Source organism: Polypterus senegalus, chromosome 9, assembly GCF_016835505.1.
Source record: "Polypterus senegalus isolate Bchr_013 chromosome 9, ASM1683550v1, whole genome shotgun sequence".
Taxonomy (NCBI): domain Eukaryota; kingdom Metazoa; phylum Chordata; class Cladistia; order Polypteriformes; family Polypteridae; genus Polypterus; species Polypterus senegalus.
This window is the reverse complement of record NC_053162.1, coordinates 175591633-175713619: the sequence shown is the minus strand read 5'-3', so window position 1 is coordinate 175713619 and position 121987 is coordinate 175591633. Positions and strand designations below refer to the sequence as shown.

Genomic DNA, 121987 nt, shown 5'->3' with positions numbered 1-121987 from the left:
AATCCAGTTGAAGATGGTGACAGTAGAGCCTGGTGCATAGCGCTAGTGTTGTACCGTGTTAGCCATAGATTGATACAGGAGAAAGTAGGGTGAAATGACACCTTTTATTGGCTAACTAAATAGATTACAAATGCAAGCTTTCAACGCAGCTAAGGCCTATTGCTGCAGTACTGGCTGCTAGACATGAAAGAGCCTGTGGGCACCCACACATACAAACTCACCGCTGGCCCGGCTTAAAGTAAGGAATTAGCCCACTGTCCACATGCAAAGTCACAGAAATCCATTTTTAAAACTCGCCTCAGTAATGCAGACATCACTGCGAAGAAAACCCGCCACCTTCAAGTCAATCTCCAACGACACATCCGGGCGGCAAAAATCCCGCCTTTTTTCTGGCGCTAAAGCGTCCCTCAAACACTTCAGGGGGGCATCCTTCGAAAAACGTTTATTTCTCAATATTCAAAGTTAAATTACGACATCATGACGAAGAACACCGACAGGATACAGTGACGTGTTTCCTGTTTGTATCGCGTGCACAATACACTTCAACTAACATGTAAGTAAAAAACCCTAATAATAGTTGTAAAATTCAGAGACAATAATAATCATGGGTACGAAGTAATTAGCGGTGTAAAGTAACGGGAACTTAAAATGTTTACCGTATAAGTAAATACTAGACACACCGCACTGCTTTGAATGAGCAGATCATCTCTTTGAAAAAGGGCCTTTTTATTGTTTTACAGCGTGTCGCGCCCCAGTAAACCTCCCAGCACGTATAATGGTGTCACGTATACAGTGCAGGCGTCTAAAGTCATTTGGAGCCCTAGGCGATATGGACGGACATCGCCCCGGGTTGGCCATACAGGTAGTCGACCATATTAGACTTTGACGGGCTTTTTTGTGTGTACGGAGCGCGCGCTCCTTCACTAGCGCAAACACCGCTAGTTCTTTATATACAGCGTACTTTAACTGAGCGCGTGCCCCTTGGGGTAAGGAGCATGCGCACTTGTATTTTGATCACAGACGCCCAGCACGTAAACTGCACACATAGACATACTGTATAGGTCAGTGGTGGCGAACCTATGGCACGCGTGCCAAAGGGGGCACTCAGAGCCCTCTCAGTGGGCACGCGCGCCGTCGCCCGAGCACAGAGTTCGTTACTATAAAGCCAGAGGAATGCGGGCCGGGCTGCTCCCCTCACCGCTCCCCCTCTTCACGCGCTCCGGAGGACTTTTTTCACATCACCCGCCCCTCTGCCCAGCAGCCCAATGGGAGCGCTTCCTTCCTCTCCTGTCTGGGGTAAGGCGGGCGACACACATGCTGCTTGAGGGTGCGGCACGGACTGCAGCCTTTTGAGTCTGTGATTCCCATGGTGGGGTTGGAGGGGATGTGGTATAGCGGGTCCACAGCTCAAAATTGAAAAGGACAGTTTTAACAGATAATTGCCGCACTCGCGGCTTAAAGGGGGTTATGGTAGAGTGGCCGGAGCGGTTTCCGGGAGCTTTGTGATGCGGGCAGTCCTCGCTTAAGCGCACAGGTGAGGAGTCGTCCGCATCTGTAATTATTGCCGGGAGTTGCTAATCGCCACACCTGATCCACGACCCCATAATATATAATAGAAGCGGGGGAGTGGGGGGTTGCCGGAGCTTAATAGGGAAGACCTGCGTGAAACACTTGAGAGGATCGAAGGGATGACAAAGGACGACACAGTTAGTTATGAAAATGAAATCCTTAAAGTGTGGAATTCTCTGCCAAATAATCTTAAGTCAATGAAGGCACTTGAGATTGCTTTCCTTACTTTGTTTGGAACATCTTATGCTTGTGTGCAGCTGTTTTCAGCTTTGAATTAAATCAAATCTGACACCAGAAACAGACTAACAGATGACCTGAGTGCTGCATGTGTTGCTGTCAAGCTTACAAAGTATGAGCCAAGGTTAGACAAATGATCAGCATGCATACAACAGCAAAAAGCACATTAATTGTTCAAAAGCATACCGAATGCAAACTTTTACCTTTCAACAAAAAGTTGTTTGTATCATTGAAAGCTCCGCTATTATGTTTTTCTTTTAAGACAAAAGATGTTAATGTATGAGTTGCTTTTCTAAACTAAAAGCTCAGTAGATAGACAGACAGAGCATCAGTATTGGCAGTTCAGTCCAATTTACCATCCAGCTGCACTCCCAGGTATTTATAGGTCTGCACCTTCTGCACAGTCACCTCTGATGATCACGGGGTCCATGAGGGGCCTGGGCCTCCTAAAATCCACCACCAGCTCCTTGGTTATGCTGGTGTTCAGTTTTAGGTGGTATTCAGGTTAAATTGCCATGTTGGCACTTTGCGATAAATAAGTGGGTTTTGGATTGCAGTTTGGGCACTTGGTTTCTAAATGGTTCGCCATCACTGGTATAGGTAGACGCCGCATTCACTGTGTTGCCCAGTCGACACAATACATCAGCGCGTGCGCCTTATTGCGAGTGGCAAAAGTGCCATTTAAACTAATACATGTAAACGTGGAAACCGGGTTTTCTGATGCGTTTGATACGTTTAAAACAGTATCGTTTACATATAATAGATTTTGGCGAATCGTTTACATGCAATTATTCATATCCATTTATACACTAATAATAGCAATTATTAAATAATAATAATAATTATTATTATTATTAAATAATTCCTCCCATATAAGTAACATTTCTTGGACTGCCTTCTTCCATCTCCGAAACATTTCTAGACTTCGTCCTGTTCTTACACAACACAGTGCTGAAGTATTGGTTAATGCCCGAGTCACCTCACGTATAGATTACTGTAATGCTATTCTATCTGGCATCCCACAACAACGTAGGCCTATCCATCGCTTACAACTTATTCAATATTCTGCTGCCAGGATAATAACCTGCTGTTCTAAATCCACTGAACATATTACACCTCTTCTCTCTCAACTTCACTGGCTCCCTGTTAACTACTGAACACAATACAAAATACTGCTCTGAACATTTAAAGCTCTCCACACCTCACTGATCTCCTCCAGGCTGACACTCCACTCACTCACTCAGATCCTCGTCTGCAGCTCGACTTTCTGTACCGCACATCAGACTCAGTGCTATGGGAACTCGAGCGTCTCTCATTGTGCTCCTCAACTCGGGAATTCTCTTCCCTCTCATATTCGTCAGCTCAATTCAATAACACATTTTAAAACTGCCCTCAAAACCTATCTTTTCAAACTGGCATGCCAATTGTGAATTTTGCACTGCCAGTTATCTTTGTTTGCTAATTATTGCTTTTTGATTTATCATTCTCTTGTTTTAATTTTACTAATGTTTTATAATTTTATTTGATCTTAAGCGCTAAGATTATAGAACGGAATTTACTAATGGCCAAATATAACCAAAACAATTGTTCAGCCTTACCTATGAAATGTAATCCCCCGGGATCTGGTTTAGAGCGTACAATCTGGTTTGCACAATCTCAAGCAGCACATGCGTGAGGCACCTTTATCTATTACTTCACTCCACGGCAGTGCCACTCGCAATATGGCGGCGAAGTTGACGTACGATCCTGCTGGTCATGCGGCGTCTAGTAATTCTATGTCTATGAACAGCACACACTCAGGTGTCCAGATTGCATATCCCTTAAACTTTAATATATGGCGCCCCTTAGATGCCTCCCACGTTGACTAATGGATTGACCGGCTTCGATTGCATATTATTTAATTGCATTTACCCTGATGTACTCATTGATGCATTCCCAAGAGAAATTCCTAGATACTGCGTTATCTGGTAATAAAGTCCAAGTTCAAGTTAAGGACCATGGGAACAGAAATGAACTTGCTGTAATTGTTAAAAATACTCAACCTGCAAGTTGCCTAAAATAAAGCTGTCAGTTAAATATATAACCTTGGAAATAATTTAATGTGTATTGGATTGTCATAAGTAGAAAGTGTAAATAACGCAAATACATTAAAATTGGAAAATGCAATAGTTTAAATATTGCTATGCAGCCTTAAATAAAATAAATGTCATGTCCTTTTCCAGCCTGCTTGAACAGGGTCACAGGGGTGTGCTGAAGCCTATCCCAGCTTGTACGGGACACAAGGAAGGAATAAACCCTGGACAAGACACCAGTCCACCGCAGGGCAAACAGACACATATACACGCACACACCAACCTCACACTTGGGACAATTTGGTGATGCCAAATTAACCTAACCTGCATGTCTTTGTATTTTGGTAGGAAACCAGAGCACCTGAAGGAAACCCCTGCAGACATGGGGAGAACATGCAAACTCCATGTAGGGAGAACCCAGGATGTGAACCTAGGTCTTCTTAGTGTGAGGCAGCAGCACTACCACTGCACCACCATATAAATATATGTGAATAAACCAAAATAAGTAAGAAATGTAAATAAAATGAATATCAGATTTGAAGGAATATTTGGGTAAAAATGAAGTAAACAAATTAATATGGAAATAAATAAGTGTATTGGGTGGCATGGTGGCACAATGGTTCGCTTCCCAGGTCCTCCCTGTGTTGAGTTTGGATGTTCTCCCTGTGTCTGCGTGGGTTTCCTTTGGGTGAATTGGTTTCCTCCCACAGTCCAAAGACATGCAGGTTAGGTGCATTGGCGATCCTAAATTGTCCCTATTGTGTGTTTGGTGTGTGTGTGTGTGTGCCCTGCGGTGGGCTGGCGCCCTGCCCGGGATTTGTTCCTGTCTTGCACCCTGCGTTGGCTGGGATTGGCTCCAGAAGACCCCCGTGACCCTGTGTTAGGATATAGCGGGTTGGACGATGACTGACTGACTAAATAAGTGTATTACGAAGTGTGGCAATAAATAAGTGAAAACATAAAGATCTGTGAGCATACACAACTAAATGTGTCATGTTTTTATCGTACATTTCTTTATGTATTATTTATTTCCCGAAGCTGGGGTGTACTTGTTTTTTCGCAAAACAAAAAATCATTTGTAATTGTTTTCTTGAATACATGGTTTCAAAGGACATTTTTCATTCTTGTTTATTAAATTAGAACATTTTTTTGTATCAGTATTGTTGAAAAACAATAATCCATACATGCAAAAATTGTTATTTGGCTGACAACTTTATCCAAGGCAACTTACAAGATTTGAGATATAATTGGTTACATTTCTTTGTTCCCCAAGCTGGAACACAAGTGAAGTGACTTGCTCTTGGTCACACAGTGTCAGTTGCCAGATTTGAACTTGTAGTCTCTGGGCTTGAATTCCAAAGCCTTAACCACTACACCATACTGCCTCTCTGCAAAATATGTTGAAGAACATACACCTTCTCATGGGGTGCACTTACTTTTTTAAGATAAGTTGTTGCTCTTCTTCTTCTTTTGGCTGCTCCCGTTAGCGATCGCCGCAGTGGTTCATCTTGTTCCATATCTTCCTGCCCCCTACATCTTGCTCTGTGACACCCAGCATCTGCATGTCCTTTCTCACCATATCCATAAACCTCCTCTTAGGCCTTCCTCTCCTCCTCTTGCCTGGCAGCTCTATCCTCATTATCCTTCTCCCAATATACCCAGCATCTCTGCTCTGCACATGTCCAAACCAATGCAACCTGGCCTCTCTGACTTTGTCTCCCAATCGTCCCACCTCAGCTGACCCTCTAATGTACTTGTTTCCAATCCTGTCCATCCTCGTCACACCCAGTGCAAATCTTAGCATGTTTAACTCTGCTACCTATAACTCTTTTAAGCTAAGTTATTAAACTCTAAAAATGAATATTCAATATCAAAGTGTTATCATTAGACTTTTCTGTTACATTAATCATATTGCAGTTTTGTAAACTATTTAATTATTTGGACATTCGTACTAATCGTCCTAGCAAGGAGCACTGCAATGTTATTGACATTTGCATTAAATTTTATGCAGTAGTTTAAAATGTATTTGTAACATTTAATTGTTCTTGAAGTGATGACAGAAACTGAAGTGATTTTTCCAGCAACCTTATGGTTTTTCATCCATCTTCTTATCTATTAGCTTATTTTACCTGATGAGAGGTTTAAATGCTTTAGCCTAGTCTAGTAGATCTGCGGTGGGTTGGCACCCTGCCCAGGATTGGTTCCTGCCTTGTGCCCTGTGTTGGCTGGGATTGGCTCCAGCAGACCCCCGTCACCCTGTATTCGGATTCAGCGGGTTTGAAAATTAGTCTAGTAGATGGTGTGGCCAATGCAGCATGCAGTGGACCTCAGGTTTGCCTGTTCACTCTGCAATACACCATGTGTGATTTATTAGTTATTTCAGGAAAATTAAAAGCTAAAAACATGTATAGTATATAGCCCTTTAATTATTATATACAGTAGTCTGACTTGAACACAAGATGATGCTGGCAGAGAAAGGTATGAAATACATAAGTCATAAAACTGACAATTGGATGAATTGCAGTTCATATACAGGGCTTGGAAATTCACCCATTAATGTTTTTAAGAGAAAATGTGGCACATTTATTCAAGTTTCTTCAGAGTGATTCTTCTTATTGTTTTCATGCTGCTCCATAATTCTTGGATTGCCATGCAAAATGAATCTATCTAAAAGATTTGGTTACCTGGTTTAGCTATATCTTGTTGAAGTTGCCTACAGGATTCATCATCTTAAACAGATTTTAGTTTCACACTGACAATCAGACTAAACAGCTTATTTATGTTTATAGTTTGAGTGAATGGGTATATTACATAGTCAAACTGTAACTGACCATGTTATGGTAGCCTTACGCAATTGTATCAGCACTTTTTTGAAGAAAAAAAATGTTTTACATTACAAAAAGTGGCCATGTGTTTGGGAGCAAAAAAAAAATACATTTGGGTGGGGAGTTTAGGAAATTTTCATTTGCATCTGTTCAAAAGTAATCATCTGGGAAAGTTGGAAACCATTAAATGGTTCGCCTAACTGTTCCACTACAGAAAGTAGATAAATACTTTCAACTATATGAAGAATTGACTCCTTTATATAACAAATCTTAATCAAGGTTCTGAAGCTTTTTAAATGGCACTTAGACTATATACATGTTACAAGTTTAGCATTTCACAATAAGTACTCAACAGAGAGCATTTCTACTGCTGCTTGCTGCTAATGGAATACAGTATATCAAAGTTGAGCCTCTTACAATTACTGTGTCAATTAGAATTTGGTTAAGGTAGGCGTTTGCTAATTATAGGTCATACTATGCGACTCTGCACCAAAATTCACACTTGTAGTTTACATATAGCACATAAAGAAGCTTGCTGATTGATTTAAAGATTTCTAGGATTTAAGTGATTTTATACTGACAGAAAGCAGGGAGCTTTGAGTCGTACATTATTTAAGACAGTATTCTTCATAAGAATTACATTTAATTCTCAACTACAGAGGATTACAGAAAGTTTGTAAATCAGAAGCAATGCTGAGCAATTATAGGCTTTTGTGAAACTAAGATGTCTGGCAAATGTTCATTATCTCTGCTGTAAGCTTGAGGGTACAGTGTCAAAATATGGAGGGCTGCCACTTTGGCAGCACTGAATTTCGCAGAATATATTAAATCTCCTTGGTCCACTGATCCAATTAAATACGCTACTTGCCATCTTGGTGTTGCTAATGTTTCATTGCTCTCAGTTGCAGGGGGAACAGTTATATCTTGGCTGCTTTTCAATAAAATAATAATTCTTCTCTGTATAGAGCTCCAGCTTCAGATACTACCATGACCTCTAGAGAAAAATTTGAGAATGAGACGCAGAATCTATCGAGATGTCTTTTTTCCCAGAATAAGCAGCGTTGCCTACTGTATAAAATGTTTCACAGCGGAATTCAAAGGTGGCGGTCAATTCTTCACTGTGATTGAGTCAATGACCTATCAGGGAATACATTTTAGAAATATGTACCAATGCCACATACTGTATTGGGTTGTGTTCAGTATGAAAATATACTATAATCACATTTAGCACTTATTTAATGTTCTTCAGAGAATCTTCAGTGATGAATAAATCTCTCTACCTCTTTGTGCTTTATGTGTAAAAATATGAACCAAATTATTGAGCCACAGTGTATCACTGTCTTGATCTCCTTACACTAGGTCACCTTTAGATTAGCCCTGGTGCTGAAGCTTCTTGAGCAACCACAAGGCCTGACCATGTGCACCTCTAGACCACTGTATTTCAGAAATATCCCTGTGGTCCCACTTTAATGGTTGTCTCATATTATCTTTGCTATGGTCCTGAAGATAAGACACTGCTTACTACTTTTTGCCTCTACCCTCCAATAGTGGGAAATCTTACAATCTCAATTAGAATTTATGTTGTTTTTCAAGTCTTATTTTTGTTTTTGTAATTTTTGCTGATGTTATGATGTATATTAATTACTTTATCATATATTATTATATATTAGTGTTGGTTATTTTCTCTCCCTTTTATGAGAGTCCTCCTGATGATGCAGCTAGTGTACTGTCCCAGCTGTATAAAAAGAGAAACTATAGTTCTCACTCCAGTTTTGCTATTGCATGTTTGACCTTTACATCCTGCTTTTGTGACTTTGCATGTCTGATTTTGCATTCCTGGTTTTGACCCTTGCTATCATTAAAGGTGCTGATTCTGGTTTTGTGAATCTTGGTTTTGTTTGCTTTTCGGTTTATCTTTTGGTAAGCCTATTTTTGCTCTTACTATTGCTCCCGCCTTGTTTATTGCAATCCTCGTGAATCTTTTAGTAAATAATAAAATATAAAAGAACTTTGTTTTAGTTTGTCTATCAGACCAGAGGTTTATGGTTTCCTTCTCATCCATCCTGGAAGTTTTGAGACTTTGAACTTTATGAGGCTTTAGCCCCATCTTTGGACCTTTGCAGGCCTGAAGCCTACTATTTGAGTCTGGGGCTATGCTGCCTGAGGTGATGCCTACCCAGTGGGTCGAGACCTGTTTTGAGGGCAGGTCTGGCATTTTGTGTTTATTGTTGAGGTCTGCATCCATTTTTAATCTTTGGTTCCACAACATTTCCGCACCTAACAAAGCAAATACATGTTAGAATTTCTTTTAACAAACAATACAAATAACAAGTAGTATGGCTAGCATCACCTGTTCATGCTTTGAAAAATAAAATATTGTAATTAATTACTTGAAAAACATACAGTATTTATTAATGAAGCTATCATTCATAAGCTGACAACTAAATCAGAAATCCTTAGCAAGGCACCACATATTGTATTATATACTCTATATTATAACATCACTTTATATGTCATGGGCTGTGCTTTTAGTTTAAAGTTTAAATATTTAGCTGTTTCCCTATCTCACCTCCTCTACTATCCACTTTGGTGACACAGCATGACAGATTGGAATTTTTGAAAACAAGAAAGCCAGTACAGGATGACTGCGGCCTAGTTTGAATGCATACTGGTAACAATGATATGGAGAAGATAGCAGATCAGTCTGGCAAACTAAGGTCAGTTTACAGTTTGAAAAACAAAATGTAAATTAAGGAGCAAGTAGAAACGTAGCATGATGTATGCAAAATAGCCTAAAATAGAACTGGATCAAACACTATTAACTAAAAAGATAGGATATAAATGTAAGCCTAACGGTCAAGACCAACAGCACAGACAAACTCTAAATCCACTATCCCAGGATGTAAGAAACCTTTTCTGCAGTTCATGGGACTTGCTGGCATTTAATTCAAAAGTCTGTGCCACAGAAGCAACTACTAAGGGACACAGGAAAAGATTCAGAACATAAGGGAAAAGGATATGAGTTCCCTTTCACTTCAGTATTGTTCAGCATTTTCTTGTTTTCTTTGCTTTTTTTAAAACGTAAAACAATCAAAATGGAAAAAATATGATGTGTGAAGTTTGGCAGAAAATTTAAATCTAGTTATGTTGTCTACTGTGTTTGTATTTATTGATTGCTTACTCTTAATTTTGACTTTGATGATCTAATGCAATAATCAGTTCAATTAAATTTATTTTATGTATTATTCAAGGAGTACAACCATTTCCATAATGCAGCAGATGATGCTGGTGTTTACTCAAACCATTTTTTCAGATCTGGCATACTGTATTCTTGAATTTAGGTGTTGTGATGGGAGATTTTACATATAACTTGATGAATGTTTTGTATGTCTTTATTTATAATTTAGGCAAACCAAGTGGTGAGAGGTATTCGTGTTTGCACAACCCCCAACCCTTTTTACGACTGTCTCTTTGTAATTTTATGACAGGATTTGGGGGGATGTGTCTTAAACCAGTTTGATCCCCCACACAAAGCCAGGTTAGCTTAACATATGGTCTTGGGGGGGGGTTGCAGGTGTTAAATGTACTATTTCTCCCATTGGTCTGAGGTATGGCTGTTTGGAATTGGCTTGTCTCAGAGGCCTTTAAGTACCATGATGTCCTATTGGTTCTAGGAACTGGAGAGAACATCTATAAATGTACTTGCTCAACCACATTCTCTCTCTCTCTGACCCATATATGATGAAGAAGCATTTCTCTTACTAACCTGTGATGATGAAGACAACACAATGAAGAGCACAGCTCAGCAGCCATATTGAACAGACATGCGGCTGAAAGCTGAGCACCAACGATGCCTTAACTGGAGACATTTTAAGTAACTGCAAGTCTGTGTGCCACCTGAGTTACACATCACCATTTTATCAGGTTGTATGGCTGCCAATATTCAAATGTACTTTACATTTTGTTATTATTTATGAATATTATCAGTAATACATTATTTTATGTGTAACTTAACTCCTGCTTGTCTTTTTACTACATCTAATTGCCTGAGGTTATAGATATAGAAGGGAAGGTGGGGATAAGTTATATACAGTGGTAAGTCTGTGAGATTAGGTATTCTAAGGCTACATATTAATAATACAATAGGGGACAGCAGAGCAATACATATATTACTCTACCAAGATAAAACATTAGGTGATCTTTTTTTTTTTAAATACTCAGTCTGTTTTTGCTGTTATCCTATGTAGTGTGGGGCTTTTTAAGAGCTGTTAGCTTTTAACAAAGTACAGGAGTACCTTTTCTGTATACATTCATCAATATTTTACATTGTTACAACGTGTCTATGTCAGTTTCACCTTTCTTCTCTCGATGTTCATTTAAAATAAAGGAGCATAACCCAAACAAATCTAGTAAATTAAGTTGCAATCCCAACCTGATCCATATCAAACCATATTGTGCCTTCTTCAACTTACAGACTGAGAGAAAACATAATTTATATAATTAAATTGGTGGTGCAGTTACCTCCCATTAGTAAAATTGTTAAGGGAAAAATGAACAACTAGAATACTTGATAACTAAAGTTTAAAAACCTCTCCTTTAAAAAAAAGAAGCTTCTACATAGTGTGAAAGTAAACATGGCCTCTTATTTTTTTTCAAGCCAGTATTTAAAAAAAATGTATAAGTGAAACTATGGAATAAATACATCTTTCTTTAAATTTTAACACATAAGTTTTGTTTAGAAGAACGTTTATTCAGCATAGAGGCACACAGGTAGCCATGATGCCTCCCAGTTTCAGAAGCCAGAGTTCAATTCCAAGCAGGTCACTGTCTGTCTGGAGGATGCACTTCTCCTTGTGTCTGTTTGGATTTTCTCCGGTTATTCTGGTGTCCTTTCACACCCCTAAGAAGTGCTGGTTAAATTAATTGGCAACACTAAAGTGTCAAATTATTATTGTGAAGAACTGAAGTTTCTTCTAGGGTTTGTTCCCACTTTGTACCTTATGCTTCTAGATTAGGTGTAAGCTGTCAACAATCCTGTAACAAAGAAAGTACGCCTGTGAAATATAAAAATGAAATTAAAGAAAGAAGTAAGAACATCACATGTACAAACATTGTCCTTCACATATGGTCCTTGTACTTTGAGCCTGGCTACTTAAAAGACATTGAAACAATTTAACCAACTAAGATAAAGAATTCTATAACAACAGCAGTAGCATGAATGGAGAAAGTACTGCAGGTGCATAATGAAAAGTGTGTCATCTCATCAATTTGAATGTCATCCATCCCAAGTCTGATGCTTTTCTGGCACCAATGTACGAGAGGTCAGTACTCTCTCAACTTTCAACTTGGCTCACCTCTCAAATGAGATCATACCCTGTCTTCTTACTTAGCCGATATATTCAGAATCACCATTTTCTGTATGACCAATAGTATAACTGCACAAAAGCAGGTTTATTATTATTATTATTATTTATTACCATTAAATGTTACAGTGAACGGCACAGTGGTTAGCAGTGACACAACTTGTCTCTATGGACCCAGGATTTAATTCCTAGGACACTCTCTCTCGGTGTTGTATTTGTACACTCATCTCGTAAGCATGTGGGTTTTCACCAGGTGTTCCTGATGCTTTTCCTCATGCATACCAAAGATGTATACTGGGTTAATTGGCAACTTTAAAATAGTCCAGTGACGGTTAATGTGTATGTGTGAGTGAGTGAGCATGCCCAGTAACTGAATGATGCCTCATCCAGGGCTGGATCATGTCATGTATCCATTGTAGCAGGAATTCACCATGGCTTGCTTCAGTCCTGCAGTGGAATAAGCAGGTTCAAAGAATGTATGGAGGAATGGATGGTGAAAAATTGACCCAACCTGAGTGAGTATAGGTATACTTGTGTGTAACATACAATAGACTGGCATTCTGTCCATCTTTGATTCCACCATTCTCCACCAGGACTGGTTTCCTGCAACTCAACAATAAAATATAAAATAAAATCTATATATATATATATATAATTCACTAAGGCAAGACAACCATGAAAAGGGATTCACTAAGCCGACAAGTGAGACACCTATGGCGCACACAGGAAGGAGCCACGCCCACCAACTCCAAGACCATTGGATACAACGACAACTCGCAGGGCCACGCCCACCAACTCGGACGCGACGACACAGAAAAAATGGCGTCATTTATTTTCGTCTGTCGTAGAGGCCACATGCAGTGCAAGTCAGGTTAATGTCATGTGCATGTCATGCACCTCCGGGCTACGTTGACTGTTCATAGAGGCATGTTTCTCGCGGAGGTGAATCGCCATATGCAGCGTGTGAAACGGTTTGCGAGGGGTATCCCATGGGATCCTCAAAACAATCCTTTAAAACTGAGGTTAAAGCACAATGAAGGAATCAGTCTTTAAAAACCAATAAGCCCTGTGCCTCTGTTTCATTACCGTCTCACCTGCTTCACCAATGCAGGCCCTGCAACAGTCGAGACGCTCTGTCAGCAGCTGACCTTCTCTGTGCCTGACCAGTTCACACAGAGGCAGCGCAAGAGAAAGCCGCGCCAGAGACAGACAGAGGCACACACACAGGCAGCTGGGGGGAGCGGCTCTCCGTGAGTTTCTCTTGCGAGCGGACACATGAGCGGGCGGTGTGTATGCTTCGAGAACGAGGGTGGACGCGGCTTGCGACCGGGCACATGAGCAGGCAGTGTGTATGCTTCGAGTGCGAGGGTGGACGCGACAGGACCATCTAGGAAAAATCATGTCACGGATGTGATTCGCTGTATGCAGTGTGTAAACAGTTTGTTTGTCGCAGATGTGAATCGCTGTATGCGGCGTGTAGAACAGTTTGCGAGGGGTGTCCCTGTGTCTTTCCAGAAGTGTTCAACCATCAATAAATAATTATGCGCCGTTTGTTATGCCACGGGTTCACTATTGTGTTGTATTTTGCTCTCTCCAGAGTTCCATCTTTTCATTTACTTACTGTTGTATTCTCACACTATCCTGTTTTAGACAACCGTGTCTTTCCAGAAGTGTTTACCATTCAATAAATAATTATGCATGAGATTGAGCGTGTGTCTAGGCGTGGGTAAGCCATTGAACCCCATTCGGGCTGCAAACCGTGGAATTGCCCCTAAGTGCGACTCATACGCTTCCACTGTTTTCGTCACTACCCTTTGTACACACCCCCCTCCCACACGTTGACTGTTAATAGAGGCATGTTTCTCTCGCGGAGGTGAATCGCCATATGCAGCGTGTAAAACGGTTTGCGAGGGGTATCCCATGGGATCATTAAAACATTCCTTTACAACTGAGGTTAACACACAATGAAGTGAGCAATCTTTAAAAGAGTTTTTGGTTACGACGCACGACCGCGTGCAGCATAGCAAAGTGTTGTACACGGTACATACAGCAATTCGCATCCGCGACAAACATGCGTCTTCTTAGATGCTCCTGCACTTTGTACACACCCCCCTCCCACCTCGCTACGCCGCACGGACGATTTGTGTGTTGGTTCGTTCCGTGCATTGTTACAATGTTGCTTTTCTTGCTGATTTATTACATTACCGATTTTGCAAATGTTAAATTTTCTCCCTGTGCTTAAAAATGATTAAAAAACCGGCCTGATTATGCGGCGTATGGTACGCCGCGGGTTGGCTAGTAGATTTATAAAGCGCTGCTGCTTCACAGTTAGGAGACCCGGGTTAGCTTCCTGGGTCCTCCCTGTGTGGAGTTTGCATGTTCTCCCCGTGTCTGCGTGGGTTTCCTCCCACAGTCCAAAGACATGCAGGTCAGGTGCATTGGCGATTCTAAATTGTCCCGTGTGTGTGCTTGGTGTGTGAGTGTGTGTGTTCGCGCCCTGCGGTGGGCTGGCACCCTGCCCGGGGTTTGTTTCCTGCCTTGCACCTTGTGTTGGCTGGGATTGGCTCCAGCAGATCCCTGTGACATTGTAGTTAGGATATAGAGGGGTGGATAATGGATGGATGGATAGATTTATAAAATTACTGGGTGGATGAATGTCAGTGAATGTCTGAAGGTACCATGTGATGAACTGGTATTCTGTCCAGGCTTCGTTCTTGCATTGTAGATAAACTGACAGGATATGCTCCTGCTCTCCACTTTCTGTAATGAAACATGTTTAAAAAATGTGTTGCTGTATGTAAAATATGGGAGACAGTGTAAGTAGGCAATCCCCCTTGGGCTAAAATATTAAAACCGGAAAGCACACATTTATAGGTTCTATTCCTATTCCTACCTTACTGTTTGACTCTTAGAGAGTCGCTTCATTTGCCTCTGCTCTAATGTACACATACAGAGACACAAGAACCTTAATGACTTGAAAGGCACTTCAGCGGACAGTGTGGAGTGAATGACTAAACCATAATTATTCCTTTTGGGTTCCAACTATTGAGTCACAACATGACGTTAATGCCACCTGTTCATTAACGATAGGAACTACCCAGAAACATAACGAAGCTTATGAATTTCTGATGTTTTTACCTTACCTTTAAATATATAAGGGAAGTGTTACTTGTACATTACTTTAATCAAACATAAAAGATCAATGCTTGCCTAGTTAACTACACAGAGGTCACTGAGGTTTTTCTTGGAAATCCATTCCTGTCATCTTCTTTGATATTTGTCTATATGATGCACTTTATTATGAATAAGAGTTTTCAATTCACATTCCAGTACACCCATCTAGCGTTAACATTGAATATGCAACAAACCAAAAATACCCAAAGATAAGCGGTCAGTGACCATGATGTAACCAACGTCTTGCTGAGGTTCTTTCTGGATGACACAAGTTCTACATGCAAAGCAGAAACCTCCCAAGCCACATCATTTCATGGCTGATTCCAGAAGAAACCTAATAGAAATAATTGCCCTGTTTCTGAATAGTTCTTGTAGTAGAGACTCGCTTACTCTATCAAATCTCTAGTTGTGAACATATGAAAACTAATGCTCACTTCAGTTATGATATGTAAGATACTTTTATAATAAAACAAAATACAAATTTTATTTATTAATTGTTAAATGGAAATCAATAACAATAACTATAACAAGTAATCAAATGAGTCTTTAATACTTACACTGGTCAAATAAAGTGCCAGTCAGCATCCCAGTGAAGTCATTATGAATTTATGCCTTCATACAGGGAGGTAAGTGGGTTGTTCAGATAATGCAGAGAAAATGACAAATGTTTTCTCCAGTCTGGAGTAAAATTCAAAGTTTATTTTCAATGATTTAGATGGTGTTTAGGATATAGCTAGTAAACCATTAGGAGCCATGGTCAGGCATGTAGGTCACTACAGGAAGAAAATGCTTCAATTGATGAAAAGAAAGAAAAGGCCAATGTAAGATAAGGTAAACCTTAAAGGTATAAGTTAATATAGTCCCTTTCTAATAATAGCATTCTTTGCACAATAAACGTTTATTATAATATTTTCAAATATATCCTCTAACGTGCATTGATTTTTCAGGCGTTGCCAAGGTTTGAGTGATTCCATCACCTTGCTGAGTAACAAAAGATGGCAGTGTTGTCTACTCAGTAGCTTACAGGCTGATGTACAAAATATGGTCCTCCATTATTGACCTTAAATTGAGTGTGCTTCCACCCAGTGACAAAGACGACTGGCATATATGTCCGGACTGACTGTGGAAAATGTCTTCCCTCTATGACGGATGCACTTCCAGAAGTATTCCAGTTTTTTTCTGAAGCCATATACTGTAAATATATCAATGATTCCGATAAAGTATCGATTTTCTGGGCCATCAATAACATGAAGGGGATTTTTGTAGTTGGGTAGTAACCTGCGGTTCTGGACCCGAAATTCAAGCAGTTCAGACTCAGCACTGTTCAGAGCGGATAGATTCTGGAGGGGGATGGATCTACTTGGGTGAACCTCTCTTACTTGAAACTTTTGTGCGCTGCCAACCATCTCAGATACTAGAACTGTTGAGTCTTCCTCAATAACCCCTGGCACTGTAGTGTGAGTTGAAAAGGTGGGGCTGTTCCCGCCATGTACTGACCTAGAACAAAAGGAAAGGATCTTATTAAAATATGCTACTTCATCTGATAATAACCTTCTACTTGCTGGATTTCATTTTTTTTCTTTTGCATTTAGGAAAACTGGTGGTATTTGAATAAAAAATGTCGCTCAACCACAAAGATTCCTATTAACGATACAGAAAAAAAGATGAGAAGCAAGTGATACTTAAGGTAAAATGTGTAAAATCTTTAACCATGGAAAATAGGATACCCTCACACTACACAGGATATCCTGTCCTACTTATCATTCTATATTGTATTGATTGTCCCTAACCAAATCATTTAGATAGATAGATAGATAGATAGATAGATAGATAGATAGATAGATAGATAGATATGAAAGGCACTATATAATAGATAGATAGATAGATAGATAGATAGATAGATAGATAGATAGATACTTTATTAATCCCAAGGGGAAATTCCCATACTCCAGCAGCAGCATACTGATAAAAAACAATATTAAATTAAAGAGTGATAACAATACAGGTATAACAGACAATAACATTATATATTGTTAACAATTACCGCCGCCCCGGGTGGAAATAAGGAGTCGTATAGTGTGGGGGAGGAACGATCTCCTCAGTCTGTCAGCCTGTCTGGAGCAGGACGGTGACAGAGAAGCTGCTCTGTCTGGAGATGATACTGATTAGTGGATGCAGTGGATTCTCCATGATGATTGACAGGAGCCATTTAGAACTTATCTGCAGAGTGCACATGATTGGGATTGGTTAATATATTTATATGTTTAATGAAGTATATGCTCCAATCGATACATGCTGTTTAAGTGCCACCTGGTGGCCTAACATTTTTTGTGTCTCTCAGTTGCAACATAAATGAAGAATCTACAATACCATTGTTTTCACCTTTTATAAATGTTTTTTAGCAGACTGCTATTGGTTGATAGCACTTCTGATGTCTATCATATGTTTTAACCCCTAATTTTACTGCATGCACAGCTTAACTGCATTTGGTCCACATCTGTTTGTGAATATTCTTTAAGAACCCAACTCTCCACTAAAAAGCTCTGTGACAATTCTTACCCTGTCTAAAATGGTGCAGGTATTAAGATTTTCTCAGTTTAATCTATGAAACTGCTTGTCTAACCCTATTTTATTTATGTCTAGCCCCTCTTTACTTATATTATGAGCAAGAGAGCCCAAGAAGGAAATCAGAACTGGCCCAAGAAATTATAGTCATTAGTGGAATGTAAGTCAGCAAAAAGTGAAAGATGGGAGAAGCAAACATCTGGCATCAAAACTCAAAAACCAGAGGAAACAAATTTCAAAAATATTGGCAAACAGTCCTGGCTAGCTAAGTGACTTTTCTCTGATTTACTTGCAAACCAAAAATAATTGTTTATTTTCAATTTCTCCATAAACTTGGATATCACATATACCGTGCCACCATTTTAAATACAGCCTACATGATGAAGTCATGTATCAGAACGTCACTGGAGCATCCAGCTCAGTAACCGCATGACTGCTGCCATGAGAATCTAACATGAAATGATGAAAATCAAAATGAAAATGGTGACACAATAATGTCTCTGTCACAATGATAAAATAAAACTTACAAAAGGCTATACATGCCTATCAAAATATACTTGAAATGGATTAACTGTGTTTAAATTTTTTTTGATCAATCTAAAACCATAACACAGAATTAATCTTAGCAGAATCACAACAATTAACAACTTCACATTATATTTGTCAGGATCTAGTTAAATACTGTCCTTTGTGTATTTTGTATTTTTTTTTATTTTTATTACTGTTGTTTATCATTCATTTTTGCAAAATTAGTCATCATTTTCCTTAAGGCTTTTCTTTAAGCTCTGCCTTTCCCTGCCTTGTATTTTATGGGCACCACAATATTCTTTGTTAGCGACACGAGCTGACAATGATGCAACATGTGACAATCTTCTTCTTCTTTCGGCTGCTCCCGTTAGGGGTTGCCACAGTGGATCATCTTCTTCCATATCTTTCTGTACTCTGCATTTTGTTCTGTTACACCCATCATCTGCATGTCCTCTCTCACCACATCCATAAACCTTTTCTTAGGCCTTCCTCTTTTTCTCTTCCCTAGCAGCTCTATCCTTAGCATCCTTCTCCCAATATACCCAGCATCTCTAATCTGCACATGTCCAAACCAACGCAATCTCGCCTCTCTGACTTTGTCTCCTTACCATCCAACCTGAGCTGACCCTCTAATGTCCTCATTTCTAATCCTGTCCATCCTCGTCACACCCAGTGCAAATCTTAGCATCTTTAACTCTGCCACCTCCAGTTCTGTCTCCTGCTTTCTGGTCAGTGCCACTGTCTCCAACCCATATAACATAGCTGGTCTCACTACCGTCCTGTAGACCTTCCCTTTCACTCTTGCTTATACCTGTCTGCCGCTAATCACTCCTAACACCCTTCTCCACTCATTCCACCCTGCCAGCACTCTCTTCTTCAACTCTCTTACACAATCCCCATTACTCTGTACTGTTGATCCCAAGTATTTAAACTCATCCACCTTTGCCAACTCTACTCCCTGCATCCTCACCATTCCACTGACCTCCCTCTCATTCACACACGTATTCTGTTGTGATGGTCCTACTGACCTTCATTCCTCTCGTCTCTAGAGCATATCTCCACTTCTCCAGGGTCTCCTCAACCTGCTCCCTAGTATCGCTACAGATCACAATGTCATCAGCAAACATCTCAGTCCACGGGGACTCCTGTCTAATCTCGTCTGTCAACCTGTCCATCACCATTGCAGATAAGAATGGTGATGGACAGGTTGACAGACGAAAATATACAGGAGTCCCCGTGTACTATGATGTTTGCTGATGACATTGTGATCTGTGACAATACTGTATTATTATTTTAAAAGGTTGTTTTAAAACACAGGAAAAAACTCACATTTGTGTAGTATAAGTGCTCTTCAAAAAAAAAACAAAGAATTATTAGGATTTTATTTAGTATAAATCTTGAAAAGTACTTTTGACTGAATATGTAGTTGCTAATTTTGTTTTGTTTTTTTAGTCCTCTTGATTTATGTCTTATGACCTAAACCAGTTTACTAAACACTCAGATGCCTCATTATTTGCATCTATAGCTGTTTGAACAAATCATTATTTCAGTCTAAGATTGAAATATTCCCTCACTCCCTGCAATTTTTCTTTGAATACATGGACCAGAGTTTAATATCCAAAACTGGAGTTTGCCCATCGTATCTGAGTGCATGGAAGTTTTCTTCTCAAATTCCAGTAGCATGTAGTTTAAGATGATCAATGACAATGAAATGGCCTGACAAGAGTGCCTGTGATGAACTGTATATGTGAATGTGCCCCATAATGGACTTGTGTGGCTAATGGCTCCCTGCAGCCATTAAATGGGATTAAGCAGGTTCAGTAAATAAATGGACGGATGATTAGTTTAACTCTGTGAGGAGAACCGAGTCACTGAAAGGCCACTCATTGTGTTATAGTTTTAATTTTTCAAATACATTTTTGTATAGTGCTGTATAAAATAAACATTGAATTTGTTTTTTTATATGTTTTAAAGCTCTTAGCAAAATGAATTCCTCTGAATCAGCTAACTCATATGTGAAGAGAATCTAATTAAGCAGGGAGCTGACAGATAAACCTTCAGGTTTAAACGTTTCAAATCTTTTACCTAAGAAATAACAGACAGGCTATAACTACCGTAAGTGGAGTGATTTAACCAGGATTTTGCGGCATCTGATTAAACTGGGAGTTGAAGTCTGAATCATTCAGTCTCAAATATTTTTATTAACTCTTCATGATTGACTCACTGGATGGAACTTAATTGAGCAAATACTTATAGTTTAGTGTTTGTAAGTATCTTCACAAGGAAACTGAAACCAGTATGTAAAAACTCAAGGTTTATATTGTGATGAAGATTTATTTATATTACCTACTGACATAGGTAGAAAATTATACTGAGTGAGTGAAGACCATCAATCCATTGCTTTCTTGAAATTGTGGAAGCATCAGGCACAAGGACAAGAACTAACTCTGGATGAATTGCATATATTAGGACATATTCACTCATACAAACACATTGGGCCAATTTAGAATACACATTTAACATAACATGCATGTCTTTGGGATGCTGAAAGAATTGGAATAACTGGACAAAAACACTCAGACACAATATGCAAACTCCACAAAGACATGGCTGGGGTACAATTTGAACATCGTTCCTTTCACCTGTGGGGTAGCAGCTCTAATGTAATTGATAATGGACTACTTTTGACTTACCGTGTACATTGAAGATATTTCTTCTGAAAAAAAAAAACCAACTTAAACAACAAAATGTGTTAAGGAGATGGAGCTAAAATATACTCTCATGTACAGTATATGAGAATATACCTGAGTATGATGATTGACTTGGCTGTGGATGACAGGAAGAGAAGGACTTACTTCTTCGTGCGCATGATGACATTAGCAAATGACCAGCTCTGCCGTCGCTCGTCAGCATGAAGAGGCTGGAACGCAAGCAGTAGACTGTAATCTAGAACATTCAGTTGTTGAAGGAAGTGTGTATCAATCTCCATCTGCCGGATAAGCCAAGACCGCTGCTGGTCTATAAATGTTAAAAATGTCAAAAAGAAAGTAAGAAGTATATCTAATATAACTGATACAGAGATGTTATAATTCCATTTAAAGCACTTCAGAAACAGTCTTATTTTTATCACTTTAGTCACTTTTATTATTATGACTTAAAATACCAAGTATGCATGGACGATTATTATTATTCAATGATTTTTAAGTCGCTAATGCTATTGTTTTTATTTGGACTGTTTTTGGATTTAAGTGTTCATATGCTGGTTAAGAAATTGGTTTTGCTGATGTTTAGCTTCTTGATATGGATACAATTCTCAACCTTCATTCCTCAAAACCTGAAAAAAACATGATTTCTATGCACGTAGGATCTGCCAGTAATTTATCAGATGCAAGTTTCCAAGTGTGACTGAAAAATATATTGAATTACCTGCACACACAAGCATAATATGGAGCAGACTTGGAATGCTGTGTACATTTACTTACTTGATTATCATGTGACTGCTCTTTTTATCTTAGGCTAAGTCACACATTTTCCTTTCTTTGTAGTAATTTTGATTTGTATTTGAGGGGAGTTATTCTTGTTGTTTCTTATTTTATTTATTTATTGACCTTCCTCTTGGGAAAAATAAAGAGGAAACTATCAATCTATTGCCACTTTGTTAAAGTGGTTCAAAATGTTAAACATATTGTATAAACATTTGAAAAGAACAGCCACAGCTCAGAGCTATTTATTTACATGGGGAGATAATTTATGGGAATTCTCCAGGTGCTCCCGTTTCTGCCCACATCCCATTACAGTTAATATTACTCATTTAACCAACTTACGAGCTCTTTGTGGGTTACTATTATGATATATTCCTCTTACTATATTGCATATGCGTACCTTGTCTTTGAGCCATCACCAACAACTATTAACTTCTTTAAACAGGTGCATATTATGTCTTGGCATACAGAGGAGCTCATCCCAGACTACGAGCTACTAAGAGCAAGATAAGGGAGGAATCATAAAAAATGTATGCTGTAAGGGTGGGATCATAAAAATGTATGCTGTGAGGGAGGATCTAAAAGAAAATGTCATTTCTTATAGTAAATTAGTTTTAATTTAAAGTTCCCTGGTTAGATGAAGCTCTTTTACTTTATCTCTGCAGTCTCAGTTTCCTTCTTTTGAGATATACTGAAGTTATTATAGATTTGTTTTTGGAGGCTTTTTTGTCACAGCTATTTACTTTGGCATTAATCTACTCCTCAGTTATATGTACACCATTTTTAATGAACAATAATGAATTATGCGCCTTACATTCTTTCCCCCTGTCATGGCTTGCTAGCCCATTCCTCTGAGTGACTAATGTAGTCAGTAAGTGGCTCAGCTGCCAGTCTTCAGCTCCTCAATATGGTCTGGAGAGCTACAGGTTACAAGAAATACTCTGTGTGTCCTTTTTGATATTGTCATTGTGAAAAAGACATAAAGAAAATAGCACTGAATGTCACCAGTGGTTTTGCATTATACCCCTGGACTAAAAAAACACTCAACCAACACTGACTTAAATGGCTGTGTGTTTTTCACCTGAAAATCTTACAACGGTGCATGCCAGTTTGTGAAAGGCCTTCCACTGCATCAATGCATTAGCAAGTACACACACAGCTGAGATGTGTCCAACAGTGAAAATGGGCAGTTTATTTTATTTTTTATTTTTAAATTTAACTTTATACAAATTAAGATATTGAGTGCTGGATATTTAAATCAGAATAGCGACCCCCTACCTCCATCAAAGGTTTCACAAGTAACGCTTTCAGGGTAGAAATCAGACTTGCACATTGTCTCTGTGCCTATCCCAGCTGTGTGAGACATTTTTCCTACTATCGTGGTATTAAAATAGCTTTAAGATTCTCTTACCCAAAGAAACATATTTTCCCTCAAAGTTCATGTCCTTGAGTACCACAATAACTTGGTTTCCTTCAGGATTGGGTTCCGTCCATCGGCTAACTTGGCAGCCCTTTATATCATACCTCATGAAAAAAAAAAAAACAGAAATCAAATTAGAAATCGATTCTCTGGGTTTGTACTGTACCTTATGCTAAGTATCAGAATAAAAGTTTATCATAAAACATTATCATTATTGGATGAAAAAGTGGACAGAATTACTACCTGAGACCCCTAGTTTGATTCCTGGTCAGATTGCCTACCAGATGGAGTTTGATTATCACTCTGTTGTCCACATGGGTTTCCTTACATGTCTTCCAAAGATATTTTAAGTTGATTGATGACTCTAAATTGGCCCAGAAAGAGTGAGTAAGTGTGAGTGTGACTACTCCTAACATTAGACGCACTACCTGTAATGGGCTGCGTTTTGCCTTTTGACTGACAATACTAAGATAGACTCCAGTTCCCTGTCATCCTAAAATCAGATTAATACGGTTAGAGAGTTTAGTAAATAGATGTGTGGCTAAATATACAGTAACATATCCTACATTTTTCAAACCTGCTTAATCCATGCCAGGGTCACAGGGGACTACAGTTTATCCTGGGAACACTAAGCACAAGGCCAGAAGCAACCAATTACAGGAATGAGCCAGGGACACCATGACAGTCCATCACAAAACCCACACACAAACACACTGACATTAGAGGCCAGTTTAGAGTTACCAATAACCTAATCAGCATCTCTTTGCAGATGTGGGAAGAAAACCTGGAGTACCCAGAGGATAACCCATGCAGAGACAGTAACAATGTGTAAACTCCATGCAGCAACACCCAGACATGAGTTTCAAATCCATGAAGCAGCAGCACTAGTAGCTGCATCACCATAATCTTTATATATAATACGCTACCGTGGCTGTCCGTTTCTGTCCAGGATTTTAAATCACCTTTAGCTTGCAAACCGTTTGACCAATTGACCTGAAATTTGGTACACATATACTACATGACATCTACTATCCGCTTTCGGGGTGATGATTGACCTCCAAGGTTATTCCTCTTTTTATTTTATTTTATTGTAGAATCAACTCTCTGCAGCAGGCAGCCATGCGGCACATGCATACGGGCACCATTCGCATTCCCTACCACCTTCACTGTCACTGTCCCCTACCTCTTCATATCTTAAATCATTCTTGAGGCAGATTGAAGACTGAAGTGCCAGCTTAAGTGAAAAATGAAAGAAAACGTACTAAGTAATTGCAACAGAAACACTGACTTAATCAGTTTGAACGTGCAAAGATGCAGACGAAAGAAGAAAAGAAGCGGGCCGCTAGGGTGGAGAAAAGAAGAGCTGCTCAGGAAGCAGCAAGCGCATCAACCTCTGAGCAAACGAATGATAAACGTACAGAGAAAGAGGATGAAGAGTAGGAATGCTCAAGTCAAATGTATTTACTGCATGTTATCGTGCAGTGCGCCGTTACTGGTATAATATAATACAATATGATAGAATATAATGTATTTTCTGCCCATGCCTGCACAGATTTATCACCAAGTACTGTCCTTTTCTTCTCTCATCACAAAATAGTTTGACTGACAACTCTAAACTGGTTTCTACCTTGTGCCCTTTGCTGCCTAGCTATCACTGATATTTTAGCCTAGCAGGCATCGTGCTCACTTTGAAGAGGATATGAGCCTATATAACCAAAAGGATGAGACACAGAATGGAGTAACTCATTGACTATCTAGAAATACATAAACATACAGTAGTGTAATGCTTAATGTTTCTGTGTCACAGTTAATGGATCTCTAGTAACTTTCATTGACCTTACTTTTTGTGTGGAATCTACGTTCACATTAAATATTTTCCAGTGTTCTCCTATATTCTTTTATAGCTAGAGCATCTTTGCTTGGTTTTATCCCTGAATGTCACACAACTGCACTCTCCGTGAATTTGCATTAACTCTTTTAGGGTGGATGTCGATTTTTGTTGACAGCAGTAGTTGAGGTTGGATGTTGACTTTAGTTGATCTCCTTATGGCAGCTGACTCCGGTTTACTTTCCATTCTTATTCTTTTGGATCTGAGTGCAGCTTTTGACACTATTTCTCACCCCATTCTACTTAGTAGGTTAGTCTCAATCGGTCTCTCTCATACTCCTCTAGCCTGGTTCAAGTCATACTTGTCTGATCGTACTCAGTTTATTCGATTGAAATCATTCACTTCTCAGTCCTTTCCTCTGGTCACTGGCGTCCCCCAGGGATCTGTCCTGGGGCCCCTTCTTTTCATTATCTACCTTCTCCCGCTTGGATATATTTTTCGTAAATATAATATTCAGTTTCACTGTTATGCTGATGACACCCAGCTTTATCTGTCCACCAAACCTGATTCTGCTCTCCCCCCATCCTCCCTCACTCTCTGTTTAGTTGAACTAAATACATGGTTCTCTTCTAACTTTCTGAAACTCAACAGCAATAAATCAGAGCTTCTCCTGGTAGGCTCTAAATCAACATTATCCAGAACTAATAGTTTTTCTATTGCTATCAATAACTTGCCGGTCTCTGTCTCCCCATGTGTGAAAAGTTTGGGTGTCATCCTTGACAGTACTCTGTCTTTTAATTCACACATCAATAATGTCACTCGGTCTGCTTATTTCCAGTTGCGTAACATCAATCGTCTCCATTCCTTTCTTACTCCACAGGCCACTGCCATTCTTGTTCACAGCCTTGTTACTTCTCGGCTTGACTATTGTAATTCACTTCTTTTTGGTCTTTCTCAAAAATCAATTCATAAGCTTCAACGTGTTCAGAACTCTGCTGCCCGTATTATCGCCAGGACCCCTTCTATTCACCACATCACCCCTGTTCTCCAGCAGCTCCATTGGCTTCCAGTCAAATATGGCATTAATTTTAAAATACTTCTGTATACATTTAAGGCTATTCATCATCTCTCTCCTCCATATCTCTCTGATTTGGTACAGATCATCATCCCATCTCGGTGTCTCAGATCCTCTTCTTCTCTTTCTCTCTCTGTCCCTGTCCCCCGTCTGGCCACTATGGGGAGCAGGGCTTTCAGTTGCTCTGCTCCTCGACTTTGAAATTCCCTACCTCCTGAAATAAGAAACATCACCTCTTTCTCTCTTTTTAAGTCTAGACTAAAAACTCATCTATTCAAAATAGCTTATCCCACATAACTTTCTCTATTTTCCTATTTGGAACTGTTTTATGTTTTTATGATCTTGTAAATTACCTGCTCTTTTGCCTGCTTTTTATTTTCTTACTTTTATTATTATTTTTTACTGTGTACAGTGTCCTTGAGTGTTTTGAAAGGCGCTTTCAAATAAAATGTATTATTATTATTATTATTAGAGGGTAATAATCAGCTGTAGACATCACGTTACAGGTAGACCCTCTTTGCTAGGTGGACTGTTAGACTCATTGACTTGACATCACATCCTTGTGTATGTATGTGAGGAGCATAGAGCATTGACTTTAAAATCCTGCTTATAGTTTACAAAGCCTTCAATAATCTGCTCTATCCTATATTTCAGAATGTCTTTCACCTCACACTCCGAATCGTAACCTTAGATCTTCAAATGAGTGTCTGCTTATTATTCTGAGAGTTAAACTTAAAAGAAGTAATGAGGCAGCATTTTGCTGTATGCACCTGTTATGCTTACCGATAGAAATTTGCCAGGCTAATACAGTGGAGCACTTTAAAAAAACTGCTAAAAACTCATTACTTTAACATAGCTTTCTCATAGCTTCATTTTAGTTTAACCCTGATACTCTGAATATGTGTTTAATCATCAGTATCATTCCTGGTGGCTCCATAATCTGTACTAACCCCTACTTTCTCTTCTGTTCTTTTTCTGGTTTTCTGTGGAGGCAATCTGCGCCACCACTACCTGATCAAAGTCCCTACATTGATGGATTAAAGATCAGAGGTCCACATGACCGTCGTCATAAAGTTCTTCCATGTGAATCCTGAAAACAATGAGGATTGATTGAGGTCATTTATGTTAAGTAGAATGCCTAGAGGGGGCTGGGTGGTCTCGTGGCCTCGGAACCCCTGCAGATTTTATTTTTTTCTCCAGCCATCTGGAGTTTTTTTTTTTTTTTTTCTGTGTTCCCTGGCCATCGGACCTTACTTTTATTTTATGTTAATTAGTGTTCCCAAATTCTATTTCCTTATTTTGTCTTTTTTCTCTTTCTTCATTATGTAAAGAACTTTGAGCTCCATCATTTGTATTATAATTGTGCTACAGAAATAAATGTTGCTGTTGTTGTAGAGTAAAAAACGTCTAGAATGGCATTGACATCGAGCAAAAGAGCAAAGCGAATGTGCAAAGCAAAATACTCTGTGTGCATTATATATTTTCTTGCTTTTTGCATATTGTTTCTGAATCAGACTCTGACATCAAAGTCAAGTGTTCAGGAAATCAAGGACGTAAGGCAGGTAACTGTGTCTTTTTTTTTTTCCAGAAAGTGCCATTCAGAATATAAATGGTTAGACAAACAGGTATGTAGTAAGTATGTAAGCAGTGTGACAGCCGATCTTAGAAGCTACTGTTGAATGTTAAATGCATATAGTCTTTGCTTTGTATGCTTTTTAGAAAACTGAGTGTTTGGGAAAAACATTCCGACCTGGGAGAAAATGAAAAAAATAATTAGCCCTGAATGAGTTAAAACAGCAGGTTTAGAAAATGAATGAAATGTGTTGAGTTTGAGAACAAATTTACATTTCTTTATATTTTGCTGCCACCTAATGGACACGCTGCATATCTATAATCTAAAATGGAAAAACTATAATCATCTGAGGCTTAATGGTGAACACTTGTGCATACAGTTGGATGGCTGCCTGGTGTTCTTGTAAGTTCACGAACATACAACATGCTGCAGAGCCATTAAAGACTTACACTCAAACTTCCAGAAGGGCTCGTACTGTTTCATGTCACTCCTATCTATACTCACATCAATACTCACTTGTATATTTTTGAGTCAGGTCTTGGAAAGTTCTTGTCACTGTTATCTAGGAACTCTCATCCTCCCTTTTTCTTCCACTTACTTCCAGTTGAGGTTACTTCTTAAGGCAAGTGGAATTGTTTTACTCTGTCCTTTCTTTTGTCACTCTCTTTCCAATATCTCCTGTTTCTTGTCTCCCCATTCAAAAACAGACATTGCTTTGTTTGCCACATTGTGCAAATTAACCTACAGGCCTTCACCTGTACACTTAATCTGGTAGTGTGACCTTTCATCTTCTCCTCCTTTGTCTTAGACCATTATATTTGTAACTATCTTAATCACCCCCAAACATTAAAGTCACTAACAAACTCAATTTAAATTTATGCATCACTTATTTCTTTCAGTTTATAAACACTACATTATGGATCTAGCTGCCCACTTATACTTCAGCCTTTGTTTTATGAATGCTCTCATCTACCTGTATATCTTTTTGTACTGTCCTCTACTCTTGCTTCAGATGCTATGTATCTGACTCTGTTTCCTCAAACCTGCTTATTGACCTCAAATATATCCTCTCCTAGCTCTCTCTGCTCCTCTTCCATTGTGGCCAAGTAGGCTCTGGCTTCTTACTAGAAACCCCAAGGCTCTCTTTCTTCTAATCTCAGGACATTTTCTGTCAATAACATGGTCCTTCTTAAATTTTCAACATGAAGAAGTAGTAGTTTACTGTTTAGCTGGTCGGGATTTAGGTGTCTTGCAGTTTTTCTTGAAAATGTGCTAATTTCTGTCCCAGATACTAGGCAGTAGGCCAGTTAAAGATTTTTATTCACCCTTAAGATTGTACCTTTACTGAGCATGACATTAGAGCCCCATTTCATTAAAAATGTGCAGATGGGTGGCTATGCTGGTCGTACAAGAATCTTAAGAATGCTAGGAAATTAGACATTTGTGCTAAACAAAGATTTTCTGATAAACCATTAAATGTAATGTATCATTCTTAAGGGAATTATATTTTATTTATAATATATGTGTCTGTATCTTTATTTAAACCATATTGTACTATATATAACCAGTTTTATACATATACATATACTCTTACACCGTTTCATCCAAAAAATGGTTTCGCTTGGATCATGTGATAAGTTGTGCACTTTAAGTTTATAACTTAGCTAGTAACTTTTCACAGTCTATAGGATGATTTACTCTACTGCTTATTAGCTCTATTTCTTATCCATGTCTATGTGAACCTAGGAATTTCTTTGTCTACTTAGAGTGACTCAAACAGAATGTGAGTTTACTTGCCACTTTCCAATAGATAGATAGACAAACACAAGTTTATTTTGTTTCAAGAAGGAGATTTAGCTTTTTACAGAAGCTGAGTAAATAAATAAATACATAAATAAATAAACAAAAACATAAACTGTATAGCCGAATTGCTAAAAAGAAACAAAGACGTCTGTCTTGGCTAAAGATAAAACAAGCAGTCACATTTAGCCACTATAAAGCGTAAGCCATTTGTATAAAGGAGCTCCAGTAGTGTTTTCTGCCACACTTCTGCTTAATCTAATGGCTAAAAGTACTGTACTTAACATCAGTGTGCCATAGAAAGGATGTTTAGCATTGTTTACAGTGGCATTCAGTTTGACTTTTATTCTTGCCTCCACTATTACCTTCAGGGGGTTGACTCTGCCTGACTTATTGATCCAGTGGCCCTCTCTTGGAGTGATGTAGTTAGTACACCACAATGTAGAAAATTGCACTTGCCATCACAGAGTAATAAAGGATGGCACTACTCAGATTAAAGGAATGCAGTCTCCCAAGAAAGAGTCTGCTCTACCCTCTCTTATATACAGTGGTTTCTTTGTGTTACTAGACCAGTTATTGACGTGGAACTACAAGGACTTGCAGCAGTGCCCTCATTTCCTGAAAAAATGACTGGGCATATAGGCTCTTTGGTACAGTGAAAGTCAATAACCAATTTGTTGGTTTTGCTGATGTTAAATTGCAGGCAATTCTCTTTGCACTAAGAAACAAAGTCCTCCATCTGACTATTATCCTCTATCTCATCCCCTTTTCAATACATCCCATTAGTGCAGAATTATCTGAGAATTCCTGCAAGTGACTTAAATAGAAATTATATTTATAGTCTGAGGTGTACAGGGTGAAGAGAAAATGTGACAGGATTGTTCCTTGTGGTGCTTCACTGTTAGTCACACACATATCAGAGACACAGTCCTTGAATCTCACAAACTGTGGTCTCCCCACTAGATAGAACTTTATCCAGGACACCATAGACTCATATGCCTAAACTTACCCCTTAACGTGCACTGGAGAAGTCCAAAACAATCCTTACATTGCTGCCAGCTTTGTACAGATGGGAATAGGCATTGTAGAGCAGATAGATAATTGCATCTTCCACTCCAATCTTTGTCCAATAAGCAAACTGCAATAGGTCAAAGTGGTCTTTCACAAGAAAACTAAAAAAGTCCATGTCCAGCCTCTTCATGGTCTCCATGATGTGAGATGTAGGTTACACTGGCCTGCAGTCATTAGATGAACAGATGCCTTCCTTCTCTGTAACAGGAGCAATGCAGGATGTTTTTCACACCAGCAGCACTTCCTGGAGCCTTAGTTACAGACTGAACATATAACAGAGATGCTACAAAGATGGCCAGCACAGGCCTTTTGAACTCAAGGACTCAATATAGTCCCATGGTCTTTCTTGTATGTAGCCTCCTCAGCTGCCTTCTCACTTTTTCATCATTTATGGGCAGCACATATTGATGGTTAAAGGTCGACTCATCAGTTGAAGTGATAGTAGCTGCTGCTGTAGCTGGGACAGTGTGGGAGTCTCATCATTAGACAAAGATGGTGGTAAAAGGAGGGAAAAACTATTTAAAAATTGGATCAGGGTGTTAGCCTTGTCCACATTCCCTTCTAGCACCTGAGGCCTGTATTGTATGAGTCCAGTAATGATGTTCAGTCCATTACAAACATCCTTCATGTTATTCCAATTGAGTTTGTATTTTATGTTAGCTCTGTAAGCCTCCTTCCTTTCACTCATCTTATTCTTCAGCATCCTCTGTATATATTTTAGACCGTCTTTGTCATTAGATTTGAATCTTCTTTTCTTCTCATTCAGGAATCTTGTTTATCTCCTTAGTAATCCAAGGCTTGCTACTTGTAAGCTATGCACTATATTTTGATGGCACAATAGAGTTAAGACAGATGTTAATATAGTATGTAAAGCAGCAATTGATTCCCCAGTATTGTACCCATGTGACTCACACATCATTTCCCTGTCTGTCCTTTGGAAGCAGTCATTCAGGGCCATTTCAGCCTCCAGGATCCATTTCCTCACTTTCCTGATAGCAACAGGTTGCTGTCTGATAACAGGCTTGTAGGTGGAAGTAAGATGGATCAGATTGAGGTCAGATCTGCCCTAAAGGGCACAAGTGTACACTTAAAGGCATTGTTAACATTTGAATAGATTAGGTCCAGTTTGTTTTTTTCTCTCTTGGAACATGATACATACTGGTGGGAGATTGTCATTGTCACTTCCAAAGTCACATGGTTGAAGTCATCACATAGTATAACTACAGGGTTAGAATGATTCAGTATTAGAATGGTAGTAAGAGGAGAAATTTGTTATGTAGCTGAGTCCTCATTTGCAGTGCGAAGAATAGAAACATTAATAAGGATGATGTAACTTATCTCCCTGGGAAAAAAAAAACTTGGATACATTCTGACATCCAGAATTTTAGTGTCTGTAGTATAAATTTTAGTTTTAACAGTAACGTGCTTCCTTTTACAGCATTCCTCATTTACACAGATGACCAGATCCCCTCCAACTCTCCATAAAATACAAGATGCCACATTACCTTTATGCACCATTATCTGCTATGAGAGCAGGCAGGTAATCCATTTTATTTGAGAGCTATTGAACACTGGCCATTACAATAGATGGCAGACCAGTTCTAAACTCTTTATTCCTTGCTCCAGCTCTTCACCCACTAAGTCGATGAACAACTCCTTTGGGAGAGTGGCACAGAGCTGCTTAAGCGCTCAAGATCACAGTACTAGCTGCTGTTTACAGGAAAATGTAATATTCCTCACTTTTAGTTTCTCAGTGTCTCTTATATTCCCAGATGTTGCAATTGTAAGGTAGCCTTCAGATCCTCTTTGCTCGCCCTGTGACTTCTCCCAAGTTTGCAGTTTGTCCAACAGGCAGTTGAAATGAGCTGCCACTCTTGTTTGCGATGACAATGGCAGATCATTGGTAAATTTAAAATTAATTTATATGATTTCTTGTGGCTACTATCAGTGACAAGCCACAGGTCAGATCAAATTTTATCCTTAAATTAATTGGAATTAATAACTAGTAAAATAACTTCAAAAACAATAAAAAACTCATAGAAAACACTGAGCTTCTGTAAAAGGCTAGTGACTGTGCAGTACTCAGGCGTGCAAGCATCTATTGAATTAAAGTAAATATATATATACATATATATATATATATATATATATATATATATATATATATATATATATATATATATATACATATACATGCAAAGTAACTTCAGATCCTTTATTTGGAAAGAAAACTACAACAATCACCTGAAACATTGACTGTTATTTGGGTTGTTATGTGTTTCTGCTTACCTGGCAATGATTCTTTCATCAGGATAAAATACACTCTGCATCACTATGAAATATTTCTGCAAAATAAAACATTTTCTTAGAATAATGATCAAAGTTTGAAAAAAAAAGAAAAAATGTAACTCACAACACAATTCTCACCTTTCCTTGACTTGGGATTTTGATTCTGTGTACTCCTACAACCAAGAATAATACACAGTGCTTTTAAGGTAGAACTGCATTAACAGAAGTACAAACTAAATCCCACAGCGTGATATCTCATTACCTAGAAACTTGACAAGCAGCGAGTGAGGATACTTCTCAATGTGTTGGATATAACTCTTGAGGTGGGATAGAAGAAATTTGACTTCTCTTTTGTTCTGGGTTTTGAGGAAAAATCTTTTGTCATTCCTACAAGGACCAAAGTTTGCTATTAGTTATCAAATATTCTCTGTATATTATATACTGACACCACATGTAATCTTTGACAAAAAAAAAGACTTGCACTCTGATGTGGTGCTGAAATTTACACAAAAACTGAAAACAAAATCAGCAGAGCCTGATATGTAACATGTCTGTTATGACCAGTTCTACCACTAGAGGTATCTGAATCGTCTTATGGCTCATTTATACTTCACGCGACGCGACGCATGCTGCAGCGGACGCTCCAGCTACGCAAGCGTTGTAGTGTTTATACTTTCGCGCGTACTTTACGTAAATCTGGAGGAATCCACCAGGTGGCAGTGCGAGATATTATCACGGTGAGAACATGTTCGGCTTCTCTGTGTTGTGAATTGCCTAAAACACCTATTAAATTCCGATAACACCTTACCGCAGTATTTTTGAAAAAGATGTTTATTGATTAAATCCATAAATCCAGGGATGTATGTGTCCATTCCAGAAAGCATTGGGCACGAGTGAGAAACAGTCCCTTGACGAGGCCTCAGCTCATCGCAAGGTGAATACAGGCACACACATAAACTAGCGTCATTTTAGCGGCACCAAATCCCCAAATCTGCATATCTTTGGAAGGAAACCGGAGCACAGTGTGGAATACCAGCAACATAACTCCCTGCGAGACAGCAGTGCTATCGCTCCGCCACCGTGACACCCCTATGTGTATAATTATTCCCCCATGTGTGTATTTATTAACAGTATTCATTATTTAAACGAAATTATATGTAAAATGTAACATACACATTTTAATGCATTTCATCATGAAAGTGTTATCAAGTATAAATCTAAAGATTCTAAATGTGCAGAGAGTTGGAATATTATACATTTAATTTGTTCTGTTTGGCGATCTATTGCTGCTTTCCGCTGCTGAAGCAAAATGCCGACATACAGATGCATTCGTGGTGCTTTTATATTCAAGCGTCGCATATTCCCGATCGTAATGACACGATACATTTTAAAAGTCTCACATACCATCTTTTGTGCCGTCTATTTTTATTTTTTTACTTTACCTGCTGTCAGGTCCAAGAAGCTCGTAGCGATTAAAAACTGGGATGACGTTTACGATGGTCTGCTTTAATGATAAAGTAAACTACGAGGTTAAAGTGGACATTTCGAGATTAAAGCCGAAATTTCCACTTTAATCACAAAATACACGTTTTCACCGTGTCCTTTATTTTTTTCTCAGTGGCTCAAATATAACGCTATACATTATGTTGCTGTTGTTAAGTTGCAAAAATTAAAAAATAAAAAAGACATACAGTATATAAATGACACGATACATTTTAAAAGTCTCACATACCATCTTTTGTGCCATCTATTTTTTTTTTTTTTGCAACTTCACATCGGCAACATAATGTATAGCGCTGTATTTGAGCCATTCATCCATCCATCCATCCATTTTCCAACCCGCTGAATCCGAACACAGGGTCACGGGGTTGAGCCATTCATCAAACAGCAAAGTGCGCACATCGATCCCGAAGGATCTCCATAGAGGCTTTCTGTCACATGTAGATAGTAAACAATGACTCTGACGTCACGTTCCGACTTTTAGCGCACTACGCCCCCCGACTTTTTGCTGGTACTGCAACTCGCGCACGCGTCGCGTTAATTTCTGAGGACCTGCTCAGAGGACGCGTGAAATGAACGCTGGGAACGCGTGGCAGCCATGATGCGGGTGCGTACGCGTTCTGAGTGTGAAGTATAAATGAGCCCTTAAAGTTAAAAAGACAAGAGGCTGAACAGAGTTGGGGCATATTAAGCTTAACAAATTCATCAGTCATATAAACAAGTAATTTTGATACGAGCAGAATGTTTGCTAGCGAAGCTTTACAGCCAGATCTACAAAGTCAATTCTAAAAAGTTGAGATTGCAGTGTAAAATGTAAATAAAAACAGAACAGAATGATTTGCAAATCCCATAAACCCATATTTTATTTACAAAAGAACATAGAATACATATCAAATGTTTAAACTGAGAAAAAGTACCATTTCAAGAAAAGAATAAGGTCAATTTGAATTTGATGGCAGCAACACATCTCAAAAAACTTGGGTCAGGGCCATGTTTACCAGTGTGTAGCATCCCATCTTCTTTTAACAACAGTCTGTAAATGTCTGGGAAGTGAGGAGACCTGTTGCTGGACTTTTGGGAGAGGAATGTTGTCCCATTTTTGTCTGATATGTGATTCCAGCTGATCAACAGTCCTGGGTCTTCTTTGTCATATTTTTCATCCCATTATGCGCCAAATGTTTTCAACTGATGAAAGGTCTGGGCTTCAGGGAGGCCAGTTCAGCACCCAGACTCTTCTACTACGAAGCCATGCTGTTGTAATAGATGCAGTATGTACTTTAGCACTGCCTTGCTGGAATATGCAAAGCCTTCCCTGAAAAAGACATCATGTGGTTGGGAGCATATGTTGCTCTAAAACCTGTATATACATTACCTTTCAGCATTGATGGTGCCTTTCCAGATGTGCAAGGTGCCAATTCCATAGGCACTAATGCACACTCATACCATCAGAGATACAGATATTTGAACTGAGTGCTGATATCAAGCCAGATGGTCCCTTTCTTCTTTAGTCCATATGACACAGCGTCTATGTTTTATAAAAAATTTTTTTTCAAATTTCAATTTATCTGACCACAGAATAGTTTTCCACTTTACCTCAGTCCATTTTAAATGAGCTTTGGCTGTCCCTTACGCACAGAGATTTCTCCAGATTCTCTGAATCTTTTGATGATATTATGTACCGTAGATGATGAGATATTCAAAGTCTTGGCAATTTTATGTTGAGGAACATTATTCTGAAATTGTTCCACAATTTGTAGACACAATTTTTTACAGATTAATGAACCTTTACCTCTGAGATACTCTTTTTATACCCAATCATGTTACTGACCTGTTGCCAGTTAACCAAGATAGTTGCAAAATGTCCCTCCAGCTCTTTCTTTTTAGTACCACTTACTTTTCCAACCTTTTGTTGCCCCGTCCCCACTTTTTTGAGATGTGTTGCTTCCATCAAATTCAAAATGAGCTAAGATTTTTCATGAAATAGTTTCACCTTTGACATTTGATGTGTTTTTAGTGTTCTATTGTGAATAAAATATGGGTTTATGAGATTTAAAAATCATTGCATTCTGTTTTTATTTACATTTTACAGAACATCCCAACTTTTTTGGAAATGTAATAGCTGGTGTTGCCCACATTGGTTGCAGAAGGGCTGTCATACTAGTCAACCAGCACCTGGAAAGTTCAGAGGAAGAGTACCACAGGCTGTTTATGTTTTTTTCCCTAATGATTCCTTTTTCATATTATAATTTTTATTTTTATGTAAATTAACATAGTTTTATTAGCTAACATCTTTAATTATTTATTTTTCACTTCGCCGTGATGGAGGTGTCATGTGACCATAAATGCTATACAGATGACATCACAATTCTGATATATTTAGATGAGTACATTTTAAAATGTTTTCAAAATTTTCAACTTTAGTTTTCTCTTAAAGATATCTTGTCAGAACAGGAAGAGGTATGTATTGTGATCTGGGTACTCTTCATGTGGATTTCTATTTTTTGACCTTATGTTTCAGTACCAATTTGATTAGGTGATATGTGTCATTTCTAAAGTTCCTAAGCACATACAGTAAGTAAGCTATAAATTCAGTTGGTATAGTTAAATTTATCCTTACATAGCACATTTCTATAAAACAATACTTGGAGCACATACACAACTGAAACACACTCACTAATAATATAAAAATACACATTTTTTATATACATATTTTTACTATATATATATATATATATATATATATATATATATATATCCATCCATTTTCTAACCTGCTGAATCCGAATACAGGGTCACGGGGGTCTGCTGAAGCCAATCCCAGCCAACACAGGGCACAAGGCAGGAACCAATCCTGGGCAGGGTGCCAACCCACCACAGGACACACACAAACACACCCACACACCAAGCACACACTAGGGCCAATCCACCTAACCTGCATGTCTTTGGATTGTGGGAGGAAACCAGAGCGCCCGGAGGAAACCCACGCAGACACGGGGAGAACATGCAAACTCCACGCAGGGAGGACCCAGGAAGCGAACCCGGGTCTCCTAAGTGCAAGGCAGCAGCGCTACCACTGCGCCACCGTGCCGCCCTCTATATATATATATATAACCAACCAACCAGGAATGAAGAGGATCCATTACACAGACGGGGAGCCTGACAAGAAAGACGATGAACTGGCCGGCTGGGCAGAGAAATAACTTTGTACCCGGCCGGCAGGAATAGGGAGCGATTCCATCCTCCCATACGCCAGCTGGCAGTGGTCTCCGCAACCCAGTTAGGTCACCAAGGGGTGCTTGGGATATGGAGTCTGGCAATGCAGCCCTGTCGGAGCACCGTTTGGGGAGGATCTCTAACTTTTCTTATGGCATAGAAGTGTTTCCCGTGACATATGACATGGTTCTGGAAATATTCCCAGGTTTTGCATAAAAGGGAGCCCACTGCCTCCCTGATATACAACACTCAGTGGGAGGTAGATAAGAGGAAGAATTATTTTAAGTAATTGCATTTATTGGGAATAATTGTTGAAGAGGGTTGTGAAGAAGTGCTGTGTGTGTAAATAAATATTCTTTATTTTATCACATCTGTGTGTGCTGTATTGCTGTGTTTGTGGATATATATGTATCCTTCCATTTATCCGTCCATCTTCCTAACTCACTTATCCAGGTCAGGGTCACAAGGTAGCTGGAAACTATCCCAGCAATCATGGGGCACAAGGCAGGAACACCAGAACTGGGCTCCAACACAAATATCTGTTCAAATATATTACAACCCCATAAAATTGTATGTTCTTTGTGTCAACCACTTTCAAAATAGGAATTCAATTTAGTAAATGGAGCACAATGTAGAAATACTGGAGGAATTATGCAAACACAAGATTTAGCTAGTTGGCATCAGAGGAGAAGAAAACAAAAAGTCAAAATTGTAACATTCTGTTAGGAACACTTTTTGCCATAAAGGTGCTCAGAGGAATATCGAGGGAGAGGAAATGACCATGAGATGAGAGAAGCAAAAACAGCAGGCAAATCATGTGTGAACAGACATGGAATCAAATACGTAGAAAAGGAAATAAAAGGCAAACATCGGAGCTAAAACACAAAAGCAAAACCAGAGACTGGAGGGTAAGGCTAAAAAAAGTCTTTTAGTAAGATATTCTTGGAAGCACCTTTTATTAAAGAAAATTACATGTATTTGCTAATGTTCAGTCACAACCCAATAAGGACTACATGAAGATGTCACGTGTAATGACACCATCTGATCACACAACTGTCAGCAGACAGTGTTGCTATAAACCGTATGGTCACCACCATCAGAAATAAAGACAAAGTACCAGCACCCAGACAAATAATCACTGCAAATTGACAACTGTTGTATTTCTTGGCTGTGTTTTGATTTTGTTTACTTTTTGGCATTGACTCTTCATGTAATCTCGAAAGACATGTGAACCAAGATTGGTGTGTCACTTGATTCTTTGGTTACAGCAGTGCCATTCTTTCCGAATGAATCCGTTTCTTGTGAACCTGGGGGTCAAGCCAATTACCTCTGGGTTAAATACGGCTATTTATCATTAGATGGATAAAACTTCAATCTTCTTGGTTAATTAGTTAGCTTGGTCAAAAATCAGACAATTAAGTGCCATTCAGTTTTGTTTGGTTCTTTTGCTCTCTGTTTTTGTTTGTCTGTATTTTGTTCTCATCTCCCAGTATTTTAAAGCCTACAGAAATCCTGAGGGATGTGGCCCTTACTTGCAAAAAAGATAATGTTACTGTCATAATGATACAAATGATGAACATTAAGAAATGTTTTGGTAAGTGCTGCCATTATGTGTGTCCAATCAGAAAAATGCTGTGCGGCTGCAAGGCAAAGTGCCATGTAACCTGTAATGGATGCCCCGTGGCATCTGTGATTTATAAGCTGGCCACTCACTTTGATCAAACGTGTAATCTTTACTAAAACCTAAGAAAGACCCGCAAGAGACGAGTGCTTAAGAAAACAATAGGCATCTATTTGAAGGATTGTTTGCTTTTGGTGCAAAATTTCATTTAGCATTTTAGCTTTGGTAACAATCTCAAAGGAGATTGGTCTAACAGACTCTCACTTTGACTTAAAATATTCCTTTGTTTTCTTCCTTAAAATTTGCTCACTTTTGCTATTTGATATATGTAATACTCTGTAAACATTAAAATAAGCTTGAACTGCAATAAGCAAACTGAAAATCTTGGTTATATAAGTTTAAAATGAATATGACAGCAGGAGTTACTGTATATAAAAGATCTAAAAATGTTCTTGCAACTGTAGATTAAATTTACCACAGACTAGAAACAGAGTGATTTGAGCAGCCTGTGCATTAACCGTTACCTGCAACCAGTTGTACTTTAAATAGATGACCTACCTTTACTCTGTTATGCTTAATGAGACATTTTCTAAATGTATGTATATTTCTTTACTGAAAAACAAGGTGTTGGATTGTGCAGCAATTAAGAGCACTGAAGCACTGATTAATGTCAAAGACACCTAAACTATGTGTGGACTTCAAAAATGGCAGGGGCTGAGCTAGCATTGGTGGAGGGGGTATGATAAAAAAAGTCTATTTAACAATATTGTGGTATATTGTAATATATTTTAACCTAATATATATTATACACATATAACAAAATGGAGTTTGGATGTTTAAAAAGGACATAAATTGATTGTGTAACCACACCACCTTGCCACAGACTATCGCCCCACATGCTGTCCTACTTGAAAATGGTTGAGCATGTATCATACCATACAAAACAGCCAACATGCTCTCTATACTTCAATTATGATTCCGCTCACACATTTATTTTCTTCAAGTCAATCAAAAGCTCTACTTGGTCAAAGCTACAATGACCAAGAGCACAAAGAAGAGCAAGTGAAGAGGCGGTGAATTACAGATTGTCCAATGAACAAAACAACCATGCAAAGTACACAGCAGACAGTGCAATGGCTGCAGTTGAAAACTATAATAACAAGAGAGAGATGAACTTGTTGGACCTGATGAAAATGAAAGTGTTGGTGGCCCATTGCAGTTTACCACTGCTGACAATACCAACGTGGCACCTTCATTCAGGCTTAAAACTCAAGAAAGCAACCCCAGCAGTCTGCATAGATACTAAAATCAGAAACTCATTCCTGATGTCATAATAGCTACTTATAGATCATATGCTGAATCCTTGGAATTTGTGCGAGTTGTGTGTTGGATGTGGAGCCTTGCTCCACCACTGGTGACAGTACATTATTACTCTATGAATATTTTTTACTCATTAATATGTCTGTCTTTTTTCCCCTTGGGATTAATAAAGTATCTATCTATCTATCTGTCTATCTATCTATTGTAGAGGACTGCCGGCTTCCCATGCCGGTCAGCACACCCAGGCCGACAGGAGGAGCTCTCCCGACAGCAGGATCGTGCCCCGAGGTCCAGCAGGACCTTATGGACTTTGTAGTGTTTATATAAAGCCCTGCTGGATACCTTGGGGACCACCAGGAGTCGCTGTGGGGGGGCTTATGGGCCCTGTGAGGCCGTATGACCCGGGAGTGCGTCACGGTCACGTGACGGGAAGAAATGTCGTGCTCCCGGGTTGACTAAAAGGACTGATTGCCCTGACCCGGAAGGAATTAGGAACTATGGATTGATGGGACAGAAACACCTCCGGGTCTGGGGCTATAAAAGGACGGTGCCTCAGTCCAGACACTGAGCTGTGCTGGGAGGTGGAGGAGCAAAGTGTCTGGGCGAGGAGGAGAGGTTATTGTGTGTATTTAGTGATTAGTAGTGGATTGTTGATTATAGTTATTATTGTGTTGGTGTATGAGTAGTGTGGAGGGTGCTTGGTGCACTGAAGAACAAAATCAAAAGTATTGGACTTTTACCCGGTGTCTGGAGTTGTACCTGAGGGTTCAAGGGAGCACTAGCGCCCCCTACCGCCACACTATCTACCTATCTATCTAAACTAGCTAGTAATTTTTTCTTAATTTCTTAATTTCTCATACACAATTCCTCTTCCAAAATTACCACATCTACTCTCGAGGCAACTCAGGCCCCTTCTTCAGGCAAGATGTAATCTACATCTATAAAAATTACATCTCGCCTGAAGAAGGGGCCTGAGTTGCGTCGAAAGCTTGCATATTGTAATCTTTTTAGTTAGCCAATAAAAGGTGTCATTTTGCTTGGCTTTTCTCTACATTCGTAATGGCTAACATGGTACAACAACCTAGTACTACACATCTACTCTTAACGTTTTCCAGTTTTACACTTAGAGTCAAAGGGAAGCTAATAGAAATAGTAAACTGAAAACATGTATGAATCAGAGTCTTCAGTGGCCTGACACAATGACATAGACACACATTACAGCCGACAAATTCTCCCACATACCACCACACACATGCCCCATAACTCACCCTCAGACGCATAAGTACAAGTAATACTCATCCACACACCCACAAATGTTATAACACTTATTCATATAACCACACACCAGCCACAGCGCCAGACCAAAATGGTCACAGGGCATTTAAAATGCTAGGGGGAGCATGGTGTGATACATTTCTAAAAATCAAACAAACAGTATACAAACAGCAGGATGGCATGTGCAAAATGCTGTCTGAGACAAAAATATATGCATTTGTATTTGAAAAAATGTAAAACAATGAAAACGGACAGGTTTAAAACAGTAAAACACACAAAATAGTTTCAAAAAACAATAACAAAAGTATAATGCAAAATTGAATGCAAAATGAAACTCAAATTTCTGCTTCTCCTGCCTGCCCTTTTAGCTAAACATACAAGATACAAATTTTAAAGACTTTTAACAGACATTGTGATGGACACTTTAAACAGATTCCAGAAATTAGTAAGATTTTAAAAAATGACATAATCAGTATATATATGATGCAATACACATGTACATTGACTCATCCTAAATACTGGAGGAATGGGACAAAAACTGGCCACTATCTGTGTAAGCTGAAGACTTTCTACTCATTTTAGGATCGCTAATTTTATCCATCCATCCATCCCTTGGTTTTTAGGAGGCCTAGGCCCCTCATGGACCCTGTGATCATCAGAGGTGACTGTGTGCAGAGGGTGCAGACATTTAAATATCTGGGAGTGCAGCTGGATGACAAATTGGACTGGACTGCCAATACTGATGCTCTATGTAAGAAAGGTCAGAGCAGACTATACTTTCTGAGAAGGTTGGCATCCTTCAACATCTGCAGTAAGATGCTGTAGATGTTCTACCAGACGGTTGTGGCGAGTGCCCTCTTCTACGCGGTGGTGTGCTGGGGTGGCAGCATAAAGATGAAAGACACCTCACGCCTGGACAAACTTGTTAAGAAGGCAGGCTCTATTGTAGGATTAAAGTTGGACAGTTTAACATCTTTGGCAGAGCGACGGGCACTAAGCAAACTCCTGTCAATCATGAAGAATCCACTGCATCCACTGAACAGTGTCATCTCCGGGCAGAGGAGTAGCTTCAGTGACAGACTTTTGTCACCGTCCTGCTCCACTGACAGACTGAGGAGATTGTTCCTCCCCCACACTATGCGACTCTTCAATTCCACCCGGGGGAGTAAATGCGAACATTAATTTTATTTTAATTCTTTTCATTTTTATTACTATTTAATTTAATATTGTTTCTTTGTATCAGTATACTGCTGCTGGATTATGTGAATTTCCCCTTGGGATTAATAAAGTATCTATCTATCTATCATTCTATTATATAGTGCCTTTCATATCTTTCTATCTATCTATCTATCTATTATATAGTGCCTTTCTATCTATCTATCATATAGTGCCTTTCACATATCTATCTATCTATATTATATAGTGCCTATCTATATATCTATCTATCATATAGTGCCTTTCACATATCTATCTATCTATCTATTATATAGTGCCTTTCATATCTATCTATCTATCTATCTATCTATCTATCTATCTATCTATCTATCTATCTATCTATCTATCTATCTATCTATCTATCAGTTTTCATAACCCATTTATCCAGGGCAGGGTTGCAAGGAAGCTGAAGCAACATAAGTAAAAGGTGCCCAGTCTTGAACAAAAGCAAGGCATAACTCTAGTGCTGCTTCTTTCTGTCATAATTTAACTGATTATTATGTTCAGCTCAGGTGGTAATCCAAGACCTGGTTCAGTAACACAAGGGAAAAAAACTGCTTTGTGCCTTTAGTAACTTTTTTTATGACATATGATATCATTTATCCTGGATTATCTTCTTTTGGTCACTGCCTCAGCCAACCATACTTGACCTCATTTTATGGGCTAACCAATGCACCACCAAACAGAAAAAAAAGAAAAAGGTAAAATAACTTTGTTAGACTTACGTGAGAAAGAAATCTGCTTTGCTTTTTGAATTGCTGATGAACTGTAAATAAAAGCCTTCTGAACTCAGTGATAGCTGGTATTCTTTTTCTGTCATTCCTAGTGTCTGCCGAAAATGAGCAAAGACAGGGCCTGCATACGTCCGCATCTTGAAACTCTAACAAGGTAAAATAATCAGACACAACAAAGAATATTAAAAAATGCATTCCATATTTAGCATACGATTTACCTCCTTGCTTTGACTGAAACAGTGGGCGCCTTGCTGATGATTAACTGAATGCTGTATTTCCATTGGAAGTTAATTTAATCTGGTCTAAACTAAACTAATGTAACTTTGGTTTAAACAGATCCATCTTTTTATACCAAAATGTTTAATTTCACAAAATATCAATAATGAAAAAAAAAATGTAAACATTGTCTTGCAAGTCATAGTTTTAGTTTTAGTTCGCTATTTGGGGTGTTTGTTCATTGGCAGATCTCAATGCATTTTCTGAAACCGGTGTGCCAAATAGAACAGGAGGATCCAGATCCAATTCCAACAAAAACCAACCCTCACACTTGACACATATCCATCACATTCTTTATCTTGATCATTGCGCAAATGAAAGGGGGCTTTAAGTTATTCTGAATTGCACATTTTACATGGAAATGCTTAGGCTCTTATGCAAATAAGTTCCATCTGAAATCTCGGTGTACATGATGCAAACATCATGGCCAAAAGCGGACTTTAGCAGGCAGCTTAAGTGCTATGAAGTGCAAGACTGCCATCTACTGAAATAGTTAATCTACCTGTAAATAATCTATCCACAGTTTACAGATAGTATAAATAATTGATAGCATCAAAAAGTGTGGACTTAAAACTGAATGCTTTTTCTTAATGATTTACTGTATCTCACAGGGAAGAGAAACACTAAGATACATAACCCGGGCGTACATTCTAACAGGCAAATCTGGCCAATGATTATCTCAAAAAATAGCTTCAGCTGAAATGATGCTATGATTATAATAATCACTGTAAATTGCTGATAGTGGCTTGTACTAATAAGCATTTGATTCTCAATAGTTAGCCAAGAATTAGTTGAAGAAAATAAACCACAATGTCTTGCAAAATATTTGCGACTTACAAAGAAATGGTAAAACATACTTCAGGTTCAAGCATTGAATTTAAATATAGTTGGAAGTGAAAGATGTGGCAGCTTGCAGGTCAGGACAGGGTTCTCTTCTTGGTAAACTGTGGAATCACTTCCTGGAGTCATGGAGGACAATTCAAAGTACTGGGACGACCACCACGGTCTGGCAGCTCTCAGCTTCCCATCACCCCAAGTTCTGATACTCGTTTAAAAGCCCAGGTACTGAGAGCTGCTCCAAGACAAAATGTTCACTAGTTTCCTTCTGAGGTCATCTACTGCCAGATAGTGGACTACGAAGGACTCTGTGAGACAGACATGCGTATCCCCATTTTGCAGTGCTTCCCTGAAATCTGACAATGGCCAAAAAAATAAACTCATCTACTAAAGTTCATCTTTGCTCTAAAGCTCCATAGCTTAGAGCAAGGGCCCTCAATCATAGTCCTGGAGGGCCGCAGGTTTTCCTTCCAACGAGTTTCGAAGACAGTCGTTGCTGATAATGAAACTTGGTATTTAACTATTTGGCTTATTAGTGCATTCATTCATCCAAAAGAAATATCAATTGCACTGTAGAGTTTCCTTTTTTGAAAACATCATTCATGTGTTTTGTAGACCAGAACAATATTTAAACGTAACATTCATTCCAAACACGTTTTTAACCTGAGTACTTCATGGCGCATATGCATAGGTTTAAAAGGAAGTGTTAGCTGGAGAGCTGCTGGTTTATTGGTTATGTGAATTTCATTATTAACTAATGTCCAGTTAAGAAAACAAGCAAAATTTAAAATTTAAAACTTACAAGCAGCTGCTAAAAACTAAAATATGCAATTAAGGGTCATGAACTGTAAAGGCATCATTACTAAAAATTAAGCCCAAAAAACATATCGCTTTAGTAGTAAATAAATGGGTTCTAATTAACTCTTTGAGGGCTGAATTTTTTTTTCAGGTAACAATAGTTTCACTCAGGAATGAACATAATACGTCTGTTGCTGCATGCTGTGGCTGCCCGTTTGCCAAGAATGTGTGGTAGGCTTACTGCCAGGCTGTCTTCAGTGCATTACAAACTAGTTTCTACCTCTTATTATTAAGTGACAGTCCTCCCTGGAGAACATTGTCAGTACCATGACTAGCTGGAGACCGATCAGCTGAAGCTGTCACCTCACATTCTTTTTTAATCACTTGTATCAAAAACTGAGTCTGACAAGTCATAGTCCAGTTCAGAGATAATAGGTCTAAACATCATCCACAAAGTATTTTGCTTTACGCATTCACTTTGATCTCTCGCCAGATGTCAAATGCCATTTCTGCCGCTGTGCACACCTTACTACTCATGAGAGTGCAGGGGATCTCGGTCAGACCAATAATTTTAACTTTCCTTCTAGCAGTGAGAGTCCAACTCAGATATAATGGTTGGTTTTGCCAAAGTTTACAGTCGATAACCATCGTCAACTCCTGTTTTGACAAAAGTCGACATCAGCCCTGAAAGAGTTAAGAAATTGGTTGAAGTGAAAACCTGCAGCCACTGTGGACCTCCAGGACTGTAATTGAGGACCCCTGGCTGAGAGTATACCCGTACTGATGGCCAGTTACCAAGTGTGTAGTTCTTCTGCCTCCATCTTCTCGGACAGGGAGCTTCTTGTGACAAAAAGTCGAATGCCTCCATACAGATGAATTTTTAAGCATAGCGTCACTGATATGGGGAGCAAGTGCGACTCATTTAATACCTTTGAATTTTTATTAAAAATAAATAAAACACTTCGAACGGTGACTAGTAGTACATAACAGTAAACTTTTGCAATTTATCTTGCTGTAATAGAGATTTTCAATGGAAATTCAAATTTGCTCAGTTATTATTGCCTGAGCTTTTTAATGCAAGAAATCTACTCAACTTACTTCATGAACTTGATTCACTTCTACCTTGAAGTCGGCATCACAGAGTTCATTCTTTATTAGAAAAGACAAAAAGAAAAGCAAAGTATTTTTAACACAACATCATTAATGAGATTAAGTTCAAAGCAAGCTTTAAAATACACCACACTTTTAATGAAACTTAAATATACTGCTCAAAAGAATTAAAGGAACACTTTTTAATCAGAGTATAGCATAAAGTCAATGAAACTTCTGGGATATTAATCTGGTCAGTTAAGTAGCAGAGGGGGTTGTTAATCAGGTTCAGCTGCTGTGGTGTTAATGAAATTAACAACAGATGCACTAGAGGGGCAACAATGAGATGACCCCCAAAACAGGAATGGTTTAACAGGTGGAGGCCACTGACATTTTTCCCTCCTCATCTTTTCTGACTGTTTCTTCACTAGTTTTGCATTTGGCTACAGTCAGTGTCACTACTGGTAGCATGAGGCGATACCTGGACCCTACAGAGGTTGCACAGGTAGTCCAACTTCTCCAGGATGGCACATCAATACGTGTCATTGCCAGAAGGTTTGCTGTGTCTCCCTGCACAGTCTCAAGGGCATGGAGGAGATTCTAGGAGACAAGCAGTTACTCTAGGAGAGCTGGAGAGGGCCATAGAAGGTCCATAACCCATCAGCAGGACCAGTATCTGCTCCTTTGGGCAAGGAGGAACAGGATGAGCACTGCCAGAGCCCTACAAAATGACCTCCAGCAGGCCACTGGTGTGAATGTCTCTGACCAAACAACCAGAAAGACTTCATGAGGGTGACCCAAGGGCCCCATGTCCTCTAATGGGCCCTGAGCTCACTGCCCAGCAGCATGCAGCTCGATTGGCATTGCCATAGAATACCAGAATTGGCAGATGCACCACTGGTGCCCTGTGCTTTTTACAGATGAGAGCAGGTTCACCCTGAGCACGTGACAGAAGTGAAAGGGTCTGGAGAAGCCATGGAGAACATTATGCTGCCTGTAACATCATTCAGCATGAGCAGTTTGGTGGTGGGTTAATGATTGTCTGGGGAGGCATATCCATGGAGGGTCACACAGACCGCTACAGGCTTGACAAAGGCACCTTGGCTGCCATTAGGTATCAGGATGAAATCCTTGGACCCATTGTCAGACCCTATGCTGGTACAGTGGCTCCTGGTGCACGACAATTCCTGGCCTCATGTGGTGAGAGTATGCAGGCAGTTCCTGGAGGATGAAGGAATTGATACCATTGACTGGCCACCACACTTTCCTGACCTAAATCCAATAGAACACCTCTGGGACATTATGTTTTGGTCCATCCAATGCCACCAGGTTGCACCTCAGACTGTCCAGGAGCTCAGTGATGCCCTGGTCCAGATCTGGGAGGAGATCCCCCACAACACCATCTGTCATCTCATTAGAAGCATGCACCGATGTTGTCAGGCATGTATACAAGAACACAGGGGCCATACAAAGTGCTGCGTACAATTTGGAGTTGCTGCAATTAAATTTTGGCAAAATGGACTCGCCTGCCACATCATTTTTTCACTCTGATTTTTGGGGCGTCTTTGAATTCAGGGCTCTGTAGGTTGATCATTTTCATTTCCATCAAACGATGTGGCATCCTTTCGTTCCTAACACATTACCCAGTCTATATCAGTATAGATATCCAGGAGGATTTCTTTTTCCCATTGAGATCTGATGTGTTTTCAAAGTGTTCCTTTCATTTTTTGAGCAGTTTAGTTACAAAAAAGGAAAGGTTGAGCCATTAACTATGCAGCACTTTAAAAGTGAAACCATGCTCTCCTCACTTAAAGGAATACTCTACCGAAAAATTATATTTTTTGCTGTTACTTTGTAGTGATGGTTGAGAGAAGCTTCAAATCTTGTGTTTTCATGCAGATTGCAGTGAAAAATGTTTCTGATGTAATGCAAGCCAACAGTGACCAATACTGTACAATGGGAAACAATGGGAAAAAATGTCTATTGATCAAGAGACCGATCTTAAAATAAAAAAAACTGAAACCCATGTTTGTTTTCCCTGTTTCTGATTTGTGCTGATTTTTTTACAGACACATCTATTTAACAATATTTTAGCAAAACCAATGTGTTTTCACATTCTGAGAATACAACTGCTTAACAGACATGTGGATTATGCGACATGAGTAACACGAGAGTTTTTCATTGACATTTTTTCACATTGTTTGCCTTTGCACAGCATTGGCCACAACTGACTTCTATTATATCATAAACCTTTTTTCTCCCCATTTTGCATAAAAACATTTTTTCTCTGCCATCACTACAAACAACTTAGGGTAAGTAACATCTAGACAATATCATTTTTGGGTGGTATATTCCTTTAAGCAGTCCTCCCGACATTGGTTGTCCCCACTGGGCTCTCAGGACAAGGGCACAAACTCAGCTGCACAACAGGTGAAGAAACCGAAGCCAAAGCAGAAACCCTTGGGCTCAGGTAACTAACCAGGCTTTTGACTTCAAAGGTGTCTTTGCTTCATGGCATATTTGGTGCCACTACATGAGCATTACAAAGACCTGGCTACATCTCAGTGCTGTAAGCCAAATGCTAGATAGAGATGTGGGGTTCTCTGGAAATCTGGAGTAGTTCTGCTATCCTAATAGAAAAAAACAACTTGTTGAGATGCCAGTGAGTGCAGATCTTAGCAGATCTATCTGGTCACTGTAAAAAACAGATCCAAAGAAATACACTGGTAAGCTGGGAATTGTGCCTCAGCCTTGCCTTTAAGATAAAATAAAGTGTGACAAAATGCAAATTCTACATCTAATATCACTACCCTTATTTTAAAAAAAACCAGTTCACATTTAAAATACCTCTGAAAAATGGTACGGCATAGACATAGTTTTGAACAACCATCAAGTGAAACTAGATTGCCACAGGACAAGGCAGACGTCAGCGAAAATTGGGAGTCACACTGGCAGCAGGGTACATAGCATGTAGGCCAGAATGGGAATACAGGGGCAGCTAAAGGTCTGTTAAATCCTGTGTAGGCACTGTTTGCCCCAGAAGACCAAAAGGCAGGGTACCCGTATACATGGCAAAGAAAGAGAAGCAACCTGGCATTTGCCTGAGTTGCCTGGCCCACATTTAGAAGGGAGTGTGATGCCAAGAAAGAAAGAATGCTTAAGTTGGCAACATCCACTGGCTGCTAGAGAGCTCACTGTCCCAGAAGGAAACGCTTCTACAGAAGCCATTAGTGGGGATTTTTAATATGGTGTTTCTGCAACAATTGACATCACAAAAATAACAAAAACATTTTGAAACAATGCAGAACGTAAGAAAATCTAAATAAAACTGTAAGCCATTTAAATATCTGTTTGTTTGTTTGCTAATCAGGCAAACACACAATTGTTTTTGGTCCAACTTAAAACATAGGCTATATGTTGTGTCAAAAAGAGGGGTTAAATTAGCAGGGGGACCCTCTAAAACAAGCACTGATGCAGGGGCTCTGATTCCCGACAAGCAACAGGAGTGCACTGGGACTGAGGAGAAGGTTTCATCATTGGCACACACAATGTTTTGTACTTAACAAAGCAAATCATATCTAAGACTACAGGTATTTACACTGTTTTCATCTCAATTAATTTGGAAAACAATTTAATTGTCTCACAGGATTACAGCTTTTGTCGAAGAATATGTCTTCTTGTTGATTTCCAATTGACATTTATTTATACCCTGGCAATGCTGGGTATTTTGGCTAGTACTGTAATAAAAATATTAACATGTTCTCAACATTCAGCCTATGTACATCGGACGTCCAATACAACTCGGAGTCCTGCCACGTGCAAAAGTTCGCTGACAATACTGCTATGGTGGGCTGCATCAGGAGTGGGCAGGAGGAGGAGTATAGGAGGCTAATGAAGGACTTTGTTAAATGGTGTGACTCAAACCACCTACACCTGAACACCAGCAAAACCAAGGAGCTGGTGGTGGACTTTAGGAGGACCAGGCCCCTCATGGACCCCGTGTTCATCAGAGGTGACTGTGCAGAGGGTGCAGACCTATAAATACCTGGGAGTGCAGCTGGGTGACAAACTGGACTGGACTGCCAATACTGATGCTCTGTGTAAGAGAGGACAGAGCTGACTATACTTCATTAGAAGACTGGCATCCTTCAACATCTGCAATAAGATGCTGCAGATGTTCTACCAGACCTTCTTCTACGCGGTGGTGTGCTATGGAGGCAGCATAAAGATGAAGGACGCCTCACACCTGAACAAACTGGTGAGGAAGGCAGGCTCTATTGTAGACACAGAGCTGGACAGTTTGACATCCGTGGCAGAGCGACGTGCGCTGAGCAGACTCCTGTCAATCATGGAGAATCCACTGAACAGGATCATCACCAGACAGAGGAGCAGCTTCAGGGACAGACTGCTGTCACCATCCTGCTCCACTGACAGACTGAGGAGACCCCACACTATGCGACTCTTCAGTTCCACCCAGGGGAGTAAATGTTAACACTACACAAGATTATTGTTTGTTATACCTGCATTTTTATCACTCTTTAATTTAATATTGTTTTTTTATCAGTATGCTGCTGCTGGAGTATGTGAATTTCCCCTTGGGATTAATAAAGTATCTATCTATCTATCTATCTATTATATAGTGTCTATCTATCTATCTATCTATCTATCTATCTATCTATCTATTATATAGTGCCTTTCTATCTATCTATCTATCTATCTATCTATCTATCTATCTTTCTTTCTATCTATCTATCTGTCCTTTTGCCAAGGAATCCCAACCCATACCTCTGGTTTCATTCTCATTCACTCTAAACCCTTTGCCAGTGTATATTGGTGAACAGACAAAAACAGGACCTTTCCCATTTGGAATCACATTTCTCCTTATATTTCTCTTTCTTTTCTTTTCTACACCTTACTTGTTTCTCTAATTGCATTACAGTTATCATAATCATCATCATCACTATACCATAGTGCACCCTCATTTGTTATCAACACTGTTACTGTTGTCAAGATGGACAAGCAGCTTCATAAGTTTCTGTCCAGATCTCTCTCTTAACAAGTCAGTCGGTATGATCTTTGTAACCCGTGTAAGGAGGACTCCTTCTCACACTTCCATCAGATCCTTCAATGCTGTACGTTATCATTTTGGTACACTCTGGTCAAGGCCTTCTCAAAGCATGTGCAACTTCTTTCTTTTCATTACAGAATAGCAGCATGTCACAAGACTGATCTAGCGTAATGACTGAGATGCCTATTGATTCAGATCCTAATAAGCTGATTCAGGCATTCAATCACAATGGAGCTGGGCTGGCTACACTGCTGAATCAACTACTGCTGAAAACAATTCAGCAGGTTTTGTTTTGGTGGTTTGCTGGAATTGTAGCCTTCAAAAGAGCACAAATAGCAAGCAATCAAAATTTTTCAGAACACCCGAAATGTAAAAAACAACACACATTAATGTGCTCTTTTGTTTATTGACACACCCAAGCATCACTATGAGTGTGGCTTAATTGAAGTCTGTTTTTAGTGCCACTGCATTAAGGGACTTTCAAATGCTTCTTTTCAATGCCTGCTGCATTATATTTTCCATTTAATGTTGTTAATTATTCTAGTTGCTTAGATCATTTGTGTGTGGATATTAAGGGGCCATTACTCATCTGTGGAAACCTTTTATCCATGTTATTCACTGGGGCTTATAAGCACTTAGTAAAGACGCACACACACAACCTGTTTTCCCCAAGACACTTCCCGGAATATCCAAACTGTAAACTGGAAATTAGCCAACTTGCTTGAGAGAGAGAGAGAGAGGGGAGCAGCGCACATCATTGTTCTGCAGAAACAGCCTGCTAGATTATTTTTAACTCATATAATTGTTAACTGACAAAAATAAGAAAGAGTCACCCATCAGAACTTGAACTTTGTACCATGAAAATAAAGTAACATCTATCATGCAAGATAGCAAGAATTGGCTCCTAATTATAAAAATGATCTTTTATTGAAAACCTAAAGGCATTGTGAGTATGAGACCCATACAACAGAGCTCGTCAGTGCATTCACCTTGACACACCAGACAATTCGAGTACTGGTTATTTTTTTCCAAGAACATAATGCAAATGGGTGTGTGGGTGTGTTTGTGTGTGTCCTGTGGTGGGTTGGCACCCTGCCCAGGATTGGTTCCTGCCTTGTGCCCTGTGTTGGCTGGGATTGGCCCCAGCAGACCCCCGTGATCCTGTATTCGAATTCAGCGGGTTAGAAAATGGATGGATGGATATTACTGCCTAGGGGCAATATGGTGGGGCAGTGGTAGCGCCGCTGCCTCGCAGTAAGGAGACTGGGGGTTTGTGTCCCGCATCCTGCCATTGTGGAGTATGTATGTCCCACCGTGTCTGCGTGGGTTTCCTCCCACAATCCAAAGACATGCAGGTTAGGTGGATTGGCAATTCTAAATTGGCCCTGGTGTGTGTTTGTGTGTGTCCTGCAGTGGGTTGGCACCCTGCCCAGGAATGGTTCCTGCCTTGTGCCCTGTGTTGGCTGGGATTGGCTCCAGCAGACCCCCGTGACCCTGTATTCGGATTCAGCGGGTTAGAAAATGGATGGATGGATAATGCAAATGTTTTTGACCCGAAGCAGCTCAGTACTTATTATTAACTGGCTATTGGTTAAGAAAAAAAAAAAGAAATTTAAGGTTTTGAATCTTAAAAAGTGAGTCAATTAAAATTAAGACAACAAAGCTTGTTCTGTTAATGGCAATAACTGACTGCTAGTTACTACTGTAGCTGGAATGGAAACCTTCATATCCTCCATGAACCCTGCTTTAAACTGTAAAAATATATAATAAAGTTACAAACTATATTTGTATGGTGTTCACCATACACAAGCACTACATATTATAAAGTTTAGTATTCTGTAATATTAATTACCATAAAAACATCCATCCATCCACCCATTGTCTAACCCGCTGAATCCGAATAGGGTCACAGGGGTCTGCTGGAGCCAATCCCAGCCAACACAGGGCACAAGGCAGGAACCAATCCTGGGCAGGGTGCCAACCCACCACAGGACACACACAAACACACACACACACACACACCAAGCACACACTAGGGCCACTAACCTGCATGTCTTTGGATTGTGGGAGGAAACCCACGCAGACACGGGGAGAACATGCAAACTCCACGCAGGGAGGACCCGGGAAGCGAATTCAAGTCTCCTTACTGCAAGGCAGCAGCGCTACCCACTGCGCCACCGTGCCGCCCACCATAAAAACATAAGCCTGCTTAATACTATCATGGTGTGCCAGAAACAGACCTCTGCATCATCAGGTACAGGGCAGGAACCAACAACGTTGTAAAGGTCATCTTAAAATATTGCATTCCAGCAACAACATAGAAATGTAAGAAAGTTATAACATATATGGAGTTTAACTAAATCTCTTACCTTACCTATAGTCCCTACATAAAGTGAAAACTACAAGATTCCAACTCTTTAAATGGGAGTGTGTAAGGTACTGAAGACCCCATATGGTACACATGAGACAAGATACAACATTGCAGTATCAAGTCTTTTTTTCTTTCAATTATTATTTTCTATGTAATTTTCACACTCACTTGTCTGAGTTTTCTTTCTAGGTTGTTTTGCTTTGTTGATTGCCAGTTGATGGTCAGTGATGGTAATTCACTCACCTAGCAGGGGGAGAGCAAAGGTCCTCTCTATGAAGGCAAACAGGAGGACTGGTCCAGAGATCTGTCCACTTTCGGCTATAATATTGTTGCTATAATTAGAAGCAGCTCGTTTATTGCGTTTTGTTTTCCAGATCTTCCGCTACAGAATTACCAAGCGACAGAGTCAATCGTGTTCCTTCATGAAGCAATGCTGAATATCAGGAAATAGTAATCTATGACCTCAGATGGTTTCAGAGGGTTTTGCTTCACTGCACAGCATGCAGATGACCCACTCTTTTAAAAAAGTACCAAAATGACAGTCTATTCAAATGTGTGCCTTCTGCTGAGAGACAGAGCAACCCAATGAAACCATCCATCCATTTTCCAACCCGCTGAATCCGAACACAGGGTCACGGGGGTCTGCTGGAGCCAATCCCAGCCAACACAGGGCACAAGGCAGGAACCAATCCTGGGCAGGGTGCCAACCCCCCGCAGCCCAATGAAACCAAAACAGGTATTTAATATTGACTAATAATTTGAATTATCTAATATTTCTCATAAGCATCAAGACAAACAAAAAAGAATGTAAGTGTTCCTCCCACATTACAGATACACGAGGGCCTGACTGAGTGTTTACTCTAAACTGTACCAGTGAGACAATATACTACAATTAACTGGCACCACATTCACAGTTTGTTGTAATTCATTTTCTGCGAAACGCTGCTGGGATAAGCAGCTACCTGAAACAAACAATTGGGTAAGGAAAACAGACGGATGTAAGAAACACAGAGCTTAACAAGAAAAGATAGCATATCTCTCGATTTAATACTGAAACTATCCAATATAGCACAGGTAAGGGGAGCCAGAGGCTAGCTCAGCAGCATCGGATAAAAGGAAAAAGGTGACACTGGATGGGGTGCCAGAGAGTTGCAAGACACACCAATCTGCCTATACATACATACACACTACACACTCACACACTCATACATACATACACACACACACTCATACATACACACACACACACAACACACACACACACACATACACACACACTCATACATACACACACACACATACATACATACATACACACACACACACACACACACACACACACACACATACATACACACATACATACATACACACTCATACATACATACATACACACATACATACATACACACACACTCATACATACACACACTCACACACATACATACACACACACACACACACACACTCACACACTCACACACACACACACATACATACATACACACACACACACACACACATACATACATACATACACACATACATACATACACACACACACATACACACACACTCATACATACACACACTCACACACATACATACATACACACACATACACACACACTCACACACACACATACATACACACACTCACACACACACACACACATACACACACACACACACACACACTCATACACACTCACACACACACACATACACTCACACACTCTCTCTCTCTCACACACTCACTCATTCATTCATTCATTCACGCACGCAGCTACACACGGCTGGTTTAGAGTCAACAGATAACATCATTTGCTCATCTTTGGAATGTGTGGAGAAAACCAGAGAAGAAAACATGGAATGAACATGGCTATTATTATAATCTGAACAGTCAGACCACATCTCATTCTTCCTACTTCTAAAAGAGACTGAAGTGTGAAGGGCCAATAAGAAAAGTGATCAGTGGTTCATCTGATTGTTTCGATTCTGTAAATTGGGACGTGTTAAGAGATTCCTTATTAGATCTGAGTGAGGTTATCCAACAATGTGTAGACAACCGTGTGCCTAATAAGAAACCATCAATCACCAGCAGCAATGAAAATTTACTGAAAACTTATAAGAAATACAGTTACAAGGTCAAGAAAGCAATGCTGAAAATCAATGACTGGACAACTCAGTATGGCAGCAGCACTTGTGACTCATCTAAACTGCAAACATTTTATCCAATCACATCCACGTTTCCTCTTCCTTCCAGTTGAACGTAATGCTTTCTACAACCATTCTGATTATGAGAACAAAGTTTTTCCCATGCGAGTACTTGTAGCACTGCATGATTTATTCTTCTCTGTTTCTGTGGGTGGCGTGAAGAGGATTTTTAAATTAATGTTCATAAAGTGTCCAGTTTGGATTTCAGTTTTAGTACGTGTTAAAAGCCTGTAGCGACCAATAAACTGTTGTCTTCAATTACATCTTCATGACAAAATATAAAGTTCCACCTGCTTCAAAAGGACAAAAATGTATACATCTATGCCAAAAAAGTAAATAGTTTCAAGGAATCCAGACTTGTGATGAAATGCTTTGAGACAGGCAGTACCATTTCCTCCATGCTGATCCTCAAAAACTGTCTTGACATGACATTATAGACTCATTTACAAATCCTCCTTACATCATCCACAGAAACAGAAAAGGATGAATCATATGGTGCAACAGCCAATCACAAGGTTGAAACGTTGTTATTTTGATCAAGTTTAGTTTTAACTTAGTCTGACAGATCAATCCAAAGTTGTGTTCAAAAGCAATATGGGACCATTTCAGCAATCTGGAAGCAGTGTATTCTCGGCTCCTTCTTAAAGACACCAGTGTGCAACAGTCAGAGACTCTGGACTCTGGAACTGAAACGACCACTGTGACAACCTGAGGTAGAATATTTACCACTTACCGGTTACTGGCCATTTATAGACAGAACTACTGAGTTTGTAAGCCCACAAACTTAAAACCTAGACTTTGGTAACACAGACTAGTAGCCTCTGATTAAAAGTTTGGAAGAAACACAAACTGTTATCTCTGTAGGCCTCCATGAATGAATTTGAATCCAATGCCCAGGTCCATTCCAAGACTTGGCAGGATTAATATGAAAGATTAATCAGCTCTCAGGCAAGTGAACTGACAAAACTGTGAGCAAGCGAGCAAAATAAGGTCGAGATGGTTAACATAGCAGTACTTCTTTTTAAAGCATCCTGATCCCACACCCTTCTAAGAAAGAGCTGGTGATTGTGACATTGGGAAATATTAAGAGTGCAGCAATCCAAACTTTAGTAAAAAAGAGAATTAAGTTGACAACAAAAGAGACACAGATGTCATTCACATTTTAAGCAGCTCTCATTGTTGTCATATAGAAAGTTGACTGCTTTTCTGATTCAACAGAATTTTAAAAAGAAGAAGCTTTTTATAATAACGTGCAACAGTATTTCAAAGAGAACACAAGCAATAGCGACATTAATGATGTAAGATGATGGCACCGCCAGAGGCAGCACCACTGAATGATTGACCTCAAGTGATATTTTAACAAAAAATGTCAACACACTTCTAAAGTAAACCCTAAAGTGAGATATGTCTTTGACTCTACCTAATACCGGAGACCATTCCTTTAATTAAATTCTTTTCTCATTGAGTTTTTGGCTTTTTTCTAGGCATTCCTGCAAGGCAGCTTCAAAGCCCTGGGTTTAGCTTTTCACCCATATACTCTATGTAAGGGGATCGCACATTATGTCACTTTCAGTGAATGTTTCCTCAGGGTGTGCATAACATATAATGGCATAACATTCCCAAACCTGCTTTATACAATTCACAGTCAAGGGTGGGGTTAGAACCTATCCTGACAACACTGTACATAAGGTAGAAACAAATCCTGGACAGGGTGCCACACTCATATACAGGTATAGTACATCCATATAGGTGGATTAGCAGATAATTTGGAATCCGTTATATCATCACAGAAGGACTTGGACAGCAGACAGGCTTGAGCAGATTTGTGGACGATGAAATGTAATGTCAGTAAATTTAAAGAATTACACATATGAAGTAAAAATGTGAGGTGTGAATGCACAATGGGCGGTCAGAAAATCAGGAGTCCACCTTATGAGAAGGATTTAGGAGTTGTAGTGGACTCTAAACTATCGACTGCCAGACGGTGTTGAGAAGCCATTAAGGAGGCTAACAGAATGTCAGGTTATATAGCGCCTTGAAGTGTGGAGTACAAGTCAAAGGAGGTTCTGCTCAGTCTTTATAACACACTGGTGAGGCCTCATCTGGAGTCCTGGGGGCAGTTTGGGTCTCCAGGGTACAAAAAGGACATAACAGCACTAGAGAAGGTCCAGAGAAGAGCGACTAGTGTGACTCCATGGCTTGGATGGCAGACAGGCTTGGGCAGATTTGTGGCAGATGACAATTAATGTCAGCAAATGTAAAGAAGTACACACAGAAAATAAAAATGTGAGGTTTGAATACACAATGGGCGGTCAGAAAATCAAGAGTACACCTTATGAGAAGGATTTAGGAGTCGTAGTGGACTCTAAGCTATCGACTTCCCAACAGTGTTCAGAAGCCATTAAGAGGGCTAACAGAATGTCAGGTTATATAGCGCCTTGATGAGTGGAGTTGTGGACGAAAACTCAGACCCGACAGCAGGTGCGGTTATAAAGCAGCTTTATTTTCAGAGTCACAGTGAGAAGAGTTTCAGAAAAGCAGACAATCAAATATACATGACAGCGTCGGGGCTCTTCTGAACCCCGTCTGTTGGGTGGGGTCCAGTTTTATACCCCTAGAATGCGTGATTTGATACCATTATGAAATGTAGCAGTCAACACTTTATTATACACAATCCTTGAGCCCCTTCAACGCCCCTTGTGCAACTTGATTTCTTGGCTCTTTTTATTATGGCGTTCAGATGTAAGCTAAGGGACAACGTGATAAGGCAGACTCATGTGTGGAATGCTCAGACCTTGAGTCCTTTGCACAAATATTTTTCTGTTTGCTAAAACAAAGCATTCTATTACATGGTTTAGTAAAGCTTACTTCTCAGACATGAATTAGTACAAGGGAACGAAGAGAACATTCGTCTTCCACAGAGTACAAGTCCAAGGAGGTTCTGCTCAGCTATATAACACACTGGTGAGGCCTCATCTGGAGTCCTGTGTGCAGTTTTGGTCTCCAGGCTACAAAAAGGACATAACAGCACTAGAGAAGGTCCAGAGAAGAGCGACTAGTGTGACTCCATGGCTTGGATGGCAGACAGGCTTGGGCAGATTTGTGGCAGATGACAATTAATGTCAGTAAATGTAAAGAAGTACACACAGAAAATAAAAATGTGAGGTTTGAATACACAATGGGCGGACTGAAAATCAAGAGTCCACCTTATGAGAAGGAATTAGGAGTCATAGTGGACTTGATACTATCAACTGGAATGTCAGGTTATATAGCGCCTTGATGTGCGGAGTACAAGTTACAGGAGGTTCTGCTCAGTCTTTATAACACACTGGTGAGGCCTCATCTGGAGTCCTGTGTGCAGTTTTGGTCTCCAGGCTACAAAAAGGACATAACAGCACTAGAGAAGGTCCAGAGAAGAGCGACGAGGCTGATTCAGGGCTACAGGGGATGAATTATGAGGGAAGATTACAAGAGCTAAGCCTTTAGAGGAGATGAAGAGGAGACCTGACTGAAGAGTTTAGAATGATGAAGGGAATGAGTCCAGCAGATCGAGACGGTGACTTTAAAATGAGATCATCAAGAACACATGGACACAGATGGAAACTTGTGAAGGGAAATTTCACACAAACATTAGGAAGTTTTTCTTTACACAAAGAACGATAGACACTTGGAATAAGCGACCAAGTAGTGTGGTAGACAGTAAGACGTTAGGGACTTTGAAAACTCGACTTGATGTTTTCTTGAAGGAAACAAGTGGAGAGGACTGGCGAGCTTTGTTGGGCTGAATGGCCTGTTCTCGTCTGGAGTGTTCTAATGTTCTAACTGAAAGTACACACTCAAATAAACACAGGACCAGTTTGGAATTGTCAATATACCTCACATACATATTATGAATGTGCGAGACAAATTGGAGTACAGAGAGTAAACCTCATACAGGTAGAGGGCACACACTCCATACAGGCAACAAATATTTCAAAACCAGGAATAGTGAGAGCAGACTCCCAGAGCTTGACCAATGCTACTGAAAAACACAAAGTTCCAGGTTTACTTTTCAACCAGTCAACGCCATAACTGCAGAGATATGGAAGATGCTGTACCATTGTGATATGTACGCCTGACCAGCCATCCATATTCTAAAATACTTATTCAGTTCATTGTTGCAGAGTTATTTGTAACTCGTTTGAATGAATGGCTGACATAAATACAGGTGATGAAGTCACTATGTTACCTGTAGCGGGTTGTCAATGGAGTTCTGGACGGCAGCCGCTAACCCCTCTTTCAACATGCAGGTGAAACTGTAAAACTCATGATCTTTGTCAATTTCAAAGAGGCCAAGTAATTTCCACTGTTGTCTAAGCTTCCACATGAGGCGCTGTTTCATTGTCCGGGAGTGCCAGCTTGCTCGTGGCTCTGGAGTTTCCATCTATAAAGAAGACAAAATTCCATAAAGATCTTTACTCATGCAGAAATTAAATAAACTAAAACAAGTTTTAAATTACATTTTACTATCATTTAGAATAACATTAAATACAATCACCTAAAGGATTATTAGGAACACCTGTTCAATTTCTCATTAATCCAATTATCTAATCAACCAATCACATGGCAGTTGCTTCACTGCATTTAGGGGTGTGGTCCTGGTCAAAACAATCTCCTGAACTCCAAACTGAATGTCAGAATGGCAAAGAAAGGTGATTTAAGAAATTTGGAGCGTGGCATGGTTGTTGGTGCCAGACGGGCCGGTCTGAGTATTTCACAATCTGCTCAGTTACTGAGATTTTCACGCACAACCAATTTCTAGGGTTTACAAAGAATGGTGTGAAAAGGGAAAAACATCCAGTATGCGGCAGTCCTGTGGGCGAAAATGCCTTGTTGATGCTAGAGGTCAGAGGAGAATGAATGGGCCGACTGATTCAAGCTGATAGAAGAGCAACTTTGACTGAAATAACCACTCGTTACAACCGAGGTATGCAGCAAAGCATTTGTGAAGCCACAACACGCACAACCTTGAGGCGGATGGGCTACAACAGCAGAAGACCCCACCGGGTACCACTCATCTCCACTACAAATAGGAAAAAGAGGCTACAATTTGCACGAGCTCACCAAAATTGGACAGTTGAAGACTGGAAAAATGTTGCCTGGTCTGATGAGTCTCGATTTCTGTTGAGACATTCAAATGGCAGAGTCAGAATTTGGCATAAACAGAATGAGAACATGGATCCATCATGCCTTGTTACCACTGTGCAGGCTGGTGGTGGTGGTGTAATGGTGTGGGGGATGTTTTCTTGGCACACTTTAGGCCCCTTAGTGCCCATTGGGCATCGTTTAAATGCTACCTGAGCATTGTTTCTGACCATGTCCATCCATCCCTTCATGACCACCATGTACCCATCCTCTGATGGCTACTTCCAGCAGGATAATGCACCATGTCACAAAGCTCGAATCATTTCAAATTGGTTTCTTGAACATGACAATGAGTTTACTGTACTAAAATGGCCCCCACAGTCACCAGATCTCAACCCAATAGAGCATCTTTGGCATGTGGTGGAACGGGAGCTTCGTGCCCTGGATGTGCATCCCACAAATCTCCATCAACTGCAAGATGCTATCCTATCAATATGGGCCAACATTTCTAAAGAATGCTTTCAGCACCTTGTTGAATCAATGCCACGTAGAATTAAGGCAGTTCTGAAGGCGAAAGGGGGTCAAACACCGTATTAGTATGGTGGTCCTAATAATCCTTTAGGTGAGTGTATACATTCATAGCATCCGTAGTCATAGTCTCGATCTGATTGTATGGGTGGTTACCTACCAGGTAATGTGTGTGGTTGGTCTGCCAGTCTGCAAACATCTGCCGTGGCGCAGCGTAAAGGGACTTCGTCCCTGACGCTGATGTCCGAGGTTTGATTCCCGCAAGGGGTGCAGTGGAGTGTGTACGCCTGATGAGCCCAAATAAGGGCGAAACACGTGTCGCGTACTCTTTGCATTATATGACAGTAAACTATGTAACACAATATAATATATATATAGTACTAGGGTGTTGTACCGTGTTAGCTATTATGAATGTAGAGAAAAGCCAAGCAGTGGACACTGCATACTGTATATCTGCTGTCTGTACACCCACACATATATACAGTGCATTCAGTGTACTCTAGAAGACAACAAAGACTGACAAAATCAGGAAATAACACCTTTAGTTCCCATAAACTTCTTGTCAGCTAAAATGCCTGAACATTACAACAGCAGAAATATGAATAAAGGCTCTTGAGTCTGATCAGATTCTGAAACATTAAACCACATTTGGCAGCCCGAAAGTTGTGATTCAAATGCTAAAATTACCAACACAATATCAGTAGGCACAGCAAACCACCTGTAGCATAAACCAACTAGCGAATTTAACAGGTCTGGGTGCAAAGGACTGCATGTAGTTAAGGTAAAAATGGCACCACGAAAATCATAATGTTGTCAGGAATGCATACAGTATGCATAATAAGGCCCTCTGAAAATCTTCAAAAGTACACCATTCAGCTGTTAAATTATCAAGGAGTTTTTATGCCTCCTTCAGTACATTCCAGAGACCTTATTTATACAAATGTGTGTACAATAAGGATACATTTGAATGCATAGTTATTTCCTGAAAGTTCCTATGAACAAATCTATATAACTTTAAGTCTAGTCTGTTTACATTAGGGACCCTGGTGTTTAAAGCCCATGTCAGATTGACAGAGATCTGTTACCCATCACAGCCAATGTCTTCATCAGTACTTCATTAATACCCATTATCTGGAACAAGCTACTCCTTCTGGTGATATTCAGGCCAGTGACTTATTACTGGTGAGATCTATGGAGTGAGATCTAACACAGGCCTCCACCTCCAGTCACAGAGCACCTTTGCTTTGAGCTTTGTTAGAACATTAGAACATTAGAACAATCTAGACGAGAGCAGGCCATTCAGCCCAACAAAGCTCGCCAGTCCTATCCACTTGTTTCCTTCAAGAAAACATCAAGTCGAGTTTTGAAAGTCCCTAACATCTTACTGTCTACCACACTACTTGGTCGCTTATTCCAAGTGTCTATCGTTCTTTGTGTAAAGAAAAACTTCCTAATGTTTGTGCGAAATTTATCCTTAACAAGTTTCCAACTGTGTCCCCGTGTTCTTGATGATCTCATTTTAAAGTCACCGTCTCGATCTGCTGGACTAATTCCCTTCATCATTCTAAACACTTCAGTCAGGTCTCCTCTTCATCTCCTCTAAAGGCTCAGCTCTTTTAATCTTCCCTCATAACTCATCCCCTGTAGCCCTGAATCAGCCTCATCACTCTTCTCTGGACCCCCTCTAGTGCTGTTATGTCCATTTTGTAGCCTGGAGACCAAAACTGCACACAGGACTCAAGATGAGGGCTCACCAGTGCATTATAAAGTTGATCTTAACATTCTTGATTGATGGCCGGCAGCAGCAGCAACCATCGGCCAGTCTTATTCATGCAGTAAAAGAATCCTCTTAATTTAGTGTGACAAGTCCAGGCCAGAAAACAAAGCCCTATAAGTTCCTATTATCTGCATCCAAATCCAAGGGTAGCTTATCATAACCAAGAACATAAGAAAAAAAGCTGCAATCACCTTGTGGTTAATTAGCACATCACACATAATCAAAACCAGCAACAAGCAAAGAGAAAAGGGGCAGCAAACAAGATGTCACAATAAGACACTACACCTTATAGCACTTGAAATCAGGTCTGATTCATAAATAAGCTGTCATCAGCGTCCAATTAGCTTGAGCTCTGTGTGTTCACAGGCGCCTCTGAGGCCATGGGGTTCTTCCCTCAGTCCAAAATATTTTGGTTACGTACACTAATAACTCTAAAGTCCCTGGTGTGAGTCTGCCCTGTGAAGGACTTGCATCCATAAAGAACTTTTAATGCCTAGTGCCCAATGCTGCCAGAATAAAAGGCAGCTGTTTAGGACCCCATACTTCAAGAAATGAAATGATGGACCTCAGTTTCAGCAGTATATTCTCATGTACGATACATAATTGAACAGACACATAAAACAGTTTAAGTGCATATATATGTGTGTGTGTGTGTTTATACTGTACTAGCCATGTGCGCCCAACTACGTTGCGCATGTTAAAGTTGTCTGTGAAAGGCTCTCTGTTTAAACGCGACTGCCAGTCATGAACTGGGATCTTCGTCGCACAGCATTATGATTTTTTATAAGGGAAACAAAATTACAAAAAAAAACCCTTGGACATTGATTCGATAGGAATGGCCTACTCAGAATCACTGTCCGAATATTAATTATGTGGTGGTGTAGGAGTATTTCTGCTTCTGTCCGTTCACAGTCCGTCTCGTTTTCACGACGCTGTCGTTTCCTCTCACGATCACTTCTCAACCTTTCTCCAATCTCGCAGGTTGCTTTGTGGCAATCCAAAGAGTCAGGCAATATTCACGGAGCAATGGTTATAAAAGGGGGACACATAGGTAACCAGGCTCTTTAAAGCATAAATAGGGATCACGTCACTGACATGTGAGCAAGCCACGGTACAACTGTGAGACGTGCAGCACTCGCCGGCTACAACGTAACAATAATCATTTCCGGAACGTGCTGTCACGTTGTAATTCATTTTACCATATTTCATTCATATGTTACGTAGGCACGTACCTTTTATCTTCGGCAATCTCATCCTCTAACCAGGCCTCAGGAGCTAACCAGCGTAACACTGTCCACCACCCCTTTTCGTTATTCAGGCACCGTGAGTAACAACAACGCACTAAACTGGAAGGTGGTCTACGCATGCGTGGAATTCGCGGACAAACAAAGATCAAGATCTAAATGAAGATCTCTTTAGTTAATTCAAAGCACAACAATTTGTTAAGTTTGAATGTCTGTGTTTTGAGGTGTGACTGGCGTACTGCAGTCTTCAGTAGTATAAGCCTGGAGGAGATTCTTAATGCAATGCCTATGTTTTAGCTGTCTCTCTACTGCCATCTAGTGCTTCTTCTTCTAATTCATTCGTGGACAAACAAAGATCAAGATCCATATGAAGATTATATATATATATATATATATATATATATATATACAGTATATATATATATACACATATATATATATATATATACACATACACACAGAGTACACCGTATATGCTGTATGCCAAGAAAAATAATAATTATCTATGCCAAGATAGATAGATTGATAGACAGACAGACAGACAGACAGACAGACAGACAGACAGACAGATAGATAGATAGATAGATAGATAGATAGATAGATAGATAGATAGATAGATAGATAGATAGATAGATAGATGGATAGAGTACAACAGACAGATAGAGAGATTTAATTGCCTTATTATTACTCTATCCCCTCATTTTATGAGCCCACCTATTCCAATCAACAGGTCAAGATCATGATATCGACAGACAGATCGGGCAGCGAGTGTAGTTATGCTGTCACTCTTCTGATCCATAGTGATGAAGAAGGAGCTGAGCCAGAAGGCAAAGCTCTTAATTTACCCATCAGCCTATGTCCCTACCATCAGCTATGGTCCTGAGCTTTTGGTAATGACCAAAAGTACATATCATGGGGACAAGTGAGCTTTCTCCTCAGGGTGGCCTGGTTCTCCCTTAGAGACAGGGTGAGAAGCATAGACATCCGTGACAGGTTCGGAGTAGTGCTGCTGACCCTCAGCATAGAGAAGAGCCAACTGAGGTCTGTCTGCCTGTGTGTCTATCAATCTATCTGTGGATTGCTAAATGAATTGTCCTAAATTTAAATAGGTCATCATGATAACTATCAAACTCTGATCTAATTATCTGGTCCTTGACATCATCAAATATATGAACTGTAGGAGCTCCACATGGGAACACAATATCTAATATTGATATCCTGTGGGGCATGGAAATGAATGTTTATTCAGTTGACTTACAAGAATGATTATTTCCTTTCAGTAAATATTTGGATTTTTGAATGCAGGAGCTGTGAGGTTATTGTCACCTTGTAAATGACTCAAATACATGTCCCTAATACAAACAGTCGCACATTGTTAAACATTCACCAATTTTCCCATTTAGCAGTCTGTAACATGTATACTGTATACTTACTGCCTAAAAGATGTACTGGACAGAAGATACAGTATATCAATGATTATGTTGGTGCTGCCAGCTACAGGAATTTACCAATGATATTATTAGTTTCTATTCATCTGTCAGATTTACAGTTGATGCTTCCACAACAGCGCTACCATTTTCAGATGCTAGTCTTTCTATCAGCTTGCCATGACTTAAACCTCTGTCTATTACTGACAAAGTTACATTCTCTTGGAGGGCCACAGTGGCTGTAGGAGAGAAGTTAATTAGCAGCGAAAAAAACAGGTCACTAATTAAGAAAAGGTTAAAATAAAAACCTGCAGCCACTGCAGCCCTCCAGGACCAGAGCTGGGGACCCCTGCTCTAGAAATCCTTCAATCTCTGGCATGATAAAAACTCTCTACCTTTTACTCAGTTCCTTAGTCTCTGCTGCCTCTGTGGTGACGACATTGATTTCTGTAATGAAGCATTCAGAATAAGGAGTTTCTTCATTTTTCGAAGATACTTTTCTCATATTGTGACTAGGGATGTCAGTCAAGCCAGGAGTCAACCTTGAACATCCACTCTAAGAAGAGTCCCAATAATGAAACCTGCATCCCACTGGTTTCCCATTCCACCACAACATTCTGTCTCTCCCACAGGTCATCAAACTAAATTTCCCCTTTATGCAGACTGATCCTTCCACAGAAGCCTCTTTTCCTAACCCTTTCTGGATCTCCTTCCATTATCCAATTAAACTATGCAAACTTCTTGATTGCACCTCACTTCACGGGACCTCTTAAAATCAAGGTGCCAGAGTGATTCTTCAGAGCGATACCATAGGGCAGGGGTGTCGAACTCCGGGCCTGGAGGGTCGAAGTGGCTGCAGGTTTTCATTCTAACCCAATTCCTAATCAGTGACCAGTTTTCACTACTAATTAACTTCTTTTCCATTCATTTTAATAGCCTTGTTTTTAAGGATTAAGCCCCCTGAATGTATTCCTTTCTTCATTAAATGTCAGCCAAACAGAAATGAGATGTGAAACGAGCCAACAGATGACCAGCTAAACTGGAATTTCAAACTCCAACCAATCTCTTTAATGAGAAGGTGATCCTTGCTGTTAATTAAACTCATTATTTAATTCCATGAGTCGTTGCTGCTCTCATTCCGCCACAGCAGACATTTCCCAAACTGTTCATTTTTCAGTTTTTTCTAAAAACACTGTCAAGATGTTTTGGTGACCTGAGAGAGCACACTTACCAGGACCATTATCTTGCTTTATTTTCAGACATTGTGTGATGGGCACAGGTGAGCTGGTCATGTGGCGGCTCGTTTGTGTCTCATTATTGTTTGGCTGCTAATAAGGAAAAAGAGACAAACAAGGGGCCTGAGTCAAGTCAATTAAAATTAAAAGAAAAGAAGTTAATTAGCAGCAAAAACTGGTCACTAATGAAAATGGTTAGAATGAAAATTTGCAGCCACTGTGGCCCTCCAGGGGCCTCATGTATAACGCCGTGCGTAGAACTCGCACTATAACATGGCGTAAGCACAAAAGCCGAAATGTGCTTACGCACAGAAAAATCCAGATGCAGGAATCTGTGCGTACTCCAACTTCCACGTTCTTCCGCTCCATAAATCCCGATCAGCGTGAAAACTAACGCTCGTGCACGCGCATTATGTAACGCCCAAAATCCTCCCAGAATTACGCCTATTTGAATATGCAAATCAATATAAATCGCCCTTAAGCGCAGCCTTCTGTGAAAAGACAATGGGAAAAGCACGGGGGAAAATATAAGAATTTCAGCGAATACCAAGTGGAGGCAAATGAAAAACATACTATTTGTTCAAATAAACCGTGATATAATCAACAAAAGGAAGTTGATCGACTGACATAGCGTGTTGGAGAAACTTGAAAGCTCACATTCACAAAATCGCACAGTGCCGGAAATAAAAAAGAAGTCACATATCAAAGTCGCCATGAAAAGCCGAGTTGTAAGCCCACCGTCTGAGTGTCATATGAAAGCTTATTAGGGTACAGAGAAAAAAGGCACACGGTGGGGAAAAAGCACGAAATGTCAACTTCAATCTCGACATTTCCACTTTAATCACGTAGTTTATTTTGTCATTAAAGTAGAACATCATAAACTTCATCTTAAAATCGTTTAATTAACCAGTTTCTCGAATCACATCGTAATTAAAGTAGCACGTTAAATGCTTTGTTTTGTATTTGATCTTCTACTCGTATGTGCTCTGTGTGTGTGAATCACTACTTGCTTCTTAAACCGGCTCTCTTCCTCCAACTGGACACAGAGTCCATTACATTCGTGATATTACAGCTCTCTGAATAACTAAAATACTGAGATGTATACGTGATATCATTTTCATGATAATAGGAGTTATTTTAAACATGAGTTTCACTTCGATGAAATAATTTATTGTCGAAATTTGTCGCTGCGTTTTTAGCTGTGTTGCTATTTTCTCTTTCTGTTTTATATTCAATATATATTGGCGTAGCCGTCACTGCAGTCCTTGCTTTTCTTTCGCCACACAATCAGCTCTGTAATAGAAGTTAAGCCATCTGTAAGCTTAGCGTCGATTCTTCAAAACGTTTAAGGAACATTGAAATATCTTCGTAGTACATGTTTAATTATTCTATCCTTTACGACACTCCCAGTGAAGAATATAGATTATTTAAATGCACCGTACGCACCGTTTATACATGAGGCCCCAGGACTGGAGTCTGACACCCGTGCCATAGGGGAACCATTTTTGGTTTCCCGACTGACCCATCCACGTGAAGGTATCAAAAAGCTCCATAAAGTCAATAAGTATGATGGCAACAGATTTGTGAAATACCAATGGATCACGAGTATGAAAGGAGTCTTGCTTATAATAACACAGGCTAAGGGCGGGTTTCCTTAATCTGTTAGTGTCCTGCTAGGTGGTCTACTACAAATTAAAGATTTCAGGTTTTTTTTTTCCTGCATATAAAGACATTTCTCAAAGCACAAGAAAACCGCAACTTCATATGCAGAGAACCCTTCTCAGAACAGAATGGTGCTTTGTCAAGCAATGGTTCTATGAGGAGCCACACAAAGCGATAAAGAACCATAAAATGCCGTTAAAGAAGCGGTATTTTTAAGACTGGAGAAGAGCCACATTTCTCATCAGGCACTTTTAGCTGTAATGGGAGTTGCTCTGTCACTTGCAAAAATGTCACCAACAATACCATTGTACCTGGACCTTCTTTTAAATTCAGGTTCAATCTAAAAATCTTCTTAACTGCAATTCTTGTGGGAAGTGTCCAGCCATCGACATAGGTGAGATTGAGAGCTGGCTAGCAATCAATCAATCAACATTTATTTATATAGCACATATTCATACAAAAAAATGTAGCTCAAAGTCCATCCATTGTCCAACCCGCTGAATCCGAATAGGGTCACGGGGGTCTGCTGGAGCCAATCCCAGCCAACACAGGGCACAAGGCAGGAACCAATCCTGGGCAGGGTGCCAACCCACCGCAGATGTAGCTCAAAGTGCTTTACAAAATGAATAGAAAAATAGAAGACACAATAAAAAATAAACATAAGTCAACATTAATTAACATAGAATAAGAGTAAGGTCCGATGGCCAGGGTGGACAGAAAAACAAAAAACTCCAAAGGCTGGAGAAAAAAAAAAAAAAATCTGTAGGGGTTCCAGACCAAGAGACCACCCAGTCCCCTCTGCAGATCATTTCATGAAGTGCATTTGAGTTGCTAAATCACTACACAAAGCCTATTCACATCCCTTGATCACAGCCACATTGATCTCTCATTTGTGCTCTTTCACAGGGCTTCAAGGACACTTTTCAATAAAAAACAGGAGAAACTAAGCTGATTTTCAGCCTGAGATCACATATTTCTCCAGATCTTAACAACTAATTAACATGTCTCCCTTCATCTTCTCTTATGGTAGCTTTTTCCACAAACTCCCACCTTTTCTCCTTTTATCTGCCCCTGCCTTTGTTCCCTCCTTCCACTTCTAAATATGTTACCTGCGTTTTCATTTTCAGTTGAACATCCGATGAAGGCTACACAGCCAAAATGTTGTGTCTTTAACCTTCTTTCCTTGTTATCCTGGAAATAACCTTGAACCTTTTTTCCTTTGGAGACGCACTTTGACGCAGCTCTACACTAACCCTAAAAGATGTATGAACAGACTGCAGAAAAGCAGAGGGTATAAGTCTTGTACAGCATGTTTAGACACGATGGAGCAGAGTGTACATATTGAGTGCAGTTGAACTCGGTTTATCTTGTGCATAGAAGTACTCCCCGAAGTTTACAGCTACGATGCAAACTACACTATTTGCATACATAAAAATACAAATTAGGTTAAGCACGCATCAAATACAGTGAATTGACTTTGGCTAAAACAACATTGCAATACACGTTTCTTAATTAATAGAATTGTGGAAACAAAAAAAAAAAAAATGTTGACAAGGGAGGAGAGAAAAGCAAAATCTCCAGTCAACAATATTCTGGGAGAGTGTTGGTTCTAACAAGCATAGTCGGACACAGTGACAGTTCTGGTGACTTTAGCCAAATTGCTGCTCACCCCCTCCTGGCCACTCTACATCATAAATATGAATAATTTATATTATTACAATTCATTGTCCAACCCGCTATATCCTAACACAGGATCACGGGCGTCTGCTGGAGCGAATCCCAGCCAGCACAGAGAGCAAGACAGGAACAAACCCCGGGCAGGGTGCCAGCCCACCGCAGGGCACACACACACACACACACACTATAGGGACAATTTAGGCCTGCCAATGCACCGTGGGATTATATTAATTATAACACACAAAGAAAAAATATAAAGTTTTCAAGTTAATAAGTACTTGAAATAAAATGTCTCACAAAAATATCACTAAATACTAGTGAAAAGCTAGACGTTATTTCTCTTTGCACAGGTACTGCTGTTTACTGTATATCTCATCGTCTTACTCCCTTTCTCTTATTTAGATTTTTTGTCAAATATTATGCAATTTTGTTTGTTTTGCTTTTATTCATCTTTGCAATATTTAGGCTTTTATAAAAGTGACCAATGAAAACATTTTACAAAATACAAACTGACTACTGCGTAATTCTTCCTATTATTTGTTACAAAGATTCGGGCTTACCATTATGAAGGCTACACCTTTAAAAATTTTTCCATGCATCCATCCACTTTCTGATCTGCGTAATCTAATTTTAGTGCCATACGGAGTCAAAGCATCACGCAAAAGACAGGAAGCAACTCTGGATAAGGTACATCAATATATGTGATAATACTATAGAATATAAAACGAGAAGAGGTCCAGAGGCCCATATTGACTGACCTGCTACTCTCCTTATTATGTCCCAGAGTGCCAGTCCGGAGATAAACGGAGGGGTGCAAGTACAGCTCCTTTGGGAGCCCAGGACTAACTGACCACCTAATGTACTGTATGTCGAGAGCTGGGCTTGAAAGAGAAAGACTGCAAACACATCCCTCACTGGCAGCTCCCTGTCACAAGGCATCTGCTTCACTTGCAAAAAAAAAAAGAGTACATGCAGCTCAGAATGTCTGTCTTTCAGATTCGCTATATATTGTAAAAAGGATTGGTGTTTTTTTCTCTTTATTGCTATTATAGCAAAAGTTAGAACGTTCCGTTAATGCATATTTTTACTATTAGGTACATTTTATACATATTTAAGTGTTAATGATTTACTTTCGTGAGTGCATTTTTATATTGCTAAATGGGAGAAAAGTTACGCGCATTCCCATCGCAATTACATCATGTCCACTGTCTTTATTAGTCGCGTTTCATTGACTTATACACGATACAGAATTAATATTAAAGAATAATACGTACAGTATATGTATTTTTTCTGCACACTCAGTGTGTGTCAGCTATCCGGATGATGCGATCACACTGATAATCGTGTAATGACTAATAAGTAAACCTTGTGCAGATGCCTGGACATAAATCACATCATATCAACACTAGGCGTTTTACTGGAAGACAATCGACCAAACGAATAAGCGAGAATAAGATCAGCGGCTGTACTGCAACTTTTACACGACTTACGAATAGCGCAGAAACATCATCACGGCCAGAATGTACCTTACATGCTTTCTCATCGTTGCTGACCAAAGTCTTCAGTGCGCTATCCATGCAAATCAACGGTTATGTGAAAAAGTCGCGAAGAATCGCTGGTACAGGTGCAATCCGCATATAGCTACCTCGCTTTCATTCATCTCTGCCTCCAGTCAAATGACCATCTAGGTGGACTTTGGGTGGGCAGTGCCTCACCGGTCCGCCGGGCGCCCATCGGAACTAAACTGGATGAAGTCAGCGGCACCGTGCGGCACGGCTTGTACCAATCAGGAGGTAGGGAGGGGTGTGCGCAGCGCCAGTATGTTACATACGGTACACGCGTAAATGCAGCTTTCTATGCATATAGAAACGTTTCAAATCCTTGGATCTCTAATCCTCGCAAGGTATCTATCCATGAACTGTTTTTATTTATTTTTTGATTTGTATAGTTTGTTTTATACCGGATTGCATTATAGTAAGTGACATCAGCCTGAACCAAAATGGACTATTGACAGCACTGCGGAGAGGCGGCGGGGTGGGTGCAGGGCTGAACGCCGGCCAGGGTGGGGTGAGGGAGGGAGTTACTTCTGGGTATGGTGTTTGAATAGTCTCAGTCTAAAACTCTCCAGTTTTGATTAGAACAATATAATAAGTACTGTATATTAAACTCTTCTGTTTGATCACTGTCAAACTGACTAACATCAAAGTAAGCCTAGCGTAGAACATAACAGTCCTCCTCCACAGCCACCTGTATAAAAAATTACATTTTTAACGTCGGCGGTTAGAGCAAAGAAGAGCATCACTGAGCTGAGAAAGAACCTTAGACCAGCGCTCCCAGTGACTTTTTGTTAAAGATAAGGAAAAGTCCAAAGCGGAACCCCCGGTTTTCTCCTCTCAAAAAGAATTATGCATCTTTGGTTGGTGGCTTCATCCATCCATTGATTAATTGTATAAATAACGTGTATGTATAACATCTCTTCTTTTACTGCTGTACCCTCAAATTTTGAAAATGAACTCGTTATTTTTTTCTGTACTGTCTTTATCCAGTGCAGGATCGAGATGAGCAGGAAGAAGTACGATCAGCAATGGACTCGAGGCAAAAACGATCTCCGGACTGTGTGCAGGTCCATCACAGAGCACAGTTTTCTTTTTCTTTTTTTTTTTACATTTGTCTCCTGAATTCAAAAATGGTCGAAACTATTTGTAATAGTCACCCCAAATCTTCTTATTGGTAATTATATACACTACTTTACCAGGCTTTAGGGAGCGAGGCCAGTGGTTAGCTCTGCTGCCTCACGTGACCAGTGGTCTGAATTCGAATCCCGCGCCTGCCCACTTGTCCTCCGGGTGGAGTTTGCACGTTCTCCCGTGTTTATTTGGCCTTTCCTTTGTTGTTCCGGTTCTCTTCACACAATGCAGGCAGATTAACTGGCGATTCCAAATTGGTCCAAATGTGAATGCAGATGGGTGTATTAGCGAGTCCAGTGTCAGACTGGCAATGCGTCCATGGCTGGCTCTTGTTTCGCACAAGTGCTGGTATACGTATTGATTCTGCTTTCTGTATTAAGTGGGTATGAGAATGACAGAAGGAAAGGAAAAATAAGGGAGGAACAAAGATACACCCATGGGGCGACAAACGCGTCCCTACGGTCCAAATAAGGTGAAGAAGGAGGACTGTAAGGATTTAAAGGTAAAATTAATATTCCCTTTAGGTCCAACAGATATATTACACGTATCGTGGCAGAAATACGGCGATCGACTACGAAACTGGTACGAAATAGCCAACCGTAATTATAAATGGATATCTTTCTTTATAATGATATTTATCATAACACGTATGTATAGGATTTAAACACATATAGTAGCTTTTATGGTAGTAAAATGATGCAGCGACTACACCCGCTTAGAGGTCCGTCCCGTTCCGTGTTGTTTAAATTCTGTTAGTTCTCCCCTGGTTGCAGATTTCCGTCCAACGGCAGGCTATCAACACCATTACGGATGCGTCTACGATATGTTGGTGTCCAGTACTGGAAAGGCTTCTGTATTCCTATACCGGGGAAAACTCCTGTTCCTGGCAACACTGAAGGTGTCAAAGGATGGAAGAAGGACTTGGGTCACTGTGGAAGTCATTACATATTAACACAGATTATACGATCACTGCCACCTTTACAAGCGCCCGTTACAAATGTGCAACAGAAAAGTAAGCGGTTTAAATTGGTCTTCCAACAGTTACACAACGATATACACTGTGTGCACAATTATTAGGCAAGTGAGTATTTTGACCATATCATCATTTTTAATGCGTATATTCCAACTCCAAGCTGTATTAACTTGAATGCTTATTGGATTTAAGCACGTCAGGTGATGTGTATTTGTGTAATGAGGGAGGGTGTGGCCTAAGGAGATCAACACCCTATATCAAGGTGTGCAGAATTATTAGGCAGCTAGTTTTCCTCAGGCAAAATGGGCCAAAAAGAGATTTAACTGACTCTGAAAAGTCAAAAATTGTAAAAAGTCTTTCAGAGGGATGCAGCACTTTTGGAATTGCTAAGATATTGGTGTGTGATCACAGAACCATCAAACATTTTGTTGCAAATAGTCAACAGGGTCGCAAGAAACGTGTTGAGAACAAAAGACGCAAATTAGCTGCCAAAGATTTGAGAAGAATCAAACGTGAAGCTACCAGGAACCCATTATCCTCCAGTACTTTCATATTCCAGAGCTGCAACCTACCTGGAGTGCCCAGAAGTACAAGGTGTTCAGTGCTCAAAGACATGGCCAAGGTAAGGAGGGCTGAAACCCAACCACCACTGAACAAGAAACATAAGTTGAAACGTCAAAACTGGGCCAAGAAATATCTGAAGACAGATTTTTTCAAAGGTTTTATGGACCGATGAGATGAGAGTGACTCTTGATGGACCAGATGGATGGACCTGTGGATCAGTAATGGGCACAGAGCTCCACTCCAACGTGGAGGTGGGGTACTGGTATGAGCTGGTATTTTTAAAGATGAGCTAGTTGGACCTTTTGCATTGAAGATGAACTCAAAATCAACTCCCAAACCTACTGCCAGTTTTTCGAAGACACTTTCTTCAAACAGTGATACAGGAAGAAGACCATGATTTTTATGCAGGCCAATGCTCCATCACTTGGCATCGAAGTTCTCCACTGCGTGGCCAGCCAGTAAAGGCCTTAAAGATGAAGGAATAATGACATGGCCCCCTTCCTCATCTGACCTAAACCCTATCGAGAACTTGTGGGCACTTCTTAAACGCTAGATTTACGGGGGAGAAAAACAATACACCTCTCTGAAGAGTGTCTGGGAGGCTGTAGTCACTGCTCCACAAAAAGCTGATCGTCAACAGATCAAGAAACTGACAGACTCCATGAATGGAAAGGCTTATGACTGTTATTGGAAAGAAGGGTGGCTATATTGGTCATTGATTGATTGATTGATTTTTTTTGAAATGTCAGAGATGTTTATTTGTAAATTTTGAGGTGTTTGTTTATTATTCTCACTATAACAGATGAAAATAAACAAGTGAGATGGGAAAAGTTTCATTTTTCCTTTAGTTGCATAATAAATCTGCACACTAATAGTTGCCTAATAATTGTGCGCACATATGTATTCCCCTGATGATGTTCACACTCACATTTCCGTTGTGAAACATTCAGGTTTCAGGTTTATTAACATTTTGGATTGACTGATAGCACTGTGTTTGTTCCATATTAAAATTAATCCTCAAAAATACAACTTGCCTAATAATTGTGCACACAGTGTAGTTTCACTTGTATTTTGTGGGCATTTCATCACTTTTATTTCTTTTTCCTTGATTAATAAAAAGTGTTGCTTTGGATACATTTTTAAGGATCCTTTTGGTTGTTGTCAGCGTCTACTCTCATTTTTGCAAACAGATGGGAAGCAGCTCTCGTATCAAACATTGAAACTTGAATACATAATAAAATGAAGTATCCTGTTACACTAAAAGCCTCAGAACTTAATGGGTTAACCTTTGCTGTTATAGATGATCTATCCAGCAATATCAATTATTAATCTGATTTGTATACCAAACACATTTCTGGTGTCTTAACAGTTGTGGTAGTTTTAGCTTTCACTATTTACAGGGAACAGGCCACAAAGCAGATCATTTCACCACTTTGCTGCTTTACCCCAAACCACTCTACCTAATCATTTTACTTATTTATTTTAAGTTTATTATTAAGTTTTATTTATATATTAAAACCACACAACAATTCCATCACCCCATACAACAAAAACAGTTGTGCTAAGGAACATTCCTGTTAAGGATTAGTCATTTTTCCCACTTTCATCTCTTAACTGAAGACCATAATCGCTCCAAAACATTGGACCAGACATCCATCCTACTCGTACATACAGTGTGATTCAAAAGATCCATCCCTTTTCAAAATGATTTATTTCACGTGTAAATCATTACAGAACAATGCAGTAAATTGCTAATGGTTTAGATGCCCATAAAGTTTATTATTTAATTTTTATGTAAAGTGCTCAATATAACCTCCTCCAGCTGTATGGACAACATCAACGTGATAGTCAAATCATCCCGTACTCAACTGAGCATGCGGTTTTGTGCAAAACACTTTCTGCTCAGGGGTTGCCATCTCCTCGCAGACTGAAGGGAGCCATCTTCTAGCTACAGTCAGAAACTCTATGACCCCCTCCTTCAATTGATTTGCTCCTCACGGTTAAATAAAAATATGGCACTTTGAAGCTGGATGCGTCTTTTTGAATCGCCCTGTATTTTGGATTTTAACTCGATGCCTCTTAAAGCTTTATTTCCCCTTTCCCCAATATTCGAAAGCCTATCCATCTCTCTGTAGATGCTGCAAAACAGCACTTCTCAATATCTCTCATAAGTTTCCTTTCTAGCTCCAAAATCACATTAGCCATTATGAATGTAGTGAGAAGTCAAGCAAAGTGACACCTTTTATTAGCTAACAAAAATGACTACAATGTGCAAGCTTTCGAGGCAACACAGGCCCCTTCTTCAGCCAAGGGTTACATGAGAATGGAACTTATAAGAAACTAAACATTGTACCACATAAACGTGTTTCTCATGCTTGTGAATTATTAAAGACATACACAAAACACCAGATCATAAAAATGTACAGAAAGTTTTGAGTTTACTGAATTGTATGTGGTTGAGAAAAAGTAAGATATTGTCATGCATGGGTGTCTGAGGATCATCTTCCAGGCTCAAACAAGGTACACAATACCACACAGCTAACAGCATCGACTCTTTTTCCTCTGCAGTGCCAAGAAGATGCCCAATGAGAGCAGTTAGTCCCCACCCACTACACCCACCCCACCCCTTCCAGTCTCGATTATATAAGATCAGGAGCTCCCTGAAGATGGCAGCTTAGTTTAAGAAAGAAACCCCACATGACAGAGCTGTCTGCCACTGACCTCGAGAGAGCTGATCTTTTGGACAAGCCTTCTAAGGAGTGATGACAGAAACAGAAGAGTCTGAGAGATCAAATCAACTGAAGCAATTGATTCCCAAACAGATTGGATCATTCGGAATGTTGCAAACATCACATCACAGTGACACCTAGTGGTAGAAAATGACCAGTAAACTTTGTTTCGAAGCCAACACATTCTCTTGAGCTGTCGTCCAATGATGTACTATTGCATTACAGTGGACCCTTGACTTACGAACTCAAATCGTTCGCGAGGGCTGGTTGTAACTCAAGTTGGTTGTAAGTCAGGACTGTTTTTCCCATAAGAAATAATGGAAATACCCATAATGCACTCCGAACCTCCCACAGCAACACTTACTTAACCTTTACATAAAAAAATGGGTTGTATAATGCGCATAATTTACCAAAACACCAATAATTTTTCTAATGTACTAACCAAAAAGTTATAAAAAGTGCCTAGCCTACCAGAAACAACAATTTCATACTGTACTCACCATTTAATTTAACATTTTTTGGCTGCAGGAAGGGAGGAGGAGGAGAATGAAACAGAAGGTGGTTATTGTTTAGAAGGAGCCTCCTTATGCAAATCTTTTCTTTGTAAAATTATCGAGATGGTGGATTTCGACATACTGTACATACCGTATTTATTCCCCAAAAATTAGCATTAGAAAATCAGGTGCGCGTCATACACGGGGAAACTTCTTCTGCTTGGGCTCACTCGTGCACTCACGCTCTCTCTCTCTCACTCGCTCGCCCACTCGCGCTCTCTCTCTCTCACTCGCTCGCCCACTCGCGCTTTCTCTCTCTCTCTCTCGCGCTCGCTCGCCCACTCTCGCCCACTCGCGCTCTCTCTCTCTCTCTCTCGCTCGCCCACTCGCGCTCTCTCACTCGCTCGCCCACTCGCACGACAGTGCTCGCTCTCTCTCTAAACACTTCCTATACAATCACAACGCACATCGTACACGGGGCAAAACTTTTTGCGAAATTTTATTTGTAAAAATTAGGGTGCACGTCTTACATGAGGGTGCGTGGTAAATGATTAAATACGGTATTAGCGGGATCGGTCACATGAACACCACTCTTATATTTCCACACAATTTCCTTCTTCGTTTCGATTGTGATCGCTTTCTTTACCTTCGTTACCTTCTCTTCCTTCCTTAGCAATTATGCGTCTTGCTTGCCATGGTCTTAGAGAATTATATATATAGATAAATCACTGCACTGACCGAAATTACGTCCACAAACACATGTATCTGGTCTCCGACTGATGCTTACGAAGCGGATTACATGTGACCACATTCGGGTCGTAACGCAAGATGTTGGTCGTAAATCAAAACAAAAATTTTGGTCGTAAATCAAGTTGTTTATATGTCGACTACTAGCCCACGCCCGCCATAGCATACGGCAGTGTAAGAATAGGAACAGAAAACGGTGAGAAAGGAATTCAGAAATCGAGAAGAAATAAGTACTTCTTGAAAGACGCAGTTTGCATTTAGAATTTCCGGCCAAGTAGGATTACATGTGGAAGTGATGGCTTTCCGAATTTACGTACTATGGCCATGGCATCCTGCTAGTTTTGTTGCATGTATCTTGGGCTTCCTGGAAATGTGGACGGTAATATGATCATTTTGTCTACACGTACGTTGTTATTTTCAGCGTTTGCTTGCAGTGCGTCTGTATTCAAACATTGTATTGTTTCACGCACAGATCTTGTTGATGTAATCTGAAATAGTTGAGACGCGCGCCCTCTGTTTTAACATACGCATCTACGACGTACTTACTGTTGGAATAGTTTGCCGCTGGAGTGCAAAATACTAAATGTAATCCTCATTGGTAATGTGTACGCTTAAAATTGGCATTGAGTAAGCCTGATTCGGTTGGCGGTTCTTTTATTGGGTACATGTTGTAAATCTTTGTGCCAGCCAATGTCTCCATAAGGGAATAAAAGTGGGTAAACCATAGGATCGCAATTCATATTGAGCGTGGAAATCTGTTTACAGGAGTGGCGTATGGGACAGATGTAAATATCCCTTTCGGCAGGCGTTTCGCCATCTTCTCCGATGAAAATCGCTGCAATGTCGGGGCATTGTATCGTCGTAAATCCTGCCCAGGGTTTTCCTTGAAAACCATTCGTACAGATGCTGTTGGATTGGACTGAGCGATTTCATGCATGTGTTTGTATGATTTAGCGAAGGGGTAAATGGTTCTGAGCATGGAATCTAGCTGGAGAAGTACCTTTTCGCTGCATGCAGAGTTTGCTTTATTTTGTAAGCGTACTTCAGTAGGTTGCGCTGTGTCAGAAACATACAACTGTCCATATCCTGGAGAGGTAGAAGTGTTAGCGTACTGTGGAGAGATTTGGTGAGAAATGTGCCCGTGTATTTTAAAACAGTATGCTCCGTGGCCAGGAGGTTAAGTTATCTATGCACGCATGGAAGCAAACGCTAGAGAAGAGTTGTACAGTGGAACCTCGGTTTACGACCAAAAAGTTCACCAAACTTTTGTCTCCGTTCACGACCACACACTTGGTATACGAACAAGCCAGTTTCCCTTTAGGTTTGTACATTCAGTCTCTCCCTGTGCATTTCCTGTGCAGCGAGCGAGCGGGACACACACACGCACACGAGAGAGACACACACGCACACGAGAGAGACGCACACGAGAGAGACACACACACACAAGAGACACACACACACGCACACGAGAGACACACACGAGAGACACACACACGAGAGACACACACACACGAGAGAGACACACACACGCACACGAGAGAGACACACACACGCACACGAGAGAGACACACACACACGAGAGAGACACACACACCACACGAGAGAGACACACACACCACACGAGAGAGACACACACACACAGAGAGAGACACACACACACACGAGAGACACACACGAGAGAGACACACACACACACGAGAGAGACACACACACACACACGAGAGACACACACACACACGAGAGAGACACACACACACACGAGAGAGACACACACACACGAGAGAGACACACACACACGAGAGAGACACACACACACACACGAGAGACACACACACACAGAGAGACACACACACACAGAGAGACACACACACACACGAGAGACACACACACACACACACAGAGAGACACACACACACGAGAGAGACACACACACACACACGGAGAGACACACACACCACACGAGAGAGACACACACACACACACGAGAGACACACACACACAGAGACACACACAGAGACACACACACAGAGAGACACACACACACGAGAGAGACACACACACACACAGAGAGACACACACACGAGAGACACACACACGAGAGAGACACACACACACGAGAGAGACACACACACACACACGAGAGACACACACACACGAGAGAGACACACACACACACACGAGACACACACACACGAGAGACACACACACACACCACACAGAGACACACACACACGCGAGAGACACACGAGAGACACACCACACGAGAGACACACACACACACGAGAGAGACACACACACCACACGAGAGAGACACACACACCACACGAGAGACACACACACACACGAGAGAGACACACACACACACACGAGAGACACACACACACGAGAGAGACACACCTGACACAGAGACGCACACACACAGAGAGAGACACACACGCACACGAGAGAGACACACACACACACGAGAGACACACACACACACAGCAGAGACACACACACACAGAGAGACAACGCGAGACACACACACACAGAGAGACACACACACACACGAGAGAGACACACACGCACACGAGAGACACACACGCACACGAGAGAGACACACACACACAAGAGACACACACACACACACACAGAGACACACACACAAGAGAGACACACACACACGAGAGACACACACACACACACGAGAGACACACACACACACACGAGAGACACACACACACGAGAGAGACACACACACACACACAGAGAGACACACACACACACACGAGAGACACACACACGAGAGACACACACACGAGCGAGACACACACACAAGAGACACACACAGAGCTCCGCTGAAAGAGACACACGAAACAGCGAGAGAGAGAGGGAAGGCTGGACGCATAAGGTAGAAAAGGCTTGTTTTATGTTTTCAGTTCTGTTTCCAGCGATCGGTTCGTAGCGTGCATTGTGCCGATGTTACTTTTCTTGGTGGTTTATTAAATTACAGATTTTTCAAATGTTCATTTTTTTTCCTGTGCTTAAAACTCATTAAAAAAGGTGTTTTTAGCGAGCAGTTCCTAGCACTATAGCGCGAACTCTTGCAGTGTTAGTTTTCTCTGTTGTTCAAGGTTTTCTCAGTGTTATTCAATGTTTTTACATTTAGTTTACCATTACGCTGTGCATTCTATGATATAATTAACTATATTTGTGCTTAAAAACTAAAAAAATATATATTTACCCAGAGGAGGGGGAAAGCCGGGACTCGACCTGCCTCACCGAAGATACAAAACTTTGAGCCGGTAGGACCACAGGTGTCTTCCACTCAGGTTGACTCTACCCCTCCTATTAATTTGGAGGGAGTCCTGACCTCTGCCGATCCTCCAAAAAAATTTACACAGAAATCTAAAAACAAACAATCGGGGCAGATGATGAATGACAAACTTGTCAGTTCTGATGCTCCACAATTTTTAACATCTACCTTAAATAATCCAAATCCACTAGTTCACCCTAAATGGATGGAGGCAATGGGCATAGAGGAGGATATTAGAGTCATCTCTGTCATCCTTAAAGAATACGGGGCGGCAATGTATGGGCTGGGTTACACGGTCAAGAGAGACGACGGCCGAGGTGGTGGTGGCTTTCTTAGGCCTAAACCACATCATTCGAGGCTCCGTCTCTGATTTTGATAAAGTGGTTTCCCAGCTAATTAATAACATGAAGCATTGTTTCCCGGTGGCGGATCATTATCTTTCCCTGCTGCCACCAGTATATGATGGGCACATGGGACAAAAGATAGAGGAATTTAATTCGGCCATACAAAAACATCGTAAATTGGTAGATGGCGTTTTCCCCATGTGCTCATCTAAATTTAAAGAAAACTTCGTCGGCCAAGGCAATACTCACTAAAGAATCGGCGGTGAGGTTGGTCGACTCCTGGGGGTCTTGGGTTTAGATGGGCCTGCCCCCCAGGACTAAGGGGTGGCCTATCTGTATCCCGACGCCTAAACTTAAGATCGTGGACCGGGGCTCAAATTTGGAGTCAAGGCAGCCTCGGTCCTAACAGCAGTTTTATCTTCCTGTTGTTTTTAGATGGGCCTACCCTACTGCAGATTCTGAACTTAAAGTCAGTGAGGGTGGGTCCATATTGTAACTAGAGCCCTGATGTTAAGATAGTGGAGGGGGCTTTTGAGATTAGATTTAATGTAGTCCTCTCCACTATCGGCCTAGTTATTCTTATCTTTGTCCGTGTGTTTCTTTTAGCCCTGATAAATTCCTAAATTTGAAATCTGATCCGTTTTAACCCTTGTTTTTTCTAAATTTTATAACCCTTTGTATTGTTTTTAGCCCTCTAGGATGATTTTAGGGACCGTAATTATAAATTATTTTAGACCATATATGAGGTTGTTTTAAAATTTTTAAAAATTTATTTATACACTACTTTATGGTCGTTTTATAATAATTGTATGGAGGGGTCTATTTTAAATCATTTTTTGGGGGGGTGTTTAAATACTATAGGGCTTGGACAGGGATAAGGGATGTGCCGGGGAAGTATAGTAGACATACCATACGTCAGAAGTGTACCAGTGCGTTGGTGTGCCCCAAATTTGGGGTACACACAATCTCCATTAACCCTAACCTAACCCTGTACTCTCAGATGTGTTCACGATAATTTTTAGCTTCTGATGTTTGCTGTGTAAGAAGCTGTTGTAGAGACACAGGTGGCTCCCGCAAAGGTGGTGAAGCTACTTTACCGTCGTGGCAGCACCTCGAGTACTTGTTGGATGTGTTACGCTCAGCAGGCCAGTACAGTGCATGACGTGGAAGACGACCAATAGGAATCGAGAAATGACGTGTCGGCTGCGTGTGGGCGGGGCCGGTTTTGAAGTGGAAGCAGGAGGAACCGGAAGAGAAATATATATAAGAGATATTCATCTACATCTATATGTATATATTTGCAACCATTGTAGATAAAAGAAAATGATATATTAAAGTACTTTTTATTCCTAAGCTTTTGACACCCGTCAGGTATCTTCATCAGAGTTCAGATTAATTTGTTACACATAATCAGACTATAACAAAAACACGGCTCTATACAAGACACTCGGGAAATTGAGGCAAAACTTGGCAAAAAGCTGAGGTTTACATGGACTTTTATGTTGTTGCAAGTTGTGTCATGTGAGGTAGGAGCCAATAAACAGTGCAATGAAAAGATGCAAGTTTATTACTTGTAATTTTGTGACTTTTAAACTATTTAAGTGTTATTTTGTGGTTAAAATATTCTGATTAAAAGTTGCGAGCTTTCATTCAGTTTTTGCAATGTTGAAAGGATGAATGGGACATTCTGAAACAGGACGTGACATCATGAAACCCTGTTCAGTCGCGTGACTTTCTCTGTGTTTCACTGTTTCAAATTTGCCATCACTACTCATAGACTATCCATCCATCCATTTTCTAACCCGCTGAATCCGAATACAGGGTCACGGGGGTCTGCTGGAGCCAATCCCAGCCAACACAGGGCACAAGGCAGGAACCAATCCTGGGCAGGGTGCCAACCCACCACAGGACACACACACAAACACACCCACACACCAAGCACACACTAGGGACAATCTAGAATTGCCAATCCACCTAACCTGCATGTCTTTGGATTGTGGGAGGAAACCCACGCAGACACGGGGAGAACATGCAAACTCGGGAAGCGAACCCGGGTCTCCTAACTGCGAGGCAGCAGCGCTACCACTGCGCCACCGTGCCGCCCTCTCATAGACTATGTTGGCAGTTATTCTACCAGTTTTCAGCTGTGCCACCATATGTGTTGTGGCAAGCGGCTGGGGGTGGCACCCAGCCGAGATGCCCAGAAGGACCGAAGGAGGGATTACGCCTCCTCCAGACCACGAGGAGGCAACCACCCTCGTGGCTTTGGGGACCTCCAGGGGGCGCCCCGATGCCTGGAAAGCCCTGGTCCTCAGCACTTCCTCCACACCCGGAGGTGCTGGGTGGAAGACGACCAGGGACACCCGGAGTGCTTTCAGGTGTGCGGCCGGTGCTTCTGCTACACTGGGGAGTGCCGGCGGAAGATTATCGGGAGGATTGGAAAGGAGGCGGCCTGAAGAGAGAGGCCTGGACTCTGGGCGAGTTTTGAGGTTGTGTGCTTCACTGTATGTAGTATTTATACATAAAGCGTGTGTTGGGTGACTTATAATGATGTCCGCCTGTCTGTGTCCAGGCCGCTTCCCACCATATATGTATATTTTAGTTCTGTTTTGTTGAACTTTGGCAGTAAATGGGGTGGCCCGGTTGGCACTCCAGCTGTTCTCTGGGTCTCCCCTGATTCCTTCCCATCTGACAATAAGTTGACTGCATTAGTGGCTCTCACTTCATCCAATTTCTGCTGCACCCAACAAAATGCTATTAATAAATGTGCTAGCCTGACAACTCTTAGTCTTTCTTTGGATGATATTCTGTCCTTTTGTAGGTTTCCTCCACTCAGAGTGGACTCTCGGCCCGAAATTGCCGTGGAGTAATCTTTGTTGTGCCTTGTAGCACATTTGTTTGGTGTCAACATGGTGGGAAGTATGTCTTGGCATTTAAAGAAGATCCATTCAGCATTTTGAGAAATGATCTGTTTGGAATGGGATCATACAAAGTTAGGCCGTAAAAGCGTCGGGCAGAGCTAATAGAAATCATTCAAATCAAGTTCCTTTCTCATCTCTGTGATTTCAGTTACCTTTTACTGTCCTTGTAGATTTGTTTTCCTCATTATTACTTTACGTGCACAGCTACTTACTGTACTTCAGCATTAACCCACTCCTCAGGTCTTTTTCAGAAAGCAGAAGGTCCCTGCAGCCATTTTGGATGATCCTCAATGATTAAGGCACTTTTCATTCTTACCCACGCGCTGGCGGATCTGTGCAGCCTTAACCTGCCGCTGTACAAATGATGTGTTGTTTGAAAAGCATAAAAACGCAGATTGTAATGAATCTGATGAGGGACTTTGTGCTTTGTGAATTCTGTCAGCCAGCAGATAACCAGGGGCCTCATGTATAAATGGTGCGTACGCACAGAAATGTTGCGTAAGATTTTTTCCACGTTCAAATCGCGATGTATAAAACCTACACTTGGCGTAAAGCCGCGCACTTTTCCACGGTACCTCATACCTTGTCGTACGCAAGTTCTCCGCTCGGTTTTGCAGACTGGCGGCACCCAGCATCAAAGCAATGATACTGTTCCTGTGTGGTTACTCATTATTTTCATGACGCGGCTTTATAAATACACCGAAACTAACCGCATATTGTTTATCAGTGTAACGCATCTGATTGTAATTAACTCGTAACAATATAACGGTCCAGGGAACAGCCATAGTATTCCAAATACCATAACTGCTTTAGTGTTGTTACTCTCACTGCACCTTCCTCTTATTTTTCTTCTTCTTTCAGCTCCTCCCGTTAGGAGTTGCCACAGCGGATCATCTTTTTCCATATTTCTCTCACTGCACCACTCGGAGTATTTATATCACTGTATCTGAGTGTGAATCACAGCAGCAGCTGATCGGAAAGAGAATTATCGGTATACAGCTTCAAGGACACGCTGTCTCAGCCACGGCAAAACGTTTTAAAGCCTTTCCTGACCTCGCGGTTCAGAAACAGTTTCATCCCAAGAACTTTAAATGCACTCAATCAATTGCTCCTTGTAGAACTGTTTGTACTTATAAGTACAATCACCCCACTGTAAACTTGCACTACAGTTATAATATCTCACAACCTGAGCCACTTTATAAAGGGTGTATTTACATATGATGACGATATCATTTTAAGGTGAAATGCAGCAAAATATGTTTGTTAAATTATACACATAAAACTTTAACTTCATTTAAATAATCTATATTCTTCACTGGGAGTGTCGTGAAGGATAGAATAATTAAACATGTACTACGAAGATATTTCAATGTTCCTTAAACGTTTTGAAGAATCGGTGCTAAGCTTACAGATGGCTTAACGTCTATTACAGAGCTGATTGTATGGCGATCGGTTACTTGGGGAAAGAAAAGCAAGGACTGCAGTGGCGGCTACGACAATATATATTGAATATAAAACAGAAAGAGAAAATAACAGCACAGCAAAAAACGCAGCGACAAATTTCGACAAAAGATAAATGCTTGTCATGAGCACGAGGCGGCTAAGCAGTGTCTGCAACATACGTGGCCATCCACCGTGCATAAGCTACCTTACTGACATTGGCGGCGAAGGAGCCACCGATTCTTCCTCTGCCCAGTGCCACCACAAGCCTAGAGCCGCCCCTGAGTACTGCTGCAATAAATTATTTCATCGAAGTGAAACACATGTTTAATAACGTGCTTTAACTCCTATCATCATGAAAATGATATCACGTATACATCTCAGTATTTTAGTTATTCAGAGAGCTGTAATATCACGAATGTAATGGACTCTGTGTCCAGTTGGAGGAAGAGAGCGGTTTAAGAAGCAAGTAGTGATTCACACACACAGAGCACATAGAAAATCAAATACAAAACAAAGCATTTAACGTGCTACTTTAATTACGATGTGATTTGAGAAACTGGTTAATTAAACAAATTTAAGATGAAGTTTATGATGTTCTACTTTAATGACAAAATAAACTACGTGATTAAAGTGGAAATGTCGAGATTGAAGTTGACATTTCGTGCTTTTTCCCCACCGTGTGGCTTTTTTCTCTGTACCCTAATAAGCTTTCATATGACACTCAGACAGTGGGTTTACAACTCTTCTTTTCACGGCGACTTTGATATGTGACTTCTTTTTTATTTCCGGCATTGTGCGATCTTGTGAATGTGAGCTTTCAAGTTTCTCCAACACGCTATGTCACTCGATCAACTTCATTTTGTTAATTATACTACGGTTTATTTGAACAAATAGTATGTTTTTCCTTTGCCTCCACTTGGTATTCGCTGAAATTCTTATATTTTCCCCCGTGCTTTTCTCATTGTCTTTTCACAGAAGGCTGCGCTTAAGGGCGATTTATATTGATTTGCATATTCAAAGAGGGTAATTCTGGGAGGATTGGGGGCGTTACATAATGCGCGTGCACGAGCGTTAGTTTTCACGCTGATCGGGATTTATGGAGCGGAAGAACGTGGAAGTTGGAGTACGCACGGATTCCTGCATCTGGATTTTTCTGTGCGTAAACACATTTCGGCTTTTGTGCTTACGCCATGTTATAGTGCGAGTTCTACGCACGGCGTTATACATGAGGCCCCAGATCCTCAAATCCAGTCTGGAGAGCTCATACCAGTGAATGACAGCAATAACACTGCTGAACAGGCTGCTCATCTGATGTTGTAAAACTCAAATTGAGAAGGAATGCTCTTCACTTTCTTTTTTAATATTGTCTCATCTCGATTGAAAGGCATAAAGCTAGCAGATGATAACGAGCTGAACGAGGGAATCTGTGCTTTATCAATGGACCAAATCAAGTCACCAAAACTGATTTGTAAGTTTGCATGCATCCATTTAACAGCCAAGGCACACATAGTCTCTCTATATATAAAAAAAAATCCTGGAATGTAAAAGCCAGGCGACGAGACGTGATCTTTTCGGAAGTTCTCGAAAGACATTTTAAAGACCCACGAGACAACAAAGATGGGTCACGGAGCGTCTCGCGGGGACCGTAAACATGAGACTTGGTGCCAAGAGATTGTCCCAGGGCAGTCTCACAGGGACGTGGAACATCGAAGAGTCTTGCAAGACATGCCCATCTTATCAAATAAGAGCTCGGACAGCTACAGTCACGTGGCACACACAGCAAAGATGAAAGAGCAGTGCGGAGAAATGAGATACACATGCAGAGAAAGGTACAGAATATGAAAGCAGTTACAGTCGAAAGTATTTTAGCGTCCCAGCCAAGATGAAGCCTTTTTTGTTTTAAGTGACCGTTAGGTCCGTTCGAGGGAGGGCAGAGTGCAGCACGGCAGACGGATAGCTGGGTGCTGATTGATGAGGAAAGGTTGGAGGGGATGCTAGAAAGTTGTGTTTGGGGTTACGCAGTCGGCGATTGTTAAAGCAGAACTTTTGTGACCCTTTATTACGTCAGTCGCTACAGTACCAAAAAAAAAAAAGAGATAGCACAGATCACATTGACGCAAACAAAAGGAAATTAGTTTAAGCCAGAGAAGTTCAAAACCGGGGTTTAACTCGCATGCATTTATTGGTTACTTTGCAAAAACAAATATTAACTGCTGATGATGTGGATCGTTTTGTCTGTGCTGAAATTCCAAACAGAGAAACCTGTCCTACATTATGGTACAAAAGTCATTAAACACGTCTCACTGACCTCATTTAAAAGACTCAGCATATTGGGACACAAAAGATTCCAAATATTGTTTTTACAGAAGTCCTGAAATGAAAGTGAAGCTGATGAAATAGCAACAATTCAAAGAAAAAAAAATCTGGAAAACCAAACATGGGGGTTGGCGAGCGAAGCAAGCAGGGGGCGAAGCCCCCTAGTTTAGTAAAATTAAAATTCTGAGAATTGACCATATTAGATAATAACCCAAATAACCCTTTCAGGAGAGCTAGAGCCTTAGTCAGCTTCCTCTGCCCATTTCACACCATGGTGGAGATGCCTTATTGTGTACCCCATCTCTCAGTAGACTGGCACAACTCCTCAGGCTACCTGAATTAAAATGTAAAGACAATTATGACACAACTTGAAATGCAAGTTATGATATCTTAAAACTGATTATGGATATCTTTTTACAATATGTCTATTTCGTGAAATGTTAAACGTATTCTCAAATATCTGCAGTGCATTTCCAGGTGTCTTGAAATAAAAATAAGCCTCTGTGCACTCTGAAGAATTAAAATATCTCAATATACACTCACCTAAAGGATCATTAGGTACACCACACTAATACGGTGTTTGACCGCCTTTCGCCTTCAGAACTGCCTTAATTCTACGTGGCATTGATTCAACAAGGTGCTGAAAGCATTCTTTAGAAATGTTGGCCCATATTGATAGGATAGCATCTTGCAGTTGATGGAGATTTGTGGGATGCACATCCAGGGCACGAAGCTCCGTTCCACCACATGCCAAAGATGCTCTATTGGGTTGAGATCTGGTGACTGTGGGGGCCATTTTAGTACAGTGAACTCATTGTCATGTTCAAGAAACAAATTTGAAATGATTCGAGCTTTGTGACATGGTGCATTATCCTGCTGGAAGTAGCCATCAGAGGATGGGTACATGGTGATCATGAAGGGATGGACATGGTCAGAAACAATGCTCAGGTAGCCCGTGGCATTTAAACGATGCCCAATTGGCACTAAGGGGCCTAAAGTGTGCCAAGAAAACATCCCCCACACCATTACACCACCACCACCAGCCTGCACAGTGGTAACAAGGCATGATGGATCCATGTTCTCATTCTGTTTACGCCAAATTCTGACTCTACCATTTGAATGTCTCAACAGAAATCGAGACTCATCAGACCAGGTGACATTTTTCCAGTCTTCAACTGTCCAATTTTGGTGAGCTCGTGCAAATTGTAGCCTCTTTTTCCTATTTGTAGTGGAGATGAGTGGTACCCGGTGGGGTCTTCTGCTGTTGTAGCCCCTCCGCCTCAAGGTTGTGCGTGTTGTGGCTTCACAAATGCTTTGCTGCATACCTCGGTTGTAACGAGTGGTTATTTCAGTCAAAGTTTCTCTTCTATCAGCTTGAATCAGTCGGCCCATTCATTCTCCTCTGACCTCTAGCATCAACAAGGCATTTTCGCCCACAGGACTCCTGCATACTGGATGTTTTTTCCTTTTCACACCATTCTTTGTAAACCCTAGAAATGGTTGTGCGTGAAAATCCCAGTAACTGAGCAGATTGTGAAATACTCAGACCGGCCCGTCTGGCACCAACAACCATGTCACGCTCAAAATTGCTTAAATCACCTTTCTTTGCCATTCTGACATTCAGTTTGGAGTTCAGGAGATTGTCTTGACCAGGACCACACCCCTAAATGCATTGAAGCAACTGCCATGTGATTGGTTGATTAGATAATTGTATTAATGAGAAATTGAACAGGTGTTCTTAATAATCCTTTAGGTGAGTGTATATCAAGTTATGCAGCTCGGTATCTCACGGTATTTCCTTTAAAAATGTATATTTGCAATTGGAGTTCCCTTCTTTTTCAGACATTTTGAAGTGAATTTGAGATCTCTTACATTGCACTGCTGAGTTTTCTTGAGATATTTCGAAATGAATTTCAGATATCTCAAAATGGTCTGCTTGTCATTTCAGAACGTCTTGTGCTGCATTGAAGAGAACACAAAATGCATTGCAGATATCTTCACACTGACGTACATTTAAGATATCTCACGTATGAATCCTTTCCAGCTAAAATTCTGGTAACTTGAAAAATGGGTTTCTTCTCCACTTTTAGATATTTTAAAATGTATTTAAAGATATCTATCCATCCATTATCCAACCCACTATGTCCTAACTACAGGGTCACGGGGGTCTGCTGGAGCCAAACCCAGCCAACACAGGGCGCAAGGCAGGAAACAAACCCCGGGCAGGGTTACACCGCATGGCACACACACACCAAGCACACACGAGGGACAATTTAGGGTCGCCAAAGCACGTGACCTGCATGTCTTTGGACTGTGGGAGGAAACCCACGCAGACACGGGGAGAACCCGGAAAGCGAATCCAGGCCTCCACTGTGCCACCCTATTTAAAGATATCTGAAATTGTATTTCAATTTTATTTATTTTATTTCTGATTCAAGATATCAGAAACACATTTTAAAGAGATGGTAAGCTGTTTTAAACATCTGAATATCATACATTCCAAACAATCCAGACAGGAAGGTAGCTTATTCCATCCATTTTCCAACCTGCTCAATCCGAACACAGGGTCACGGGGCTCTGCTGGAGCCAATTCCAACCAACGCAGGGCTCAAGGCAGGAAACAAACCTGGGCAGGGTGCCAGCCTACCGCAGGGCACACACACACCCACCAGGGACAGTTTAGGATCGCCAGTCCACCTAACCTGCATGTCTTTGGACTGTGGGAGGAAACACGGGGAGAACATGCAAACGCCACGCAGGGAGGACCCGGGAAGCGAATCCGGGTCTCCTAACTGCGAGGCAGCAGCGCCACCGTGCCGCCAGGTAGCTTATTGTCACTTATATTAATATTTAAAGGGATGTGTCACTGCTGTAATCAAGCTGGCTTTCTAAGTCACCTTCTGCCATGTAGCCACTCCGACATTACTAACTGCTGTCTGTCTGTCTGTCTGTCTGCCTCTGAGGAAGAGGAGGAGGAGGAGGAGGTTAGGAGCAGGTCCTGATACAGCACATTGCCGCACCCACCACATGACAAACCGACTCAGGACCCCAGGTTAGGACCTGAGTCTGCCTGCATTACATTTACCTGACGACTTTTTAATGATCTTTAATGTGCTGCCACCATTCCTGTGTCAGAGCTGAGTGAGAATCGACCTTCACTGCACTAAAATGAAATCACATTTGCTGGCTGTCCATGGAAAACATTTAAAGACTGAACAGGTCATCCAGGTTGACAAGCTTTCAAACAATAACCTCCACCATAAAGCAGAGATGGAGTGACATGATACAGACAGGCCCACCCCTATTCTTGGAGACCACCGTGGTCACTGCTAACAAAGGTGAAGTGACATACAACTCCTAAATCCGCTGTCTCTTGAGCTTTTCTGTGCAGCAAGTTGCCATAGTCAAGATGATTATCTTGTAGAGTAGCTTTAGCTTTGTCCCCTCGATAGCTCAGGCCGCACTGTCCAGTCACTTTCACCACATCAACAACATGGTCTGCCTTGGGAACTGTTAGAGGTTCGAGCAGAAAAACAGGCCACGATCTTTGGACTGGGGACATGTAAAGTAATCAAAGTAGCTTTCTCCTCTACCCTTTCATCTGCTTGAGTAGCTCCTTCTTTATCCTCCTCAGCTGTTGTTGCCCCTTTCCAGTACCCAAAAGTACAACCCTCTCTTGTGTTGGCATGGATCCCACCCTTGAATTAACTTCGTCCCCTCCTACAGTTGGCAACACTTAGCATGTTAGTGACGGCGAGTTTGGGTCAATATCACAGACTGTAGGGCAACTGAAGTTGTGAACCAATGGAGGGCTGTAAAGTGAAACCTTTCCCACCTGCTCTGAATAAAGCTAATTCCGTCCAGCGCCATTGATTTTTCTTCATTTCTTGCTCTCTCGCCATCACCTTTCTCTTTTCTTTTACTTTTGGTGTCCATTGCGAAAAGGTTAAATGCAGCCGGCAGGTTAAGATAATAGATGGACGGATTGCTTTCATTTTACGTTGTGCCATTTGGGGAGGGGGCGCCTCCTGCTCCCCTAAACATGAACAGGGGTCATACCACTTATGAGAATTTACGATTATGAATACGATTATGATTTACTTATAAGAATTTAAAAAAGGTGTGCAAGTCTCATAGCCACTGCAGAAAACGTTCACTCAGTCACATTAGACAAATGTATAATCATTATTGTCCATCCATCCATTATCCAACCCACTATATCCTAACTACAGGGTCATGGGGGTCTGCTGGAGCCAATCCCAGGCAACACAGGGCTCAAGGCAGGAAACAAACCCCGGGCAGGGTGCCACACACACCCAGCGCAATTTAGGATCGCCAATGCACCTCACCTGCACGTCTTGGACTGTGGGAGGAAACCCACGCAGACACGGGGAGAACATGCAAACTGCATACAGGGAGGACCCGGGAAGAGAACCCAGGTCTCCTTACTGCGAGGCAGCAGCGCCACCACCATGCCACCGTGCCGCCTAATCATTATTGTTTTGATGAAAAGCACTTAAAACGCAAAGAAGGCGACAGTTGTGCTAAGCCAACAGAGTATAATTGCAGACTGCAGTACCTGCGAGGTCAGTCATGTAATGAAACGCCCTGAACGTCAGTCACGTAACACCCATCACATTAGACTACGATTAACGTAGTTAATTAATCTGAATTTCCCCTTAGGATTAATAAAGTATCTATCTATCTATCTGTCTATCTATAGCACCTTTCACATATCTATCTATCTATTATATAGTGCCTTTCATATCTATCTATCTATCTATTATATAGTGCCTTTCATATCTATCTATCTATCTATCTATCTATAGCACCTTTCACATATCTATCTATCTATCTATTATATAGTGCCTTTCACGCTATCTATCTATCTATCTATCTATTATATAGTGCCTTTCATATCTATCTATCTAACATTAGGGCCCCATTACACTATGGTTAAGGTTAGGGCTGTAGGAGGGTTATCTGAGTCAAAGGGCGTTTTGTGACTAAGGTCGTGGGCATTACCTGATCTGTCATGGGTATTGCCAGCTGCAGCTACACCCGTCTCGCCCTAAGCCTCGAAGTGCAAGTCCTGGTTACTCTAACATGCCCTACCAGCACCTCTGGCTATGACATTATTGGAGATGCTCTGTTAATGAGTTCTTCCTCAGTAAGACCCTCAGTGTCCTGACAACATCATCATGTAGTAGAATAATATTTTACAAACTGTTCATTTGAATACTTTGTGCAGTTATTGTTAATTTGAAATTTTAGTACGAGACTGTTCTGTTGAAGTTGTGTTTTAAGATTGCGCCTATAGATCTACCTTAACTGTGGGGCCTTCTGCATTGTCATTGTTTACGTGAAGGGGCGGTAAATGAAAAAGAGAGTGTTTTAGGGGCTTTAAGGGGGCTGTGCGGCTGCAGGACAGTCTGCTCGTGTCTGTTTTCTGTGCCACATTAACCATCAAATGAATCCAACTTAATTCCATCCATCCAAACATTATCCAACCCACTATATCCTAAATACAGGGTCATGGGGGTCTGCTGGAGCCAATCCCAGCCAACACAGGGAGCAAGGCAGGAAACAAACCCCGGGCAGGGTGCCAGCCCACCCCAGCAGGGTAACTAAAGACAAACAAAAAAAAAAAAAAAAAACTGAAATTATTGTATGCAGACGAGGGTCTTCTAAAAGTCCTGAATCCATTGGTTCTTCCAGCCGTCCATTCATTCAGGGTCACAGGGAAGCTGAAGTCTGTCCCATGGAGTGCACTTCACAGATCTGTTATCACCATGTAGTTATTGTTACGATATAAATGAAAAAATATCTTTCTGGAGCCATCATGAGATGATTCTTTTGGGGTCAACGAATGGTTCTGCTCTAACATCGCTCTTCAGAACCACTTTGTCACGTTGGTTTATAGCAGCGCCTGCCACGGCCCGTCATCTTATACTATCCATCCATCCATCCATCCATCACCCAACCCGTTATATCCTAACTACAGGGTCACGTGGGTCGGCTGGAGCCAATCCCAGTAAAAACAGGGCGCAAGGCAGGAAACAAACCCCGGGCAGGGCGCCTGGCCACCGCAGTACAACTTTATATTAACAGACGGTCAAAGAATATTTTTTAATTTTCCAATACAGAGTGATTAGTTTTACACACTTATTACAATTAACTCCCGAATCGACAAGTCTCGAATTTATATTTGTGGTAAAGGATTTCCATCCCTGAATGTACAAATTCTTCTGTGACAGCGAAGTGGCCAAGAGCTGCACGAGACGCATCGGAGCTTTTGTACCAGTCACGGACTGCCCTGCCATATTCTCACTCCAAGACGCTATTAGACGGCTATCCTTTCTTTGCCTGATAAACACTAATCAGCCTGTCACTGTGACCAGTTCTGTCATTTTTATCCACGGCAGTTCGCTTCGCTCCCCTTACCACTTACTCAGAAGGTAGCCCTGCACTTTTCCGCCTCTCTCGCTATAAATTCTTTTTCCTGCAAAGCTGCCTTTACGGCATGTCACTCTTTTTATATAACAGCTCTGTAATGGCACTTCACTGGGTTGTGTGGTCCCATGCAGTGTTAGGCAGCAATTAAGCATTCAGCAGAATAAGCACGTGCTTAGGGCGTCAATGGAAGGAGGGCACCGCAGCATTTTTGCATTGCCGGATTTACCAATGACCAGATGGTGCAAACGGGACTCCCACATTAAATGAGAAAATTAAATAAAGACAGTAAATATATATATATATATATAAATATATATATATATATATATATATATATATATATATATATATATATATATATATATATATATATATATTCATAGTAATAACGTGCGCCTGATCTCGACTAAGTATAGAAACAGATGTGTTACGCAAGATTAGTTTTGAGGATCTGATCAAAGAAAAAGTAAGATAAAACTTTCCGAATATAAATAAAGTGGAAGTATACAAAATACACTTTATTTTCCATCTTACTGTAAGTTTTGTTTCGTTTCGAAAAATACCATTTTATTTTACCGTTTATTACTGTTTAGATTGTGATGGGAGTACCAAAGTGCGTAGGGCCTCTGAAGGTCTTAATCTGACCCTGCTTGTCAAAGACCCTTTCTATTCTGGGGTGGGTCCTTTGCATATCAAACTGGGACATTGGTCTTTGAGAACGTTCCTAAAATAGAAATCTATGAGGTATGCTGGGCGACCTACAGCAACATACAACAGATCAAGAAACCCTGCTGAGTCTAAGTGTGTCTGTGCAGCGAGAATCCATCCGACGACGCCTCCTTAAGTGAAGTTTTTAGCGGTTTGGTTTTCATTTCACTTGCATGAGGTTGTGGCTTCTCGCCGATCATCTTGTATGATACCACGCCGAAAAAGACGAATGATGTTGGTGAGACACTGGAGAGAACAGCACGAGTGAAACCCTCACCGCTCGCCATTGTTCTCCGTGCTGATGACTCCCGTCGAAATGGCACAACAGGTGAGGGCTGAGCCTGCTGTAAAGCTTAGGAGATCAATGGGCGATCCGAAGATCCGATTGTAGTGATATGCAAAAGGTGATAAGCAATACTGATTGTGTCTATAAGGAAAACTAAGGTCACTTTCTCAAATAAGAATCAAATAGATTTCAGCTTTCATTGCTCACGTTTTCTTGAATCTGTTGCGTTTTAAAAGTATTTAACATGTGTGAATAAATTTAGTACAGTATTAGTTCATAGATTTACTACGTTTCATTTCTCATCACATCGGTGCGCAATGATGAGGAATAGAGTGTGATCATTTTTAGTTCTGTGAAACAAAGCAAAATAAGTAAAAGTTTATCCCTCAGGCAGCGTTTCTGGATTGCGGTTATTTGCTGTCAAAACGACGTCCGGTTAAGTGACCTGCTTATCCGGACACCGAGAGTCAGTGGCGGCCAATGACTCAGGATCATTCGATCCCTTATAAAAAAATGCTGCATTTTAAAACATATTTACGGTTGAGTAATGGTTACCGTTAGTCCGTATGTAATATTTATATCCCTCATCGGCCAGCGCTTGAAGTCTTTCAGACTTCCGTAAACGGTTAGTCACTCGTGCGCGTGACCCGCTGAGACTCGCCGATCTCGAACTTCCTAAACTTAAAGCATCTACTGAAGTAATCGAAAATGTCTTGAGGGAAGACTACACAAATGGACTTGTTTATTTTACAAAACTGTTTTACTCCTATGCGTTTACAGAAAGCAGTCATGATATGTCATCCATGGTAGATAAACAGAAAAAGTGATGGATTGATGAAAGGCGCTCTATGACAGAGATATATGGAAGGCACTGTATATAATCCAAAGACGGAGAGACGGATCTGTCAATGAGAAATGTAGTATTTACACAGTAAATAAAGTAACAACTGCGGTGGGCTGGCGCCCTGCCCGGGGTTTGTTTCCTGCCTTGCGCCCTGTGTTGGCTGGGATTGGCTCCAGCAGCAGACCCCCGTGACCCTGTAGTTAGGATATAGCGGTTGGATAATAGATGGATGGATGGATGAAAGTAACAATACATACAACAGCACAAAATGGATACGCTATTTAAATCAGCAGCTTGCAGCATAGTATATAGCTTCCGATGTTTAAATCCAACATTCACATAACACGTAAAACACAATTAAATGAACCTGAATAATTAGCTATGTTTTTGCTATTTCGCGCTTAAGTTTGCCAGTCGTGTCACGATTTGGTCCTGTTGCACAACTAATGATCTTGACGACTTTCTAATGGCAGAGATAGATAGAAAGGTGCTAGATAATAGATAGATAGATTTATTGATTGATAGGAAAGGCACTATATAGATAGAATTATATGAAAGGCACTTATATGATAGATAGATGGATAGATATGGAAGGCATTATATAATAGATGGATAGAATGACTTGAAAGGCACTATAAGATAGATAGATAGATAGATAGATAGATAGATAGATAGATAGATAGATAGATAGATAGATAGATAATGGATAGTGCTGCCTCACAATAATCCGTCACGTTAGCCTTACCGAGTAACTGTGTCTGGAGAAGGTCTCCGATCTCTGGTAGAAGATGTCGATGTCACCAGAAGAGAACGGTCTTGAAGTGCAGCCCAGCTGCCCCCTTTTCAATCGCCTTAAAAACCGTCTTTGCCCTGTGAATGTCCCATATTGTCTCTGTACTCCCGAATCCGCGTTTGTGTCCGACGCGCACACCATGAATCCACACCAGTGTTACTCTGTTGCTGTTGATCGTTTTTTTTTTGTTTTGAACTTTGTTTTCAGTTCTTGACAGCACGTCACTATTATAGAAATAGCTGAGATACTATTTTAAAAAACATTTCTTCATTATGTTTGAAGATCGACGATTTCACATTAGTGAACAAAAATCTTTGTTATCTTGGAGAGAAAATTTCGACTGAAGAAGGAATCCACCTTAGGGATTTGTGAAGAACCGTGCGAGTCAAAAGTGACACTCAGGTGATCGAAAAGCACGACAACCCCGAAGCAGTTCTAATAAATAAAGTCGTGTAACGAGGCAGGTCTTGAGTAAAACCAGCTGTTTTCCAGGCTGTTGGTTGTTATCGCTGTAGCGCTATAGTTCACTCGTTCAAAGAACCAAAGATCAGAAAAGTATAGTGAAAAGCAGCAAAAAACAATATATTATTTTTACTATTAACAAAGGTTATTTTTTTTTAAGCATGTTTAATAAAAAATAAAAAAGATAAACCAGCCCCCGGCATCTGAGACTGGAGGGGCAGCTTAGCACTCAGCACAGGTCTCGAGTTCGCCACTTCAGTGTCCGTATGCAGTTAAGACCTCCCAGCACGGGGTTCTCAATCGTTTTTTTTTTTTCTTTTCTTGACTGACGGCTGCTGAGACATCATTCCGTCCTATGAAATATTCATCAAGCACTTCTGGTTTCCAGGTTACGATTCATTTTCCTACACGCTGTGAACACGCGTGCGTGTGTGACTCAGCTGCAGCGCTCTGTGCCCGTGGACAGAGCGGATATAAAGACGAGGACCACTTGTTGGACTAAGGTTTGGGTCTTTTATATAAGGCCTGCCATACTGAACCATATCCCATACAGAAGCACTTTGATACGAGTGACATTTTGCCTTGAAAATCAATTCAATTTACCGCCATCCCACTATGAATAAATAAATCAATTTAAGTGAAGAGCTGCAGAACAAGCAGTCCTTACGGCCACAAGTGCAAGGCAGGAACAATAAAAAAAACACGGACATGATGGCAGCCACCATCAGACCCACTCTGGCGTTGCCGTTTTAAGTCTTTGATGAGGAATTCTGAGCACCGGGGAGCGTACTGTGACAAAGTAAGTGCGCATCCCGCGTCATGCGTTTTCCTTTTATAAAATCTGTAAGAATGTCAAGATTTCATTTTTTATTTAAATTTAGTCAGTATCTTTTAATAAAAGTGATAAATGAATCGGCAACATTTTATTCAACGAAAGACGAACAGCTATGCCATTTCCGTGTGTGGAAAAAGCAAGCCCATCCTTCGGCACTTCCTCAAACTGTCTGCCGGTCTCTTCTTCATCTTCTCCATGCAGAATTCCTTCAGCTGGTGATTTTTTTCATGGCTGTCATTCAACCCGCTTAAAAATCAAAGATGCCCATGTGTTTCCTAAGAGCGGTGCCATAGGGGAACCATTTTAGTTCCCAAATTCCAGTCCACATGAAAGTGCCAGAAAGAACTTTTATTTATTTAGATCCATGACGTCTCCTTACAGTAAATAATCATGAATAGACAGTCACTTTAAAAGGACTCTCACCGCCTCTCGGTGCAGCTTTATAAAATCTGTTTGTGTCCTCCTATAGGTAGCCCTCCAATCATTAAAGATTTGTTTTTCTTTTCTACATATTGGGAATTTTGTTCAAAGCACAAAGAGCCAACTTCATATAAAAAGGACCGCTCCCAGAATGAAACGATGGTTAACGTTTTACAAGGAACCACACACCCCAATAAAAACCATCGTTTTTAAGAGTGCGGGCAAAGACCAGGGAATTCATGCATAACGCCGTGCGTAGAACTCGCACTATAACGTGACGTAAGCACAAAAGCCGAAATGTGCTTACGCACAAAAAAATCTAGATGCAGGAATCTGTGCGTACTCCAACTAACACGTTCTTCCGCTCCATAAATCCCAGTCAGCGTGAAAAGTAACGCTCGTGCTCGCGCCTTCTGTCCCGCCCCCAACTCCTCCCAGAATTACGCCTCTATGAATATGCAAATCAAAATACAATTAAGCTCAGCCTTCTGTGAAAAGACAATGGAAAAAGCACGGGGGAAAATATAAGAATTTCAGCGAATACCAAGTGGAGGCAAAGGAAAAACATACTATTTATGTTTTAAACAGTGGTATATGGCGTTATTTCAGTGCCACTAAATATTGCAAGTGCAAGTGTTGCATTTTGAGGAGAAATTTATTTTGAGCGTACAAAAGCTGAATTTGAGTGAACAAAATTCATTGCTGCGTGCAAAAAATGTATTTCAGTGTTTGCGCTTATCCATATACACACACACACACAATAGCACCCCCTCTCGCTCAGTTTTTTCATTTGCGCTTGCTCGCAATGTGTTGCTTGCGCTCACAACATTCTCTGCTGCAAGCGCTCAACTCTCTGTACACCGTTATAAGTGTGCCACAAAACCAACCAATCACAGACTTGGTTTCAAAAATTCTGATTGGCTCTTACGGTCTCCAATCAGCTCGCTAGCTGCTGCATTCCGGAAACAGTCCGAAATGTAGCTAAATCCAGCTAAACTCAATTAAACCCCAATTTGCGGATAATATCTTTAATTATTTTATTTTAAAATATATTATTTGTTAAGACTATCGTTGGTGTAGTATAATGTAGTTGCATTATACAACCATGCCAACTGACTGTTTCCGGAATGCAGCAGCTAGCGAGCTGATTGGAGACCGTAAGAGCCAATCAGAATTTTTGAAACCAAGTCTGTGATTGGTTGGTTTTGTGGCACACTTATAACGGTGTACAGAGAGTTGAGCGCCGCAGCAGAGAATGTTGTGAGCGCAAGCAACACATTACGAGCAAGCGCAAATGAAAAACTGAGCGAGAGGGTGCTATTGTGTGTGTGTATATGGATAAGCGCAAACACTGAAATACATTTTTTGCACGCAGCAATGAATTTTGTTCACTCAAATTCAGCTTTTGTACGCTCAAAATAAATTTCTCTTCAAAATGCAACACTTGCACTTGCAATCTTTTTTTACGTGCGCTCAATATTTTTTACGGTGCTCAGAATAGTGGCACTGAAATAACGCCATAGTGGTATAAACAACAAAAGGAAGCTGATCGCCAGACACAGTCGCACAGTGCCCAAAATAAAAAAGAATTCGTCACATATCAAAGTCGCCGTGAAAAGGTGAGTTGTATCCCGCGGTCTGAGTGTCATATGAAAGCTTATTAGGGTACAGAGAAAAAAAAAGGCACACAGTAGGAAAAAGAGCACGAAATGTCAACTTCAATCTCGAAATTTCCACTTTAATTACGTAGTTTATTTTGTCATTAAAGTAGATCATAAACTTTATCTTAAAATCGTTTAATTAACCAGTTTCTCAAATCCCATAGTAATTAAAGTAGCACGTTAAATGCTTTGTTTTGTATTTGATCTTTTGCTCTTTGTGTGTGAATCACTACGTGCTTCCGTTTTCTTTTCTCCAGCAGGACACAGAATCCATTACATTCGTGATATTACAGCTCTCTGAATAATTAAAATACTGAGATGTATACGTGATATCTTTTTCATGATGATAGGAGTTAAAGCACGTCATTAAACAGGGGAATACGGTGCATGATTGTGCGCGACCTTCAATGAAATACTTTATTGTAGCAGTACTGTCTGTCTCTTTCAAACGTACTAATAATCTCCAATTCCTGTCCTTCCTTTTCTTTCTCCAAATACCCAATCGCCGCACAATCAGCTCTGTAAAAGGCGTTAAACCATCTGTAAGCTTACAAGGACGATTCTTGAAAACTTTGAAGGAACATTGGAATATCTTTGCAGTACAAGTTTAATTTTTCAATCCATCTATCCTTCCAGTGTCGCGTCAGCCCCAGAAAGAATACAGCACAAGGTAGGATCAATCCGTGAACTTACCAGCGCTGCGACACCGTGTCCTCACGTGTTTAATTATTAAAAATACAGATTATTTAAATGAAGTTAAAGTTTTATCTGTATAATATAATCAACATAATTTGCTGCATGTCATCTTAAAAATGATATCGTCATCATATGTAAATACGTGTTTTATAAAGTGGCTCAGGTTGTGCGATATTATAACTGTAGTGCAAGTTTACAGTGAGGTGATTGTACTTATAAGTACAAACAGTTCTACAAGGAGCAACTGATGGACTGATTGACTGTTTCTGAACCGCAAGGTCTTACAGGAAAGGCTTTGAAACGTTTTGCCGTGGCTGAGGTAGCGTGTGCTTGATGCTGTATACCGATAATTCTCTTTCCGATCAGCTGCTGCTGTGATTCACACTCAGATACAGTGATATAAATACTCCGAGTGGTGCAGTGAGAGTAATACGGAAAAAGATGATCCGCTGTGGCAACCCTAACGGGAGCAGCTGAAAGAAGAAAAAGAAGATGGTGCAGTGAGAGTAACAACGCTAAAGCAGTTATGGTATCTGGAATACTATGGCTGTTCCCTGGACCGTTATATTGTTACAAGTTAATTCTAATCAGATACATTACACTAATAAACAATATGCGGTTAGTTTCAGTGTATTTATAAAGCCGGCGTCAAGAAAATAATGAGTAACCACACAGGAACAGTAGCATTGCTTCGACGCTGGGTGCCGCCAGTCTGCAAAACCGAGCGGAGAACTTGCGTACGACAAGGTATGAGGTACCGTGGAAAAGTGTGTGGATTTACGGCAAGGTTTGGTTTTATACATCGCGATTTGAACGTGGAAAAGTTCTTACGCAGCATTTCTGTGCGTACGCACCGTTTGTACATGAGGCCCCAGGACTTCTGAAACAAGGCGTTCTGGACAGACGAGGCACAGACTGAGTTATTTGGCCCCAGTATGACGAGACATGCTTGGCGAAAACCAAAGACAGCACAGGCAATGACTGGATTTAGGACATTTGACGTGTGAGACGGCGGCGTCATAACCTGTGCTACTGCCCTGCCAAAGTTCATGTTGTATCATTTTATCTTGTCGTTATATAAATTATGGGCTGGTCAAATATGCTGAACCCTCTTTTAGTTTAGCAGTGATGAACAAAAAGAGGAGTTTTTTAGTCCAACAATGGATTCTCAAATCATTTAGGCTTTTGTAATCTTAGACTACACTTCAAACTACAGGTGCCGGTCATAAAATTAGAATATTATGACAAAGTTGATTTATTTCAGTAATTCCATTCAAAAAGTGAAACTTGTATATTAGATTCATTCATTACACGCAGACTGATGTATTTCAAATGTTTATTTATTTTAATTTTGATGATTATAACTGACAACTAATGAAAGTCCTAAATTCAGTATCTCGGAATATTGAAGACACCTGGTGCCACACTCTAATCAGCTAATGAACTCAAAACGCCTTTAAATGGTCTCTCAGTCGAGTTCTGTAGGCTACACAATCATGGGGAAGACTGCTGACTTGACAGTTGTCCAAAAGACAACCATTGACACCTTGCACAAGGAGGGCAAGACACAAAAGGTCATTGCTAAAGAGGCTGGCTGTTCACAGAGCTCTGTGTCCAAGCACATTAATAGAGAGGCGAAGGGAAGGACAAGATGTGGTAGGAAAAAAAGTGTACAAGCAATAGGGATAACCGCTTGCACCCTGGAGAGGATTGTGAAACAAAACTGTGGGGGAGATTCACAAAGAGTGGACTGCAGCTGGAGTCAGTGCTTCAAGAACCACCACACACAGACGTATGCAAGACATGGGTTTCAGATGTCGTATTCCTCGTGTCAAGCCACTCTTGAACAAGAGACAGCGTCAGAAGCATCTCGCCTGGACTGCTGCTGAGTGGTCCAAAGTTATGTTCTCTGATGAAAGTAAATTTTGCATTTCCTTTGGAAGTCAAGGTCCCAGAGTCTGGAGGAAGAGAGAGAGGCACAGAATCCACGTTGCTTGAGGTCCAGTGTAAAGTTTCCACAGTCAGTGATGGTTTGGGGTGCCATGTCATCTGCTGGTGTTGGTCCATTGTGTTTTCTGAGGTCCAAGGTCAACGCAGCCGTCTACCAGGAAGTTTTAGAGCACTTCATGCTTCCTGCTGCTGACGAACTTTATGGAGATGCAGATTTCATTTTCCAACAGGACCTGGCACCTGCACACAGTGCCAAAGCTACCAGTACCTGGTTTAAGGACCATGGTATCCCTGTTCTTGATTGGCCAGCAAACTCGTTGACCTTAACACCATAGAAAATCTATGGGGTATCGTGAAGAGGAAGATGCAATACGCCAGACTCAACAATTCACAAGAGCTGAAGGCCACTATCAGAGCAACATGGGCTCTCATAACACCTGAGCAGTGCCACAGACTGATCGACTCCATGCCACGCCACATTACTGCAGTAATCCAGGCCAACTAAATCTAAATATTGAGTGCTGTACCTGCTCAGACTTTTCATGTTCATACCTTTCAGTTGGCCAACATTTCTAAAAATCCTTTTTTTGCTTTGGTCTTAATTGATATTCTCATTTTCCGAGATACTGAATTTGGGACTTTCATTAGTTGTCAGTGATAATCATCAAAATTAAAAGAAATAAAGATTTGAAATACATCAGTCTGTGTGTAATGAATGAATCTAAAATACAAGTTTCACTTTTTGAATGGAATTACTGAAATAAATCAACTTTGTCATGATATTCTAATTTTATGACCGGCCCCTGTATGTATGTGTATATGGTGACGAATATATGGTTTGAGGACATAGCGGGACTCAGCTACCTTTCCGCAGGAGTAGATTCTTTCGTTTATTGTATCAAATGTGTTTTGTGTTATATCAAAACCTGACATCCATAAGCCTATTCCAAATCATAGTGCAATGCCGAGGGTACAAACGTTGATTTCTCTTTACCGAGTCGGACTGTGTGAATAAAAAGTTCCACCAAATCATTGGGGTTTCTTGGGAGCCTGGTGACCTTCTTGATGTTTGAGGAAAACAATGAGTTAACTTCCTCTGGTAGTCAAAAAAAGGAACAAGAAAACTGAAGGTGAAAAATTCCAAATGTGCAATACGTCTGATGAAAGAGTTTAAAAAAAAAAAAAAAGAAAAAACAGAAGTAGCAACAAAAAAAAAAAAAAACTTCAGATGCTGAGAACAATCTAGCAGGAGTTTACTTGGACAAACAATGAAACAGGCGAATTTCAACTGCAACCTTATTAAAGATTACGAGGGAGCCATATAAAAGGCTTCACAGATGTTCTGTAGGACAACATAAAGAAAGGCAATGTTAACCTCACTTCTTCGAAGGCCACCATCTTGCTGGATGGAGAAAGCGAGTGGTGTGAAGTTAAACAGAAAGAACGCGAGCAGCAAACTGAGTGCCACAACAATGACACTGTCACCATCCGTCCACCTCATTCAGCCAAAGCTGTCTGCCAGCACAATCAGTTAATCTCATGTGGACCTTATTAGCCATCGTCAGACCCAATTATTGATGATGATGATGATGATGATGTCAATAAGAATCTCCAGCTCTCAGTCAAAACACTAATTAGATCAACGGGGGTCTCGGCTGAAGTTCCTTAACAAAACTGAAGGCTCAGTGTGACTCTTCAGCTTGCTGGTCTTTACTTCTCCAGAGTCTCTTTCTCTGATAAGCTGCACGTTGGTATGGTGATCATCTGCCCAGTATATTCACTATAGCAGTTCAGGGATGCCCAGATCAAGGCGACATTTCATACAAATGCTTTAATAGAGTTAACTAATGATGAGTTTCTAGGTCACGGGCTGCCACCAGTGGGATACGTGTTGCTATTTTTTTTATAATGGTAGTGGGTCTCAGTGGGTCCTGATGGCACCCTGTCAACCACACTTGATTCACAAAAGGGAGGAGCAATTTCAGTTGCCAGTCTTTTAGGGTATGCCTCTACCAGCTTTGCACATCTAGAGACTGAAATCCTTGCCCATTCTTCTTTGCAAAACAGCTCCAGCTCAGTCAGATTAGATGGACAGCGTTTGTGAACAGCAGTTTTCAGATCTTGCCACAGATTCTCGATTGGATTTAGATCTGGACTTTAACTGGGCCATTCTAACACATGGATATGTTTTGTTTTAAACCATTCCATTGTTGCCCTGGCTTTATGTTTAGGGTCGTTGGCCTGCTGGAAGGTGAACCTCTGCCCCAGTCTCAAGTCTTTTGCAGACTCCAAGAGGTTTTCTTCCAAGATTGCCCTGTATTTGGCTCCATCCATCTTCCCATCAACTCTGACCAGCTTCCCTGTCCCTGCTGAAGAGAAGCACCCCCAGAGCATGATGCTGCCACCACCATATTTGACAGTGGGGATGGTGTGTTCAGAGTGATGTGCAGTGTTAGTTTTCCGCCACACATAGCGTTTTGCATTTTGGCCAAAAAGTTCCATTTTGGTCTCATCTGACCAGAGCACCTTCTTCCACATGTTTGCTGTGTCCCCCACATGGCTTTTGGCAAACTGCAAACGGGACTTCTTATGGTTTTGCTTTCTTCTTGCCACTCTTTCATAAAGGCCAACTTTGTGCAGTGCACGACTAATAGTTGTCCTATGGACAGATTCCCCCACCTGAGCTGTAGATCTCTGCAGCTCGTCCAGAGTCACCATGGGCCTCTTGGCTGCATTTCTGATCAGCGCTCTCCTTGTTCGGCCTGTGAGTTTAGGTGGACGGCCTTGTCTTGGTAGGTTTACAGTTGTGCCGTACTCCTTCCATTTCTGAATGATCGCTTGAACAGTGCTCCGTGGGATGTTCAAGGCTTTGGAAATCTTTTTGTAGCCTAAGCCTGCTTTAAATTTCTCAATAACTTTATCCCTGACCTGTCTGGTGTGTTCTTTGGACTTCATGGTGTTGTTACTCCTAATATTCTCTTAGACAACCTCTGAGGCCGTCACAGAGCAGCTGTATTTGTACTGACATTAGATGACACACAGGCGCACTCTACTTAGTCATTAGCACTCATCAGGCAATGTCTGCACTCAGACCAAAGGGGGCTGAAGAATTACGCACACCCCACTTTGCAGTTATTTATTTGTAAAAAATGTTTGGAATCATGTATGATGTTCGCTCCACTTCTCACGTGTACACCACTTTGTATTGGTCTTTCACGTGGAATTCCAATGAAATTGATTCATGTTTGTGGCTGTAATGTGACAAAATGTGGAAAAGTTCAAGGGGGCTGAATACTTCTGCAAGCCACTGTACAAAAGGCTGTGACACACTGAACTGATAATAAACATTGTAAGAGCCATTCTTAGTGAGTTCACGTTGTTTATGTTAAACTCACTTAAGTGTTGTCTTAATTTCAATAGATTATCGGTTTCTCATAGTTTAATTTAGATTATGGTATAATCTTTTATTCGGTAAATTAACACAAAATATACTCAGCAAAAAAAGAAACGTCCCTTTTTCAGGACTGTGTATTTCAACAATAATGTTTTAAAAATCCAAATAACTTTCCAGATCTTCATTGTAAAGGGTTTAAACAATGTTTTCCATGCATGTTCAATTAACCCTAATCAATTAATTAACATGCACCTGTGAAATGGTCGTTAAGACCTTAACAGCTTACAGAAAGTAGGCATTTAAGGTCACAGTTCTAAAAACGCAGGACACTAAAGAGACTTGTCTACCGACTGTGAAAGATGCCCAGGGTCCCTGCTCATCTGCGTGAACGTGCATTAGGCCTGCTGCAGGGAGGCATGAGGACTGCTGATGTGGCTAGGGCAATAAATTGCCATGTCCGCACTGTGAGACGCCTAAGACAGCGCTACAGGGAGACAGGAAGGACAGCTGATCATCCTCGCAGTGGAAGACCACGTGTAACAACACCTGCACAGGATCGGTACATCCGAATATCACACCTGCGTGACAGGTACAGGATGGCCACAACAACTGCCCGAGTCACACCAGGAACACACAATCCCTCCATCAGTGCTCAGACTGTCCGCAATAGGCTGAGAGAGGCTGGACTGAGGGCTTGTAGGCCTGTTGTAAGGCAGGTCCTTACCAGACATCACCAGCAACAACGCCTATGGGCACAAACCCACCTTCGCTGGACCAGACAGGAGTGGCAAAAAGTGCTCTTCACTGATGAGTCCCGGTTTTGTCTCACCGGGGGTGATGGACGGATTCGTGTTTATCGTCGAAGGAATTGAGCACGTCTGGGACCTGCTGGATCGCAGGGTGAGGGCTAGGACCATTCCCCCCCGAAATGTCCAGGAACTTGCAGGTGCCTTGGTGGAAGAGTGGGGTAACATCTCACAGCAAGAACTGACAAATCTGGTCCAGTCCATGAGGAGGAGATGCACTGCAGTACTTCAAGCAGCTGGTGGCCACACCAGAGACTGACTGGTACTTTGGATTTTGAGCCTCCCTTCATTCAGGGACACATTGTGAAACATTTGTAGTTTATGTCTTATGGTGTTGACTCTTTTAGTGTTCATACAAATATTTACACATTAAGTTTACTGAAAGTAAAACCAGTTGAAAGTCAGAGGACGTTTCTTTTTTTTGCGGAGTATAGAATTTTCTTTGCTATATCTGCAAAACTGAGTGTTAATTTAGTCAGTTAGGAAACAGTCTCACTGCTAGCTAAGCCTTAAATAGCAGATTGGCATGCAGCTTTCTGACTTCACTTCATGCTCTTACTGTTTTTGATAGGAGCATTTGAAAGTATGACCACAGATTTAGAGAAAAATGAAACAAGATAAAAAAAACCTTAATCAGAACTTTCTTTAAACAAGAACTTTTCCTTTCTTTCCTTCCTTCCATTTTTTCCTATATATTTAAGTGAACTGCTTTGCTTTGAATTTTTACTAAAACTTTTAAAACAAAGATATTTGCTCTGTGGAATTATTTGAACACACGTCACACTAATGTTAGAACTATCCTATGAAGCAAACTAAAAGCTGCAGAATTTTGGTAATTTGGGACAAATGTTGCGACACACATATTACACAGTACACAGCTCATAATACAGTATATACAATATATAAGCAGGGCAAATGTTTATATAAGGGGAATGTCCTATATAGTCAAATAATGCAAAGAGTACGCGACACGTGTTTCACCTTCAGGCGTACACACTCACTGCACCCCTCGCGGGGATCAGTAAAACTACGTAACATTCTATGATCTGCTCCTCGCAACTGAGAGGGCGTGGCGGACATTAGCTGACTTACAGACCAACCACATGCGTTACCTGGTAGATATATATATATATATATGATAGTGATCCCTTGCTATATCGCGCTTCAACTTTCGCGGCTTCACTCCATCGCAGATTTTATATGTAAGCATATCTAAATATATATCACGGATTTTTCACTGGTTCGCGGACTTCTGCAGACAATGGGTCTTTTAATTTATGGTACATGCTTCCTCAGTTGGTTTTCCCCGTTGATTTCATACAAGGGATGCTACTGGCGGATGGCTGAGAAGCTACCCAATCAGAGCATGTATTACGTATTAAATAAAACTTCTCAATGATCTACGATATGCTTCCCGCACCTTTGCATACTTAAAAGCCCGAACAGCACGTATTGATTTTTGATTGTTTGCTTTTCTCTCTCTCAATCTTACATTCTCTGCTCCTGACACGCACTCCTTTGAAGAAGAAGACATGTTTGCATTCTTTTAATTGTGAGATGGAACTGTCATCTCTGTCTTGTCATGGAGAACAGTTTAAACTTTTGAAAAAGAGACAAATGTTTGTTTGCAGTGTTTTAAAGTCCCTGTCTCTACAACCTCCTGTGTTTCTGTGCAAATCTGTGACCCAAGCGAGACAATATAAAAATAACAGTGTAAGCGTATGGTTTTTACTTTGCGGATTTTCACCTTTCGCAGGGTGTTCTGGAGCGCAACCCCCGCGATCGAGGAGGGATTACTGGTAATATGATATTTGTAACATCTAATATGTCTTATTTTCTCTTATTTTGTTTAATATATTGGGTAATACGAGTGTAATAGTGACTAAAGGGTGTTATTTCATGTCTAGAGGGCTCTAATAATGTTAAAAAAAATGTACTTAGAATGTCGTAAACAGGTTTTCTATGCTCTAACTGTGAAAATATTCGATTTATAAAATAAAGAATCCTACTTTACAGAAATTCATTGATCGCGGTAGAGTCTGGAACTGATTAACCGTGATAAACATATATATATATATAATCCACCAGGGGGTGCCACTGAGCCCTGACAGCAGACACAACTTGACCACAGATAGCTCCAAGTTCAATTACACAGCGAGATAGATAGATAGATAGATGTGAAAGGCACTATATGATAGATAGATAGATACTTTATTAATCCCAAGGGGAAATTCACAAAAGATTTATTAACAAAAGTACCTTTTTAGGCTATAGTCCAGCAAACAATTCAAAAACACACCAACATTTCACATCTCCTTCCTGCCCTCCTCCTCAAGGATCGTCTCCCTTCCTACCAGCTCCGACTCTCTGAGGAGATATGGTGGGCTTCTTTTAATCTGGACCCAGAAATGTTTCTGGTATCACGGCAGTGGTCGTCCAGAGCATTTCCAGGTTATACAGAAACCAGCGCAGTCTTCCCTGACAGCAACCTCTTGAGGCACCCAAGGACCCCAAAAGGGCTGCTCTTCTACACTCCAACTCCCATGAAGACCCTGTGGTAGTCCTGAGACCAGCTTGGAAAGACAATACCACCTATTGTGTGGGGGAATGAACTGCTTCTGGCATCCTTATTTGTCTAGTCTACCTGTTATCTGTTCACTTTGACTGGGATAACGGTCAGTACCTGTCCTTACATTATGGCCTCCTGGGCAGCTAAGGACTCACTTTCCATCTCATTTGGGATACCATAAATTACATATATATACTGTATATATATATTTCTATTATAAAAAAAATCCTGGGAGAGAAACACTAGGGATATGAGACGTGATCTTAATATTAAGATCACGGAAGACACTTAAAAGACCTGTGAGACGAAAGAGATTTGCCACGGAGCATCTCGTGGGCACCTTAAACATGAGACTTTGTGCCAAGAGATTGACCCAGGACCGTCTCGTGATGACGTGGAACATCAGATTCTTGCAAGATACGCCCTACTTAGAATCAATATCAAATAAGACCACAGACAGCAAAACACTCATTCGTGTACACTAAGGCTTTGAGTGCACACAGGTCCAGGACTCACAGCGCATATAAAGCTTATAAGGACAATACGTTATAAATGAAACGTAGACGACTAAGTGAAGAAGAAAGCAGTGCGGAGAAAAGAGACTCAAAAGCGTTGGAGAGACAAAAAAGAAAAAGAATAATCTAGGTGCAAATTCAGAAAATAAGGAAAGTAATTATTAGTCCGGAACAAGTGGAATTGGAAAAAAAAAAAAAGCAGGTCCAATCGGGCTCAGAAGTAAAAGACAAAGTAGAACTTCATAAAGATGTTCACAATTGTTGGAGCTAAACACATGCAGAGCAGGTTAGAGATTATGAAAGCAGTGGAATCCGAAAGGCTCAAAAAAAAAAAAGATGGCGTGATACATATGTGGAGAAAGTTAAAGAATATGAAAGTAGGAAAATGAGAAAGTATAAAAAAAAAAGAAAGTAAAGATCGCAGGAGCGCAAACAAACGGAAATTATTACTTGAAAAAGGGAAAATAATCACCACGGACCAGGTGCCATTGAAACAAAAGCAGGATAAAACGAGGACAGAAATAAAAGACAAAGAGTACAAAAAAAAAAAAAGTAAAACGTCATAAAGAGGTTAAAAAACCCAGTCTGAGGTCCTTAGCACTCTGGAGAAGGTTTTTTGTCCAGGATATCCCTGTACTTGGCCGCATTCATCTTTCCCTCGATTGCAATCAGTCGTCCTGTCCCTGCAGCTGAAAAACACCTCCACAGCATGATGCTGCCACCGCCATGCTTCACTGTGGGGACTGTATTGGACAAGTGATGAGCAGTGCCTGGTTGTCTCCACACACACTGAGGAGAGGCAAGACACATGACAGCCCGCATGGAGATTGCTAAAAGACACCTGAAGGACTCTGAGATGGTGAGAAATAAGATTCTCTGGTCTGATGAGACCAAGATAGAACTTTTTGGCCTTAATTCTAAGCGGTATGTGTGGAGACAACCAGGCACTGCTCATCACTTGTCCAATACAGTCCCCACAGTGAAGCATGGTGGTGGCAGCATCATGCCGTGGGGGTGTTTTTCAGCTGCAGGGACAGGACGACTGGTTGCAATCGAGGGAAAGATGAATGCGGCCAAGTACAGGGATATCCTGGACAAAAACCTTCTCCAGAGTGCTAAGGACCTCAGACTGGGCCGAAGGTTTACCTTCCAACAAGACAAGGACCCTAAGCACACAGCTAAAATAACGAAGGAGTGGCTTCACAACAACTCTGTGACTGTTCTTGAATGGCCCAGCCAGAGCCCTGACTTAAACCCAATGGAGCATCTCTGGAGAGACCTAAAAATGGCTGTCCACCAACGTTTACCATCCAACCTGACAGAACTGGAGAGGATCTGCAAGGAGGAATGGCAGAGGATCCCCAAATCCAGGTGTGAAAAACTTGTTGCATCTTTCCCAAGAAGACTCATGGCTGTATTAGCTCAAAAGGGGGCTTCTACTAAATACTGAGCAAAGGGTCTGAATACTTAGGACCATGTGAGATTTCAGTTTTTCTTTTTTAATAAATCTGCAACAATTTCAAAAATTCTTTTTTTGGTCTGTCAATATGGGGTGCTGTGTGTACATTAATGAGGGAAAAAATTAATTTAAATGATTTCAGCAAATGGCTGCATTTTAAGCCAGGTAGGAGCCAGGGTTATTTACGACACCTTCTAGTGCGACTTCACTAACACCCTTTCAGAAGCATGTCTGTTGTAAGCGCAGTGCAGGGCGAGGAACTTGAACTAGGTGAACCGCTGGTTGATGTGCGTCCGCTGCCCAGGCCGCGTCATGTTACGGTCAGAGCCCCTCTCGAGGAGGAGTTGAGCCTGCTGGATACCCTGTGGGTCTCCAGTCCAGAGCAGCCCGAGATCGGAGAGGGGCAGCTTCTGCAAGACCTGACGCTGCGCCTAGAACAGCTAGAGACGTGGGTTGATGACATCGCCCGCAGTTTTCTCAATCATGATGAAACTGTCCATGACCTGATCGATGCCACAGCTGCCCGAGTTTCCGGAGAGACGGTTGGGAGGGTGCAGCGTCTGGAGCAGTCCTTCGCGAAGTGTGTGCAGCGCCTGGAAGCCAATATGAGAGAGGAGATCAGGAGGCAGGTGCAAGAGAGCTGGCGTGCCGTCACGCAGCCACTGGGGCAGTCGACTCCTGTAGCGGGAGTGAGGAACGACTGGGGACAGTCGGCCTTGTCCGTTGCGGTGCCGCGGATGGAGTTTCCAGTTGCCCGTTCAAGTGCGGGGTGTCACTGGAGAGGCGGTCGTAGATACAGGGAGCACTTATGCCCTTATGAAATACAGCTTGTGGGAAAAGCTTAAAGTGCCTCATGAGCAGTTAAGGGAAAGTGCAAAAGTAAAATTCTTTCTTGCGGATGGAAGGGCGCACGGGGCAAAGGGCAGGGTTCCCATGAGGTTCTGCTTACATGAGACACACTGGGAGACAGAAGTTTACATCCTGGAAGATGACCACCTGTCAATGCCCTTGTTACTGGGAATGGACTCTCTGGTGTCGGTAGGTCTTACCATCCATCTGTCGCGGCTGGAGTATGAGTTGCCGGGGGGTGGAGTCCATCGGTTTGGGACGAAGGCTCAAGGTAATCTGGTTTGGCCTAACTTGTGTTATTACCTTGCGCAGTTGGTGGACGAGCCCAGCCCAGTAGAGAAGGCTATTCTTGAACAGCCGGAGCTCGTTCAGCCGCTGCTTAGGAGGTGGCACTCTGTGTGGGCGGACAAATTGGGTCGGACTGAGGTGGTGTGTCATCACATTCACACAGTCGACCCTGTCCCTGTTCGGCACAGAGCTTACAGAGTGTCGCCTCTGAAAAGAGGAATAATCAAGGAGTGGGTCGACCAGATGTTGGTGGGAGGGGTCATTGAGCCTTCCACCTCGCCTTGGGCTAGCCCTGCGGTGCTCGTTCAGAAGGCCGACGGGACCTACCGATTCTGTGTGGACTATCGGGAGCTGAACAAGAAGACCTTAGATGATGCTTACCCCATGCCCCTCATTCATGACATCTTGGAGTCTTTGCATGGGGCAGCAGTTTTCAGCTCCCTTGATCTGAAGTCCGGGTATTGGCAGGTGAGGATGGGGAAGAGTAGTATGGAGAAGACCGCCGTCATCACCTCGGAGGGGTTGTTCCAGTTTCGGGTGATGCCCTTTGGACTTAAAAACGCTGGGGCGTCATTCCAACGGCTAATGGAGCAGGTCCTCCGGGGACTCATTGGAAAGACCTGTTTCGTGTATATTGATGACATCATTGTATTCTCCCCATCTGTCTCACAACATCTGAAGGACCTTGATCACATCTTCCAGCGACTGCAGAAGGCTCATCTGACACTCAACACCGAAGTGTAGATTTCTACAGGACCATCTAAACTTCCTCGGCCATTTGGTGTCGGCAGACGGGTCCGGGTAGACCCAAAGAAAATTAAGTCCATCTTGGACTACCCAGCCCCAGGAGGTAAAAGTCTCCAGCGCTTCCTGGGGATGGCTGGGTGGTTCCACAAATTTGTGCATGGGTTTGCCGACATCGCTGCCCCTTTGTTCCAGCTGCTGAGGAAGGGATCCCCCTGGGAGTGGTCACCAACGTGCCAGGACTCCTTTGAAAGACTTAAACAGGCATTGATATCGCCTCCAGTCCTGGCACAGCCTGATCCCAAATTAACCTTTCAGGTCCACACAGACACAAGTGACCTCGGACTCGGCGCCGTTCTTGCTCAAACTAATCAAGGAGAAGAGAAGTGGTGGCCTATGCTTCACGGTCACTGAAGGGCAGTATAATTATTCCACCACCGAGAAGGAATGCCTGCTGTCGTGTGGGCCGTGGAAAAGTGGCGTCACTTCCTGGAGGGGACATCCTTTGAAGTCTAAACCGACCATAGGGCTCTGACCTGGGCATTCAATTGCCCGAAGACCACGTCTAGGCTAACAAGGTGGGTTTTGCACCTCCAACAGTTCACATTCAGGGTGTGCTATCGGAAGGGTTGTGCTAATGTGGTGTCCGATGCCTTATCCCGGGTGCACGAGCCCGCACCGATGGTATGTGCGGTATCGGTCTCTAACCCTTGGCCTGATCTTCCCCTGAACATGCAGGAAATTGTTCACTCTCAAGCAGCCAGTCCTGTGTGTCAGGGGTTGAGAGAGGGCTCAGGGGGGAGGTCTGACCGCATACATTATAGGGAACTTCAAGGGGCACTCTATCGCTGCGTTCCTACAAAAGACCGGGGTTACCATTATCAGTTGGTAGTGCCCGAGACATACGTGCCCAAGTTCCTACAGTATTACCATGACAGCCCGATCGGTGGTCACCTTGGATGTACTAAGACGCTGTTTAAAATCTTGGAGGTGGCATGGTGGCCGACGATACGCAAAGACGTCTGGTCCCATGTCCAGACTTGTACCACCTGTCAGCAATACAAAACCCCACCTGGTCTCCCCTCAGGACAGCTCCAGCCAGTAACCATCACTACCCCGGGGGAGAGCCTAGGCGTGGACCTACTGGGACCATTACCCACTAGTAAGGACCGGAAGACCTACCTGATGGTGGATGTGGACTATTTTACCCGATGGGTGGAGCTATTCCCTATGGCTAATGCCACAGCCAAGAAGATATGTTCCACCCTGAAGGATGAGATCTTTACCCGATGGGGGGTGCCGAAGAACATCATCTCAGACCGGGGCCCGCAGTTTACCAGCTCAGAGGCCGAAGAATTTTGGAAGCAATGGGGGGTGGTTCACCTGAAGACAACAGCGTACCATCCCCAATCTAATCGCACTGAGCGGGTGAACCGGACCCTGAAGACAATGATTGCATCCTTCGTCGGAGACCATCATCAGGATTGGACAAAGTGGCTGCCTGAGCTGCGGTTCGCACTGAACACGGCGGTGCACGAGGTTACGGGTGAGACCCCTGCATTATTAGCTTTAGGCAGACAGCTAAACGGTCCACTAGAGAGGATAATTAATCATAAACCACCCAATCCAGACACCTCAATACATGATCATTTGCAAACACTACAGCTTATCACACAACGGGTAAAGGAGAGGATGGTGAGGTCCCAGTCCAGACAATCTCAATCGTACAACCGGAGACATAAGCCTGTGCAATTCTCAGTTAGGGAGAAAGTCTGGATCAGGACTCATCCCCTCTCCAAAGCCTCCGATAAATTCACAGCTAAACTGGCTCCGAAGTGGTTCGGCCCGGCAACTATAGTCGAAAAGAAAGGACCAGTGACCTATGCGGTACAGTAGGGATTGCCAGGGACGAAGAAAGTAGACACTGTTAACATCGCTAACCTCAAGCCTTGGTTCGGCCATACACCATGGCCTGGGGAGGGGGATTGTAGCAGTGCTACCATTGGTTAGAACTGCATGTCCCAGCAGTCCTTGCAGGGCTGTTGGGGGCAAAGGTGGCTAGAGGGGTTTAAAAGGAGGGCAGGGGTCGAAGAGAAAAGGAAGGTTTGTTCTTGTTTGTTTGGTGCTTGTAATAACTGTTGAACTGCCTGTCGTTGTCTGCCATATATCATCGTGTCCTGGATTGTATTGTTTGTTGGGGTCTGGTTATCATTTGTCTACCTGTGTACTGTTACTGAGGACGTTGTCTGGAGTCATTGGCTTTCACGGAAGAAGGAGCGCTCCTGAACTATTCATCTGTCAACCTACTTCAGCAACTACCGGTAGGACTGTGTTTTTCCATTTCCCTCGCTTCATTCAAATCACTGGACAGAACTTCACCGCTGATTATTTCATACATGGACTTTACTGCGTGTTTGTCATGTTTACTTGTTAAATGTAATATCGCCGAAGGGATCAGGGGTGGTATTGTTGTTTCAATTAGTTAATTTAATTTTCATTATACTTTTTATTGTTTAAGTTCCCAGCGTGTTTTCTTCTTTGTCTCTGTAGTGTGTGTGTGTGTGTGCCGTGCCAAGGCTGGGGTTGTCCCAGGTAATCCTCCAGTAAAATAAATTAATCACCGTCACGCACAACGGTGTAAATCTTAGCGGCTTCTGTGAAAAACTGGAGTGAAAAATTGAAGGGGGTCTGAATACTTTCCATACCCACTGTATGTGTATATATTGCTAGTCAAAACTTTTAGAACACCTCAGTTTTTCATCACATTTAATCAGTTGAAATGCAATGAATGACCTAGAATGGTCAAAAGATAAGCAGTAAACTGCCAGAGGTTTAAATTTAAAGTTTATGTTAGCAAAAAACAAATGGGCTTTCTTCAGGGAACAACTAATAAGTTACAACCTACAGATGATCTGCAGCAATTAAATTAAACTAAGCCTTGCAAGTTGAAGCAAACAGTTTGCACAGGTGTCCCAACTTCTGTTGATTACTTAAAAATCCTTTTTCTGTCATAAAATAGAGTTGGAACAGACTGTGTTACTGCACCCTCTGAAGTACGACTTGGACAATATCGCAGTGATAATGGCAAGAACAGTGATTAACAAATGAAACGAGACCAAGCATTATTACCCTTAGAAGTGTGGGCTTTCCACTTAGAGAAATTATTTAAAAAAAAAAAAGGAAAGTGTCAGTGAGTCCAGTGGTGTCCCATATATAATACAGGACACCATATACTGTATGTGTATATATATATAAAAATATAAAATATATAAATAAATAAATAAATGTACTGTAAACAGTAAAGGCTGAACACTGACCTGCTGGGAGACGTCCATCTCTTTGCTTCTTCTCAGCAGTTGTCAGGTACGCCGTCGGGGTTCCGCCCTCAATGCTGCTATGAGGCTGCTGACCTGCCACAACAAACTACAAAGAGCCGTGGCTACACATTCCCAGAAAGGCTAGCAGCTTCCATTTCATGGAATACCTACTCATTTCATGCTCCAAACAGCAGACTGTACACAGAGGCCGGCAGATGGACATCTTGGGCCCAATTCTGCCCTTCTTCTCATGCAGCACGTCACTCAGGTGATGTCAAATTATTTGTTCTGCGTTTCTATCGGCCTTAGGGGTTTGTTGTTCAAAGATGACTTTAATAGCAGGAGTGTACAGGTAAACTCAATTCTCACAAAGATTTTGATTAAAGAGCCTTTGGAAGAGCAGGCGTGTCCGGGGTTGGGTCAATAAGAATAAACCAGAATGTATTTATCTTGTCAGTTCATCTGCTGTTTCGCAGCTTTTCACATTACAGAGAAGTCCACTTACTATGAAAGCCTTTGGGTTTGCTGCCATGGTTTCATAAACTTTGAAACACTACACCACACACAACTATCGCAGCTCCACCAAGACACACCTAAAGACAGTTTGAAAGTGCAACAAATTAGAGCAATCAGGCCCATCGGTGGCAAGTCACCACATGTCCTATTTTGCTTGTCACCCATGGCCTCTTTAACCCAGTCCCATAAATCCCATCAATCCAAGCTTCTTGCTGCACCCAACCTCAAGCAGAACACACAGCTTTGGTGTTAAAGCCTACAACCATTCAAGACGCTCAGAGTCAGGTAGGGTAAGCACCCTGAGGAATCTGATCCGTAAAGTCTTCTTGAGGCCCTGTGACGTACTTGTTTGTAAATACTGAGGCCTGTTGGTCTCCTCTGTGTGAGCCCACCTTGTCCATGAGAGTTTGGCAAGGGCAGCCGCAGGTACCAGTTACTACTGTGCCTTCATTTTAATTGACTTGCTTTCTAGAAGTCAGAATGCTTTGTTGTTTTGGAAGGCAAACAATAACAAGATGCAAAGTGGACCAACGGATGACCGGCTAACTTGACCCCATCTGCACCTTTGTGTCTATCAAGCAATTTCTGTTTCCGTAGAATACGTGAAAAGAAAACAAAGTGAAATCTAAGAATTACTAAGCTGCTCTGATTCATCAAACATTTCATGTCCTCAAAGCAAAAGAACACCAACAGTTTTGGAGATGTCTGGTTTGGCAGAACTTCAGCAACTAACAAGGCACAGAAATAAATACAAAATGGGCGGAAAGAAAAATGTCAGCCCACCAGGAAACAGGCTTGTGACAACTGAGAAGGCCACACACAGATGGAGATGGAGTCAGTCCTCGAGTTCTTAAGGCCTGTACTGACAAGCTTTGTGGTGTTCTTGGTCACCTGTTCAGTCTGTCCCCAAGGGTGCAAAAAGTCCCACTGCTGTGGGAAACATCCTGCATTGTAAGGTGGGCTCTTCATCACTTAATGACTACAGACCAAGGGCACTTATGTCTCACATCATGAAAACCATCAAGAGGCTTGTCCTGGACTATATGAGCCCTCTTGTGGTAGACCACCATGACCCAGTGCAGTTTACCCATCAGACAAAGATTTGAGTGGAAGATGGAACTATCTATCTGCTCCACAAGACTGGACAATGGTGGCAGCACTGTGATGATGTGTATTGATTTCTCCAGCACCTTCAATACCATCCTGCCATACCTGTTAAGGGGTAAACTCAGAGATAAGCAGATGGCTGAGCCTGATAATGGACCCTGTCAGGGTAGACCCCAGCTTGTGAGGCTCAAGGACTGTGTGAGCAACACTGGAGCACCACAAGGAACAGGCCTGTCCACTTCTCTCTTCACACCTCAGACTAGAAATACAAGAGCAGGTCATGTCACTTGGAGAAATTCTCAGATGATTCTGCACTTATGGGGTTATCAATATGGGTGATGAGACAGAGGAGAGGAGCCAGGGGGGAACTACAACTTAACATCAGCAAAACCAAAAAACTGGAGATTGACTTTCAGCGCATCTAAGCGCCTCCATATCTGGTGTTCACTATTCAAGGAGTGGATGTTGAGGTGGTGCACTCATACAACTACTTCGGGGTCCACATCAATGACAGGTTGCACTCGTCTTGAAGCACAGAGGAATTATAGAAGAAAAGGGAGAGCAGTCTATTTTTGCTTTGGAGGCTGCGTTCCTTTAATGTGGGAAGTGACATCCTTCACATCTTCTACAACTCTGTGATGGCCAGTGTCCTTCAAGAGAGGACCACCGAATCAACATGCTAATTGAAAAGGCAGGCTCAATTATGAGATGCACCCTGGACCTCCTGGGACAAAACTGAGTGCAATTATGAACAATGCTGCACATCCCCTCCCTGACACACCAACACTGAGGATTTTCATCCAATGGAATCATCCAGCAGAAGTGTGTGAGGAAACATTATGAGGACTTCTTTATACCAATAGCAATACTCCTGTACTGTGTCTCAATTGGACTAGGACAGCAACTGCAAAGTCAGATGTTTTAGTAATTCTGGAATAACCCTAGGTAAAACCTAAACGTCCTCCTTTAGGACATTAATTAAAATTACACCAGAAGGAGGAGGATCCATTAACAGCAAAGAGTACCTACTAATTAGGAAACTGACCCAAATAAAAAACTCCAGCCAAATGAAACCACAGTAAGATGCACTGATATGTTGAGGACAACTCTCCACAAAGGTGGCCACAGCAGGGACAGTCACTCATATCTGTGACTCCTGCCGTGCCCAGCAGTGGCAGATGCCCTGCGATTGAAAGCTTCAACTACCTGCAGCCTTGAACAGATGACAGATGGGAAGAGGAACACTGACCTGCGCGATAGCCCTAAGGAGTGTTCTAGTTAGGTCCACAGATGAAGAGGGGATGCAAACACTTTCAAATGAACCCCTGATGCAGTACCTGAAGGCCAATGGTGGCAGTGGTGGTGGTGGTGGTGGTGGTGGCGGCACTACATATGGTCTTATTTATTTTTAACTTTAACTGATTCTTCCTGTTTTAATGTAAACACAGGCCCAGTTTTGGAAACACTCAGTGCTATTTTCAGGAAAGGCACATTTGTAACACACACACAAAAATCCTTTTGTATTTTAGGAGGGAATTTGTATATTTCAGTTAAGGGGGTGCGTCGGTCTGCACTGCTCCTTCACAGTTCTGGGACACCGTGCTCAAATTCTGCCACCTGCTTGTAGTGAATGTGTGGTTCCCTGGGCTGTCTGGTTAACTATGAACCTTAACTTAGCTCTGTGTGAGTCTTAGTGTGCCCAGCCATAGACCAATGCTA

The 121987-nt window shown here is 41.2% G+C and overlaps 1 protein-coding gene across 7 annotated transcripts; it reads right to left on the bottom strand.

The window, feature by feature from the left end:
• Positions 1-15917: 15917 nt before the first annotated feature.
• Positions 15918-118678, bottom strand: pip5kl1 (phosphatidylinositol-4-phosphate 5-kinase-like 1). 7 transcript variants are annotated; one of them, XM_039764353.1, is made up of 10 exons: positions 118646-118678; positions 60635-60829; positions 46760-46810; positions 43742-43896; positions 33135-33259; positions 33011-33045; positions 32873-32928; positions 23227-23339; positions 21189-21351; positions 15918-16737 (listed from the first exon to the last, which is right to left on the bottom strand). In XM_039764353.1, exons 1-10 carry the CDS (start codon positions 118661-118663, stop codon positions 16302-16304), a joined length of 1347 nt encoding a protein of 448 aa, XP_039620287.1. In that variant the 5' UTR covers positions 118664-118678; the 3' UTR covers positions 15918-16301. The 7 variants fall into 7 exon arrangements, with proteins under 7 accessions (XP_039620287.1, XP_039620285.1, XP_039620288.1 ...); XM_039764351.1 differs by lacking the exon at positions 118646-118678 and adding an exon at positions 98633-99413; XM_039764354.1 differs by lacking the exon at positions 118646-118678 and adding an exon at positions 72726-72843.
• Between the last annotated feature and the right edge of the window lie 3309 nt (positions 118679-121987).

Excerpts from the sequence above, each read along its gene's own strand:
- pip5kl1 (XM_039764351.1), bottom strand. The coding sequence starts at position 98,821 with ATGGTGTGCGCGTCGGACACAAACGCGGATTCGGGAGTACAGAGACAA. Across the intron at positions 60,830-98,632 it reads TCTCCAGACACAGTTACTCG|ATGGAAACTCCAGAGCCACG; the intron begins GTAAGGCTAACG and ends TCTTCTTTATAG. Across the intron at positions 33,046-33,134 it reads GCTGCTTGTCAAGTTTCTAG|GAGTACACAGAATCAAAATC; the intron begins GTAATGAGATAT and ends TCTTGGTTGTAG.